Genomic DNA, 144,179 nt, shown 5'->3' on the forward strand with positions numbered 1-144,179 from the left:
TATATATGGCAGGAGGAACAGGAACTAGAATCTGTTAAGCTTTCAGGCTTTTGAGCAGAAGTTCAGCTGAGATCCATTAGGATGAGGATACAGAGGCTTTCAGTTTGAGGAAATTAGATCAGCTAAGGAACTGGTGAGGTGAGAAAGCTGTGGCTGGTTCTGCTTCTCTGATCTTTCAGCATTCACCCCAATACCTGGCTCCAGGTTTGTTTTTATTAATAAAACCTTTTAAGATTCATGCTACACACTTGTTTGCATATTCAGAAATCCTCTAAAAACACTAAACTGGAACCATAATATATATATAAAGGATCTGGTGCAGACTGGTGTAGGGCCTATGCATGCTTCCCTGGTCTCTGTGAGTTCATATGAACTTTTTTTTTTTTTTTAAATTTAAAGGGCCTTATTTCTCTGGTGTCTTTCATCCCCTCTGGATCTTACACTCTACCTCTTGTTCTTCAGGGTTCCCTAAGCTCTGAGGGGAGTGATTTTATGGAGATATCCCACTTAGGGCTGAGTGTTCCAAGGTCTCTTACTCTTTTCATAATATCTATCTGTGGATCTCTGTATTTGTTCCCATTAGCTTCAGGAGGAAGCTTCTCTGATGATGGCTGATCAAGGCACTGATCTATGAGTATAGAAGAATATCATTAGGAGTCATTTTATTGCTATTCTTTGTTTGTTTTGAAAAACTGAGTATTTGGTTTTAACTGAGGTCCCTGGGTTATTTAGTCTCTGGTTCTTGGTCACCCAAGCAGTGTCAGGTATGGGTTTCATCTTGTACAGTGGGCCTTAAGTCAAATCAGATATTGGTTGGTTACTCCCACAAATTTGTGCCACCATTGCCCTAGCATATCTTACAGGCAGGACACCATTGTAGAGCAAAGGATTTGGTGCTGGATGGTGTTTATGTTTCTCTTTTGGTAGCATCCAGAGGATCTTCCTGCACCAAAGATGCTAAAATATAGGTGTGAAGGCTCTATGAAGGCACCAGCTTGGCTTCTCCATGTCTTATGAGTCATGTAGGTGTTTTCTTTAGCAATGGGCTCTTGCTGTCAGTTTGAGGAGAGCAACCTATAGTCTTGGCAACAGGCTAGATTGTTTGGGGGTTCTCACAGGATCCCTTTGGCCAACAGCTCAATTAGATGTAACCCAATTCTGGGACTGGAAGCTTCATTTGGTGACAGGAGATGTAGTCAGGATCTGTCTCTCCCATTATTTGGATATTTCATTTAGATCTCCTGTATATGTCTATATTTTAGGAAGATTCTACTGTATTAAGTTTCAGTGTCATCTCTCAAATGGCCATTAATTTTAGCTGTCTCTCCCAGCATTGTCTCCATTGTCCCTCTCTCCCCTTCCCTTAACCACTTGATCCTTCCCCCATCCATCCATAGCTATTCTTTTTCCCTTTCCTAATGAGATCTCTCTGTCACTCCCAGTCCATTACTGTGCACCTAACCTCTGGTGCTTCTACAGATTGGAGTTTCTCAACAACTTAAGAGCTAATATTCACATATACATGAATACATACCATATTTGTCTTTCTTGGTCTGGGATATCTTATTCAGGATGATTTTTTTTTAGTTCCATTCACTTACCTATGAATTTTATGATCTAATTAAAAAAAACAGGTAAATAATATTCCATTGTATAAATGTACTACATTTTCTCTATCCATGTTTTTGTTCAGGGGCATCTAGGTTGTTTCCAATTTCTGGTTATTATGAATGTAAGAGTAATGAACATGGTTGAACAAGTGTCTCTCTGGTAGGATGAAGTATCCTTTGGGTATATGCCCAAGAATGGTATAGTTGGATCTTGAGGTAGATTGATTTCCATCTTCCCGAAGCACTACCACACTGATTTCCACAGTGGCTGGACAAGTTTTCAATCTCATCAGCAATGGATGAGTGTTTCCTTTACTCCACATCTTCACTAGCATGAGCTTTGCTTGTTTTATTGATCTTAGTCTCTCTAACAGGTGTAAGATGAAATCTCAAAGTAGTTTTAATTGCATTTTCCAGATGCCTAAGGATATTGAACATTTCTTTAAGTGTTTCTCAGCTATTTGAAATTTCTCTGTTGAGAATTCTGTTTATATATATATATATATATATATATATATATATATATATATATATATATATATATATCCCATTTTCAAATTGGGTTATTTGATTTCTTGATATCTAGTTTTTTGGTTTCTTTATATATTTTGTATATGAACCTCTATTGAATTTGTAGTTGGTAAAAAATCCTTTCCTGGGCTGGAGAGATGGCTAAATGGTTAAGAGCACTGCTTGTTCTTCCAGAGGTCCTGAGTTCAATTTCCAGCAACCACATGGTGGCTCACAACCATCTCTGTAATGAGATCTGGCACCCTCTTCTGGCGTGCAGGCAGAACACTGTATACATAATAAATAAATCTTTTTTTTTTTTTTAAATCCCTTTCCCATTCTGAAGGCTGCTACTTTGAATGATAGTGTCTTTTGCTGCACAGAAGCTTTTCAGTTTCATGAGGTCCCATTTATTAATTGTTGATCTTAGTGTCTGTGTTATTGGTGTTCTGTTCAGAAAGTCTTTTCCTGTGCCAATGAGTTCAAGGGTATTCCTCACTCTCTCTTTTATCTTGTTCAGCAAGCACATCTGGTTTTATGTTGAGGTCTTTGGTCCATTTGGAGTTAGTTTTGTACAGTGTGTTAACTATGGATCTCTTTGCATTCTTCTACGAGCAGCTGCCAGTTTGACCAGCACCATTTATTGAAGATGTTGTCTTCTTTCCAGTGTATATTTTTGACTTCTGTTTAAAAAAAAAACAAACCAGGCATCCATATGTGCATGAACTTAGGTCTGGGTCTTCAGTTTGATTCCATTGATCAACATGACTGTTTTTGTGCCAAAATTGTTACTTTCATTTAACCATAGTTTAGTAGTACAACTTGAAATTGGGGAATGGTGATAATTCCAGAAGTTCTTGTGTTATTTAGGATAGTTTTAGTTATTCTGGTTGTGTGTGTGTGTGTGTGTGTGTGTGTGTGTGTGTGTGTGTGTGTGTGTTTCTATATAAAGCTGAAATTTGTTCTTTCAAGATCTGTAAAGAATTGGATTGGAATTTTGATAGGGATTGTATTGAATTAGTAGAATGCTTTTGGAAGGATGGCCATTTTTACTATGGGAGATCTTTCCATCTTCTGACACCTTCATCAATTTCTTTCTGCAGTGATTTGAAGTTTCTATCACACAAGATTTTCACTTGCTTGATTAGAGTTATACTAAGATAGTTTGTATTATTTGAGGCTATTGTGAAAGGTGTTGTTTCCCTGGGTTCTTTCTCAGCCCATTTGTCATTTGTGTTTAAGAAGGCTACATCCATCTCTCTCTCTCTCTCTCTCTCTCTCTCTCTCTCTCTCTCTCTCTCTCTCTGTGTGTGTGTGTGTGTGTGTGTGTGTGTGTGTGTGTGTTAATTTTGTATCCAGCCATTTTGCTGAAAGTGTTTGTCAGCTGTAGGAGTTTCAGTTAATTTCTTAATGTCCTTGGTCCTCTGAGGAGAATATGACCAGCCAGATCAGTGCACATATGGTGTATCTAGTTTACTTTCGTAACGTCCTTTAGCATTTGAACTGCTTACCCGTGTCTGCTGTGTTCCAGGGAAGTTCTGCTGTCTCAGCTTTGCTAACTGTCACTTTTGGTCAGCTTACCTGACTCCATACTAGTTCCTCGGATCATGTCAGTAAACCCCAATTTCCCATAGTGCATCCACTTCAGCGCATTCCTCCTAATCAAACCTTGTTATATTCTTCTTGGCCTGACAACTCTAAAACCCACTTGGACACATGATCCCCAGACTCCTGATTTAAGGTTTTGAACCTCTGTTACTCTCTAGGGAGAAACTCCTACTCCTCTTGGGTTTTACATTTTTATCATCTGGACTGTGTTGGCATTTAGTTCTCCTTGTGGGTTTGGAAGCAATGGAAGACTCTGGAAATAGATATTTAGGAAAATCACATTTCATTATATGGCACCTTTCCAAGGTATGGTCTTCAGAATTTTTTTTTAATTTATTGCAAATGAACAGCTATAAACCTCCTGTTGGAGATTTAGGGTGATTTTCAGCTCAGATTTTGGTCTCACTTGTATCTGTATAAATCTCTCCAACATTTCAAGGTCTCCTTACTGAGGCTGGAGATTTTGAGGTATTTTCCCCCCAATGGTGGGGATCTAAGGTACATGCTAGCCAAGTGCCTTATCATGTAATTGTCATACTGTTAGCAGAATTATTAGGCCCAAGCCTAAGTCTGTCAGATCTCATAAATAAGCCAGGTTTGGCCCTCTGTTCTCAATCTATCAACACAGAGAAAAGCAATAGAGCAAAGCAGAAAAAGGAAGCCTAGGTAATTTATACATGGGAGGAGGGACAAAGATGGCTGGCAGCCCTCCTAGTCTGTCTTTAGGGCCCTGACATGAGGTTCAGTAGTGGAGCCAAGGTGTGAATAGCTCGGTAGCCCCAGCCAAGGCATGCCCGAACAGTTGAAGGTCTATTTCCCCTCTAGGAGACAATTTCTTCCTCCGGCTGGCATTTGGCTTCAGTCTTCTCCTAGGATGAGATTCCTGGGAAGACTGTGATTTCTCAGGGATATTGTTTTTGTAGTGGGAATGCTAAAGTGAGGGGCACAAGCATCACTTTAGGTTCTTTCTTCTCGACTGCCTTTACCACCAGCTTTCCAGATTTCAGTACTTAACTGATTTTTTAAAAAAATATTTTTATTTTTTTTTTAACCCTGCAACTATTAAAACAAATTTCAGTCTTGGTCCTCATTTCTATCAGTTCAATGACTGAAGGAGATGAACTCTTTTAAAGATGCCATAGGAACCTCTGAGTTTCCATCAGATTCTGAGGTGGGTATTTTAAGTCACTTGGTATATTTTCCCCCTTTGTTTATCATCCTTAGAGCCATCAGAAGCCATCAGCTGACTATAGTCTCTATAATCACTATCGTTACCATGGCAACTAAGTGCCATAGTCACTTGATTTCCATTGCCCGCCACCTGAATTCACTCCACACTGCCACCAGTGAGGAGAGGCTGTCACTGTTATTTCACTGAGTACCTTGGGTTGCCAGCGTTCTGCTTTCTCCTGGTGAGGAGGGTGGTGGTGTGCTTCTCAAATACATGGGAGCAACAAAATATCAGACTACTATTTTGAGAGTGTGTTTTCTTGAGCCCCTCCTGGTACCTATCCCTGCATCTATCTGCAGCCAGGAAGGCAACATATGGCACACTCAAATGGGGGTAATGGAGATGGATTTAATAAAGGAAATATTTATAAAGATGTAAGCAGGGATGGCAGATTGAGTAATGGACTTTATTCTTTTTAAAGATTTATTTTATATGTACAGGTGTTTTGCTGGTATGTATGTATGTATGTATGTATGTATTGTATGTATGTACCTGCTGCCCTTGGAGGCCAGAAGAGGACATCCTATTCCCTGGAACTGGAGTTATAGACAGTTATAAGCCACCGTGTAGGAAAAAATTGGGTCCCCTGTAAGTGCTCTTAATCCCTAAGCCATCTCTCCAATCCCAACTTAAAATATTTTTGTTTTCTCTCTCTCTCTCTCTCTCTCTCTCTCTCTCTCTCTCTCTCTCTCTGTGTGTGTGTGTGTGTGTGTGTGTATGTACACATGTGTGTGTGAGTGCCTGTGGAGGCCAGAAGAGGGCATTGGATCCCCTGGAGTTGGAGTTACAGATGATTGTAAGCTGCCTGATGTGGATGTTCGGAGCCAAATTGGTCCTCTAAAAGAATAGCAAGCTCTCTTAATTGTTGAGCATCTCTCTCCAGCCCCAGAGCAAAGACTTTAATTCTTCAGCTCTATCTCATCCATACCCTCTAGTGTCCTCAGTGTGGGTAGGAGCTAGATTGGCCATAGGAGGCCAATAGCAGTTGGTGAAATGTGAGGTCATGCTATTTCTAATTTTAGGCCTTAGAGATACCACAGGTAGACAATTCCTGTTCTAATTTGCATGTAAAATGTCCTGCTCAAGCTCTTGGTTTGAGTAATTCTTCCTCAGCTGGTGGTCCCATTTTGGGAGGCTGAGGAACCCTTAGGAAGTGGGGCCAACCTGGTGAAGTAGGTCACTAGGGGCGGGCCTCTGAAAATTATAGACAAGTCCCTGATTCTGACTGCTCTACCATAAATGAGGAGCCTTTGACACACTCCCCTGCCATGCACTCTGCCATGCTTTCTCTGAAGTACTGAAATCTGAAACTGAGCTAAAACAAACATTTCCTCTCATAAGTTTGTTCTATATCAAGTAAATTGATCACAGCGATGAGAAAGAAAACTAATATTGCCCCTGCTTTATGATCGTTTGGCTTAGAAAATTTCAGCTGTATGATGGTGTGGAAGTGATACAGATTCAGCAGAAATTCCTATTTGCCCAGGCTAGCTCTTTGTGATACAACACAACAGTCAGTCGCAGCTTCCAGTTGGTCATATGATGTAGGCGATCAGCAACTAAGTCTCTGTGGCATATTGCGTTGCTTACATTTTAATTTTTTTTATAATAGCAATTTATGTAAGATATCCAACCTTTGATTGCAGAATAGGTTTTATGCTGATGATTTGTCCAACTTCAGGATAGGATAATATGAATGTTCTGAGTACATTTAAGGTAGTCAAGTTGAACTGGGATGTTCAGTAGACTAGGGGTATCAGGGTCATTCCATTTTTGATATTCTCAATTTTGGTGGGTCTATTGGATGTAACCCATTGTAAGCTGAGGAAGATCTGTGCTTGCTTGTTCTTCTGAGACTGTCACAGCCATTAGAGAATTATGGCTGCTAAGGAGAGTGAAAGACACAGGAATAGAGTAGCTCCAACCACACGTTATGTACAGTGTCAAACTCTGTTGTTCTAGGTGCTGAAGCTTGAAGTAATGATGTCTTTAGCTGAGCTCATCTAACTCAAGCAAGTTCTAGTGGACCTGGACCTGGAGATTATAGAAACACGTGGTGGCTTTGCAGCATGGTGTCACAGTAACCTGGTGCACCAGAGTAAACAAAGGGATGGGACAGATGGTACAAACTGAGCCTAAAAGATTGAGAAGAAGTTACTAGGACCTAGTGAGAGTAGTTATGGGAAAGGATGCTTGGCTAGAGCTGTGGCCTTTGGTGATGGATGCAGGGATCCGTGGAAACCAGAGTGGTAGCCAAGGGGAATAACCAGCATCACTTTTCTATCTCTTGCTCTCCAAGGACTCCATTAGTACAGCTCACTTCTTCATAGCAACTGAAGCAGGATGCAGATTTGGCCAGGAAAATAGAAAATGTTGGATGCACTTTGCATTTCTGAAAATGCCTGTTTTACTCTCATGACTATGTGATAGTTTGATGGGTACAGGATTCTTGGCTAGAGATGATTCCTTGCAGAACTGTGAAGGAGTTTCCAGTAGACTGGTGAGAGATTGGCAGGTCTTCAGCACTTTTCTTTCTTTCTTTCTTTCTTTTTTTTTTTTTCCAAAACAGGGTTTCTCTGGATAGCCCCGGCTATCTTGGAACTCAGAGATCTGCCTGCTTTTGCCTGTGCCTCCCCAGTGCTGGAATTAAAGGTGTGCACCGCCACTGCTTGTCTCCTCAGCACTCTTAACTTTTGTGTGTGAGCCATTCATTGTGTTCTATCCCTGCATTTTCCTTTTGTCTCAATCAGATTTTACCCATTTATAGCAGGTTCCTTCCAGTGGATCTGCCTTTATGCATTACTCTAGACAATTGAAAGAGTCTTTCCACTTGGCAACTATTTCTCGAATTATTCATTAAAAGAATCACACTCCTCTTTGTTGTGTATGTGTTTTATATCCGGCGTGTGCACACCAGGACATGCATGTGGAGGTCTAAGGACCCCATCTGAGGGTCAGCTTTCTCCTTCCACCATATGGGTCACGGGGATTGAATTCAGGTTGTCGGGCTTCGTGGCAAGTGCCTTTACCACTGACCCATCCCATCAGCCCTCTGCAATTTATCCTCTCCTGTTTCTCTGTTCTTTTTAAAAATTTTCTTTTTAAAAACTTAGGAATTTGTTTTTATTAAGTGTGTGTGTGTGTGTGTGTGTGTGTGTGTGTGTGTGTGTGTATGTGTGTGTGGTATGTACTCATGAATAGAGGTGTCCGTGGAGGCCAGAAGTGTTGGATCCCCCTAAAGCTAGAATTCCAGGTGGACCCTCTGATGTGACTGCTGGGAACTGAACTAGGGTCTCCTGGAAAAGCATCAGGACACTCCTGGCCCCTGAACCATCTGTCACCCCTTGTCTTCTGTCTATTTTTTTCTTCTCCTCTCCCTTCTTTCCTTCCCTTTTCCCTTTTCTTCCTTGTTTTTCTCTCGCTCTTCTCCTTCCTCACCTCTGGAAACAGGGTCTTATGTTACCCAGTAGAATGCAAAACTTCTGGGGTCAAATGGTCCTCCTGGGGAAGCTTCTTTCAAGATGATTGGTCTGTGTGTTGAGAGCAAGATATCTTCTGGGAAAGTGTGCAGGAAAAGGGTCAGCAAAGGAAAGAAGCAAAAGAAGTGGGTACCTTGGTTTAAGGTAAGTGCCAGCCTGCTTGGTCCAAATACTCACTGTGTGAGAGCCATAAAGAAGGAGCCTGGGCTGCTAGATCCCCTGGGTTCATGGCATAAGAGGTGAAAAACCAAGAAAAACAAGCAAGCAAGCAAACAAACCATTGAGTTGCAAAAATAATAACTTTCCCTCACCCACCCTCATTTTCTGTATTAGAAGCTACCTGGCATATCTCATAGTCCTTGGCTGTTTAGTAGTGATTTTATTCAACATTGCAGAACCAGAAAGCCAACTGCATCATGGACTCGGTCATGTGAGTTTCTAACAGTCAGAACTGAAATCCAGCTGATTTTATAGCATAGTAGCTGAGATCACCTAATGCCACTTAGCCTTAGGAAAGGACCTTGTAATATTGATTTTTTATGAGTGTGTGTGTGTGTGTGTGTGTGTGTGTGTGTGTGTGTGTGTGTGATGTATGTACCTATAGGTGCCTGTGGGGCCTAGAAAAGGGCATTGGATCTCCCGGAGCTGGAATTACAGCTGGTCGTGAGAGACTTAAAACGGGTGCTGGGAACCAAACTCTGGTCCTCCACAAGAAGAGTAAACACTCTGTTACTGTACTGCTGCACCGTCTCTCCACCCATGGGCACTGCACTTCCTCCTCTCTGGAGGAAAGGAGTCGAAGCCTCTGTCCTCAAGGTGTAGTGTGCTGTTGGCTGAGTTCACTTTCTCTGGGTGTGGGGGTCTGAATGAAAATGGCCCCATAGGCTCATAGGGAATGGCATTATGTGAAAGGATTAGGACATGTGGCCTCATTGGAAGAAGTGTGTCACTGGGGATGGGCTTTGAGGTTTCAGATGCCCAAGTCAGGCCCCGTTGCTCTCTCTTCCTGCTCCCTGCAGATTGGGATGTAGAATTCTCAGCTACTCTCCAGCACCATGTGTGCCTGCATGCTGCCGTGCTTCCTGCCATGATGATAATGGACTAAACCCCTGAAGTATAAACCAGGCTTTCCTTTATAAGAGTTACTGGGGTTGGCTGGGCAGTGGTAGTGCACGCCTTTAATCTCAGCACTTGGGAGGCAGAGGCAGACAGATCTTTGTGAATTTGAGGCCAGCCTGGGCTACCAAGTGAGTGCCAGGACTGTTACACAGAGAAACTCTGTCTCAAGAAAAAAAAAAAAAAAAAAAGGTTCTGGGCTCATGGTGTCTCTTCACAGCAATAGAAACCCTAACTAAGACATTGGACATGGCATTCCCATCTTTATACGGTCTTCACCTCCAAGTTCAGAGATCATGCTACTCTTGGGACTATGAACCTCAGCTGACTGTCAGGGCAAGGAATGAACACAGGAAAAAGAGTCAAGGGACGTAACTGACTTTCCAACAGCCTTGACTGTCCTTTCTTTCTTTTTTCTTTTTTAAAATGCTCATCCTCTTACCCTGCCTTTTACTTCTAGTTCTGACACCTGATACCAACTAGTCCTTTATCTTTTGTGAATTTTGCGGCACAAACTGTTTCTCAGACTTCCTCAATGAGGATGTGGGGTTCAGGTGTCCCTGTTCTGCTAGGCAAATCTGGTTTCTAGGTTTCACAGAGTCTTGGTGTTGTTTTCTTTCTGTTGTCCAAACCAGGCTTAGCTCTTAAAATAATAACATTTCTGGAGGACAAAGAATTTGGGGCATGTGCTCAACTTTCTATCTCCATCTACAAGTTTCTAAGTAAAACATATCTTGAATCAATCAGTCTTATTGGAACTCAGAAACCACTATACTATATAGAATTGGATGTTAAGAATTATTAATCAGGTACACAGAAGTTACCATATGACTGAGAATGTTGTAGACACAATAGCTGGTACAGAAACAAACATGGCCAGAAGCAACTATTTGCCAATTCTTGGTCTAAAAGGACAAAGAGAAGTTAGAATTACTAAAACTTGCTAGGAAAGGGGTCTCCTGGAGCTGAAACGTGGACATCTGAGGATCCTGGTGGGTGGCTGTGTGCTGCAAACTGGGTGTACACGCTCTGGACTGAGCTGCTGCTCAGGAAGAAGCACTGTTGGTGGTACTGTCAGGTACAGGGAGCATACAGGAAGCAGACAGGAGGTGCATTTTCCTCCTGTGGCCTTAAAGTCTCTTCTGAAGGCCAGTCTTTTCTTGTTGCTGGAGCCTAAAGAAGTCCAGCTGGCAAAGGAGACGTGTTGTGCAGAGAGCAGCCCTGAATCACAGAGGCAGTCACAGGGGCCTTGGAACTGAGAAGACAGCTCACTAACTGTCCCCTCAGCTTACTAAATCTGAACTCAGCATTTTCATGCATTTTGCCATCCTACAATTAAAGCCAATCCTCATCCCGTCCCCTCCCTGGTCCCCTGCAAAAAAGGAGATGCAAAGCCCAATGACCTTTGTACTCACATAGGGGAATGGACTCTCATGATCTATTTATTCCTGGGAAATACTGATGACATGTCAAATCCAGTTGGAGCTCCATCTAAACGTTTTGTTTCTAAACATCTTTTTGGCTAGGGAGATGGCTCGGTAGGTAAGGACACTTGCCACCAAGCCTAATGACTTGAGTTCACTGTCTAGAACCCCATATTGTGGAGGGGAAAACTGACTACCGCAAGTTGTCCTCTGACCTCCACTCAGCAGTGTGAAGCTCGAGCATGTGCACACACACACACACGCACACACACACACACACACATGCACACACACACACACACACACACACACACACGCACGCACGCACACACACACACACACACACACACACACACACAGCTTTTTAAAATGTGAAAAAAAGTTTATTTTAGTCACTTTTTTTATTGCTGTGACAAAACACCATGACCAAGGCAACTGAATTTGGGGCTTACGGTTCCAGAGGGTTAGAATCCATGACCGTCATGGTGGGGAACATGGCAGCAGGCAGGCAGGCATGGTGCTGCTGGAGCAGTAGCTGAGAGCTCACATCTTGATCCACAAGTATGCGGCAGAGAGTGCTAACTTGGAATGGTGTGTGTAGTGGGTAGCCATTCCAGCTTTGACCTGGAAGTTCCAACCCCCATTGAGGCTTCGGTAATGGTCACGCCTACAAGGCGGGGCTGAGAGAGGACCCTGAAGACCTGGGATCCAGATGCGCAGGCTCTCTTGGTTCCTGGACCCTGGATGCTGGAGGTAGACCAAGCAGAGTTCTCTAGAGAACACCACTGGACTGTGCTACACCTTTCCCAGACCCTGTTACCTACCACTTCACTTGTAAGTTACCCCACAAAATAAACCTCCCTTTTAACTACTCAGTGTGGCCTTAATAATTTCACCAATAGGTATGGGCTTTTGAAACCTCAAAGCCCATTCCCAGTGACACACCTCCTCCAAGGCCACACTTTCTAATCCTTCCCAAACATTTCCATCAATTGGGGACAAAACACTCAAATATAAGAGCCTATGCAGACCATTCTCCTTCAACCCACCACAGAGCTACATGTTATCTTTTTCATTGTTCCCTCCTCAGCTGGTTCAGTTTAGGATTGGGAAGGGAAGTGTTCTGTTGGTGTGGCAGTATGAAAAAGGAAGGCCCCCATAGGCTCATATATTGGACTGCTTAGTCACTAGAAAGTAGCACTGTTTGAGGAGGATTAGGAGGTGTGGCCTTGTTGGAGGAAGTGTGCTACTGGGGGGCGAGTTTTGAGGTTTCAAAAACTCATGCCATGCCCAGTCTTCCTCTCTCTGTCTTGCTGCTTGTGGGTCAGGATGTCTCTCAGCTACTTCTCCAGCACCACACCTGCCTGCTGCCATGCTTTCTGCCATGATGATAATGGACTAAGCCTCTGAACCTGCCAGCAAATCCCCAATTAAAGACTTCCTTTTATAAGAGTTACCTTGAGCCAGGCGTTGGTGGCACATGCCTTTAATCCCAGCACTCGGGAGGCAGAGGCAGGCGGATCTCTGTGAGTTCGAGGCCAGCCTGGTCTACAGAGCGAGTTCCAGGACAGGAGCAAAGCTACACAGAGAAACTCTGTCTCAACCCCCTCCCCCCAAAAAAGAGTTACCTTGGTCATGGTGTCTTCAAGTAATAGAATGGTGACTAACAGAGTTGGTTTTCCTGAAGCCCCCATAGTATGCTCATCATAAATTTTATCACAAGTGTGGCAACTCTCACTCCTAAGAGCAGTATAAATGGGTTCTGGTTCATGACATCCATCTAGGGGAAATTAAAAAGTTTTGCCAGGCTGTACCCAAAAATTTGTATGGCACCTCTCTGTTGTGGGATAATCTTTTTGTGCACTGTGAAAACATGTCTCTGCTGAGGCACCTTCTGATTGGTTTAATAAAGAGCTGAACAGCCAATAGCTAGGCAGGAGAAGATAGGTGGGACTTCTGGGAAGAGATAGGAACTCTGGGAAGAAGAAAGGTGGCATTTACCAACAAGATGTGGAGCAGGTTGGACGTACAGTATGGAGGAGAGGTAAGGAGCCACATGGCAGAATGTAGATTAATATAAATGGGTTAATTTAAGTTTTAAGAGCTAATTGGAAAAAGAAGCCTAAGCTAAAGGCAAGCTTTCATATTTAATAAGAAATCTCTGTGTCATTATTTGGGAGCTGGTGGTCCAAAGAAAGTCTAGCTACATGTCTATCTTCCCTTCTCCCTTCCTCCCTTTCTCTCTTTCTTGGAAGCATAGTTTATCAAGTATATTGGAAAGGAGTTGTGGTCTGTATTTTTGATAGTGTGTTTCTTACCTTTTAAAAAAGTTTGTTTTTATGTGTGTGAATCTTTTGTTTGCTTGTATGTATGTCCACCATATTCATGCCTGACATCCACAGAAGCCAGAAGAATCTATCAAGGACCCTCAAAATGGAGTTAGAGATGGTTGTGAGCTGCCATATGGGTGCTGGGAACCGAACCAGGGTCCTTTGCAAGAACACGAAGTTCTTTTAACCACTGAGCCAACCCAAGATTATGTTTCATTTAGCTGAGCCTGGCCTTGAACTTGTTATATTACCAAGGATGACTTAACTTTTGATTATCCTGCCTTAGCCTCCACAGTCTGGATTACAGGCATACCTCACTATACCTGGCTTGAACTGATATTTTCTTTGTTAGGGAGCCTTAGCATCATTATTCCATATGCTCACTATTTAGGTTTTCTTTTCTTTTGTTCTTTCATTTTGCCCGGTTTTCTATTTTTTTCTTCTTACTGACTTGTGAGCATGCTTACAGTTTCTTTTTCCTGAAACATATTTGAAGTATATGAATAAGAATGGAAGTTATAATAATTCATGTTGCCACTACCCAGCCTCATTATCGCTCAACACCATTTTAGTTTATTAGGTTGTGCTCCAATTCACAATCTGCCTGTCTCAACCTTTGTGAGTGCTGGAAATACTGGCATATGCCACTGTAACCAGCGTTTCTTATTTTTCTTAAGAAATAAAACAGGGGCTAGAGAGGTAACTCAGCCTGTAAGAGCTAGTACTTTTCTTGCTGAAGGCCAGAGGTGGGTTCCCAGCTCTCACTTGGGTGTCTTACAACTGCCTATAGCTCCATATCCAGGATGATCTTATGGGTGCCTCTAGCCTCTGTAGGCAACTACACTCATGTGCACATATCCCTCATCCATACATGCACAAGATTAAAAATAACAAACCTTAAAAAAGAAACCAAACACTCCATATATGTGCTTCTGTGGCCTGCAGCCATCCTGATTTCTCTTGTTCCTCTGCTACCAAAGTCAGTACTGCGGGTTTAGTATTCGCTCTTCCCGTGTATACTGAGTAGGAGTTTGTATTCTGTACACTAGGTTTTTTGGTGAATTTTATGCAGTTTGAATGGAAAATAATTTTTCTCATTCTGTTGTTTTTTCTTTTACCTTGCTTATGTTTTCTTTTTTTAATATATGAAAGTCAAATTTTAATGTAATCACATTAATCAAATGTTTCTGTATGGCTTGTGCTTTTTTCTGTACCCTTCAACCCTGCTTGTATTCTCTGTGCTCTTTTTGTGAATGTGTGTCTCATTTTTTTAGGGAGTGTCTTATTTCCCTTGAGAAAAAGTCCCGACTTACCGTATTTCATTCAGCCTCTACAAACTTCAGTCCGATGTTTCCCAGGTGGGAGATCTAGGTGGGCTATGGCTGACTGTGTTTCTGTGCACATCCAGATCTGGCTGCTGCATTTGGTAGTTCATATCTGTGCACTTTTTCCTTTACCTTCTTATCTTCAGCTTTCCTTTCTACCCCTTTGCCTAGGACTTATATAGCACAGGAGTTTTCAGTCTGTTATAGATTACTGAAAATGATTAAAAATGAAGTTTGTGCACACAAGTCAAAGGCCAAGGATTTTAGATTTTCTTCAGTGTGTTGTTGACATAATCACTAAGCAAACAGACATGGTATGTTTCTTTTGTCCCTACTTCCTGCTCAGTCAGTTTTATCCAAAATCTTGTTCTTGCTTGGAACTACATGACATTTTTTTAATACTCAGTTCAGGGGTTTTCCATCTTTAAACTATTGACATTTGGCCAGATTTTTTTTTTTTTTTTAATGGTGGTGGTGCATCTAACCTGAGTGTTGCACAATGCTTAGAAAGTGTGTTGGGCTTCTACCTACAGATATTGAGCACCCTCTTCCTCCCTGCCCTGAGCTGTTACAACAGAAAATGTCTCCAGACATTGACTATGTCTCTTGAGGTAGGAAACCAACCCTGACTATCTTATTTCATTTTCTCTTTTTTAGTACATCTGACATGGGCTAATAAGAGAGTGTATTCAGCTCATAGTTCTGGAGGCTGGCATCAAGTGGCACAAAGGAAAAGAGATGGACCCTGACCTCATGGACTTGTTAATTCTAATTATTTCCTAAAGACTTTATGTTCTAATAATTATGATCCAATCAGGGGCCCAATCTATCAAAAGGGTTGGGTGCAAAATGTCTATAACATTACTACTATTTGGAATCTTGGAATTCTAATGACTAATCAACCAGCCATTCATCTAACCAACCAGCCAAACCAACCAACCAACCAACCAACCAACCAACCAACCAACCACAGACTGACCAAGCATAGCTCAACTGACTAACCACAGCCCAACCCACCACAGCCCAACCAACCACAGACCAGCTAACCACAGCCCAACTCACCACAGCCTAACCCACCACAGCCCACATTTATTCTCCTTCAAAACAAGGGAATAATTTCATGGAGAAAAAAAAAAACTTAAAAAATATATATGTTACAACTCAAGTTGATTTGACAGAAATTAATGGCTTAACTTAGAGAAATTAAGCAGCAGAACCTTACTCAGTTTGCTTTAGGGCAAAACAAGTGGACAAGTGGATGCTATAATATGAACAGAGGCAGAGTGGCAGTGGCAGTTTAGGAGCTTATACCGGTTAACTTCTGAGTCAGAGAGACACTGACCAAGCTCCTTATCACCTTACAAAAGAACAGCCCCCCCCCATTCTGGATTTTATTTATTGGAAAGGATTGATTGATGACCATAACCACAACTCTATTTGCATTTGTTCAGGTACATTGCCAGTAATATTTAATGAAAAATTGATGTTGACAAACTTTGAACTTATCTTCCTACAGAGCAAACTTTGTGTGTCTTAGCTATGGTTTTATTGCTGTGAAGAGACACCATGGCCATGGACACTCTTGTAAAGGAAAACATTTAATTGGGGCTGGTTTACAGTTTAGAGAGCTAGTAACTTTTCATCATGGTGGGAACACGGCAGCATGCAGGCAGACATGGTGCTGGAGAGGTAGCTGAGAATTCTATCTCTGAATTGGCAGGCAGCAGGAAGAGAGTGCGACACTGGGCCTGGCTTGAGCACTTGAAACCTCAAAGCCCATCCCTGTGACACACTTCCTCCAACAAGGCCTCATCTATTCCAACAAGGCCACGCCTCCCAATAGTGCCACTCCTTGCAACATACGGTGCCATTTTCCTTCAAACCACCACAGTGTTTCTAAGTATTTTAAGTTCCTCCCCTTTACACACTTTTTCATTTTCTTCTGACTCCTGTTTGCAACTCTAACAAGCACCATTAGCAGCACAATTTATGTGGCAGGTGTCCTACTTTCATCTCTGCTGCTGTGATAAAATACTAACAAAATGTAACCTAGGGGTTATTTTAACTCACAGTCCACCGTAGCAGGGAAGTCAAGGTGGCAGAAACAGCTGGTCACATGACCAGTCACATCCATATTCAGGAGCAGAGAGGGATGGATGCATGCACTTACTGCTCAGCTCGTTTTCTGCATTCTTAAAAACATTTAAGTTTTATTTTTTTTAAAAAATTTATTTATTATGTATACAGTGTTCTGTCTGAATGTATCCCTGCATGCCAGAAGAGGGCACCAGATCTCATTACAGATTGTTGTGAGCCACCATGTGTTGCTGGGAATTGAACTCAGGTCCTCTGGAAGGGCAAGCAGTGCTCTTAACCTCTGAGCCGTCTCTCCAGCCCCTTAAGTTTTATTTTTAAATTACATGTAGATGTGTGTGTCTCTGAGTTGGAATGTGCACATAAATGCAGGTGCCTGCAAAAACCAGAAGAGGGCATGGGATTCCTTTGGGCTAGAGCTGGCTGGAGTAACAGCTGGTTGTGAGCTGCCTGATGTGGGCGCTAGGAACTAAACTCAGGTCTCCTATAAGAACCGTTGCTTTGGCTTCATTTTCTCCACTCATACAGCCCAGTACCCAAACCCAGGGAAAGGTCCTACCTACAGTGGATATGTGTTTTACATCAATTAGTGCAATTAAGATAAACCCCTATGAGAGACATACCCACAGGCCAGCCAAATCTAGATAATCCCTCACTGAGACTCTCTTCGTGGGTGGTTCTAGATTGTGTCAAGTGGATAATTAAAAAAAAATCATGACAGGCTACCCAAATTTCCATATTATATTAATCTTCCACCTATTGTTTTAGTATTTTTCTTTCATTTTTGACACTTCTATAGGATATACTGGCTACTGTTTAGAATCAACAAGATAAATTGAGAAAGGAAAGTGTGGTAGTTTGTATGTAATTGGCCCCCATTATCCCATAGGGAGTGGCACTATTGGGAGGTGTGGCTTTGTTGGAGTGGGTGTGGCCTTGTTGGAGGAAGTGTGCTACTGTAGGGGCAGGTTTTGAGGTTTCCTATGCTCAGGATAATGCCCAGTGTCTCAGCTGACTTCTTGTTGCCTGCAAGATGTAAGACTCTCAGCTACTCCTCCAGCACCATGTCTACCTGCAGGTCACCATGCTCCCTGCCATGATAATGGACTGAACCTCTGAAATTGTAAGCTGCCCCCTCAACTAAGTGTTTTTCTTATAAGAATTGCCATGGTCTGGTGTGTACTCACTCATAAGTGGATGCTAGATGTAAAGCAAAGGATAACCAGACAACAACCCACAGCTCCAGAGAAGCTAGAGAACCAGGAGGACCCTAAGAGGGAAATGTGGATTGGTTGTCTTGGGAAGGGGAAACAGAGGAGATCTCCATGAGTAAACTAGGGATGATGGGGAGCAATAGAGGGAAGGGGATGGGGGATGAGGGAATGAGATGGTTGAGCTGGGGGAGGGAAGAAGTGGGAGAGCAATGAAAGAGAAATTGTGATAGAGGTAACTGTTATGGGGTAAGGGATGCTAGGGAAATTTCCAGGAACCCACAAGGATGACCCCAGATTAGACTAATAGCAATCAATAGTGGAGAGGGTGCCTGAACTGGCCTAGCCCAAACAATCAGATTGGTGAATACCCTAACTGTCATCATAGAGCCTTTATCCAGTAACTGATGGAAGCAGATGCAGAAATCACAACCAAGCACCAGGCCAAGCTTTGGGAGTCCAGTTGAAGAAGGGGAAGAAGGATTATATGTACAAGGGGGGTCAAGTTCATGATGGAGAAATCTACAGAGACAACTGAACCAAGCTTGCAGGAACTCATGAACCTTAGACTGACAACTGTGGAACCTGCATGGGACTGGACTAGACTCTCTGCATACTGGGTCTGTTTGAGGGTCCTGGCAGGGGGATCAGGATCTATCCTTGGTGCATGAGCTGGCTTTTTGGAGCCCATTACCTGTGGTGGTATGCCTTGCTCAGCTTTGATGCAGGGGGGAGGGGCTTCATCCTTCCTCAACTAAATGACTCATCAGGGGAGGCCTTACCCTTTTGGAAGAGGGGATGGGAGGTTGGGTTGGAGGGGGAGAAGACTGGGGGCAGGGAGTGGTGTTAGTTATTTTGGAGTTCTTACCCCGCGAGGTACACGTCCCGAACATGACAAATCCACAGAAGAGCTGTTTATTAATATAGGATAGAAGAGACATGACAGGCCTGTGGGAAACACACACATGGTTAAGAGGACAAGAAGAAGAGAAGAGGAAGAGACCGGTGCAAGAATGGCGCCGGCTTTTTAAAGAGTGGGCCGCGCATGCGTACAGGAACACAAGTGGCTACTCCATGCATGCGCGTAGATTACATGGCTGAGCACTCTTTACACAACCATGCAAAGCCACGGAGTCCTAGTCACTTGAGATGTTTTGACCCGGAAATGGCTATTTTGAACCGGAAATAACTAGGTGGTCTGCCTGGCAAGCCCAACTGTGTGGGCATGTTGTGACTTCCTATCAAGTGGGAGGAGGGATGAAAGGGGGATCTGTGCAGGAAAATGAATAAAAATTTTTTTAAGTAAGAAAAGAGTTGCCATGGTCATGGTGTCTTTTTACAGCAATATCACTTCTAACAAAGACAGAAGCCGAGTTTTTTTTTTGTTTTGTTTTGTTTTGTTTTTTTTTAAAATTACATCCAGAGAAGATTTCACTGACTTTCATTCATTGCCTAAAGACGTGAACTGAGATGGTATCTGGCAAAAAGCATTCCACAGAGATGCAGGGAACAACATACATAAAACCCCTAAGATGAAAGCAAGCCTAGACTGTCTGATGAAGATGCTGATGCCAGTATGTCTGGATCCTAATGAATAAGCAAAGCAGGGCTGGAAATAAAAAGATTCGCAAAGGCCTTTGTAGCCCATTATGATGCTTTCAGCTACTATTCTTAGTGAAATGAGAAGCCATTGAGGGTTTAAGCAGAGGGACATTTCATAGGGCTGGAGGTTTGGGGAGTGGGTAGATAGTCTATAATCCCTCACTGAGACTCTCTTCCTGGATGGTTCTAGATGGGTAATTTTGTGTGGGTTATGGTATGCCCAAACAGCTCATCCAAACATACTTATGGGTATTTCTAGTAGTGATCAGCATTTAAATCAGTATGCTAAGGAAAGCCATCCTCCCTCACCAGGAGGCCTCAACAGATTGAGAGTGCACAGGAAGAGTGACTTCTCCTTTTTGGAGCTGAGGTAATCCATCTGCCTTAGATAGCAGAGCTTCTGGACTCAGACCTCTTTCACTCCAGGATTTACGGCACAGGCACCTTCCCATTGTCAGGCCTTTGGTCTTGGACTGAGAATTACACTTTTGGCACCTGGTTCTCCTGAGCCTTCCGATTCTGACTGAATTACATAACTGGGCTTCCTGATTCTCCTGCTTACTGATGGCATACCGTTCTGAGCCTCCACAATTAAACCAGTGTGTGTGTGTGTGTGTGTGTGTGTGTGTGTGTGCACGTGTGCATGCACAGCTCTTTCTTTTCCTTTGGAAAATTCTAAGATGGAATAGAAGTAGAGAGATTAGTTAGATATTACAGCTACTGGCTTTATTGAAATTTGGTTTCAGTTCTTGAAAGTCTTAAAAAGATATTCTAGCTTTTAGTACACAGAGTTGATGGTAGTCAAATACATAGGTACTTCACTAATTTAAAGATAACTTTATGGGGCTGGAGAGATGGCTCAGAGGTTAAGAGCACTGACTGTTCTTCCAGAGATCCTGAGTTCAATTCCCAGCAACCACATGGTGGCTCACAACCATCTGTAATGAGAGTATACATAATGAATAAATAAATCTTTTAAAAAAAATAAAGATAACTTTATTAGCACAAGTGTTACCTAATGCCTGGGGAGATGTCTCAACTCTTGCAGAGGACACAGGTTCCATTCCCAGCACTAACATGGCAGCTCACAACCATCTGTAATTCCAATTTCAGGGCATCTTTTTTGATCTCCAAAAGCATCAGGCACACAGTTGGTGCACATACATACATGCAGGAAAAACACTCATACATAAAAAATAAAAATAAAGCTTAGAAGTTAATAAATATTAACACCAACTAAAAGAGAGAAAAACTCCTGTAAGTTATAAACAGCTCCTTAGGCCCTCATTTTCCTACAAATAGGAAGCAGGTTGAGAAACTTCACTGTTCTTTGCAAATAACTGAGGAAAACTTGGGATCCAGGTACAGGGGATGGACCAGGTGTGTATTCATTAAAACATTGTTCTGCCTTTCACCTTACACAGGAACCTGACTACTCAGTGGAATTTCATCATTGTGACTATTATTTGCTTTTTTAATTCAAAGGTGTTTATATCAGGAAAAGGCACACCTGGACCTGGTAGAGATCATGAGCTCCTAGACTTGAAAGATTTGATGGACCTTTTAGGGGGTTAGGATCAAGAGCGAATGTATTTTGCATGCGGGGAGGATGTTAATTATAACGAAGAAAGCAGACTACAGAAGGTTAAATTGGTCCCTATTACTCCCTACCCTAAACTAAAATAGTATTTTGTATACAGGATCTTTTGTTATGCTGCAAATAGGCAAGGGGTTATCCTTTTGACTTTGTATTTGGCCAAATGACTTTCTTTGGTCAAGAGATTGGTGCACAAGCAACAGGTACAAAGACTTGAACTATTTGCCTGTGGTCTGCCTGCTTTTGCTTCTGTGGCCATCATGGGAAGGGCTTGTCTGGGGTTGTACCTTTCGGCAGAGGCACTGCAGGTGACTCTGAGATGAGAGCACACAGTATGCCTTGATGTAAAGGCTACTGTAGCAATGCACAAGGGGGATGGTGGGGACTAGGATCAGTGTGCTACAATGGGAGTGGGGAGATGTGTTCAGCTTCTGAGTGTACTTCATAGGTAGATTCCACAGATTTGCCGAGCCTTTGATGGGAGAGAAAGTGATGAGTTAAGGATGAATCTAGAGAGTTGGGCCTGGAAAAATGGGAGAATGGAATGTGTTGTAGGAATTTAGCAGAGTCACTGTATTCAGGGTAGATATTAGAATGAACAGCTGTTTTTTGGAAGTACTCTGACCTTGAAGAATCCTTGTGGAAGACAGTGATTGTTTTGCTGAAGGGGCATTGTAGCCATCCCATGACTTTGGTCACAAGATGCTTTAGTCAACTAGAGGCTCTTGTAGTATTGTGTATTTTTGCAAATGATACATAATAAAGGACTAGAGTCATGGGGGCATGTGATGCTCTCCTTTAGTAAGATATGCAAATTAGATTATGGACCTTGGTATGAGGAAATACTTGTTGTAACTTTCAATAAATATGCCTTTGTATGGCTGTTTGGGGTTCAGTTTATCAGAGAGGCTGGAACTTCCTGCTGCCACATAGGCCTCAAAATTTCATCTTGGAGTGCCTTCTTTCTTCAACACCCTGACAGGAGTGGCCATTTGCAATGTATATTATATTTGTAAGTTATCATGTATTGTTTAAATTCACTGAGAAGCTGGCACTGGAAGCCGGTTTGCTCCACCATCTATTTTCAGACATGTCTGTCTCAAAAGTGTCCTCCAAACCAGGTGTACTAGTGCATGCCTTTAGTCTCAACACTCTGAAGGTAGAGGCAGGCAGATCTCTATGAGTTCTAGGCCAGCCTAGAGCTACATAGCAAGACCCTGTCTACAAAAAACAAACAGAAAAAAGTGTCCTTCCTAAGCCACTTGTCTGAGGATGGGCTGCCCCATATCTATGTGACAGGAAGAGAACCTCAAAACAGCCCAAGGGTAAAAACTTTCCCCTGAAACCAGCTAGATAGAAGGTGAAGTACCTCCAACAGATGTTACTCTGCTTCCTTGTTTACCCACCCTGTAAGGAGAATCCACAAGTTCAGCCATGGGAAACCTCATCCATGGACAAGAAGCTCAAATGGAAACTCCAACTGATAGCCTCAGTTTCTCTAGTTGGTTCCTGCTGGATAGCGTGAATGCCCACTTTGATGATGTCATCTATGGCTGCTGCTATGTGTTCTTTCACTTAGAAGCCTCACCAGGGGATGCTATTCTTGCCCAGGACGCTCTCTGCCAGGAACTCTAGCTGGCTGCCTCAATGGGGCTTTACCAGTTGATTTCTGCTACATGTTTTAATAAGCATTCAGTTTCTATCTGTCTGTCTGTCTATCCATTTATCCTGTGTCATCTATCCCCATTTATTCTTTTATGTTAGGCGTACTATCTACTTAATAAACTCACTCATTCAAAACTGAAAGTATGGCTATCATAGACCTTTCTCCAGACTACATAGAACCCTATTTTCTGAAGTGGGAAACACCAAGAGAACTAGAGACTGGAGTGTTCAATATCAGGAGTTGTTTGGGCAAGTTCATTTTGAGAAACCTGACATCCCAGTAGGAATTTTAAGTGGTAGTTGGCTATACAAGGTTGGAGCTGGAGGGATGAAAAGTCTGGCAAGCATATGGAGCTGGTTTAGGAAGTCATGAGACTGGATGTCAGGCACAGGTGAATATTAAAGGGAGCCCAGCTGTTGGGTTTAGTGGGCCGTCAGTGTCCAGCAGTTGGAATTCATAGTAATGAGCAAAAAAGACTTTCAGGGAGGGTTACATACTCAAGCCCTGTCTCAAGAAGACAGAACACAAAATAAAACTGTAAGCTGTGTGGTCAAAGCAGCAAATATTCACTACTGATCCAGCACATGAATGGTCTGCAATACATTTTCAATGAATGATTGCTTGTTATGGTCACTGAACATCGGTGGTACAATTTACAGGAAGGCAGGATCTTATTTTTATAATAACTCCAACTATTAAAAAAAACTTAGGGCTCAGTATATAGCTCAGTCTAGGCTCTGGGGTTCACTACCACCACCATCACCAAGAAAAACCAGAAAGCAGACTATCCTTAAAAGGCAGTGAGGTTACCACCAGGAGAGAAACATGAAGCTCAGTGGCCAGGGGTGGGGTAGAGCGGCTTTACTCACTAGGTGCCAGACCACACAACCCAAGGCTGACTCAGCCTCAGGTACTACTGTTCAGATGCTGAAATCAAAGGTGTTTAGGTACAGGCTGGGGACAAGCAGAGACAATTTTCCTGTTCCCAGGGAAATCTTCAAGGGGTGTGTTTCAATGGCATGTTTATTAAACAAATGCTCATGACAGATTTTCACAGCAGCAACAAATGCTATTCCACAACATCAAGTTTCCCTTACTGAGGAAAAAAATGACAATCACAACAACGATGGATTTGGATTACTTTTCATGTTTTTTGGGGGGACCCGTGTCCTCACTTGTCTTCCTCTCCTTTCGCCTGCTCATTCTTATCTTCTGACTTCATTTTCTTTACCTCTTCTCTGGCCTGATGTCCCCGGAAGACTGACTGGATTTTGAGAGCAGCGAACTCCTCCTTTTCTCTTTCTTCCTCAGTAGACTCCTTCATTGAAAGGAGAGAAAGTGAGAGACTTTTCTAGAATGCTGCCTTTTTGATGCTGCAGAAATGGGTCTATAGATTTAACTAATTTCTAGATGCAACTATTTGAGGTCTGTTGTTTCCTGGAGGGAGCGTTTACACATTGTCACATTGTGTGTGTAACAAAGGCTGAATGCCTAAAGAGCGGGGTTCAGCTTGCCACTCTTTAATTCGTCTTAATACAAGATCGTTGCCAACGTCTTCTTTCTTGTTCCCAGACAGTACCTATTTAAAGTTTCCTGAGAAATAACATTGTGTTTAGGGTAGAGAAGCAAGAAAGAATCCTTGAAGGACAGTGTCTGTGTTAACATCAGTACATGTGCTGTTTTGAAGTAATCGTGATTAAATAAGATGGATTAAGATGTTAATTCTAATTTCTAAATGTTTAGACAATTAAAATCATACATTTAGAGGTGGAACATCAAAGAGAAAGTCAGTTTACTAATATCAGGTTTATCAGAGTTGGCTAAACAGAGACATACAGTTTCTTCTTTTTCTTTTAAATTTAGGTATAACTTACAGATGGCAAAATTCATGGATCCTAAATGTAGAACTGAAAATATATATGGCCCTTAATGTATCTTTTTTAAGCTACAAAGATAATAAACACACATTAAAAATGCTCAAGTTAATCACTTGTAGTGAAAAGTTGAAACATTTTCACATCCTCAAATCTTGCTCCTAAAAAGTAACCATTATTGTAAGTTTTATGTCTCTGTATTTGTGTATGCTTATATATCCTTCCAAAATCTCTTTATGTATGAGTCCATTTACGTGAAGACACATTTGTTTTTCATTTTGAAAACAAGACTATACTAATTGGAATGCTCTACAGCTACTTTCCCCATGAAACAACATATCTGGGTTCTCTTTCTATATACGTTATCTCATATATAATTTTGCTCAGTTTTAATGGGAGGGGCATGGCCATTGTGTTCCATTGTCCTGATTTAGTCATTCAGTCAACTACTGACAGACCTTTGAGCTGTTCAATCCCCTCCATTACCAACAAAAGTTTTAAATACAAACAGACTGGCATAAAATTCTTTGAGAGGATTCTCCAATGTGGACAAGTGAATTACTCTTAAGTTACAAATTAATGGTGCCGTAACACAAACGTGTAATAGCTTATAAAAGAGCCTTTCTAAGAGAAGTAAGGGCATGAATAACTCTGTCTTTCTGTACTCCCTGAATTCCTATTACATCTGACACTACGGTTACACTAATTGGGTTGTGTCAATATTACTCCACAACAGTTAAATAAGGTAAGGAAAATTGTGTCTGAGTGGGTGTTGTTTATTTTAGTTATCAATATCATTAACAGATACTATGACATGAAAAGGAACTCAAACATTTGAACTCTGACATTGTACAGAATCAATTCTTTTATACAAAACCTGGTTTCCCTTTTTCTTTTTCCTTTTTTTTTTTTTTGAGACAGGGTTACTTTGTGTAGCCTTTGCTGTCCTGGAAATTGCTCTGTGGACCAGGCTGACCTCGAACTCACAGGAATCTGCCTGCCTCTGTCTTCTAAGTGCTGGGATTAAAGGCGTGCACCACCATTGCCTGGCAAAGCCTGGTTTTTCTTAGTTTGGACTATGAAGAGTATAGGAAATGATGTTTTGGAAAATGTTTAACTGGCTCTACAGAGGAATAATAGAACAAAACAATATTATGCTCCTAAAATACCACCACGGCTCTGGTTTGTAGTGTTTACCCTAGTCTCAATACTCTAAGGTGGCTGATTTTAAGTAATCAAAATGAAGTTTGTTGCACTGTGCACAATTATCTCCAAGTAACGGCTTTAGCACACCCCTGAACAGAGAGAGGCAGTGTCTTTGAGGGTGGGTTTTCCTATTTCCGGGTGGCGTGGATGGAGACTATCAGGGCAGGAAAGCACTTTTCTAGAAGACCTTTGCAGGGACCAGGAGTAAGCCAGACTGTTTAAGGCCATTTTATTTGGAGGTGTGTAAGTGTTTTCCTTTATTTACCTCTAACCTTTGCCTTTGTGTGGTGGCAACAGCAACAAGAAATGAAAAAATTCCCCATGTGGAATATTAATATGAAAGATGCAAGGAGGCCAAGTTCAGTTGTCTGTCTCTTTCCCATGGAAAGATGTTCTGATCTAGATTTTCAAAGGGAAGAATGAGTTTATGAAAATAATCTGCCAGTTTATCACCGATGTTATGTATCTATCTAGAAAGCACAATTCTAACATTGATATATATTTTGTGCACAACTTTAAATTTAGCGATGCCATTGTGTGTAGGAATATAAAAGTGGAAAATACTACATACAAAGGCCATAACTGGTGTTTCCTCTCTCTCAGGTGACTTGGACATTTCTTGTTCACATTTCTCAGTTTGTTCTGGGTCCTAGAAAAAGAAAAGAGGGTCACACAGACATTGTTTTGAAGATAGCAAACTTTTGAACCATTCTGCTTAAGGGAAACGGGAAGTTAAGGTATTGAAAAGCATGGGAAATTAAAGATATATTAGTTTTTTTTTTTCAACAAGAATTTGTCTTGGAATAAATGTCAGTGAAGGAAAACTCAAGGGGTAAACGACTGCCTCACACTGAGAGTTGATAAGGTTTGGTAATAAATCTTGAGGACCATAGGAAAAAAGTTTATAGTTTCTACAGTAGCAACCAAAGTCATTGTATTCCATAGTATGAAGCCAGGCTGACTTTTTAATGGTAATTATAGATTAAAAACTAAGTCAATAGTACAAAAGAGAAGGTAATAGAGGATGAATTTGATCAAAGCACCTTATGTGCATTCATGAAAATGTCAATTATTATTTTATGAAATTAAAATCAATAGTATATCAAACCAGGGAAGTGAGTTTCACTTTGGAAAAAGATGTATGTATAAAGAAGGAGCCAGCTCAGTCTGTTTTGACATGACTAGTCCAGTCTTCTATCAAACAGAGGCACTGCTAACTTACTGCCTTCAGGAAGAGAGGCTTTAACACGGAAATGGAAAATTGAGGATATATAAATTAAACGAATAAAATAAAACTCTGGAAAACCAAAGTAAGAGAAACACCTTGAATTTTCTGGGTGACACAGGGCACAACATTTCAACATTATCTCTTTGATCTCAATTGAAAAAACCCAAAACCCCATGAGTGCAGATAGTCTGAAAACTAGAAATAAAAGCACCAGCCTCATACAAGCAGCTGTAAATGGACAGAAATTCACTTTCGAAGGCAAACTGACAGCTTCTACAAGACATTCTCCAAATCTACTGGCCTACATTAAAGCCTGAACTTTGCCAGTGTCTCTGGAGTCCAACATCTGAGAAAATGACATTTTCCAGCTGTCGAGAGTAGTACTCTAAAAATAATTAATTTATTGTCTTGTTGTTGCTATCTTGAGACAGAGTTTCTCTGTGCAGTTCTGGAACTTGCTCTGTACACCAGGCTGGTCTAGAACTTAGAAATCTGCCTGCCTCTGCCCCTGAATCCTGAGATTAAAAGCGTGTACCATTACCATTATATTTAATTCAAATTAGTCTTTTTGTAATATGTAAATAAAAAAGTTGGACTAATAATGTTTTATTTTATTAGATATAATTCTTTACTTGTGATGCTCAATAAAGTTTAAAGACTAAGAGATGGGAGTAACTGTGTGATAATCAAGCTCCTACTTGATTGTTGGTCATCTTTAAGTTCATATGAAGGATCAGTACTCAATTCAGATAGTTCAGAAGACATTTTATTAAGTTATTAATAATGTTTGACACACTTCATAAAAATTGGAGGAGACAATAATAATTTTTTTTTACAGATAGAAAAAATATAGCCAAATTTGGTAGCTTCATAGGACTATACCTTGAATGCGTGGTTGTTATAGAAGCGGTCGTCTAGCTTAGCCCCCCATTCTGCTGGATCAAAGTTGGTTTCTAAATAACAAAAACATTTTAAACTTATTTTGTGTTCATTATAGTGAATCTAGAACAATACAGGAACACAAGTTTCTTGTTTCAAATCAGAGGTACTTTACTGACAGCTGAAAATCTTACTGACATTGAACAGCCCAGTGCTGCATAAATAATTACTAAATATATGATGACGAGTTTAACATGAATGAGCCTTCTGGGGCATTTACTCATAAGGAAATGGGAGAGAAAGAACAAATGTCAATATTCTAAATAAATAGACACCTAAAACTCGCATTAGCAACTGTATAAATATATGTAAAATACAGTAAGGAATCAGGGAGTCTGGAAAAGTGAAAAATAAGGGTTTTCAAATGAGACACATTATGAAGACAGTTAACATAGACAAGAAGTATTTCCATCCAAAGATAGTTTTCCATCATGAAGAATTTCAAACTCCAAAAGTAGGATGCTCTAACAAGCCCCATGTGCACGTTGCATAAAGGCTACAATGATCCACTCATGGTTTATCATCTTATCATTTATCTTACATTTTCTTCTGGTTATTTTCAGGCCAACCCCAAATACCATATAATTAATTGACAGATATTTAAATTTGTACCTCCAAAAGAGTCTATACAATATAAGCATGTACCATTAAAATATAACAATTCCTTACAATCATCCTGTATCTAGCCAACTATCCAAAATTATCCCTATTGTCTAATATACTTATCTTGATCCTATCGAGCCTCAAAATGGACGCATAATGCCTTTTGTTATGCCTTAAAGAATTTTTAGTGGAAAATTCACCACCACCTTATTTTACTGTGCAATTTATTTGTTGATGAAATTGGGCCAGTTTTCCTTTGGAATTTTCCAATGCAGATATTTCTGACTGTCTCTACACAGGGGATTTTAACAGGGTCATTTGCCCTTGAATTCCCTGTAGATTGGAAGTTAGATTTGCAGGCTTCATCTGATTTAGGTTTGATTGTTTTGGCAAGAATATTCACTGATAGTGGTACTTAATCTCAGAAGATAAGTCATATCCTGCTCTCTTTAGTTTTTAAATAATTTTTTAGGCCCCTGATGATTGTTCCTGAACTTATTTAGGGTACAAACCGATAACATTCTAAATTAATCAGTACTTATTTTGGGGTGGACTCAATAAAGAAAACAGTCAACCGTTTGGTTACCTTGAAATACAGCTCTTATAAAACAGTAAGGTTGCAGGTTTGATTCATTTGTCAGCTTTCAGAATAACCAGCTCTCCTCCAGTACTTTCCTAGGTGGCTGGATGATGAGTTCTTTGTGACTGATTTTAGCATTATGAGCTCACAAATATTTAGTAACCTGGGTCAATTCTGGTTCCTGGAGTTTTATTATTTTTCTTGATTCTCTCTTTGTCCAAAATTTGGTCAGTGATGGCTATTCATGTGCTTGGATACTCCTCAGGCCTTTGCTAGCAATCCTAAAAATCATTAGGAGCTTATTTTGGGGGATGGAAAGATGGTCAGCCTATTCTTACATATTTATCCCACATGTATGGAACTAATTGCAAGTTTGGTTCATGGGAAATAGTATTCAGAGATGATAATATAGGGGATAGACAGCCACTAGCAGTTAGTTAGTCATGATTTTGAGGTTTCAAAATGTAGGGAGCCAGAAAAGACTTCCATTAAAAAATACATTTTAAAATAGTGCGGGCAGGTGTGAGTATGTGAGTGCATGTCTCTATATATGTATGGGCACGAGCATGCTATGGCACATGGTTGGAAGTCAGATGACCAATTTCAGGATTCTGGCCTGTCCTTTCACCATGTGAGTCTTCTGGCTTTTCACCAGGAGCCACACTCTGAGCTGCTTCCATTACAGAAAAGTTCACACTGGTATTTTTAAATTCAGGTTCAAGATTACAGGGTTTTATTAAACTATAATTTTTTTCTTACACCCCAAATTTCATTCCCAACAACAGTTGTATACTTACTTGGTTTGTTCTTTCATAAACAGTTACAAAGTTTCTGGAATAACTCTCCACATTGGTCAGCTTTTATCACTGTCACAAGTACCTGTGCTAAATTGACTTAAAAGAGGAACGGTATATTTTGGTTGACAATTTTAGAGGTTTCAAGGACTGATTTGCCTTGTTGTTTGGGCCGCTACAAAAGTGAAACAAGAACCACCTAATATGTGTATTTGAGTTGTTTTCACAAACAATGCTGGAATGAAAAGTATAGAGGTGGAGCTTCTGGGATACAGGTTAATTAAATATGGAATTTTGGCAGATACTACAGAATTCCTTCCCTTTAGATTTTGCTTTACATCTCTTGTAGGAATGGGTGTGAGGGCTTATTTCTCTCAGCCTTATCTACAAACTATACTGTCAAGCTCATGGCTTTCTGACAGTTGGATGCAGGAGTGGCTGTTGGCAGTTCAGTGTAATTTCTTTTCTTTACGTGTACTTGTGTGTGCCTATGGAAACAAGGAGGAAGTCAGATTCCCTGGAACTGTACTTACAAACAGCGGTGAGTGGCCAGGAGTGGTACTGCTATCTGAACTTGGGTCCTTTGGAAGAGCAGTAAGTGCTCTTTACTCCTAAACCATCTCTCTCTCCCCAGTTGAGTGAAATTTTGACTTGAATTGTTATTATGGTCCAGTTTGACCAAATTTTCATGTTACGTTTGCCTTTGTATGAACTGTTTGTTGCTATCTCTTGGTATTAATGTGTTAGGACACACTATTTTTACAAGCTCTTTATTAGGTTGATTAACTTACTGGGATGTAAATTGCAAGCATTTCTTCTTGGTTTGTTATCTGTGTTTTTGTTTTCTGCATGGTGAATTGCCACATACAAGTTTCCTTTTTCTGTTGTCAGTTCTGTGCATCTGCTCCCTTGTTCTTTGGGGGTCTGAAGCAAGGAAGGCAACTTAGCAAACAAGCTGTTTCCTTAGGTGAGGGATTATATTTTCTCCTAGCATCGATATGCTTTCCTTTTCATAATTTAAATCTGGAGTCAATTTATAATTGATCTGGAAGTATGATATAAAGAATTGATGCTATTTTGTTTCTCCATTTTTATCTCAGCATCATTTAAGAGCCCATTTTCTCCTACTGATTTGAGAGACCACTGTTTATTAACAGGTTTCCTGCCACAAAAAGACTAATAACCACCTGTGAAAAACAGTGGCAAGGGAATTCTTGCAGGGTGGGAGGCTGGATCCATGATGATTTTATTTGGCTTTGCCTGGGAAGGTTAAATTCTTATACTGTATCACTTGGAAATTCACGTTTAGTTGACATAGGTGGAAGTGGGTGTGGTGGTTAAATTTTTTTCAAATGGTTTTAGTCATTTGTTTATCAGAGAGCCAGTATTCTGAGGCTGTTCGTCATCAATTGTTTTTATTACTGTGACCTGGTAACAATGACTCAAATATTTTTTTAATGGTATGTTCCTAAGTTCTAAAATTAAACAATGCCCAAAGATTTTTACTGCATGAATCTGCAAAATTAATATTATAATAACAAAATTCATGTTTACAAAAACTACTACTTTTAACTAAACGATTTTAATAGTCTTTCCCTGCTAATGTTGCAGACTGTGCAGCAAATATTCACCCTGACTAGCTATGGGACAGTGCAGCAGTAGTCAGGAAGTCGGTGAAATTTGGAGTTCTTCAAAGGCAGGATCATAAGGGACAGGGGTGGAGTTGTTTAGTGTGGATGGGAGTTGTTTTGATTCTAGGATTCTAGCCTTGCTCTGGGTTTTTCTCTCTGTAAAATGATTTACAAAGGAATGTCTGTCTGCTTGGGGCTATTCCTAGTCTCCTCTGCCCGAAGTAATGATAACAAAGCTCATATAACATGATTGTTCCAGGCAAGAGCAGGTTTTACAAATTTAGGATTGTGATCATTCCCCTTTTGACCACTGGGTCAGACCCTCTGAGCCATGAGTCTTCAAGGCTGGGATCTGAAACTAAATTTATGAACGGAAGTGTAGGAACTTCACTTTGGCTCGAAATCAAATAGTTACTATTAGTATATAAGGTTTATACTATATAAAGTTGATATAAAGTTCAGACTAAGGTTGTCGCTATGCAGGATGGGACCTGGAGAGTGTATAGAATGAACGGGAACTTCACTTGCCCAATCAGTTTGTTTCTGTGCCTTCGCTGAAGAACAGTTTCATATACACCAGCGAAGACCAATTTATCTAATCTAAGGAGGGTTGAATTATTTTTATAACACTTATAATACTTTCAAATGAGAAGAGTCAAAATGTAAAGAAAACTGCAAATTACCCTCTCAGGAAGAGCGGGTAGTCAGCTAGGAGGGATGCATGAGAGCAGAGCTACCTCCTTCAACACCGGGTAGATGAGAGATGCTGTGAGTGGCCTGGGGAGTGAGCTGGCACACACTGCTTCAAGCAACAAGAACTGTATCTGAAACCACTTGTCTCATAAAGGCTTTCTGCACAATGAACACAATCTTAGGGTTCTGTTGTTGCTGTTAGTGTTTTCTTTTTTGTGTTCCCGTGTGTGTGTGTGTGTGTGTGTGTGTGTGTGTGTGTGTGTGTGTGTGTGTGTGTGTGTGTGTTGGGGTGTGTGGACATGTGTTTGCACATGTGTGGAGATGACAGGCCGAAGACAGGTATATTCCTCAATTGTAAGTTTTGCCATAACCAAATGCTTAGTTTATTTAAAAATTCCTATTTTTTTTTTAAAAGAGCTTACTCTCTCTTTTTTCTAGAAGGTTTTCAAAATACGCTGCGGCAAAAGCTGGTATGTTGCTCGGTTGCTCCCTCAGAATCTCCCGTGTCAGCCCTTCAAGAAGATTTCCAAATCCTTGTGGAATTCGGTAGTGGGTGTTGGAGAAGGGAATCGACATCTCCTTGGAAAGAATTGCCTATGGTACCTGAAGATTCAGTAGAAAGTATCTAATTTTAATGTGTCTAATTTAAATTACATAATCACAGACAGCTATGACAAACCAACTCACAATCACAACTCAAATTATTTCTCAGACACACATAGTTTGGACTTTAAAAAGAAAAGTTCATATGATCCAGGCCTGGTGGTGATCTATCTCAGTAGGTAAAGGTAGACCCGAATGAAAGCCCTGCAACCCACGTTGTGGGAGGAGAGAACCGACTCCCACAAACTGTCCTTGGACTTCCATAGGCAGGCAGGCTGTGTCCCCAAGGTTACGTCCATACACACATGCACACTCAATAAATGAAAACAAAATTCACCCCCAACCAAGTCTACACATTTCTTCTAGAGTTCTGAATTCTATCATGAATCATTGGTTTTTGTTTTGTTTTGTTTTTCCTTTTGAGACCTGGCTGTCCTGGAACCCACTATGTAGCCCAGTCTGTCCTCTAACTCGGAGATCCACTGACTTCTATCTCCCAACTGCTGGGATTAAAAGACATGCGACGCCACGGCTGGAGAATTATAGTATTATAAATGCAGATCCAGCCGGGCGGTGGTGGCGGACGCCTGTAATCCCAGCACTCGGGAGGCAGAGGCAGAGGCAGGCGAATCTCTAAATTCGAGGCCCGCCTGGGCTATAAAATGAATTCTAGGAAAGGCGTAAAGCTACACAGAGAAACGCTGTCTTGAAAAACCAAAAAAGGAAAAAAATGCAGATCCACTAATTTGGACAAATCCATTTTTAAAAAGAGAACCACAGTTTTCACTAGATATTAAGTTCGTCTTTCTGTTCTTAAAAGGTGAGGGTTGTTTTTGCTAGCCCGCAATATTTAAGAGATAATGACTGCTGAGGAGCTAGTATAGGTACATTGCTGAGAAGAAACTGTTTAAAGTTTAAAATTAAAAAACAAAACGGTCAGCCGGGCGCGGCGGAGCACTCCTCTAATCCCGCACTTGGGAGACGGAGTCAGGTGGATCTCTGAGGTTGAGGCCAGCCTGGACTACAACTACAGGGCGAGATCCAGGACAGCCAGGGCTACACAAAGAAACCTTGTCTGGAAAAATACCAAACCAACCAACCAACCAAACAAACAGAATCTAGTCTTGGTTCTAGACATTATTATAATTTGTTGAATACAATTTCACTTTTTAAATTCAAGGGCTGGCTGGTTACCCCGAGAGGCACAGAGGGGCGTTGGGAGGGGTCTAGGCTGGAGGCTTCACGAGGCCTGGCCTGTGGGAGTCTTCCCTTTCTCTCTTTTGGGCGGAAACAGGAGATTAAATACCGAATAAATCTTCGAGGGTTGTGAGAAGCCCTGAACCCGCGGGAGAGCGCGGGCGGTGGAGGGGGAAGACAGGTCAAACCGTGGGCGGGACGTCGACGACCTAACGTTCCAGATTCTCCAAAAAGGGCTTTCCGGGCTCCCTATGTGCTCCAGGAGTCGAGGGAGTGAGTGCCGGGGATGCCGAGTGACTCGGACACACGAAGGAAAGGGCGAGGCCTCCACGTAGGGGAGGGAATGCGGGAAACCGCCTCACCTCTTCTTTCTCTTCAAGCTGGTGCGGATGGTTCCAGTTGTTTTATCTCGTTGCTGGGTAACCGTTTTTTTTTTTTTTTTTTTTTTTTTTTTTTAACTACGGCGGCCGGGAGGAGAGCGGGGGCGCCTTGTGTTGAGCCGCGGATGGTTTCGCGTACTGAGGACTCGAGGGTGGAGCCCGCTATGTGACCCCGCCCCAGGCTCCGCCCACACAGGACCACGCCCCCGTCCCCGCCCCTGCCTAGGGGCCCGTCTGGAGTCCAGCACTCGGCGCGGATTTCCGCAAGCATGGTTTCCTTGGGGGCTGTGTGTGGCCTGCTGCTGCTCATAACCGTTCGAGCCAGCAGAAGTGCAGGTGAGGTGACACGGCTCTGTGGGACCTTTGCCTTTCAGATCCTCTGCAGGATCTTGGCTCTCATTCCCGCTCAAGGTCTGGTTTGAGTCAGCACGGGTCTTTCCCCACCCACCTAGGCCTGGGGTGCAGGTACGCTGGGCCGCCTGCTGCCTTTATCCCCACCCACGGTGGGTCCTTCACTTGCAGCGTAGGGGGCAGAGGGAGACTTTGTTTTACTAAGTTGGGGAGGCTCCAATATGCCCAGACCGAAGCCTTCAGGAGAACTCCGAGAGAAGGGGGCGAAGCCAGTTAGATACTATTTGGAAACAGGTGACTGAGTCATCCAAAATACTTCAGCACCTGCCCCCTCAGTGGTGCCCTTGGGGAGGGCTTCTATCGGGATGGGTGCCTTGAGGGAATTAAATTTTACAAGTTTAAGTGGTTATTAGGGCTAAGAAATACAACCCCCTCACTAGCTCAGAATAATTTAAGGTTTAGCTCTGAATTTTGGTGCAGCTTAGAGAGATTGGTGGAGGGATAAGGCTCATCACGCTGGGGAGGGGACTAACTCACATTGGCCATCTGCAGGCCAGGGTTTGTCATCTGACTAACCTGGGCTGGACATTGCCCGTCAGCGTGGAGATACCAGAAGACAGGAATCTGTCTGTTCATTCACAGTAGAGTGATAATGCAGGATCTGCCTACCCTTTTTCTTCTTTGGATCACTGAAACGGTGGACCCCAGAGTCTGTCAATAAATGAAATTTAGGGGGTTGGGATTATAGCTCAGTGGATTAGAGCTCTTGGCTAGAATGCTAGGGATTTGGACGTTACTTCACCACAGTAAAAACAAGAAATGAAGGCTGAGGTGAGAAGAAACGGCATGATTGGGTCTACTCAAGCACCAGCAGGCCCAGCCCACCAGTGGGTTTTCAGAGTTTCAAAACTAGTACACCGCAGTGGTCAGTCCCCAATTCGCATCCCTCTCATGATCTTTGGGACCTATCATAGGAGGCAGGGAGAAGGTACAGACAACAGAGCCACTGTTTTCTAGTTTTTCTCTTAAGGCCTGTCATATTTACTATCATTGTTCTATTTCCTTTGGGTCATATTCCATGACCTTGATTTGCACTTGACAGTATCCATTCATGCTCCAGATCTCTCTCCCTTCCTTCTTCCTTGCACATCCTGATATCTTTCCTTTAACTCTCCTTTTGCTCATGTTTATAATGTAATAAGAAGTTACATTTAGCAATGAAAGTACCTATGAACTCACCACCCAGTTTGAGAACTACAACTCCGTGGCTTTTATCGAGACTGCCAGTGTACTCCTCACTGGTACATCTGTTGGAGGTAACCATCAGAGGTAACCAACTCTCCTAAAATATTTGTTAGTCTGCTTGTAATGATTGCTTCTTCCCCACAGCACTCATTCCTATTTTCTACTTCACTTCCCAAAGGAAGGGAGAAAGCCAACATCTTAAAAAAATTCATGTCTGAATATGCATGGTCGTTTAAGATGTGCCATTCTCTTCTGCCCCTTGCTCAGTTCCTCAGTATGTTTCAGTGTCTGTTCAACTTGGAATGCGAGCTTTATAAGGATAGAGTATATAATTTTTCTTTGCATTATCGCCACAATCTAACTGAAGCAAAAAGGAAATTATAATACCTTTGGAATTAGATGACATGGATTCTAATGCTGTCATAAACTACCTTCTGAGGCCAGTCCAAAAAAAAAAAAAATTACTGTCTCCAGTATTTTAAAATCCCTGGCAGCAAGAAAAAAAAATTAAATCTATTATTGGTAGTATTTTCCCTTTGCCATTGTAGCCTCAGTGTGTGAAATAGTGTCTGGCACACAGTAGGTATCCATAAAGAGATATTTGCTGAATTCACAGCTATTCTATTCTTAAAAAATTGCTTAATTTAGTTGTGCCCTAGTCCCTTGATGGGTAATGTGTTTATATCTCTTGATCAGTAAGTAACACAATTATACTATTATTATCAGATTGTTTCCACCTCTAAAATTCTTTTACTCATCATAAAGCCTTTCACAGAGAGGTTCTATAAATGTGTGTTGGCAAACACAGACTGGCTTGAAAAGGCATTCCCCAGCCTATGGACTACTGGTTGCAAACTCCAATATGTAAGCAACGTTTTCTTCCCTCCATCCCTCTGACTCCAGCCCTCTCTCTGCTTAGCTCTTATTTATGCATTTGCTTTTCAGCTTTTGTTCTGTATCTACCCAAGACAGGGCCCTCCCACACATATGCCTCCCAGTTTCCCCCGCAGGCTGCCAGCCTGCTCATGCAATTCTGGGATGTTGTGGTCCCAGAGTGTTTTGCTCATGGTACATGCGTCTTGAGCTTGTTAGGCCTTCTGGATGGACTTGGATTGTCGTGTAGGCTTCGTGATCAAACGAACTCCTGAGTGAGAAAGAGAGCTGAGGATTTTTTAGGCACTAGAGTCTGGTATTCTAAGAGCAGTGTAAGTAGGCCACCAAGCTTGTGAGGAGACCCCCATTAGCTCTACTGCCCTGTTAAGTATAGCCTGAGGGGCCTGCCATCTTTTGTAGCTCCCAGGGAGGAAAATGTCAGCTTTGTTAATTCTAATTCTCTTTCCTGCCTGTCACTTTTATTTAAAAAACAAAAAACAAACAAACCCCAAACAACCCTTAATTTTGTAAATTATTTTCTTTGGAGGATTTAAAAAAAAAAAAACTCTTTTCTGTTGAGACAAATTGGGATGTAAGTTTTATGATTTTCCTAGTTAAATTTCTGTGAGCTCACTGGGATCATGTGGATCAATGCTTGTTATTTAAAAAGTACTTCGATATAGGCTGTGGGTTAAAAATAGAAATGATCTCGTTAAAGTGAATTCTTATTCAGTCTTGTTAGTGACTCTTAGCACAGAATCCAATATGCAAGTATGCCTCCTCTTTCCTTCGCCTGTGAAATGGTGACAAGACCTTTTCTCTGAGATTTTAAGCGTCTGCCTCTCCATGATCTTATTTTTGTGTCCTGAATTTATCTGAACTCACCAGGAAGACAAATTGTCACAGTCATAAGCGTGGTATACCAGGTCATCAAAAACAGAAACAAACAAACAAACAAACAAAAATCAAAACCAAAAAATCCAACCAACCTCCCTCCCCAAATAAAATAAACCAAACAGCAATGACAAAACAAACAATAATAAGCACCAAGAGAAGTGATGTGAAGGGATTTGGCAGTGATAAGGTGGGACGGAGGAGATGAAGATGGGCACAGCATTAGAGAAGCTGTGTGGAGACAGGCATCACACTTGTATTCCTTCCTAGCTACTCGGAGTGGGCACAATGATGGAGAGTTGGGGAAGGAAGTGGTTTGTTTTTCTTATAAACACCATCTGTTGAGGTACATGGATGGTGCATTTTAGTGATTTGAAGAAGAAAAGTTAAGCGCTAGAGCCAAGTTTTAGAGCAAAGTGTGGGGTGTGGGGCTGATCAAGAACTATGAAGGGAAGGGAAAGAGAGTATGTTTATTGGTTGTTGCCTTGGGGCCTAAGTTTTCCTTAATGACCATATTATGCTGTGACGCATATTGTTGGGGATGCTTCTTCTTATGTTGCTTATCTAGTTAAGAGCAACAAGATCTAGTTTTGGAAGATTATAAGGCTTGAGTAGACTCGTATTCTTTTGTATAGGAACTGTGTGTTACTTCCTGTTTCACCAGGCCCACTTGATGCTCAATCTCCCTGATATTTTCCTGAGTGTTTGCTAACATTTTTAGGTATTGGTTTTCGCTTTGCCTCCTACATCGATAATTACATGGTGCTGCAGAAGGAGCCTTCAGGGGCGGTGATCTGGGGCTTTGGTACACCTGGAGCCACAGTGACAGTGACCTTGTGCCAAGGTCAGGAAACCATCATGAAGAAAGTGACCAGTGTGAAAGGTAAGGCAGCCCGCTCTCTGTTCAGTTATTGTCTTCTTCTGCCATCTGCTGGATTATCTGAAAATGAACGCTGATAGCTCCAGCTCAGGCTGTCCATCCATCCATCCGTCCGTCCGTCCGTCCGTCCATCCGTCCATCCGTCCATCCGTCCGTCCATCCATCCAACCAACCATAAAAGTTATTTGAGTATTTACCATGTGGATAGCACCAAAGATACTACCAATAGTAACAAGGCTCAAAGTTCCTTTTGCCAAGGACCTTGTTGAACAGAACAAACTACGCAGAAGTTTGTTGGACCCTGATATTATCTGAGGAGTTCTATGACATACAGAAGAGTGATATCTACCTCAGTCTGGTGGCTGTGGGAAAGTTGCCACAGAAGATGATATTTGAGCTGAATTGTACATGCCAGAGAGCCAGTCATTCTAGATTTGAGAGGAATGGTCAGTGGTTAAGAGCTCTTGCTGTTCCTGCAGAGGACCTGGGTTCAGTTCCCAGCACTCACATTGGGTGACTCATAACACCTTGTGAACTCCAGCTCTGGGGATCTGATGCCCTCTTCTGGTTACTCTGGGCACCTGCATATCCATGGTGCACATGGATACACACACACACACACACACACACACACACACACACACGCACATACATACTTTATAAAGAAAGTCTTAACATTTAAAAAAAGAGTCAAATTGGAGATCTGATAAATAGCTTTGGCACTGGAGTCCACTGTCTAGGTTCTGATTCTGACTCTGTCATTTCTGGGTATATAATTTTGACATATTAGCAAATATCTCAGTGACAGTGTGTTTTTCATGTGTAAAGTAGAGTACTAATGGTACTAATTCTTTTGTTTGTTTGTTTGTTTTGTTTTTGTTTCTCAATTGAGACAGGGTTTCTCTGTGTAGCTTTGCCTTTTCTGGATCTCGCTCTGTAGACCAGGCTGGCCTCGAACTCACAGAGATCTGCCTGACTCTGCCTCCTGAGTGGTGGGATTAAAGGTGTGTGCCACCACCGCCCGGCAATGCTACTACTTCTTAAAGGATTATAATGAGGACTAAATGAGTAAACACATTCGAAGTCGTTGGAACAGTGCTTGGCACATTAGCTTGAGTGATCATTATTGTTACTATTACTGCCACTATTATTTACCCAGATATTCAAATATTTATTGAGTAGCTACTATGTGCCAGATGCTGATGATAAAGTGACGCATAGAAATGATTTAGCCTCCCCTTAATGAAGCCTGAAGGTTAGGGGAGGCAGGACAGTAAAGAACACTTGTAGCTATGTGAGCTATGTGCCACAGTAAGGAAGGACAGTGTGTGTGAGAAGTAGGGTTAATGAACTTAAAGACTAGTCTTGAAAGAAGAGGCACAAATTCAGTAGAGGGAACATCCTGGGTATAGGCGAACGGGTAAGAGTACATGTATAACATCAGAGAAGTGCCGTGGAGGTATGTTGGTCTAGAACACTGGGCTAAGTGACTGGTGGCGGATGACAGGAGATGGGACAGTATGGAGATTAAGGCACATATATGCTGGATCTATAGATTTTAAGCAATAAAAGTATACAAGCAGATCGAAAGGGTGTGGCAACTATCAGATAGGGTTGGTAGAGCTGTTAGCGGGCTCTTATGATGTGCAGATATACATGATGAGGGCTTGACTTGAGAGTATGGCTGTGGTCTCCGTAGAAGGGATAGAGATATATAAGAGTGGATTCTGGGAACCAAACTCAGGTCCTCCACAAGAGCAGCATGCACTCTTAACTGCTGAGGCATCATCTCTCCAGTCCCTCTTCGTAATTTGCGAGATATACCCAACGTGAAGAATTCCAAGACTGCCTGTGATTTCTGTCTAGTCTGTCCTCAAATATGTTAAGTAGTTGAGAATTACATTGAACTTCTTGTTCTTCTACCTCCATGTTCTAAAGCAGCAGCCTGTGGGTGGTAACCCCTTTGGGGGTTGAATGGCTCTTTCACAGGGGTCACCTAAGACCATCAGAAATATCAGATATTTACATTATGATTCACCACAGTAGCAAAATTACAGTTATGAAGTGGCAACGAAACACTTTTGTGGTTGGGGTCACCACAGCACGAGGAACTGTATTTAAGGGTTGCAGCATTAGGAAGATTGATAATCACTGTCCCAAAGGCTGGGGTGGTAAGCATGAGTCACCACACCAGGTTTATGCGGTGCTGAAGGGAATCCAGAGCTTTGTATGTGCTAGGCAAGTACTCTATCAACTGAGCTATATGTCCAGTCCACTCTTTGAAAGCGTATGAAATAATGATTGGCATCTTGTACATCTGTATCCTTGCAGTTTGCTCATATTCACTGCCCTACGCATCTTCTGCCCCTCACTCTACTTGCCTCCTTTCTCCCTCCAAGTGGTCCATGTTGCTTTCATGTCTCATATTATGCTTAATATATTTTACTTAAATCTAGATTATTTGTGATAGAAAATGTGAGATTTGTTCTTGTTTGGCTTATTTTACTTAATATGATGCTTTCTAATTTTATCCATTTTCCTACAAATGAAATAATTTCATTCTTTTTTATGTCTGAATAAAAATCCATTGTATGTAGGTACATAACACATTTTCTTCTTCCATCGATGGTATCTGGGCTGATTTCTTATCCTGGTTATTGTGAATAGTGCCTCAGAAACACAGATGTACAAGTATTTCTGTGATATGATGACTTATCTTCTTTCAGGCATATACCCTGGAATTTACCTGCAGGTATAGCTGGATCATGTGGTCATTCTACTTTTAATTTTTTGAGCATATTAATTTTCTTTTCTTTTCTTTTTTTTCTTTCTTTTTGAGACAGGGTTTCTCTATGTGGTCCTGGCTGCCCTGGAACTCACTCTGAGAACCAGACGGGCCTCAAATTCAGAAATCCACCTGCCTCTGCCTCCTGAGTGCTGAGATTAAAGGTGTGTGCACCATCATTGCCTGGCTAGAGTGTATTAAGTTTCATAGATTCTTAATCAGTTTATGTTCCCCTTAATAGTCTATAAAGGTTCCTCACCAGCGTTTTTTTGTCATTTGTTTCCTTTTTTTTTTTTTTTTTTTGGTCTTTTGAGACAGGGTTTCTCTGTGTAGCTTTGCACCTTTCCTGGAACTCACTTGGTAGCCCAGGCTGGCCTCGAACTCACAGAGATCCACCTGGCTCTGCCTTCCGAGTGCTGGGTTTTAAGGCGTGCGCCACCACTGCCTGGCCTGTGATTTGTTTTCCTAATGATGACCATTCTAACTGAGAGGAGGTAGACTTTCCTTCTTCAGGTAATATAACCTAGTCTCAAGAGGGACATTTCACCTCTCCTCTGATGTGGAACTATTGGTTGAAAGCAAGTCACAGATTCTGTTTGCTCTGGAGGGGAGAGGATAGTACAAACCTGTAACTTTAGAATCCACTTTAGGGTATGTCTGTCACAGCATGCTATAGTTTATATGATTTTCATAAGCAGTTTTATTGACATAAAGTGTTTATTTTTATTTTGTTCTTATTTGGTGGTGGTAGATTTGAATTTTAAACTATAGATTAAATGTAGGTAGGAAGGGATGGTTTAGGTAGTAAGGCCTTCTTCACCTTTGAACCACATTTAAAAGCTACAGGCTCATGTTCCAGCCGATGGAGAGCCAGGGTTCTGTGTAGAGAAGTGAAGAGAGTTGTTTCTGTTAACCCTAGGTTTTCCTCCTGGGAAAAGAAAGGCTGTGGGTATCCAGTCCCCTTTTAGGTATTGGGCACAATAATCTGAAAAATAATTAACATTTGATGTGATTAATAAGAAGAAAAGCAAAAAAAAATACTTTATAACTAATCATGTCTCTACACAAATTATTTTCATCGTACCCTTTTAATTGTGGTTTCCATCTTGAGGCTAGAGTTATCTGGGGGAAGATGGAGAGAGAGGGGAGACAGAGAGCTCTTTTCTTTGCATATGCCTTTGGCTGTAATATTCAGATCAACAGTCAGGGGCAAGCTACCAGGCATGTTGTTTCATGTGAAAACATAAAGCCCTTATCAGTTTGCATGGCTTTCTTCTCAGTGTAGCCCAGGGTTGGCATTTATTTTTGTCATTTACTTGATGGGGTACTTGGTAAAAATGTATGCAGGCTAAGTAGCTGTATAATGAAGCAAGGAGATTAGTCTTCCTAGATGGTAGGAAAAAGAATGTAAGGAGACAGAGCATTGTCTTAATGCATTGAAAATGAAAACTTAGAGAAAGCTGGACCAGGGCTGGCACAAGAGTTAACAAGGTGGCAAGTAACTGTTGTCCAGAAGGCAAGACCAGAGCAACTGTGGCTCAGAAGGCCAAGGGCCAGCAGAAAGCCCACTGGATGTTGGATTAGTTATGGTTGCTGGCTCAGATTTACTATCTGCACCCATCCTAGTAGAACTGATGGGTTAACATACTTTCTGAAAGCTCATAAGAGGCCTATGGCATGCTCCCCATCAGCCAACCTGTTCTGACTGACAAGCCAAGGACTAGTGGATTCTCCTTGTGAAACGTGGTGGCTTCTGACTTTAGACTCCCACTGTTGGTCGAAGGCATCACAGGTGCTTTGCTCCTTCCTGCAGACAGTGCACACGCAGGAGCAGTTCCTAGAGTTTGTCTGAGTCATCTCTTGAATGGGTGTGCCCATCCATGAATTCTCTGCTGTACGCCAAATGTCTCCTGCTTTGTACAGCATTGTGTCAGGGCTTATTTTTCTTTTCTTAAATGAGAGAGGAAAAACACTAGAAACCCAAAAATCTTAGGCTAGGTAGCCAAGAAGGAGGCTTTTTGAGAAGTTGAAGGCAAGCTTCTCTGGTACAAAAGATGTTGAGATCAGGGCTTAGTCTCCAGGTCCAGTTTACCTCAGGTTCTAGGCCCTACCAGTAGGAACCCATTCATTTTTCTGCCTGAGGCGAGATGGTGGTGCTGTTCTGCCTTCTTGTCTTTGTTGCTGGACGTTGTCTTAGAGTTTGTATTACTGTGAAGAGACACTGTAACCATGGCAGTTTTTATAAAAGAAAACATTTAAATGGGGCTGGCTTACAGGTTCAAAGGTTTCGTCCATTATCATCATGGCAGGAAACATGGTGGCGCACAGGTAGACATGGTGCTGGGGAAGGAGCTCAGAGTTCTACATCTGGATAGGCAGGCAGCAGGAAGGTAGAGTTACTGGGCATTTGAAACACCAAAGCCCACCCCCAGCGACACAATTCCCCCAACATGGTCACACATAATGCCTCTCCCTAAGCATTCATGTATTTGGGTCTATGGGGGGACCAATCTTTTTGGTTTTTCGAGACAGGGTCTCTCTGTGTAGCTTTGCGCCTTTCCTAGGACTCACTTGGTAGCCCATATTGGTCTTGAACTCACAGAGATCCACCTGGCTCTGCCTCCCAAGTGCTGGGATTAAAGGCGTGCGCCACCGCCGCCCGGCTGGGGGACCAATCTTAATCAAACCACCATAGACATGACACTTGTTGGAAGTGCTGGGGGGAGGAGCTTTTGTCACCAGCCATGTGTGCTGAAAAGCTAAAGGAAAATACCCAACTAATACCTCTGGATGCGTGGACGATAGCAGAAGTCTAAGAAATAGTCCTGTGTTAGGTTTTCTGGCAGTTGACCCCATCAACCCATTTGAGCAGTGTTGGTGGCAGGAGGACAGAGCCTCGGGAAGATGTGTCAGTGCAGGAAGCCTGGAAAGACCTTGGCAAGCCTGTATTAGGACAGATTGGAGCGTCTGCCTGTTCAGAAGCGTGAGCCATACGGAGCACATCACACCTGTGCGACACAATCTGTACCAGCTGCCCACTGTTTCCAAAACAGTGATTTTTCTGCAGTTTCTATGCTGATGCTTGGCTATTGGTCAGAGAAATACAATAATGAGCATGTGGTCCTGGGCTTAGCAGACCTCCTGGAGGTGAGCGGCAAGCACAGCTGGTTTTGCTTTTCAGAAAACCTAACATTTAGACATTTCCTCCAGCATTCTAAGCAACCTTTTATGGCTTCAGTTTTTCCTGATTTTCCAGTGTGCATCTAAACATCCATTTCTGCTTAGTTGTCTCTGGCTAGAAAGAGCCTCAGACAGTGTCCGGCATGGAGAAGGTATTTGGATGGCATTTATGTAATTATTTCTTTTCAGAGATTAGGAGAATACTTTACAAGGCTCTGTTGCCAGGTCTCTTTTTCCCTTTGAATTGAGATCGATCTGATGGCAACTGATAAGCCAGTTCATGTTTGACATTTTTATGTGAAAATTTTGTTTTCTCTGCCTTTTCTATGTTCGCATTTCACTGTTCTACCTTTTTCATGTTTTCTGGCTCTTTTTTTTTTTTTTCCCATACTTTTACAATTTGGAGGACATTTTCCCTAAATCTGTGAGTATGACCCTGACAGCAGTGATCCAGTGCCTGAGGAGAAGGGCAATGGGAGGTGTGGTTTCCAGGGAGCAAGCTGTGCATTTCTAAAACAGGGTCTTTCAGAGCTTCTCCTTCCCTCAGTGGAGTCCCCAAACCTCGAGTTTTGTATGTCATTCTGAAATAATCTTCTGGGCAAGTTAAGATGTCTTTTCCACGGAGATTAATTTATCTGCCTCCCACTACTTGTTGACGCGTCCATTCCTCCGTGCACCTGCTGGTTAAGGGAGAACCCAGTACCACTGGCCGTGTCAATACTTGTTAGCAGTGTGGAGGAGGTAGGGTCACAGGGGTGATCCTGCTTAGTAAAGGGAAGATTCAGATTAGAAATGATGCTTAGCCTGCGCTCCCATTTGATTGGATAATTGCAAATTAGTTCAGGGTGCTGTGTAAATCAGAAAGATTAGATTATGGTAATATTGACAGTTGGATAGTGTAATGAGAATTCTATTTTATGGGTTTTTAAACAATTTTTTTTTTTAAACTAACTATCCTTGAATTTTAATCTATGTGTATTTTTGTCTCTTCTAATTTAGGATTATAACTGGGTAACTAATTTCTCTTGTAAACGCCTTAGATAAAAATAAGAAAGGATTGGTACAGATTAAGAATAAAAAGGCTGCTGTTCTCGACAGCTCCATCCTCCTTGTCTGGAATTTGGCCAGTCTTTATGGCTTTGAATACAGTTCGTCACAGCGCCTGGGCATGGCCACAAATGGAGTGTGTGCGGGGGTTTTACTTCATTTTCGGTGGTTAATTCCTTGGAGTCTGTTGTTGTTTTAGCACCCTCCAACACCTGGATGGTGGTACTGGATCCTATGCAGCCCGGGGGACCTTTTGAAGTCACGGCCCAGCAGACCCTGGGGACAAGGAATCTCACCCTGAGGGTTCACGATGTCTTATTTGGAGATGTCTGGCTGTGCAGTGGACAGAGTAACATGCAGATGACTGTGTTACAGGTAATTTGGAGAGTTCAGCTGACAATAAACACTGATGATGATGGGGAGGAGGGAAAGGGAGTGAGAAGGGAAAGAGTACTGAGGAAAAGAAAGGCTGTTTCTGTTTATGAAGTACTCCTCACGTGCAGGATCTAATCTGAGTGCTTTCATATTAAATAATTTCATTGAACAACCTAGAGAAGTAAGCTACTGATGAAATCAGTAGTTCCTGGCTGGCACTAATTGTGTTTATATGCTCAGTTTTCTCCTTGAAGACGTTGAAGTTTACTGCTATCCCTAGCTCTATCCTCCAAACTGCGTTTCTAGTCGATTTATCTCTTCTTGCCTTTCTTGACTGTCCATTTTGTTTTTGAGAAATATTTAAGTTTGAGGTCTAGGACTCTGTACAACCAAGCCATGCTTTCCTTTCAATTCTCTCTTTGATAAAACTATGAACTAGATGGGCTGGAGAGATGACTCAGTGGTTAAGAGCACTGGCTGTTCTTCCAGAGGACCCAGGTTCAATTCCCAGCACCTACATGCTAGTCCATAACTCTCTGTAATTCCAGTTCCAGGGGATCCAACAGACACACATGTAGGCAGAACACCAGTGCACATAAAATAAAAATAAATCATTAAAAAAGTATAAACTAGAATACTTTCATATACTGTAAGATGCTCTGGCTATCCTGGAACTAGCTCTGTAGACCAGGCTGGCCTCAGAGATCCACCTGCCTCTACCTCCCAAGTGCTGGGATTAAAGGCTTGTGCAACCACTGCCTGGATTGTTTCTATAGCTTTTATTCTTTATAGTTTCATTATTCCCTTTAAGAAAACCTATTGCTAAACAATGCTGTTAAAAAGATTGACATATATACTTCATTTTACCCATGTTTACTAAGTCAAAAATCTAACTTCTTGTATATAAAATTTTCTAATCAGTGTTTTGTGAACTCTTACTTCCTGCCTTAATTCATTAATTATATGGAAGTATTTTGAATTGAAATGCCTATTAAGCTGAACTTGGCCTGGACCTTGTTGGCATGTTTGAATGGACACAGATGTGAGGTTTCATCCTGATAGAAAGTGTGGTTTTGTACAGAAGTGGAATTGCTGTTAAGTCATTAGAGAAAGCAGTGCTTTCCCTCATGTTTTAATTGTACTTCTGTGTTTTCACAGGAAGGCATGGACCAGATCTGTTTGTATCTATATAGTAACTTTCTCAATTGCAGACTATGCCAAGGGATCCCATCCCATTTTCTGTCAAGCTAAATCAGATCTTGATTGCTAAGCGTAAACACGTTCTTTCTGCCTGGAATTTTCTCTGGAGCATCTTCTGAATTAACTCGGGGCTGAGAGCTCTGAGATGAAGGGGGACAGGAAAGGGGATTCTATCTGCAACATATGTGTTAAAACTCCCCCCCCCCCCCCATGCACTTAGTTTGCAAGGCAGCATTTTAGGTGCAATGGTACCAAACTTTTCAGTCTTTTGACAGTTTGCAGAACCTTGTTTTCTGGTAGGAAGACTGCACTGCACGGCTCCCCTTTGTGCCATCGATCCTTTCCCTGCACAGATTCCCAGTGCACATATGCACACAAGCACAGTGTCTGTCTCTCTTCCCTTTCCTCCCTCCATGTGCCTTTTTGAGGAGGTAAGATTCTCACTATAACCTACCCTTCTTCACATTCAAAGAAGGAAATGGCAGATTGTATGCCCATCTTGTTGTTAGGGTAAAATGGAATTTTAAAGCTGAATGTTATTTATAACACTGAGTGAGATGTTTATAAATGGAGAAAAGTCTAAATGTTCATCTGCCACCTCAGGGTAGGTCTTAAGACTCAGATATTTCTAGTGAGGCTCAAGAAAAGATGGCCAGTATCAGACAAGAAGGCCGAATTTTCAGTCACTGTGTACTCCCCTCTTTTGTATTTTACACATAGAGAAATTAATATACAGAAGAGAGGCATGGGTACCACATTCCAATAGAAGACTCTTGGAAGTATGGTGGATGGCTCATATACAGTTATTACCTCAACCTTAGAACTGATAAAGTAGAAGGTGAAATAAGGTACTAAATCTGCAAATTCTTCAATGTCAATTACTAGATATCTGTCTACCATGGGTATGAGTGTGGGAGCGCGCACGCACGCACACACACACGTTTACATCTGCACACGTTCACACACACACTCACACACATGTCTTGCTCCCCCTTGCAGACCCCATGCTTAGATCCTCTGAGGGAAATAGATTTTTGACGTGTCTTCATTAATTCAAGAATGTGGTGTAAAGGTTACAAAATGAACACTGGTGAGCAGCTGCTTTGATGGGGACTGGTCTGGTCCCTGGAGAGACAGTGGTGCTCTCCCTCAGCCCTGGCAGCGTTAATGACTTCAAATACCTTGGTATTCATTTACATCCTCATTTAAATACTTGGTAGGGAAATAATTACACTGAGGTGTTTGATGAGATGAAGTCTGATCTCAGCAGATGGAGTAAAGCTTCCCTTTCATCAGCAGGGAAACCAAGTGTCATTTAAATGAAAATCTTCCTGAAATCTCTTTATTCCTAAATTTGCTGCCAATATCCCAGAGGAAATGCTTCCATCAAAAAGGCGGTGACATTGGGAAAGGGGACCAATTTCAGATATAATTGTCATCAGGTACAGGAGGAATTTTCCCCACCCCCATCTTTGTTAACACCCAGCTTTCCAGTTCTGGTAAATGTGAGAAAAGATGGAAACCTTCCAGCTAATAATTTGGATCGAGTTCCATGGGCTGGTAACAGTACAGGAGAATGCCAGCCATCCTGACTCTACTGCCCTGGCACTACTCAGGCAGACTCAGCAATGGGGCTGCAAGACGAGGAGCATGCTCTCCCATCCTGCTTTCCCAAGCTGGCATCTCTTTGCTCTGAGCTGCCTGCGTTCCCAGGCAGTGCGGAAGCTGGTGTGGGTGGAGAGATGAAAGCAGCTTCATCCACTGTTTCCATGGAAGCAACATACGATGGATGCTTCGTGCGCAGTGCAGAGCTGAATTTCAAAGGAGGTGACTTTTTACAGGTACCTACTGCGGAAAAACAATTTCCCTGCCAGAGCACACTGTGAGCACATCAGCTTGTTTCTCTTTGCCTTTTATTTGCCATTAAACCTGCCAGGTAATAAAATCCTAAAGACAAATCAGGATTTCCAGTGGAACTTTCCTGAGGCCGTATGTAATGTCTGTCCTGAATATGGAGCCCTTGACAGGCTGGAGTTGCTGCCACCCAGGAGACACATCAGACTTGTGGCTCCCTCAGTGACCTGAGAGCGATTTCATTTGTATCTGGTTATGTTGTTGGCTGCAGCCAGCGCAGTGGCCAACTCAAAAGTTATTCTAGGGGCAGCATTTTTCAATGAAATGCTGTGGGGCAGCCCAGCTGCTCTATCCTTTCCCTTCCCCTGGACAGTGGGCCGGAAGGCCAGCTGTATTCTCTGTGGTGGGTGGGAGGTAAAGCGAAGCAGCTGCTGTCTCTGTGGCTGGAGGCCAATACAAAGTATCCTGGCTTCCTGTGCCTTGCTCTGGCTGCCAGACTCAGCTGGAGAGCCTGCTCCCTGAGGCAAATGGTAACTGGCCTTCCTGATGATCCTGTTGGTCCTTTGTTTTGGAGAAGCTGGACTGCCCCGGTTGCGGGGGCGGGGCGGGGATAGAGAGGACTCAAGAGAAAACACGTACACAAATACAAAAGCAAACCAAGATGTTGCCCATCTATGCTTTTTAAAATAAAGGAAACAACAATAACAACAAAACCTGTACTGCCTGGTTTTGTGTGTCCACTTGACACAAGCTATAGAGTCATCAGAGGAAGGAGCCTCAGCTGAGGAAATGCCTCCTTGAGATCCAGGTGTAAGGCATTTTATCATTTGGTGACCAATGGGGAAGGGCGCAGCCCATGGTGGGTGGTGCCATCCCTGGTCTGTTGGTCCTGGGTTCCATAAGAAGTTGGGTAGAGCAATCCATGGGAAGCAAGCCAGTAAGCAGTACCCCTCCGAGGCCTCTGCATCAACTCTTGTCTCCAGGACCCTGCCCTGTTTAAGTTCCTGTCCTGACTTCCTTCAGTGATGAACAGCAAAGCTGAAGTGTAAGCCTAATACACCCTTTCCTCCTCCACTTGCTTTCTGGTCATGGTGTTTGGCTGCAGCAGTGGAATCCCTAACAAGACAGAACCCCAAATAACAACAGTGCAGGAAACGAAGATGGAAGAAGACAGGGTGCTCCTAAGATGTAGAGGAATGGGGTTGGTGAGGAAGCCCCCGGGCAGTGTCCACAGTCTCATCCAGAATGACACCAGACCACGGGCACGAGGGTTTGTGAAGTGGTTTGGGGAAATGTGGGATCTTTGGGCAGACACATTTCTTTCTTTTGTTCCTTGGGACTCTCCTGAACCTTCCCCTGGGCAGCGCTTTTCAGATGACCCCTCTTGCCAGACTTTTCCTTGGTAACTACTCCCCAGGACCAAGTTTCCAGTCATTTCTCATGTTGTTTGTAATCTTTTTTTTTTTTTTTTTTTAAATGGTATATAGATTATATTAAGTCATGGTCTATGTTGTGTCTCTACAGACACTCTCTAAACATCATTGTTAAAAGAAGTTAATAAAAATGCTTTGTGTTATCAGATATCAGTTACCAGAGGGAATGAATCTTTTAGTTTCAAATTAGCATAAGCTATGGGCTGGGAGGTGTAGCTCGGTGATAGAAGGTTTACCTGGCATGCACTAGGCCCTAGGTCCAGTCCCCAGAACCATGGGGCAAAGATGATGATGCTTTGGCCTCATCTCTACACAGCTCTTCTTGTCCAGTATAGACCTGCTGTGGAAGAGATCAGGTTTCATTGTTTGTGAGTTGTCTTCTGGAATATGATTCATCATGGTCTCTGTTGGTCAGAGTGGATCCAAGGTGTTTTGGTTCCACCCATTACTGATTTGATTATTCATTTGTTCTCAGTGTATCTAAGTGTCAGACTGAGCTTAGTGGGTTAGAAGTTTACTGAGAAGCTGCAAGCCAGTTTGCCATCTATCAGGTTAACTGACCCGCTGATCTTTCTAGATCTTTAACGCCTCGAAGGAGTTGTCCGACACTGCTGCCTACCAGTCTGTGCGCATCTTCTCTGTCTCCCTCAACCAGGCAGAAGAGGAGCTAGAAGACCTTGGTGAGGTTGACCTGTCATGGTCCAAGCCCACTGCAGGTACGTGAGTGCTTCAGCACGCACATCTTTAGGGAGTGGGTTAGTCACTTAAGCAGAACCTTGTAATCAGAGGTTTCTGTCCTGCCAGCAACCCCTTCCCAAATAATTGACTCAGAGGCTTAATATTGCTTATAAATATTCTGCCTGTAGCTCAGGCTTATTACTAATTAGCTCTTACCCTTAAAGTAACCCACAATTCTTACCTATGTTTAGCCAGGTGGCTTGGTACCTTTGCTCAGTACAGCATTCTCATCTTGCTTCCTGCACCCTTCTTGTTCCTATCATTCTGTTTGGCTTTCCCACCCAACTTCCTGCCCAGCTACTGGCCTCTGAGCTTCTTATTGATCAGTTTGAGTGACAAATCTTTACAGTGTACAAGAGGATTATTGCACAGCAGAACCTGTAACCCCCACCCCAAGTTGTTTCTGTTTATTGTTGCAGAACTATCCTTTTATTCCTTTTGGGTCTCCATCCCATTCCTGATGACCATGGTTTCATGTTTCTTCTCAAGTACCCACCCTGAATCTTCTGCCTGGAGTTCAGGAAAGGGCTCTTCCTTTTATTTTAGAACAGTACTGATGATGTTCAACATGAGGTGTGCCAGCATCTTCCTCCATCATGGTAACCCTCTCTATTCCACCACCCCCATGCCTGTGTCTGAGGACACAGATCTGCTCCAGCTCCTTCCAGAACCTTCTTTCATCACTCAGCCTTTATTCTGACCTTTCTCTTCATTAAACACAGAGTCTTTATTTCACATCTCTGCCTCCTCTGCAGCAGGCTCTACACTAGTCAAGGACACAGCAGCAAGGATGACAGACACATAGTTCCTCCTCCAAGGGTTTAGCCTTGCTTTTTATTTTCATAAAATAAAACAAAGACAAATGCAACCAACATCCTTCTCATGAAGCCTCTTCACTTTCTGTTGCTTTATACTTTCTGTAGTGTCTTTTGTTTTCCTTCTTTTCTCTGCCTTAACATGTTTCACTCTATTTATTTATTTATTGAGCTGAGGATCGAACCCAGGGCCTTGTGCTTGCCAGGCAAGCGCTCTACCACTGAGCTAAAGCCCCAACCCTCACTCTTCTTATTTTGTTTGTTTTAAGACAGGGCTTCTCTGTGTGGCCCTGGCTGCCCTGGAACTCCCTCTGTAGACCAGGCTGGCCTCAAACTTCAAGATCCACCTTCCTGCCTCTGCCTCTTGAGTGATGGAATTAAAGGTGCATGCCACCGTCACCCTGCAACATGGTTCACTCTCTAGTCCTCCATAATCTGGTTCTTCCACCTCAACAATTTGTTCACCTCGGGGTTACTTCTCTCATCACAAACTCTGTGGCCTCTGCATCACTTAGCATTGCTGACCACTGCTCTGAGCTTCTGCATACTCCTAACCTGTGTGGTAATTCTTCTTCCTAGCTCTCCTGCAACACCCCCCCCCCCCTTCGTGGCTTCCTTAATCGTTCCTTTCAAATGTGGTCTCCATGTTCTTTCTAGGCCCTCTCTTTTTTACTCTATATATGCTTTATCTCAGAGCTTTATGTATTCCTTTTTTTTCAAGTATCAGTGTATATTCACCAAACCCCAGAGCACCCACTCTATGCTAGGCACTGTTTTAAGTGCTTTGGGTATAGCAGTGAACGGCACAGGTTGAAACACCTGACCTCATGTGCTTATAGTCTATCGTGAAAAAAAAAATACAGGAAACCAGTAATTAGTAAATTGCGTACTGCCTGATGCTTAGGGGCAGTTGAAATGACTCAGTGGGTAAAAGTGCTTGTTTCCGGGTCTGATAACCTGAGTTTGATCCTTAGGATCCAACGTGGTAGAAGGTAGAACTAGCTCCTACCTCTGTCTCTGTCTTTGTCTCTCTGTCTCTCTTTTCTCTGTTACACACACACACACACACACACACACACACACACACACACCCCATCAGTTAATAAATAATTGTGATAAACATGCCGAGTGTTGGATGCTACCTATTCTCACAGATTGGGATTCTGCTATTGAGAGAATTCCAGAACTGAACGGATTCAGGTGATGTTTAGATGAATCCTTCACTCAAAGGACTCATACTACATGCTATCCAAAGCTCAGATTTGGATAGTGTGTAATACTTCATTATCTGAATTCCCCTTTGGTGTCAGAACCCAAGACAGAATAGATTAGGATATCATGGGGCAGGTAAGATGGCGATGTGTGCTAAGGAGACAAAAATAGACAAATCAGCTCCATCAGAAAAGGGAGCTGACGGGGAAACGTGATTGGAATGCAGTGGTGTTTGCGGTAGAGAACCATGGAGCCCTCTGAGCACAGTGATATCTCAGCAGCAACCTGCAGGAGACAAGGCAGCTCCCAGGTGGTGAGAAGGGCAGAGTGGCCCAGGTCCCTCTTAGCTTTACAGTTTCTCCTTTTTCTCTCACCACGTCCCTCTAACTGCACCGCAGAAAATTTGATCTGATTTGGATGAAAGTAATTAGTTTGGACTCACTTGGATGGATCTAGGACACTCTCTCCATTTCTAGTTGAGTATCCTCAAACATTACCAGTATCCTCAGACAGGCAAATAACACAGTCCCAGGGACCACAGAGGCTGTCCACACACCTTTGCTACTTCCGGTGTCTTTCCACTTGGATTACTCAGACCTCCCCTCTACTACTGTCTTCTGCTAGTATTCCTCTGTAATATTTGCTCCCGCCAAATCAAGTACTCTCAGAATGTTTCCTCTCTGATGCATGTCTTCACACACACACACACACACACACACACACACACACACACACTGTAGAATGTCAGTGCTGCTGTCTAGTGCCTAGGAGATGGCTTAGCTGGTAAAATGCTTGCCATACAAGCCCGGGGACCTGAGTCTGGAACCCCAGTGCTCATTTAAAAGGCAGATATGGCAGCATGTGTCTGTAACTCCATCACTGTGGAGACAGACAAAGTGATCTCTGGGACTCACTGGCCAGCCAGCCTAGCTGACTAAGTAAGTGTCAAGGCTTAGTGAGAGGCCATATCAAATAAATGAGTGAGTGAGTGAATAAATAAATAAATGAATGAATAAAAAAATAAGGTAGAGGGTGATTGAAGAAGACACCTGACATCAACCTCTGGTCTCCACATATGTACACACACATACTTGCACATCTCAACACACACACGCACACACACACACACACACACACACACACACACACACACACACACACACACACACACATAAATAAACCAATTCTTGTCTATCCTCTGTCCTCCTAACCTCCTTTCTTCCTTCTCAGTTACCTCTCCTCCACCTACCAGTCAGTAGGTCTGCCTTAAACCCACAGTCACCAAACACTAAGCAAACACACATTTGCTATGATTATATCCTAGACATTAGAGATACAGGTATGAATAAGTCCTGCCTTCAGGTAACGAAAACTATGTGAGGAGAGAAGTACTTTTCTGTTGCTGTGAGACACCATGACCAGGGCAACTTACAGAAGGAAACATTTAAGTGGGGCTTGATTATAGCTTCAGAGCGTTGGTCCGTGACCGTCACGGCAGGGAGCATGGCGACGGGCAGGCATGGTACTGGAGAAGTAGCTGAGAGCTACATCTTGATTTGCAGGCAGCAGGCAGAGAGAGGTGGGAGCGGGGAGAGGAGAGAGGAGGAGGAAAATGGGCTTGGCACCAACTTTTGAAACCCAAAGCTCACTCCCAGTGACACACCTCCAACAAGGCTACGTCTCCTAATCTTTGCCAAACAGTTCAACTAATTGATGACTAAACATTCAAATAAACACGCCTGTGGGGGTGTCTCATTCAGACCACCATAGAGGGGAAACATTGAACAGATTATTACAGGAAGTGACTTGATGGAGCTGTGGAGAGAGAGGAGGAAGTCAGTCTAAACTAGGCTTTTTAAAAAATATAACTTATTTTTATTTTATGTTCATTGGTGTTTTCCCTGCCTGCATGTCTGTGTGAGGGTGTCAGAAGCCCTGGAACTTGAGTTACAGACAGGTGAGAGCTGCCATGTGCATGCTGGGAATTGAACCTGGGTCCTCTGGAAGAGTAGTCGGTGCCCTTAACCTCTGATTCACCTTCCAGACTTTATAAACCTTCATTTCATTTAATATTTTTTCTTTGTTACTAACTCCACCTAAACCTTCTTTGTACCTCTTAAGACACTGTATTTTCCATTTTATTTAGCTAACCACTTGCCTTATTCAGTCAACTTTAGAACTTATGAGAGGTTCTTTATGAGTCTTTCATTGCTGCTGCATCTCAACCATTGTATAGCTCTTGACACATAGTAGGTGCTCAGTCAATTCTAATTCATCTGAAGTGGATTTGATTTTCTGCTTTTGCACTATGAGCTCTTGGGTTTGAGTCCTTGACCGTACTAAACCTGAGCCTCAGACATAGTAGGTTTTCACTGAGTACTGATTGAGTTATTCCCGTCCGGTCTGTGTTTGCACCTCCCTCCCTCATCGACTTCCTCTAACACGGAGCTCACATACAGCAGCTTAGGCTGGCTCCTGGGCGACAGGTGAAAGGACAAAGCTGGGAAGGAATGGCTTGCGTCCCCCTTTCTGCTGGATTTCTCAGCACTTACATGTCCACATCTTCATTGCTTTAGCCTTGGAGTTGGTCATAAAATAACCCCGGAAAAAAATACATCTCGTCTCTCCCTCCTGGCTGCTTGCCTTAAGTGAGTACCCAGACAAGAGGACAGGTGGGCAAAGGGGTGGAAAATGGGCCTGGTGGGTTTCGTACCACTTACCTGCTGAGGAGGACACAAGTAGTCCTGAATTCCAAATGCCTGAGGGTCTAGGGAACCTCAAAACCTGCTTAAGAGTCTTGGCTCCCTGATTATGTCAGTGGATTATTTATATTCCGACTGGAACACAGTTGTTTCCATTTGCCTTCATGCCAGGCTGAGAGCTCTGTCTCCTCCTTATGGGGAAAAACATTTGAGCCACTGAAAAAACAAACAAACAAACAAACGGAAGAGCATTCAAGAGAAACTGTCACTCAAGCTGTAGTCCGGCTCCCTCCTTCAAAAAAAAGAAAAAGGAAAAAAGATTCTCCTTAGGGGAGCTTTGGAAGCCTCGCTTCATCTTGGGCTGCATCTTGTCTCTGCCCCTCATCTTACTCTGCTTCTGGAGGTCTTAGAAAGGAGCCCAGGGCTGGCTCATGTCCCCTGCTTTTCTCATGACTTTCCCTGTGACTGTTTCTCTGCACAGGAAACTTGGGCCATGGAGATTTCACTTACATGTCAGCAGTGTGCTGGCTCTTTGGCCGTTACCTGTATGATACTCTGCAGTATCCCATTGGGCTGGTCTCCTCCAGTTGGGGTGGGACACCCATTGAAGTCTGGTCATCTAGAAGGTCACTGGAAGCCTGTGGAGTCCCTAATACAAGGAATGAAAGAATTCTTCAGCCAGAGATAAAGTCCATGAGAAGCGAGTGTAAGAGTGAGGGGTCCTTGTGTCCTTTGAGGAGGTAAGTGTGCATTGAATGTCTACATTGTTCCTGAGTGCGTGGAGTTTCTCCATGCACAGGGCATGTGCCATTATCATGAGCACTGTAGTCATCTGGATACATGTCAAGAGGGGATTATGACCATTTAACTCAGTAGCAGCAATAGCTATGTGCTTGCTGACTGCTTTCTATGGTGGGTTCTGCACGGGGCTCTTACATGCACTAGTTCATCTAAAGTGTTGATACTGCCGATGTTCCACGGGGAAAGACACTGAGTCTCACAGAGCATCAATAATGGACTCCTGGGCAGGACGAGTAAGTAGGCTAATCTGGCTGCAGCGCCCGCGTTCCTCCTGGCCACTGTGCTGTCGTGCCTCAAGAGCAAACAGCCAGACACGAAGGAATGTATAAATATGTATTTAAAAATATATGAGTGTGAAAGCCTGCTTGGGAAAAGCTGGGTGGGAAGAATACTTGGTGAGAGAAAGATTAGTTAGTTCAAAACAAAACAAACAAACAAACCACAAACAAAACTGTATGCAAATAGAGATGAATGGTATGTGCCCCTTTAGGGAGCACTGTCTCATTCACTCTGGGAAGGCTTCTGGGAGGAGGAGAGCTTTACTCTTTAGTACAGTTGGGGTATCTGGATTCAGGCCTGGGTGTGGGTGGGGTGGAGACCTTAAGTTTGGACAAAGAGAATGGCCTTTAGTAGAGTAGGAGTGGGAGGCTTACCTAGCATGTGGTGGGGTTCAAAGCCAGGGCCTTCAGATCTCTGAGGAGTGGGAACAAGAACTCGAGCAGTGTGGAAAAGTGAGGATTCTCATGTAAGCTACTGCAAAGTCAGATGCAGATATGTGTTCCACAGAGAAATTTGGGACCATATCCAAAGTTAAAAAAAAATTCTTTTTGACTCAGTAATGCTGTTGCTGGGAGTTTATCTTGCAAAAAGAATTAAGCGTACGAATATACATTGGTTTAGCTATATGGAAGATAATCATGGCATTACTCACAAAAGCAAAACACTTAAGCTAGTCAAAGCAGCTTGCCTACTGAGTAGTGTTTAGCTGAATTTATTGCCTGTAAACCAGTCCTCCCTCTGGCTTTAATGGCCTGATCTGGAAATCGGCCTGGCTCACTGTGAACTCCCACAGAACTGACTCAGAAGAGCCTGGAGGTAGTATTGCAAGATGTCCCCCTGTTTTCAAGTGAAATGCAACGGACTGGAGTCCTCTGTGCTGTTTTCATCCGAGGTTTGTCCCAGTGAACGTGAGTAGGCTGATCTGGTGACCATGTTCATCTTGCCCATTTCAGGTTTGTTCCACCTGATTTTGTGGCTGGACCAGTAAAACACTCTGTCCTCTGGAATGCCATGATCCATCCTCTGCAAAACATGACTTTGAAAGGGGTAGTGTGGTACCAGGGTGAGCTTGCCTTTTCTCCATTGTGTCAGTTAGCTTTTGCTGCGTAACAAAATGCCCCAAGAAGTTAATGGCTTCAAAGCCCAGTAAGTTTATACTTTTATCTAGCTCACTTTTCTCTGGGTTAACAGGGTGGTTCTACCTGTGCTGCTTCAGCTAGTTTTATCTGGGATCTCTTATTTGTCTTGGCTACCTGTTAAGTTATCTGGTGGCCAGAAGACCTAGGATGGCCTGTCTCTCATAACCATTGACTGGGACTATGTGCTGGGCATCGTGGTTCTCAGGTGGCCTGTTTTTAGCAGATCAGCTCACACTTACAGTTCATTTCCATTATGGTCCTAGAGTTCCAGGAAGAGAGAGGGAGAGCCACGCCCAAAGCCTCTGGCCACAGCAAGTGATGATGCCAGTCTTGAGGCCACTACCTCAGGGCATGGAGGGGGCAGAAGAAGAATGCAAGGCATTTAAAAAATCCATACCAAACTCCGCTCACAGTTTTGGCATTTTTTAGGGGAGGCCAATGCGAATTATAACAGGGACTTGTATTCGTGCATGTTCCCTGCGCTCATTGAAGACTGGCGCCAGAACTTCCACTCCGGCTCCCAGGGGCAGACAGAGCGTTTCTTCCCATTTGGATTTGTTCAGGTCTGTGTTCAGAGGAAGGTGTTTGTGGGCATGTGTGGAGGGTGTGTGCTATGCAGATCGCTGTCCAGGAATTTGCATACCCACTTTTACTTTCACAGTGTGCTGGCACCTAGCTGTATATAAATAACCCTTCATTCATATGAATTTCCCGAGGAGGTGATTAAACCTTTAAAAATGTTAATAAACAACAACTATTTCTTATTATAAAAGCACCCCTGTTTCACTGGAAAAACTTTAAAGGATGAAACAAACACCCAAACAAGAATCAAACAAAAAAGTCCCCACTACCACCACCACCATAAAGCTAAAATGATTGAGAAGTCAAGAAAAAGAAAAGTATACTTCTGTTTGTGTATAGTTGTTGTTTCTCTTCATAGCATATTATAAGCATTTTCTTGCCAATAAATAATATTCTTCAACATGATTTGTCATGATTACAGACAGAGTAGTCTGAAATATGGATGCATTGAGACATATTTACATGATTTCTTAATGGATAGGGACTAGATGGTTTCTCTTACTTTGCTCTTACAGGCAGTGTTATTTTCCTGAAAGCAGATTCCTTTTAGCATAATTATTGCCATAAGATAAACTCCCAGAAATGAAACAGCTGAGCCAAAATATATACCCCACCAAAGGCTTTGTCCACATCCCTATTTCTTGTTAAAATTATGAATTTGTGTAAATGTTACCTTTAGCAACTGTGTGTGAGAATATGGCCTGCCCCATGCTGAGCTAGCTAAGGCTGGCTCTGCTGCATCACTAGGTGTTCTCACATACTGGTCAACCAACCACCACATTAACTTCCCCACTGTCTCCCTGGCTTGCTATTATCCCCTATACCCATATTCCCTGTCTTCCAAACATCACACACGTTCTCTGTTTGACACAATTTTTCTTTTTTATATATTCCTAGTATGGTCTTAGCCTGGATTTTTGGAAAAGCATTTGTGACTATTTAGAGTCTGAGTTAGATGCCCTTTTCCCAGATAAAACATTTCTTAGTAATTACTTATGCTCTTGTTTTGTTTTTGTGTAGTTGTATAGGTGGCTATGGGTTTTTGGGGGTCAGTTTTGTATTTCTAGTATGTAGTTGGTTGGCACCCTTTAAATAATGGCTTACTACATAAAATGAAAACATTGTCAAGAGAAGAAGCCGTGCTTCCGGTTAGAGGAAGCTAGTCAGAAATATTCTGTTTTCATCCTTAGATTAAAGGGGTAAACAGATGGTCGAGTTCAAAAGTATGTTCACGACCTATCTAACGCCTAGACTTTTGAGCAGAGTGGTAGTTGTGGTTTTCATGAACTAGGAAATTACACAGTTAAGGTTTTTACGAAAAGAAGGGCCAGCCATCAGTGGAATGGCCACTGTCATGGTTCAGATGACACCTTGTGAACCGTAGATACTTGCATCTCATTATTCTTCCATCTCTTGTGCCTTGTCTTCTTTTATCTTACCTCTCCTTAAGAGGTCTTCTGTGTATGTGTGTTTGTGTGGTGTGTGTGTATGTGTATTCCACAGGGTGCGTACTCAGTCCTCACCTTCCACCTTGATTAAGACAGGCTTCTGTTGCTCACTGCTGTATACACTGGGTGAGCTTGTCCACAAACTTCTGGGGGCCTCTCTGGTCTCTGCTTCCCCTCTTGTTGTGGAAATGCTGGGTCACAGGTGTGTGCTGCCGAGCCTGGCTTTGTGTGGGTTCTGTGGATCCGAACACAGGTATTCGTGCTTTCCCATAGAGCCCTTTCCCCAGACTCCATACCCTGTTTTTGAGAAAAGGTCTTTATTGACTTTCTTTCACCTAACATGGCTTAATGATCATTTTCTTTTTTATATTTATATCCAGTTCTGTATTACTGTTTCTCAGCCTGTGTGCTCGGTTGTTTGAAGATGACTAACTCTAATTCAAATAAAAAATATGCACTGGATACTTATGAACATGGCACCTGGTCTTTTCTCTTAAATTTTAGTTTATAGAAGTCCCTTACTCTCTAGCCTTAACTTTATCACTAGCAAAATATATGCTGATTACTTGGAATATTATCGTATGTATTTCTATAAGTATGTGAACTCAAAGGGAAATGCTGAACATGACAACTCAACACAGTGGTTTAGGGCCTGGGTCTGGAGGTAGACATCTGGGATTCCAACTCGCGCCATGATACCCCTTGAGCTGTGTGATTTTGAACAATTTGCCAAACATCTTTCTTATTTTAAGTAGTGCCTGACTTAATCTGTATGGAAAACATGCTAGATGTTAGCATTTATTACTTTTGCACAGTCAGGACACCATATCTGTCTTGTTATGAACGGTGAAGTATGGAGTTTGAAGCATGCAATGGTGAAGAGCACAGTTAGAGATATAGGACTGAAGCCCTGGGGAAGAGACCAGAACTGTTACTGGTAGAGGGGGCTGGAAGCAGGAAAGAAAGAAGATCTGGAGGTTGGGTTTTTTAAAGGGACCTTAGAGGAACAGATTGAAAACTCCCCTGTTATTTGTAACATCTTCTGAATGTGACCAGTTTTGTGGGTTTTTGTTTGGCAGTTTTATGTCTTCATTAGCCTCCGTATTTGTAAGAAGCACCACGGGAGACTGAACCACGCTTCACTGTACTTCAGATTAGAAAAAACAGAAGCGGTTCATTTGGGTGTGGAGTATGCTGGTGCCCCCACGTGGCCAGTGTGCAGTAGTGCGGTCCATGAAACTGGACAATTGAAGGAAGTCCCAGTGGACTGCCATTTTGAGGAAAGGCCTTTGGCTGGAAGGGCTAACTGCAGCAGGTCCGCTGGTTGAACTTCAAGGCGGTTTCCAGGGGCTTTGTTGCTGATATGACACTGGCTGGTGAATATGGTTTCATTTGCAGTCCTTGCATTGAAAGAAGTTGGATGACTCCTTAGGGTGTGTGTGTGTGTGTGTGTGTGTGTGTGTGTGTGTGTGTGTGTGTGTGTGTATGTTTGTATGTTTGTATAGGTACATGTACATGTATGTGGGAGGCCAGCGGACAACCTTGGGTATGGTTTCTCACGCGCTGTCCTTCACTTTTGAGATGAAGTCTCTCATAGCCTGGAACCCTGTCTATGTTTCCATGGTGCTGGGCTTGTGTGTGCTGGTGATCACACTTTACACGCAAGCCCTTTACTGGCTGAGCTGTCTCACCAGCCTTATTCTTTTCGTTTTTATGAGGTTCTGCTGCAAAGCACGGGTCATCATTTCCTCTGTTAAGACAGATTTGCACAGCAGAATAATTCTAACGAAAGAACTGGAATGTTCCTTTAGTTCTGTGCCAGTCAGGCTCTTGGCACGGTTTCAACCTTTCTCTCTTTTTCTGATGTTGTACTCATCACTCATGAAGCAGAAAACATCTTTAAAGTTTCATCTGGGCATGTGTACAGGGATGATGTCAGTTTTTGTTTTTCTTTTTCTTTTTCTGATGAGTAGGACTAGGTGGAACAGTCTGTGAGGAACGTAGCTTCTCTGATGGGGTCAGGCATTTTGAAATAGTCAGACGACAGTTTGGATGCTGGCCAGACTGTGGCCTGACTTACTGTTAGAAAGAGAGTAGGCTGATGTCTTTCATTGGCTGGAAATAGGGCTGAGATGAAGATGCTGTCTAAATCATCAGAAAATGCCAGAAAACTCAGAAAGAGCAAACCAGCAGGAACACGTGTCACAGTGGTGCTAAGACATTGTCCTCCTTTTTCTGTCATCTTTTATTGCTGTGTAGTAGTTATGTGTAATGGTAGGTTTCACTAAGACATTTTCTTCATGTACATAAGCAATTTGGTATTCACCCCATTACTCTCTCTTGTCCCGTGGTCCCCCCCCCCCCCCAGTCTTCCTCCTCTTTCCAGGTAGCTCCTCTTCCCTTTGTGTGTGTGTGTGTGTGTGTGTGTGTGTGTGTGTGTGTGTCCCAGTGTAGGATCATGGATGAAGGTTTGTTAACAGGAACATAGATACCTTACCAGTAGCTACATCACTGGAGGAAATGTTCCTCCCTCTTTCGTGAACTGTTAGCTGCATACAAATCCTCAGGGAGGGGTGGGGGTGGGGACTCCATGAGCTCCTCCCCTTTTCGTGACAGGTATCTATCTTGTGACCGTCTTGTGCAGGTAATCACAGCTGTTGTGAATTTGAGTATACTAGTCAGGTTATATCTAGAAGTTAGTGGTCCATACCTTAAGGTCTACCCTTCCTCTGACGCTTACATTCTTCTCTCCCTCCTTCCTCAGTGTGCCCTGATCTTTGGAGCGGTTGGTATAGGCATTGAATGTATGGTTGGGCACTCACTGGTCATTTGTTCTCAGCACATTGATTAGGTGAAGCATCTCGCAGGAGACCCTGTTCTTTGCAGGGATAGGGACATATCAGCATCCAGCACGAAGTAGTTAGTCCTGTTTATTGTCCACTGTATAGAGTCTAGAGCAATTCCCGCTTACCCCAGCTCTCCTTCACTAGCCAAAGACTCTCCCTTGACTTAGTGTCTCCTATCAAAAGCCTTCCTTCTTGTTTCTCCATTGACTCTTCCTCTTTAGGGTAGTCTCAATGTATCAGTCAAGGTTTGTGTGCCGCCCACTCCTTGACTTACATCTAATGCCAAGAAGGCCATGTATGCTCTGCTCCCATCACCCTGACCTCACTTCTTGATGCTCTCTGTCTGTTCCATGTGAACCATACTGCTTGCCTGATTTTTCCCCTTAAGTACACCAGGCATACTTTGACTTTAATTCCTGACAGTTTTTTTTTCTCCTGCCTGCGAAGTATTTTCTCTTGCTGCATAATACTATATTTAGCAGCTTAAAACCATCCAGCATATATTTATTTATAAAATAAATAAATATAAGTTCCCGTGTGATATGAGCCTGATACAGGTGCCGTAGCTGGATCCTGGTGTCAGGCAGAGCTGGGGTCAACTCTGAGACTTAGGCTTCTCATCTAAGCCCCCATGATTGTGGGAAAATTAATTTCCTTGAAGCTTCTCTAGGACTTACGGCATTTGGATTCCTGAAAGGCAGCAGGGGTCATTCCATGACTCCACCTTCTCTGAAAGGGCACCCCTGACTTGGTCAGGATCACCAAGATTTCTTTCCTTTTGGTGATCTTGAAGTCAACTGGTTGGCGACATTACATCTGCACATTCATTCTTTGCCATGTGATAGGATGTAACCTAGGAATAACATCCCATTACTGTAGTGTGCTGGCAAGCTACAGGCCCCACCACAGGGCTATAATATCAGATAAGGGTATGGGTGAGTGTGCGCCATCTTGGAATTCTTCCTAACCTGCTCTCTTTGTTCAGCCTCGAACTCTCTCTTTTCAAAGTATATATATTTTTTCCAGTATACTTATTATTTTCTTGGTGATAAAGTGAATTATCACATTTATCTTATTTTGCTTATTGTCATGTCTCTCCTCTGGAATGTAATCTTGTGAAAAAATTGCAACTTTGTGTTTTGTTCCCCACTCTATCTTCTTGGTGAGGTTGCTGCGGGAATGGAGTGAGCATTCATTAAGAGAATGAATGAATGGACTGACTGACACTACACCAGCTATTGACTCTTCACAGGCTCTTTCTGGGCCAGTATTTTCCACACATTCTAGTTGTCGTTGGTGAGCTGCCCTAGTTCCCAAGGAGACCATCCAAATGTTACTATGCACTTAATGCTTTCTTTTGGACCCAGTGTCTAGTTGGCTGCCTGGTCCTGTTGGTTTGTTTCATTCCTGAGCATCCCATTCCCATGATTACCCCTCTAGACAGGTCTGGCTCCCATGTGTGTGTGTGTGTGTGTGTGTGTGTGTCTGTCTGTCTGTCTGTCTGTCTGTCTAGAAACATTCAGCTTTGTGCCACCATAATGAGTACCTGACACAAGCCGACTTAAAAGGAAAAAAGGTTTGTTTTGGTCTGAGATTTCAGTCTGTGTCTGGTTGGCCTTGTTGTCACCATTGTGGGGTCATATGTCAGAGGAGCATGTTCACGTGATGGTACCTGGAGGAAGGGGCTGGGGAAAGAGACTGGCGTTTTAATATCCACTTTGAAAGTGGACTTCCCAGGGACCTATCTTCCTTCTACTAGGCCCCATCTCTTAAAGATTCATCCACCTCCTTAACAGCACTGGGGGCTGGTTCTTGAATATGTGCACTTTTGTGGCTATTCAAGTTCCAAGGTAGGCAACAAATGTCGAAATTCTTCATGGCCTGTCAGTCTCTCTGTCCAGGCAGCACACTATCTTTACAACTGGCCTTTACTATGTCAGCAGTCTCAGTGACACTCATTGAACTGGAATTCCTTTAAGGCCGACCATTTTCCAGTTCTCAGTTCAGAGGATTTGAGCCACAGTGCTGTGAAGTGGTTCTCATTGTTCACAGAATCAAGTAGCAACCATGTTCCCACCCTTGGCCAGCTGTCTTTCCAAGCTTGCCTTTTTATTGCAAACCCCACCTAGGTGGTCTGCACCCTCTCAAAAAACAGCAATTCTTCAAGAAGCAATTCTTCTTCATCCAAGCAATCCAAGCAGGGCTCCTTGGATGTCTTCTTATATGTTACCTTTTTTTTTTTTTTTTTTTTTTTAAATTCCTAAATATATATATTGTGTCTTTGTACAATAGTAATCACTGTCTGTTTGAAATGTACACTCAAATTGCTGTACCACCAATTTAGCTTTCAATCCATACTGTTTTGTATGGCTGCTTATTTATTACCTTTATTTTGTTGTGCTCAGGTCTGTCCTTCAGCGAAGCTGTAGAGTACTTGAACTAGGCAGCTACTGCTTTGCCACAAACCACTTCCAGATCCCATGGCTCAGAATTACCTTTCTGTTGTAGTTCACATACCCAAGGAACCTGGGGGTCGGAGGATCTTGTCTTGGCCCCTTTGGGCTTGTCAGAGCTCTGTGGCTTAGCCAGGCCTCAGCTCCAGTTGGACTTGCTAGTTGGACAGCTCTGTTCCACAGTTCTCTTTGTCTAGAGAGCAGTAGGCTAGCCCAGACACATTCCTCTCTTGGTGATACCAGAAGTACGGAAACACAAGAAGAACCAGGCAAGGGCTACTGAAGCCGAGGGTAGGCACACATTAATCTCAGCTTCCAAAAAGGCCAAAGCAAGCCTCATGACTGAACTCACAATCAACTGGTTGAGAAATATAGTTTCTTGTAATGGGAACTGCCAAGTCACATTTAAGAAGTGTGGATATGAGAAGTGAAGACTTGGGGTCATTTTGCAACTTGCCATATACAGGGTGGATGCTTTCTGCTTCTCTGTCATGCCAGGACTGTGCTGCATACTCATCTGTCAGTTCCCTATCCCTGTGTAACACACTACTCTACATCAGTAGCTTAAAATCTACTGTATCTACTCATATTCCAGGGGAGAGCTAGGCTGAGCTAAGTTGGGATGGTTCATTTCTGTCATGTGTGCTGTTAGTGAGACTTGCTTGTGTGGCCATAATTTGACTACAGGATCTAGAATTCACACGACAGGCCCCTCAGCTGCTGTTTCCAGCTGTCTCCATAATTTGTCCAAAGCCTCCTCTATTTACAATTTCTCCAGCAGAGTAGCAGGGCATTTTTTTCCCCCTCTCATGGTCAGTGCATGGTTTTAAGAACATGAAGCCAGAAGCAAAGGCCTCCGGGCAAAGACTCAGAAGCTGCATAAAAATTCTGCTGCATTCTGTTGATGAGCAGACCACAGGGGTGAGCCTGGATTGAGTGGGGGGGAAGAATAAGACCTGCAATACATTGTAAGAGGCCAGGTGGCTGTTGGAGACTGTGTTGTTCACCTTTGGAAATACCCCGAGAGGCTGAGAAAATACTTGGATAAATGTTTGGACAAAACAGTGGAGCAGAAGCAAAGTGTCAGTGAGAAGCATCCAGTGAGGAGTGTCAGTGAGGAGCATCCAGTGAGGAGTGTCAGTGAGGAGCATCCAGTGAGGAGTGTCAGTGAGGAGCATCCAGTGAGGAGTGTCAGTGAGGAGCATCCAGTGAGGAGTGTCAGTGAGGAACATCCAGTGAGGAGTGTCAGTGAGGATCATCCAGTGAGGAGTGTCAGTGAAGGAGCATCCAGTGAGGAGTGTCAGTGAGGAGCATCCAGTGAGGAGTGTCAGTGAGAAGCATCCAGGAGTCCAATGCAGTAAGAATGACAGTGTCTTTCTTTTCCAGCTGTCTTCATACACGTTGATGAACACGTCAGATTATGGGTTTCCTGAGATCCGCTGGCATCAAACAGCAGACTTTGGCTCTGTCCCCAACCTGAAGATGCCCAATACTTTCATGGCTGTTGCTATGGATCTCTGTGACAGGGACTCCCCTTTTGGCAGGTATGGCTGCCTCTTCAGCTTTGCGTTAGCAGTGACTGTTCTTGCCTATTGTCTTTCTCTGTGATGTTCACTTGTAATGGGATGGATTGGACTATGGGTTGGAGCTTAGACGTGCTATGTATCAATCATCTGTGCTGTGATGTGCTACGGTAATCCAAACCAAAGCACACACACCCCTCCAATCCAGAAACCCTGACCAACCCACCAAACAAGACCCCGGGGCCCCTCCCTCAGTGCTTCGATACAACAGAAACCTATGTCATACTCACACTCAATCAGAGCAGCTCAGTGGAGACTTTGCTCATTATAGTTGTTCTCAGATCCAGAGAAGAAGTCTCCGAAGACCTGGGAGGTAGCTTAGTGGTAGAGTGCTTACTAATGTGTCCCAAGCTCTGGGTTCAAGCCCTAATACCATCCCTAAAGAAGTGAGTCTCTGAGTTTATCCTCCTTCCATCAGTACTTTTAAGTCTTATATTGGGAAGTAAGTGCTGTCATCCAGAAGCCACATGTATTAGTGAAGGTTTCAATTGCTGTTACAAAACACCATGACCAAGGCCACTTGGAAAAGAAAGGATGTGACTTTCTCTTCTGGCCTTGACAGACACCAGGTATGCATGTGATGCATAGCCAGCCATACATGCAGGCAAACCATACATGCACATAAAATACAAATAGACACATCTTTGAAGAATTTTGTGTTTTATCCTTACTTGAGTGTTTTGAATACTCTCCCCTTGTAACACATGGTTATTGTTGAGCTCAGCTCCATCACCCTGCATGTTCTTTGTGCTGCAGCATCCACCCCCGAGATAAACAGACTGTGGCCTATCGACTGCACTTGGGGGCTCGAGCTGTGGCTTATGGTGAGAAGAACCTGACCTTTCAAGGACCACTACCTAAGAAGATAGCGCTCTTGGCTCACAATGGGCTGCTCAGCCTCACATATGACCAGGAAATCCAGGTGCAGAGGCAAGATAACAAGACATTTGAGGTGAGACTCGCAGGGGGGGAAATGAAGTTTGGTTTCTCTCTGTGGGAGTTGGGAATCTTTTCCCATGAGGCCCTTCTCCATCACTGCAGTGTGTGATGAGACAGCTGCTGGTTGGCGGGGGTGGTGGTGAGCTTCTCTGAGAGGGACAACTACTGACCCGTTAGTCTGGACATACATTTGATAGCGCAATCAAGGGCAGCTACCTTTGCTCAGAGAATGGCCTTATTCGTACTTTATCTCTTAAATGATCATTGCTGTAAAACAATCCCCTAAACCTTAGCTGTCTCTTTTGTTGCACTGTGCTAAAATCTGACATTCTTTAGTTTAGTTTAGTGTCTCCTTTGAAAAGCTTAAGCTTGGTGATTCCCAGCTTAGTATGAACTAATATAGCCAATCTGCTTTCTTCTGTGATCCAGCAGGGATCACTACTGCAGAACTGGGGCCACTGATTAAAGGGATTAATTAGAATCTCTTACAATTGAGAGGCATTCCTAGATGGGTTGTCTTTGGGAAACCTGAGGACACCGGGCTGGGAGCTGATGTGTGAAAAGAGGAGACGAGGAGATGATAGTAGTGACAGGTAACCTTCATGCAGGTGTTTAGAGCTGCAGCACCTACGAGTCCACACCTCAGACACCTACTCAGTGTCCGTCCTCTGCTGCTTTCCACCTGGGCTTGAGGTGAATTTAGAGACTGTCAGGAAAGCTCTGCACTCTCCCTGCCCTTAGCTGGTGGTCTGCCTTTCATGTGGCAGAATTTAACCCTTAGGTTCTGGATAATTTATCTTCTCTGGATTGCTTTCTAATGCTTAAGGTGCAGCAGTCACGGTTGCTTTGTATCCTGTCCCTCTCTGGGAGCCAGAGAGCCACAGCTGGCTTGCTAGCTCACTCATATTCTTGCTGGCTCTGACATCTAGAGGGAGGGATCCACTGGAGAATGTCCGGGGTTCAGCCTCTGAATGCTGGACCGTTCTTCCTTGTCTCCCCGGAAAGTTAATATTTTTTAATTGATTTTAATGATTTAATTACTTGAACATTAAAATTTCTTTTTGGTGCTGGGATCAAACCCAGGGCCTTGTACATGCTAGGCAAATGCTCTTCCATCAAGCTCTACCTTTAGCCTACATGAACATTTGTTATTAACTTGTGGCCCATCTGGTCCAGGGGCTGGTTTTTGGCTCAGAGTGACCTAATTTTCCCTCCTTTCTAGGATGCATGAAAGAGCATGCGTTCCCAGTTTTTTTGGTACACCCTTCTAACTTGCCTGGCCATTCTGTTTTTCCTCTTACTAGATCTCCTGTTGCAGTGACAATCAGTGCAGATGGCTTCCAGCTCCTGTGAACACTTTCTCCACCAAGACCCTGATCCTGGGTGTCAATGCTTGTGTTGGCACCGTGGCTGCTGTTCGCTATGCCTGGACCACATGGCCCTGTGAATATAAGCAATGTGCCATTTACCACCCTAGCAGCGCCTTGCCAGCTCCGCCCTTCACCGCTCTCATTACACACCAGGTTCCGGGACTTAGGGCAGGGGTGTCCAAGGACACTGGGAGTAGTGCCAGCTCTTATGTACAAGGGCGATTCCTTTAGATTTGGGCATTTAGGAGTTTAAATGATGACAGCTATTGCTTTTAAGAGCAATTTCTAGAAGCCTCATCGAATAGCTCCCAACCAGCATATGGCTGTTCCAGTCTTCTGAGATGAGTACTGGCTAACAGACACTTGAAATGCTCAGCTCTGTCTCTAGTTACTCAGGCCTCTGTGCTGACTCTGAACTAGAACATTTGGTCTTCCTACCATCCACTTCCCTGGGATGGAGGAAAATGCCCTATTTCTGTCCTTTCATCCAAAACTGTGGACTCTCAGGCCTGCAAGAGATTTAAAGGCTACAGAGGCTGGTGCTTCCTGTGTTCTTTTCAAAAACAAACAAACCCCTGAAAATGGCTATGGAATGCTAAGAAGTTTCCATCTGGGGAGCAGAAATCTTACTTTCATCCAACATTACTACCCCATGACAAATCTTTCAGGTAAATTAGACATACCACGTATTTGTACCCTCATTAAGCTCCCCCAAACTATCTGTTTGCAGCGCAAAGATTCTAACACGAATCTTTGAGACATGTCAGTCCTATGTTTAAGCATACTGACAGGTGCTGAGGACTGGCCTTAAGGAATAAAGAGAGAGGGCCCAAAGGGTGGAGAAATCACAGGCATAGGGACACATGAAAGTAATTATACTTGGGGCAAAGAGGTCCTAAAAACTAAGTCTCAGGTCCCTGAGAGGTAGAATTCAACTAAGGCCAATCCCCTTGGGATTGAAGAAAGAATTTGGCAGGAAGGAGAGCTATGTGATAAGCTTATAGGGCAAGTGCAGGCAAGGCAGAGGTGACAGTGCCATTTACCACTTGATGAAAGACAGCCGACAGCTCTGGAAATTGCATCTATTATAAGCTGGAAATAAACCAAGTATGGTGTGCACACCTTTAATCTCAGCACTTGGGAGATGGGAGATCTGAGTTCAAGGCCAGCTGGTCTACAGAGTGAGTTCCAGAACAGCCAGAATTATCTAGAGAAGCACTGTCTTGAATGCCCACCTCCCCCAAAAAGAAATTGGAAATAAATGTATTATAATTAGTGATGTGTTTATATGTAGAGTCAAATTGTTAGAGACAGATTTATAAAATATCCTTGAAGCATGGGAAAGGAGTACACGTGTCACCTGCACATAGTTTTTTTTGTTCTTTGTGAGAAATGGAAACTGAAACAGTGAGCATTTCTCATCATTCTGTGGGGCCCTGGTGCCATTCATTAGAAGCAGCAAGAAAGATGTTGTGTCAGGAGTTTATTTGGTTAAAAACAAAAAAACCCAAACTATACATTCTGCAAGGACCCTTGACTTGTGTGGATTTCTAACCTGCATTTAACTCCGCATGCCCATACTGTGGCCTCTCTGCATCTGGCCATGTGTGAACATAATCCAAGTAATCACCAGTTCCCAAGAAAAAGTCAAATCTGCCTGCCTGCCCCCTGCCAAACCCTGGTGTTAACCCGCCAAATGAGAGTAAGGGCCACTACTCAAACTCTTTGGTCAAATTACGCAAGCTTTTATTTTCTTTCAGACAGGGCTGTTGTTCTTGCTTTTTTTGGGGGCCCACCACCTAGCTTCCAAATAAACCACACATGGTTTATTCTCACATATAAATGTGCAGCCTTAGCTTGGCTTGTCTCTTGCCAGCTTTTCTTACCCTAAATTATCTCATCTACCTTTTGCCTCTGGGCTTTTACTTTTCTCTATTTCTGTATGTTTCTTTCTTAGTCTGTTGCTGGTTGTGTAGCTGGGGGCTGGCCCTTTGTGTCCTCTCCTCCTCTCTTGCTCTTTCTTCTCTTTTCTTCCCTAGATATCTCTTGTGTTTATTCTCTCTACTGGCGAGGCCCATCTATCCTTTCGCCTGCCTCGCCACTGGCTGTTTAGCTCTTTATTAGACCATCATGTGTTCTCGACAGGCAAAGCAACACAGCTTCATGGAGTAAAACAAATGCAACATAAACAAAAGTAACACACCTTAAAACAAGATTCTACAACACAGGGCTATTTCCCTAAATCAGGGTTTGAGAACATAGCATTGAGCACAGGAGATGGAAGGGTTTATATAGTCCAAAAACCCTGCAAGACTAGGGGATTTTCAAGGATTGGTGGATTTCTAGAGGAATTTTGGTTACATAGGAATTTAGCTGAACATTTAAAAAATTATCTAGCAGAACACCTCATCAGGGTGCATTAAAAGTCTGAGTCCATCTCCATAGGGAACGTGTCCCATTCTAGAAACAGGTGAAAACACAGCCAAGCTTGAATTTTGCAGCCAACAGAAATGAACTTATTCTGATGTTATAATAAAATGGCTTCCATACTTAAAGTGCAGTTAGGCTGATTCATCACTGCCACACATGGCCATGTTGTTCTAATGTGGAGGCTGCTAGAGTAGCTGAGAACCCCAAGCCCAAGGTCCTTTAATACCCAGTAATTGGTGTATACAGTCCAGACTTCATTCAGGTAATGCATGCAGTAACGATCAAATTTTTAGTGTTTAAAAGTTTAAAACACTGTGTGGGAATTGTGTATTTCCCCAAATGGAAATCATTTTTAACTGTTTGAAAATTAATCACTGGCTAAAAAATTGGGTTAAAGGACAGTGTAAGTAAAAACCAGCTCCAAATAATCACTCAAGGATGTGCTGACTTTGGCCTGGCTTGTGTTGTATTTCATGATACATATATATATATGTCTGGGATGTGAACTTATTCAAATTATTTTACTTTGAAAAGATGTAGCTGTTGGCTCCTTAAGTTAAAAAAATTTTTTTTTTCAAGACAGGCTCTCACTATATAGCTCTGCCTGTCCTGGAACTCACTATGTAAACCAGGCTGCCCTTGAACTCAGATCTACCTACCTCTACCTCTGAAGTGCTAGGATTAAAGGCACAGGCCACTATACCCATCGACTCCTTACATTTGTGCAATTAGTGGATTAAGGTTTGTAGTTCAAAAGTTGTGATTTTGTGCTAATCTACTGAATTGTAAAATTCCTGTCTTTTGAGACAGGATCTCACGTCTAGTCTTGGCTGGCTTTGAACTCAGAAATCTGCCTGCCTTTCCTTGTTGGGATTAAAGGTGTACACCACCAGGCTTGGCTTAATGAAACTTTGTCTTTATTCAGGTTGTAATCCAATGAACTGATATTTTTATATGGTAAAAGGAGCATGCTCCAGTAATGACAAAATCAAGACCAGTGTTACTCATGTTCTCTCCTCTTCCAGTCTCGTAGACAGGAAGCTATGAACTTGGGCCCAAGTAATGTGGTGCACTGAGAAGTAGGTGGCACAGAAAGGCACCCCTCTCCTGACTTTAATGCTATATGTAGAGTTCCAAAAGTCCAATAGAATACAGTAAAAATGAAAAGACAGTTGTTAGTCCATGGAGGGCGGCAACTAATCCTTATGTCATAGCTGAACTTGTGTTCATATTGGGTACAAGTATATTCTTTAGCAAGGAACTGAGAGAGGACTTTATCCCCTCAAAAGATGTGCAAAATTTGACAAGGAAGATGAACAAATATATGAGTTCCCAGTTTGGAGATAAGCAGAGAACTTGTTCTACTGATATTGACGAGAAAATAAAGCTGGGGCCTGGGTTATAGGGGCTGGTGACCCAATATTCCTAACAAGATTAGAATTTAGTGTTATCAAGCTGTTAGAATCTCTGTTTACCTCATGAATCAGTAGGTGCCATGAACTCACATTGTTAATCCGAATCCCTCCCTGATGTTATAGTTACAGGCTTAGGGAGGAGATTAGGTTAAAATGGCTCTGCATAGAACTAATGCCCTAAAAAAGGGACCTGGTAACTCCCCTTCCACATGCAGTGATAGCAAGGCAGCTAGCTAAGAACCAGGGGGCAAGCTATCACCAGGGGCAAGCCATCACCAGGCATCTTGAGCTTTGACTTCCCAGGTTCCCAAACTGTGAGAAATAAATTTGTTGTTTATAAGCTACCTAGTTTATGGTATTTTGTTACAGCAGCCCAAAGAGACTAAGCGTGTTTCTAAAGATTAAGTTCACTTCAGGGAGAGAGCTAAGCAAAAATGATCCTATCCTGACTACAAAAAGATAAAAATAAGCAGAACTGTCAAGAGATATTTATTACTAAAAATAAAAGCAGCTGAAGTGTATTCTGGTGTACACTGTCAGCATGGGAGCATCCACGATGAAATGTGTTAATATCGTCTCTGCTTCTCGACTGCTGCCTTCTTCTACATGAGTAAGTTTTAGTTGAAGTTAAAATCTCGTGATGAGAGAAGGACGCAGGCTCTACCCTCTTCAGTCTGAAGGCTGCATTGGGCTGCACTGTGATGGGGACTTCAGGGGCTGCAGGTCAGTGTCTCCCAAGGGCTCATGTGTCAGGAACTCTGGCTGGTAAGATGACACAAAGGCTTCATGCTGAAGCTCAGGGAGGTCCAGCGATCCTGGAAAAGACAATTCCTTAATTGCATCGTTGCCTGGGAATCTAAGGACTACTTTGCTTGGATGCATACACAGCCTCTTAATTCCTTACACTTGGAAAAGTCAACCCTACTTTGTTCTCGGTTGGTAAAATGAATAGTCAGGTATTTTAACAATGGGGGAAAAAAGAATAGATATGGTGAACTGTCATACACACAAACCCTTATGACCCTAATATCCTTAATACTCCGGACCACCTTCCATTTATGGGAAATAATCCAGGTGACATAGGCCAGGCCAAAAGCTAACACTGACCTTTGACTTTACCTTAAGTTTTATTCTCTGTACAGCAAACCCTGCCAGTTTGGTCTCACTTAAGTTACAGAATGAGACACTGAAGTTTCTGGGCAGGTTCTTTGGGTAACATGGGAGCCCCAGGCAGGCTTCACATCCCCCTTACTCTGCACTCACCAGGCCTGGCTCAGTGAAGTGTGCTACTTCTGCCCACCGGTGTGATGAGAGTACAGGAGTCTAAAGATGGTTCGTTTTCAAACCAGAAAGGCAAAGTTAAAAGATACCTGGTAGAATAGAATCCTCATGGTCATCATCAAAAGTCTGTGTCTCAAAGGCTTCAAGGCTCATAGCTGCATTGTTCTCTGGAAGCTCCTGGGACAGTTGCCCCTTCCTGGGTTTGCAGGCATCAAACTTCACCCACTGATAACTGTGGAACAAAGGGAATCATTCTTGAGAGCTGGTAGTCCAGAATAACCTGCCCCACCAAATGGATCAAGTTATTTTTTTCATCAGGTCTTCCCTGATATATATCTAAAAACCTTCAGCTAAAAGAAACAACCCAAACTTGAGCAGGCAAGCCGCAGCTGACAGGTGACAGTGTTCCACATAGAAAATGGCACAAGTTGAGCAGCCTTAATTTGAGAATTCAGAATACTCCAAAACATTTTGTGTAACCATGAATGGGAAATTCCATACCTCACAGGATGGTCACAATTAAAATGAAGGTGCACTAAAAATATAAAACTGTCCAGGGGGTATGTGTAATATGTATAGGAAACAACTGGATTTTCTGTTTAGACTTAGGTTTTACCTCTTGTGCATATAAAATTGTCCTCTCCCACCCCCGACCAAACTTGATCTGAAGACCAAGAACTCAAGAGATCTGCCTGCCTCTGGCTTCTCAGTGTGGGAATTAAAGCTGTGCACTACCATGCCTGGTCCACATATAGTCTTTAAAAACCCAACATGACCACTAAAAAACCACATCTGAATCACATCTCATCAAGCATTCTGGATACAGAGCAATCAACCCGGTAGGCAGCACACTGGGTAACTGGCTTCCTGCTCTCCTGTCTAGATGGGTAAGTGGGTCAATGTTGTGGCATATGAAGAAGCCAGCACACCTTTGACACAGAAATGCATACATGAACTGGCACTCAGTTACCAGTTTAGGACACTGGTCAGCTGGTAAGCAAGTGCCTATCAATGGAACAGGTTTGCTCACACTTACTTGACACAGTTTTGAGCTTCTGGACAACTCTGAATCAGGTTGTGGACGATTGGATGAGAAAACCCAAAGAACTCAGCACCACATGAAAGCAGGTTAGGCATCAGTTTCCCCCTAAGCAGAAAAGAGAGAGCTTTAACTTGATGAGAGCTTAGGAGGAGGTGAAGACAGGCTTATGAATGGAGTGGTGGTATGACCAGACACCACATTAAGCTTTCCTAACACTAACACACTCTGAGACTAGCAGCTAAGGAGTCTGAAGGATACAGCTTCAGTTTTGGTAAAGCAAGAGATCTCCAGGCACTGAGATAGCAAAGGTCTCAACTGTACCAATGGTGACCCTTCAGTGTGCCCTCCAGCTGGTGGCCAACTTACGTTGCAGAACTGATGGTCCTGACCAGTTCTTCATAACAGGCATCTGCAGAAGAGCCGACGATGGTATTCTGGGGGTCATCTTCAGGAACAATTTCAAACTGAGAATGATAGAACAATGAGGTCAATTTGCAAGCGGGGAGTAGAGTTGTACGACTCCTCTAGATAGTCCCAGGCTCTAGAGCCGAAGCTACTGCACAACACGCCAGCAGAGGGGCACAAAAGCTTCTTACACCGCTGTCAAAAACTCAAACCCCAAAACAGAGGAAATCCTGTGATTTCGATTCTCTACATCTTGCTTGACTTGGCCAGTGGTCAGCATTGCACTTGCTCCATACCTTTCTATCCACTTACAGCCCTAAGTCCACATACAAATGGTACTTTATAGAAATGAGATACACTGGTCTATGTTACCCTCTATTTCTCTGGGACACGTAAGAGTACCTAGAAATTGTTTGGGCCAAAGGATACTTTACCAATTTTTACTGTGTATACATTTTTCTTTATCTTTGCCAATACTGGATATTATCAAACTAAAGCCACCTGATGTTAGGGGAAAAAACTCAAGCTAAATTTTTATCATAAATCAATCATACTTAGAATCTTGTTTGATTAGTGACCTAAGAACATTAAGAAAATTTTTTCTTTTAGCATTTTGTCTCTGGGAGGAAATTAAGAATCCTGTGATTTTCATTAAACTTCTGAGACCCTGATGGATACGCACCCCATTTCACATTTACAGATGTTGAAAATGTGGTACCCTGCACAATGGTAACTTTTCCTATTAGCACACTTCGTGTGGAACACGCTGTGTGGCTGAGATGATGTCAAACACCAGCTCTACCTGCCAGAGATCCGACAGTGATCAGTTTATCACACAGTTATGCAGGCTCTGGTTCTACTACTCGGGTCCTTACCATGCTTCCACCTCAGTTTTCGGGATTGGTAGCTGCTCTATCAGAAAGAGAAACAAGGCACTCTGAAACTGCTGTTTTTGCCTGAGGGTCCCTGTATCTTAGCTGAGGCAACAATGTATCAAGTAATCTGTATGCATTTGCCCTTAACCTAAGCCCACTTGTTTTAGCCTCAAACAGTTAACAGTATGTGTGGTAAAATTACTACGGGTTAAGGGAAAGATACCACCTAGAGAATTAAATACAAATCTGTATCCCAGACACTGCCATAGCTGTGGCAGAGCTAGCCAGTGTTCCTGTGTCTTGGTGTAGTACAGACATTGATCAGAGTCTTATAGTGTGTCAGAAGTAACAGTTAAAGAGCCAAGGGGAAAGGAGGTTCTCAAAACCGAAAGAAACAACTGAAGGAAAAGGGAAAATAATCCTGCTGGAGTGAGTACCTGCGGCTGCACACCCCCGTCCTTGACTTGACAGGTATACAGACACTTCTGCTCTGGACACTTCATGCTGGCGAACACTCGAGTACTGCAGTAGCCCACAGGGTAGATGGCACTCTCATCATGGAAGCCAGGTCGGTTGGTGATGATCTAGAAAAGATCCCCCAATCTGGAGTTGAGCTCATTTAAGGCTTTAGAAGCCCAGTTTGCTATGGCAGCCACTTGGGGGCTGCGAAGAGTGACAGACAGAAAGTGATGGCCGTGAGCAGACAAAACTGACCTGGTTTCATAGGGACTAGAGATTTTCTGGGGCTGGTATGGATCAGCAAAGGGCTGCTGCCAGTGGGAACGGGGAAGGCTCAACCCCACTCCCATGGTTCTGATTATCCTGTCTATATGCTGGTCTCACTCACCTCCCCCAGGCTATATACTGTTAGACCCCCTAGTCCGATGGGGAACACAGGCCGTCCTGAGGGATCCAGGGCAATGGGCCGAACCAGCTGGCGAGCACCTCCCTCCATTTTCTTTTTCTTGGATGTTTTCTTCAGAACTGAAACGCAAATCTGGGGTCACCCACTTTAGGTCCCTGCCATTGCCAAGGGGAGGGGAAATTTACAAGTGAATGGTAAAGGCAGCAAGCCAATCCTGGTTTACACAGATGCTCTTTATGATGGCATTTTACACCATAAGCCCATCATAAGATGAAAATACTGTAAGTTAATGCAGATAATATACCTAACTTAACAAATACCATGGCCACAGAGTATACTGTGGAGTATCAAGTGTTTCCACAAGTGTGTGTCTAGGAGCTGTGGCTTGATGCCATTAGCTACTATCAGAGTATCACACTGCATATCACTATCCTAAGAAAAGATCAAAATTCAAAGTCCAATTTTTACTGAATGTATCCTGCTTTCATAAAATTGTAAAGTTGAAAAAGCACTAGGCTGAACCATCACTGGAACTGAGGTACCATCTGTAGTCACTAAATAGCCATATGGGTCTGTCCCCCAAAGCCCAAGATCTAACTTGCCTACTAACAGTAACTTTGACATAAGCATTGTGGTGCTAAAAATCTTACATTTTTCAGTAGCCTTCAACTGTACAACAGGAATCCCTAAGCTAGCAGTGTGCTCAAAAGGCCACCTTGCCCATTTCCCTGCCTCTAGGGAAGAGTACAGTGAATGCAGTCCAGAGAGCAGGGGCATGAGATGAGTGAGGAGCAGAGGCCTCAGGCTGCTTGTCCCCATCTATCACATCTAATCAGAATCTCTCCAAAGTAGCTTCAATGAGACATATGCTTCTCAAGGGATGTTAGGGGACTTTATGAAACACATGTGGCCCCTTGTGTCTACCGGGTCTTCGTCATCAGTAGAGCCACTGAGGCAACGGATACACTGTCTTCTTAAATACCTTCCAGTCTGCTGTTCTCTTTGCCCCTTTCCTTTTTCTCCTTCTTGGATTTCTTCCCAAATGGTTCCTCAGCCCCAGTGCTGGGCCCAGCTCCCTGGAGAGTTCCCACCGAGCTGGCCACACCATAAGCCAGGGGCAAGCTGGAGCTGTGGGAAGGAGCTGGCACCTGTGGTTCCCCTTCAGTTAGAGCCTGAAGCTGGAGGAGCTTCTTCAGCAAGTATCTGAGGTTGGAGAGGAAGGGGAGGAGATGTGTGAAGTTCTGGTTTTTCATTTTTTTCCTCAATTAATTATTTTACTTTAGTACTGGGATGTTCAGAATTATATACACAGATTATCACACTCAAACAGTAAGGTTCTTATTGGACCCTGGAGACACTGAAGCCCCACAGCATAAGCAGTACTTGAAGAAATCAAGATGATAGCTAGCTAGCGCTTCTCTTGCACTAGCAGGGCTCTGCTACCTTTAGGTGGAGGCCTCAGGTGTCTGGAGGGTGCTCATATGAACCCACTGTGCTTTGCAGAGGGAAATACAGACCGAATAGTTGTAGAACGAGAAGCAGGGTTTTTTATCCCTTGGTTTGCATAACTGGGAAGTGATAATAACTTATTACATATAGCAAGAAGGCTTTGTCAGAAAGATAAGAGGAAGAACTCTCTTGCCATCAGAGTCCAACAAAACTGTATTGTTTCAAGTCGTTAAGGGGTTATGCAATGTGCAAGAATCCTCTGGAGAAAAAAAAATCTCCATATCAATCACCAATACTACTACCACTGCTTCTAACAATAACAACAACAACAAAATGAAGCTAGCTTACCTTCTTTCTTCTTTTGCTTTAAGGAATTTTTCCTCAAGACGAGCAATTTCATCACAAATAGCAGCATTTTCCTTTAAGAAAACAATGGACTGTAGTCACATAAAATGAACTTGAAAATGAAGATATTTTCTGGGAACAAGATCTATATCTCAAACAAACCAACAAAAATCCCTCTATGCTTCAGGATAAAAGGGCAATGCTATTCTGCTCTGCACATAAGCTATTAGCTCATCTGTACAGGAGTGGGAGACTGCTGAGCAGGGCAAGGCACCTTCTGTGCAAGAATGATTACTTGGATTTGATCCCCAGAACCCAGACTGTAAGGACAGAAACGACTCCTGACAGTTGTCTGCTAACCGCTACATGTGCTTGGTGGCACACACACATTAATAATAATAAAAAGACATGCCTTTAAAATAATCTGTAAATAATAATAAAGTTTGGGTTCCACGGCAGGCAGAGGAATTACATAATTTCTTATCCAATGAAGGGACACCTTTTGATGAACAGGGGCACTCTTAAGGCGTATGCCAGAACAATATGGTACACCAGGATTTACATACTTTGGGCAAATCAAGGTATGTAGTCACTTAATTAGTGTAGGCTTTGGCAGAGAAAAGGATATACCACCTAGACCTGAGTTTATACACTACAAAATTCTAAGGACTACCTGTGCTCAAAAGCCTTGACCTTGACAAGGACAATCTAACCCAAAATATTTATAGAACAATATCTTAGAGAGAAAAAAAGGAGAAAAGAAACTAAATGTTGCATGTAAAATCCTTAGTGTCATCATTTCTTACTTAGGACTGTCTATCTTAAGACCAATTCTGAAGGAAATGCCCATTTGGGTGCTTCCCAGGTGGAACTTCAAAATCAATGTTCAAAACATCCTCTGCTTCACAAGATTTTTGTACACTTAAAGGAACCATCCTTAGATAACAAATTTTAAGCATTTGGCAACTTTAACATGAAATGACAAAAGGGAACAGTAAATAAGGAGCTGCATTGATGTACTTTTTTTCCCTCCAACACACATACAAATGTTAATGTTTTAGGAACGACAGATTTAATGTCAAAACTTTCCCTGATGCATCTAAAAGGCCTAATATGTTCAACTGAAAATTTGTAGACAGAAGAGTTAAACTCCTGACTCAAATGTGTGAGAGCATTTGGAAGGAATATCTTTTTCCAAGCACCGAGGTGACTCTGGTTAAGCCAGAATAGTCTAATTATTAGATTTCTCAGACCCTAATAAGTCTTGGTTGGCAAAGCAGTTCATTCACTAAATCCGAAATCCCTACAATTAGGGCAGGAAGTGGAGACAGACCTCCACAACAGGCTTCCTTAATGAGATGAGTTCCACTTCCAGTACCAGGCTAGAGGGAAGGCAGAAATACCTAGAGAAGCCTCGTCAAAGGGAGCCACAACCCCGGCATTTCTGAAAGATTCAGATGCCTGTTTAAGCAAGGTGTCAGCCATGGCGTTGGGGTTGGGGTGTGCTTAGGAAACAGGCTGTGTAATGTAAATAATAAACTGTAATCAAGATACTCAAGTCGGAGTCAGGGCAAACAATCTCTCGGGGCTTCATGTTCTTGCCTTAACAGACTCTTAATACTTAGCTCATCTAGAAAACGAAACGTGGCAAAAAGGTAACGATTACAGTTTAGAGGTGGGGCACTTTGCAGTCCTCATTTACAGAGTAGACAGGACTAGAGAAATGGTAACTTATCCAAGGACAGGGGGCTATTAAGCGATGAAATTAACGCTGGGCTGATACTGTTTCTCTGGGAGAGGAACAGATGGGGGAACCAGTCCCCACGGAGAGAGCGGCTGAACCCAGACTCACAAACACGGTGGCCTTGGCCGCTTTGCGCAGCCGCAGGTACTTCAACCGGTACTTCTCGTTCTGGCTCTTCTTCGGGAGCCTTTTCATCCTGGCCTTGGACAGCGGGGTGCGCGGCTCGGAAGCCAGGCCGCCCAGCAGGCTCATGATCCGGCCCCAGCTCGGGGGCTTCGGCCCGCGGAGGGCATGGAAGGGACCTACAACCAGCTGGCGCTCCCCAGCACTTCCGCGTCAGTTTCCGAAGGAAGCCCCGCCGGAAGTTGCGCAAGACAACTGCCACGTGTCACTTCCGGGTTTTGGATGCTACGGTTGGTCCCGGCCCAGCGGAGGATTCGGAGGAGGGGTGTGGCTCCGGGCTGCGGGGAGGAGCTGTGGCAGGAAAAGACCGGTCCTACCCGGGTGTTGGGAGTGCGTCGTAGAGGATGAAAAGCAAAACCCAAAGAACCCCAAACAAAACCCTTCTGCCACCGTTCCGGTTCTCGCTTGGCTCAGGCGGGTGCGAGTCAACATCTGCTTTTCCCAGCTGCTCTGAGCAGACCTTCCTGGGCTTTAGGAGACTTGAACACTAGTGCTGGAACACAGCTTCCCATTTATGCTGCTCGCACAAGTGTTGTGAACTTCGGGGATGGGGGGAAAAAAGCCCTTGATTGTCCCAAAGCTTGGGATCTAGTTGCAAAGAGTTTTAATAAAATGTTAGCATGAAGTCGGCGTTCAGTGGCTTTTGAATGAAACCAAGAGTGTTTCTATACACATAGCCTCTATTTTGAAATAGTTTAATCTTTATAACTAAGGTCAGTTGAAGGATGAACAAATCTGAAGTGCAAGATCGCCCGAGACGGGACAGCAGGCTTACATTGTTTTAGCAGCGCCACAAAACGAGTTGACTGAGCCTCTTGTTCTGTCCCCCCCCCCCCCCCCCCACAAAACATTAGTAATGAGATGGGTGGGATGTCCTGATACAGAAGGGAATTGCTGTAAAGTTATCACAATCTAGACATTTAACGTTGTACATGAAAAGTTCAGAAAGATGTTATATAATTAACAAGTTCACTGAATTAATAAAGTAAAATCTACTACTCATAAAAACAGCAGAATTCATTAAGTGTACTTCATCTTTGAAAGCTGCAAAAACAGTTGCAGTTTTGACAAAATTGATTTTTTTTTTTTTTTTAACCTCTTCAAGACAGGGTTTCTCTGTGTAGCTCTGGCTGTCCTGGAACTCGCTCTGTAGACTAGGCTGGCCTCGAACTCCCAGAGATCCGCCTGCCTCTGCTTCCCAAGTGCTGAGATTAAAGGCGTGTGCCACCACCACCCTGCCACAAAACTGATTTTAACACAGAGAAAAAGCTTGTAGATATTTTCCTGTAGCTGCCCAGGTTATAAGCTGCTTTTGATGGGTGTGATTGTGTCTAATAGCACAGCTCCAGGGCGCCATTTGTCTTCACAAATGTGCCTAAGGCAGCCCTGTACATTTAGTTCTGGAAGCTCCAGGGTGCCATTTGCATTCACAAGGTACCCAAGGCAGTCCTGCCTGTAGATTTAATTTTGGAAGCTGTCAGAATTGTGACAGGCTATAAAATACACTGTCTTTGAAAATATATACTGGAATCTTAGCTTGGAACCTGAAAGCAGTCGTAGTAATCAAAATTGACTTTATTCTTACTAAAACATTATTTTTAATTGCCTGACTTGCTGTCTAACTGTGCTGACTTTATTTGTATTATTCATCTTCTTCATGTGTCATGTCTTCTGGGAGGAAACTCCCAGCCTCTGTTTTAGTATCCAGGCTGTTTTGGCCAATGAACTTTAGTGGAATATGCACAAACATGTTTATTGTTTCTTCTCCATTAGAGACGTTCTCTTTTACAATTAAGGCACTTTTCTTGCATATTTTATGAATTAAGAAGGTATTATTTATTTGTTGGCCTTTAAAGACTGGGTTCTTTAAACTCACTATGTAGGGGACAATGACCCTGAATTCCTGATCCTCTTGTCTACCTCCCAAATTCTGGAGTTATAGGCATTGACAACCATGTCCAACTTGGGGAAATTTTTTTTTTTTTTAATTCATGGACTAGGGTCTAACTCAGTGTTAGAATACTTGTCTGGTAAATGAAAGGGTTTGGGTTTGATTTCTAGCTCTCCTGAATGAATGAATGAATGAATGAATGAAGAATGAAGAATGAAGAATGAATGAATGAATGACAGAGGACCCGCATTTGGTTCCCAGCATCCACCTCTTGTGACTCTCAAACATCTGTAATACCAGCTCTAGGGGATCTGACATGGGCCCTTGCACTTACTGTGTATGCCTGTCCCCCATAATAACTAAACTAAACATAACTAAAGTTAAAGGAAAAACAAATCTTAAAAAAAAAAAAACCCAAAAGAAACCCATCATTTTGAGCTTGATCCTATTCATGTTAAACTTTTGACTTCCATCATCAGACCAATACAAAAATAAACAAACAAAAAGCCGCCACCAACAAAAACAACAAAAAGTCCCCACCCCAGAAACCCATACTACTGCCCCTTTGAATGAAGTACTGTTAACATTTTAGTATATGTGTTTGATATTTTCACAAAAGATAGACCATACTCAATACAATGTTTCTTTTTGCTTATTTGTTATCATCTTTTAAAGAGTTATGATTTCTTTGAAAGCACTGCTTTGTTTTACTCTTTTCGTTGTGTATGTAGTAGGTGTGTGTGTGCACCTTAGTATGAGGGTGCGTTCACCTGTGTAGGTGCATATGGAGGACAGGGATTAATTTCTGAATGTCTTTTTCAGTTGCTTTTCCATCTTATTTTTTGAGGCATTTTTTTTCTCACTGAGTCTGCAACCATTTTGGTTAGACTGACTGGCCATTGAGTTCCAGAAATCTGCCTGCCTTGGCTCCCCAGTGCTGGGGTTATAGATGTGCACTGCCACACTTGGCTTTTTAGATGAGTGGTGTGGATCTGAAATTAGTGTCCAATCCTTGTGCAGTGAGTACTGTATCCTGTGAGCTCTCTCCTCAATCCTGTAACTATAATTTAAATGTCTTTTAACTGTTTCAGCTATGGTTATATTGTCTTTTGCACAATTATTTCTACATTGTTTGGCTTTTTTGGTCAGTTCATATGACACACTTCTCTGTGGCTAAGGCCCTTTGATATTGGACTATGTACATGAGTTCTGTGTTCCAAAGCATGTGATGCTGCTGACAAACTTGTTTTCTTTTACAAATTTAAGCAGATTAGTGCCTACTATGACACAACAGTTAGAAAACTTAATTCAAGAAGGAAGACAAATAAATTTGTAATATTGATATAGTATGAATGTTTATTTCTGAAGTAGATTTTGCTTAGCAACCATCTAGGGAAAGAGGGAGAAAACAGGAAGAATTCTTGAAGGAGCTACTCCTGGGCACCTAAAGTAGAAGTAGTTGTTGGTACAGTAAAGGGCAGAGAAGTCCACCCTGGAGGCAAGACTGCTTGTCCAAATACTCAGTGTCGCGAGAAGCATGGGTACTGCAAGTAGCTGATTACAGTGAAAGCTGTGTGCAGCTGTTTTGGGGTTGGCTTCTAGCTTCTAGTCTTGTGGAAGGAAAGAATTCAGTCTAGAGATACAGAGTTTAAGCAGTAGTTTATTTAGCAACACAAAGCAAGCCTTCCAAAGAGAGGCTGAAGTGGGCTCTTTGAGGGTATGTGTATATGGACAGAAGTCCAGAGGGTTCTGTGTTGTGGATTTTTAAGACGTTAGAGGTGGGTAGCATCTTCATGGAGTAAGGTGATTTGCTTTTCCTCCCAAAGCATGGTGGGTCAGATTTCCTTCTTATGGTATTTCTTCCCATGATCCTCTAGAAATATCCATGACAGCGGTGGGTTGAAGGGCTGGGGACAAAAGGTGAAAGCAAAGGAAGAGGAGGAGGTGGTGGTGTTATCAGAACCACAATGTAAATGTTACTGTAATGAAGCTGAGATCTTTTGTGGACAGAGATCCTTTGCTAGGGTACAGGTATGGTGAAGTGCCCTGGTGTTTTGGTTTTTGATATAGCAAGAACTACTTATCTGTAGCTTCAAAGATGTCTAACTGCAAAGACACGTTCTGGTAGTTAGGACACACAACTACCAAAATGCAGCTCTGCTTCTGTTGTTGTTATTGTTGTTGTTGTTTGTTTTGGTTTTTTTCCTATCTGACGCTTTTCAAAGTGCCATGACTGATCTCACATCTGTCTGTCAGTTAAGAAGGTTATGTTGTTCCATTGTGCAGCCATTCTGTTAGTTTTAAAATTGAAAGCCAGGGACAGAGTTTTAATGCAGTTTGTTAAGTTGTACAAACACGCTTGGGCTGTCGTCTAGGACTCCTTTCTCCCTGCTCCACCACTCATGGCCATCTTTTTACCTAATGGGGAAGCAAGAGCAGAGAATGGAGCAGTAGGAAGCATGTAGATCACAAAATGCTTCTGTACTCACTGAGCAGTTGGACTTTTATTAATTTCATCGGTGAGCATCTATAAGATCTTGACCCACTTTAGGTAAATTTATCTTAATTTGTCAGAAGCAACATGGCTTTTCTACTCACCTATGTAAAGAAGGATCTAAATGGCTTGTGTAAAAATTCTCTCATGAAATTTATAACAATGTTCATTAAGAGACACCATGGTACTGTGGGTAAAGCACAGCCTATGGCATCAGAGCAAAGCTTTGGTAGTTAGATGCAAGGATGGACTAGTGAATTGGAGAATATACAGAATAAACAGAAGTGTACCAATGTGACTTTCATGTTTATCATTTATTTATTTATTTGCATGTAGAGATCAGAAACTAACTTGTAGGAGTTGGTTCTTTCCTTCTACCATTTGGGGCCCAGGATTGAAGTTAGGTCATCAGGCTTGGCAGCAAGCCCCTTAATCTGCTGGCCTTCAATTGTTGGCTGTAGGTGAAGGTGTAGTATCCCTTGAACTATTAAGATTTATGAAAATGTTTGTAGTCCATAATCTGAGCCCTCGTGGAAAAGCAGCTTTAGTTTATATAATAAAAAATGTATTTGATACTTAAAGACTCTGTTCATGGCCTTTTCTTCTGTCCTTACATCCCAAGAGCACATTACAAGTTAAGTTGTCTCATTTTGCAGGCCATGGAGGGCTTGGCAAGGCTGAAAATATCTACAGAGCAAGATTACAAGCAAAATCAAAGTGTTTCCAGGAGTTTCATATCCTTATTAATCTCTTACTAAATTGTTCTACCTGCTCATTGGGGTGAGGCAATCATGACTTCTAGAGTGAGTAGATATTGTGATAACTTTCCTCATAAATGGCCTTTAGAATCTTTCTGTGTTCAGTGTCTAGACTTCACTTCAATTCATTCAGTGTCACTGTCCTCAGAATGCTCTAGACCTAATTTTCAGATGTTTGACTCTTTTCTAGATTTCACATTGAATTTTCATGCATTGATTCTATCTTCTTATAAATACAGGATATTTAGCCTAATCTAATCTTACCAATTTTAAGTGGATATCATCATCATCATCATCATCATCATCATCATCTTTATTATTTTTTTTGTCTTTTACTCTGTACAACTTGTGAAGAAGGAGAGTTACTTTAGACAAAACTTATCTCTCCATGGTTCCTTTCTTAACTATGGGTGTTCATCACATACCTGTTGGGTGAGATGTTTAGGTTTTGAGGGTTCTAACCCTGCCAATAAGGTCATAAAATCGACTACTGTGTCAATGTTGTGCTTTTGGGTGGTTGTGTCCTTCAACACACACAAGACACTCAGCCAGCTAAAAGAGATGAGCTCAGAGATGTTAGCTCGGAGGAAAAGAAGGATCACATTGAGGTCATTAATGGGGCATCCTAGCATTTTTCTGCTGAGGAGATCAAAAGCTGGGAGCATCTCATAGATGGAGAGGAGTCGTTTGTCCCACCGACATAGCCGTGTAAGGTTGTAGATTATCACTGGAACCAGTATGGTGTATACTGTTGCACTGGACAGACTTACAATCTGGAAAACAGACAGGGAAGTCAGCCTGCATGTGATCAGATCTGGCACATGGGTCTCATCATGTAGCAGTCCTGTCTTGATGGAGCAGCTGAATTCTTCTTGGAATAAGACATCTAAATGGAAGTGGCCAAGGTATAAGTAAGTGGCAGAGGTGAAGAGGAGTAAGAGGGAGTTCCTCAGGAGGTAGGTGGCCACTAGCGAATGGGAGCGTTGCTTGCAGGCCAGATACCGCTCTAGCAAGGGGAATTCAAAGTACCGTTCTTTCCGGGCCCTGGGCAAGGGAAGAAAGAAGGCACTGTTAGGAAGCATCATTTAGAACCACACCCTAAAAGTCATGTGGTAGACTAGTTGGTTTGTGTATCTAACATGACATTAATTTTTTTTTAACCTTTATTTTTATTTTACATGCATGGGTGGTTAGCCTGCAACTCCTGTTGGTGCACTACATGCACACATTGCCTGCCGAAGCTAGAAGAAGGCATTGGAGCCCCTGGGACTGGAGTTACAGATGTTGTGAGCAGCCATGTGAGTGGTAAGAGTCTAACGCTAGTCTTCTCTAAGAGCAGCCAGAACTTGTAACTGCTGATCCATCTCTCCAGCCCCAAACATGACATTTTTAGTATCCGTGAAAATCTGAATTCCCTCTCTAATCATAACAACAGTTCTTCCCCTAGAGGAGGTGGGTGTGTGAGTACTTCTCAGTTCTCCAAACATTAAATACAGAGTCTTAAATCCAGGAACGATCAATAAACTATGAATGGTCACAGTCCAAGTGAATTTCTGCCTAGCAAGATTAACTGAAGCCCAAAGCCAAAGTAGGATTTACAAAGCAATAAGCTTATGATTGGGAATGTAAACAATGGAATTCTGTGTTCTGAATTTGGTTTTGAGGCCAGTTCATTCATTCACTTCATACTAATTAATACATCAACATTGTTGTTTAAAGCCTCGCTGGTGAGGTACAGGTAAACCCGTCTCTGCTTTGAGGAAGCTTTAGTGTCTGTCTTGAGGGGAAGGGCAGGTGAGATAAGCCCAGTTAATACTTGTTGCTAAATGCACAGAAACCATAGTAGTTGTGAATATTGGGAGATGGAGTAACTGTAAGTTAGAGTGTCCAGAAACCAGGAGAGGGAATATTGGCTTAACTGTGGGTTCCCAAATGGTAGAGAGGAACATTTTTGAGAGGACATTGCATGCACATGAACACGAGACAGAATATGATCGATCACAGTTCTTAGCTAAACTCCCCTTTCACCGGTGCCCACTGGCTATGCCAGACCCATTTAAAAATGGCACTATCCTTTTCTCTGAGCTTTCTCGCTCCCTCCCCCCATTACTTTTTCCTCCTCCATACTGTTTATGGTCTACTAAGACGTATTTTATGTGTGTACTTTGCCTTCTTGCTGCCTGCTTTGCTTCAATAAATCTTAACCCCACACTGTAAGTACAGCTTCATTTCCTTTGTCTCCTGTTCTGAACATCTGCATTCATATGTGGTGCGTGCGCGCGCGCGCGCACACACACACACACACACACACACACACTCAAAGTCTGGTACTCACATGAATGATTAATTCCATCAATGATTTGCTCAAGGATAAGGGGGAAATTACTGAGGCAAAACAGAAGTTTTTTGTTGTCTAGGCTAGGTTAAGTATCCCATATCCCAAATCCTTGGGGTCTGGGAGTGTTTCAGATTTTGGTGGGGTTTATATCTTTATTTTGGAATACTTGAAAGACTTTACCAATGATATCTTTAAAAAACTGGATTTTTGAGCACTGGGCAATTTGGAGATTAGGAATGCTCAAATTGTAACTCAAAGTTTGAAAAGTAGTTGACATTGTGCTTGAGGCCTTGGATAGATATTTGAGACTTCCAACATTTTTATAAGCATAGGGGGAGTTAACTAAGGTTTCTGAGCAAGGGAATAGTAAACAAAGTAATATTTTAGAGCTATTAATTCCTGTGGCTCAGTGTGTTCATCTGTAAACTAGAGGCAGAGTCTTCTTCTCCCTACAGGAATGAGAAGGTTCATCCCCTCCAAGAATGAAGGGATGAACTGAGTACTTTGCTCTCTTGAGAAGGATGGTATAGAGAAAATATGAAGATGATTCTGCATGGGTATCAATTTAATGCTCCACACAGTCCTTTAGAAAAACTTTGAGTGTGCAACTTACTTCTCTAGCTCATCCCAGAAGACGTGGGGGTCGGAGCTCTTCTGCCGGATCTTCAACATGTGTTGCACCAGGCGGATGGAGCGGTTGTAGGACTTGTCAAGTTCACTGATGATGAACAGCAGGTCAGAGCTGAGGGCGGGCACAGCTGCATATTGCCACAGCAGCACTGGCAGATACATGGCTACGGCCAGGGCCAGTAGAGAGTAGGGGAGAGCCTGCAAGGAGCAGAAGGCTGAGAAGGGAGCCCAAGCTGGGCCTTGGATGACAGCTAAGTAGGGGCTTCACTGTTCACCTGTTTCCACTTTAGAAGGGAAGAGAGTGCTCATAGTTGACTACCCAAAGCTCTCTGCCCATGCGGAATAATATAGTAGGCTGGTAGAGAAGGGACATAATAGCTCCATGTTACCTAGATCCATGGTCTATGGATTTTCTGATCTATGGTCTGTCTGGGGCTCCAAGGAGAAGGGAAAGAATGGAAGCAGAAGAGAGGTAGAGGATAGAAAGTGTCTGGAAGGGAGATATCTGCTTCTTCTGCCTCAATAGTGCAGACTGGATATCTAGACTGAGATTCTGATCAACAGTGGCCCTGACATCCCAGGGGAGAAAAAAAATGTTGTTTCTTGTATGTATTCTGCTCTCTGCTGGTCTTTTCTAGTCTCTGGGTCCTCAACAATGTTGAATGACACCACCAGACACTCTCTTGGAATTCTACGGGGGTCGTTTCAGGTGTGCAGATAGTGGAATGGACCTTTAGGAATGTGTAGATCATGTCTGCTCAGCTACACTGGTGTTTTTAAAGACGCTCCACCCCGTCATATGAAGATAGGCATGCATACATGGAGAATACCCAGGGTGATGTGTCTATGAGCCAAACAGAAGAGTTAGAAGATCTATCTCTTGCAGAGCTCAGAGGAGCCAACCTGCTGACACCTTATGTTTTCATTGTTTCGGCTGCCCTTTGTTATGGTGAGCCTGGCAGGGTGCACAGGGCCTTCCCTTGGGTTTTCTTTATATTTATGCATCCAATAGAGGCAGACCCATCTTTTTATTCACGGCACACTCTCTACTTATGAAGGACTTGTGAATCTACGTTTGTTGCTAGGTACATAGGATGCATTATTTCCCTTGGTTTTCATAAGTACGCTATTGGTAGGGTGCTATCCCTGTGTCTATTTTATAGCAGGGAACACTGCATTATGGCCAAATCACACATCTGCACAGCACCACACACTGGGCAGTTGGAAGAGTGAAGATCTGGAGCCAGGATGGAAGCCTTAGGAGCTTATTCTCCTGAAGACCCTTGACCTGCAACTTCTTCTGGGTTGCTTTGTCTTTGTAGTGGCAAGTTTAGAGGAAAAGATGGAGAGTACATCTGATGTGTGTGTGTGTGTGTGTGTGTGTGTGTGTGTCTGTCTGTCTGTCTGTCTGTCTGTCTGTCTCCATATGTTTTCAGAACTATAAAAAAGACTTGAATAGGTAAACTGGGGCCTCAAGTGAAATTATAACAATTTTACTCCTATTCAAGAATTAACACCCCTGAAAATGAGGCCTTCATTTCCACAGAGTGTGTTCCTAGTAATGGGGTGGAGCCAAGTAATCCTGGTGACACTGATGCTCAGGCATTTTGCCCTTCCAATCTGTGGACTTGTCACTGTCTTGGCCTGCTGACCTGCCGGTGACAGAGGCTCTGTGGACTTTCTCTGCTAAGTCTTTGATTTTGCCTTCTAGGCTGACAAGAAAGAGCAAAGAAAAAAAAATTTAAGCACAAAGTGAGCAGGAGAGGAGGAGACAAAAGCAGCAAAATATTGAAAGCTGGGGGTCAGCTGCCGGATACAAGACATGGTGTGGGGGAAAGCGTGGAGTCCAGACAAGAACAAACAATCTGCAACTCAGAACCAGAAAGGCTCAGGAATTAGGGAGATGGATGAAACTGAAAAGCAAGAGTATAAATAAGTTAGTTTGAACCAGGATACTGAAAAGTCAGTGTAAGATGCAGACCTGTGGATTTTTCTGCAATGTACAGTATCCAAGCCACCACCCTTTCCCATTCCCGATGGAAGGCTTGGAGTTTTATCTCTGGAGAGACTAAGCCACTCTATGTGCAAGTCTACTGTGTGCAGGAGAACTATCCTGAGGCGGGTGAGGAATGAAATACTAAAGGACCCATGCTGAATGAGCACTAAATGGTAGGGTCTGTGGCTGAGTTCCATGAGAACTAGCAGTCAGACTTGATTCTAGCTGTACTCTAGTCCTCTCCTCAAATTAAGGACAGAATGACTCTTCTCAGAGATAACAGACAATCCTGGGATAGGACTAGATACTGAGACTTGAGTTTCTTTCTAGTGAAGTATACCAGAGAAATCCCCTTCACCTAAAACTGCTTCTCAACAAGCCTCACCCACAGGCACAAAACTCCCAATCAGATGAAAGCTGGCAACCAGACATCAGCAGGCATTTGAAGAACTCCTGGACTATGAAGTCAGCTGCCAAAATGAACGGGCGAGGACAGAGTGAGGTGGCAGGGAGCTCGGTGGGCAAGGGTGGAGTTCAGTGGGAGGAGTATGTTGGTTCAGTCTACCCCCGACTCCCAAGCCAGGAAGCCACCCTGATAGGGCCTTTGTCTGTTTTACCTTGTGGGGCCAGAGAGACTTCACCTTGTACTGGCCAGCCTCGTCCTGCTTATGGTGAGCCAGTGAGTCCCAGCAGGAGCTGTCCACATAGGCAGCCTGTCTGACACTGAAGTTGCTGGGAGAGAAGCAGCTGATGGGAGACCCTGCAAAAGGAGCAGAGCGTTGAGGCGGCCTTGGTTGCAGCAGAGGGATGGAAATCATTTGAGAGTTTTCCGGGTGAGGGGACATACTCATTACTTGGTAACTTCTGTGCCTGGCAGGCCTTGCCTTCTTCCTGAGTCTCAGCTTTCTGGGCCCTGTACTGCTGGGTCATGACAGAACAGCACATACAGTTTGGTCCATGCTACCAACGCACTGATTTGGTCTTTTAGGTCTGACGGGCCTTTACTCTCAAGTTCTCTCCTGGCTCCCACGCAGGAAGCTACCAGAGACTCCTTGAACTCGGCAGTTTGCCATCAGAAGGAAGGTGTGGCATTTGATAGTGACATTTCCATTTAAGAAAGATGACATTCTTTTTTTTTTTTTTTGAAACAGGGTTTCTCTTCTAGCTCTGGCTGTCCTGGAACTCATTCTGTAGACCAGGCTGGCCTTGAACTCGGATAGATCCGCATGCCTCTGCTTCCCTGAAAGCTGGGATTAAAATCTGTACTACCACCACCCAGCAGAGAGATGACATCATCTAAAAATTACTTTTGAAATTATTATATGTGTGTGTCATGTGTGTGCGAGGGCTGCGCCATACTCATGGGGGCCAGAAGGCAACTTGTGGTAATGGCTTCGTCCTTCCACTGTAGTGTCAGAGAGCCATCATGTGTGTCCTGGGGCTGAACTCAGGTTGGCAGACTTGGCAGGAAGTGCCTTCATCTGCTGAGCCATCTTGTCGGCACTGTTTAGTTTTGAGACCGAGTCTCACTATGTGTCTCAGGCTGACTTCAGACTTGTCATCCTCCTGCCTCAGGCTCCACAATGCTGGGATGACAGGTGTGTGCACCATACCCAGATTAAAAGGTGGCTCTTTTGTTTTGTATGGAGCAGATGACTATTGCCTGGATTCTGACATGGAAAGGAAACCGGGCTTGGAGGAGAGGACCTAGCTTTCCTGTTTCTTATCAGAAAGCGGAGGAGCTGCAGACCAATCCTGTTCCCATTCTTGCAGGTGAAGAACAGAGCGAGGAGGGACACGCCATCAGGAAATGCAGTAAGCTAATGGGCACAGACAGAAAAGTAAACAAGGGCCCAGCTGACTGCAGTAGAGGGAACAGCAGGCTTTTGTAACCCAGTGCTTACAACATCACAAACAGGCGTGTTCGTGTCTGTTTACGTCTAGGGTCATGGAGAAGAAGCAGGGGCTTGCTGAGCGCCTCCAAACCAGGCTGTATTAACTCTGCAAGTGGGGGTGGATGAGTGGGAAGAGGGCTCAGCAGAAAAAAGTTTGTTCAGTGTGGGCTAAGAGGAAGGGGCTGCACGTTCTGAAAAGATGAGAGTCCCAACCTCTCATATCTATAGAAACCAAAATGGTAGTTTTATCATTGATTTGACTTAAAATCTATGACTGCTAAAGTGACAACTAACTGTTATTTCAAAATTCCATTTAGTCTCTTAGTTCCAGGTATATATAGTATGTTGAGCATATTCTCTCCTTCATACTCCCCACCCTCCCCTTACTCCATCCAGCCCCTCCCCCCTCCACTATTATTTTTTATTGTATGATTTCTGCTTTGCAAGTGCCTTAGACTCACTCATGACCTGCCTCTTGGGAATCCAGTCCTGCCCAAAGCCATGAAATTTACTTAAGTCAGGAGCTGGCTCTCACTTTCTACCGGGTGGAGGGTGGAATGAAGTCAGGTCTCTTACCTGATGAGAACTCCTGGGCAAAGGCCAGAGACATCAGCAGCAAGGGGAAGCCCACCGTAACAAACTTGACCATCTTGTCCAGGGGCAGTTCCAGCCGCAGTCCCTTGAGGCGAGAGCCCCTGCGGTCGGGTAGCAGGGCATCAGAGAGCATATACTCTGCCGCGGTGTGTGCGAGTGACATGTTGCTGCCGAGCTTGGGGGTGCAGAGGAGGCTGCCACCCTTAGCAATCCAGGGACAGTGGGGTGAAGTGGAGGCAGCTTCACGGAGTTAGTCTGTAGTCGACAGTGCTGCAGCCCCAGCCTCACACATCCGTGCTAGGACCAGGCAAACGGTTCTGTACACAACTGTCCAGGCTCTGAGCCAGACACTCTGGCAATTAGAGGGAGGCGAAGCCTCGGTGGGTCCTCATTGGAGGAGGGTCAGGCTTCACGTGTGGCTGGTGCCAGGCTGCTTGCCTGGGTTGTCTCCCAGAGGACGAAGCCCTGTGGCTTTATTCTGCCTTCTGATTAATACAGTATTTTCAGCAGAGTGGTCGAGAGAAGGAGGGGCCGAGGGCTCAGCCCCCCATGTAATTGGTGTGGAATTTGGGTGGAGATTGCTTAAATGTGTTGAAGGCTCTCATTTTGTGGTTTGGGGTGGGAATGGCGCCCCCAGGATTCAGCGAGGATAGTTACCCCTATAGAGCAGGCTTTGTCGCAGTGATGAGTGTTGCCTTAGGTCCAGACTCCTTCCTAGAAACTGCCCTGATTTTGATGTTAGCTTGCCTTCTCCGACTCTGGTCTTGACCTTTGGAAGGAAAAGTTGTCCCGGAAGACCCAACAGTGCGTATTTTCCAACTGAATGATTTCAGGCAAGTCACTTTGTCTAAGCTTTTTCTTCTCTCAAGGTTCAGTCTGTGAAAAACCATGGGGCTTGGATGTGGATATGAGACCGTGCTTGCCAGCTTGTAATGCAAAGGGCATGCCTAAATTTTGGTAAGTGTCCACAGGGCCCAGGTGTTAAAAGGCTTGGCTGCCAGCCTGTGACACTCTGGGGAAGAGGTGGAGCAATTGAAAGGTTGGACCTAAGTCACTGGGGCATGTCCTTGATGGGGATATTGGAACCCTCAGGCCCTTTGTCTTACACTTGCTTCTTGGACACCATGAAATAAACAGCTTCTTTTTTCCCTGTGTACTTCTGCCATGAGCCACTGTCCACCGCAGGCCCAATACTACAGAGCCACGTGACTACAGAATCTGGAACCATGAACTAAATAAACATATCCTCCCTTTGTGTTTTCCCTTTGTAACGAGGAGGCCTCAGATGTGACGATCTCAACCCCCATCTCCACCTTTCTTCTCTTTAAGTTGATGATATCTGGTACTTTTTCATGCTAACAGAAAGTTGGACTAGTACCCAAATATCAGGTCAAGTTAGCATCATGTGGTTGGGTTGGAGAACAAGACAGCCTTGTCTATAGCACTGCCCTTGAACTTTGATATGGAGGCCCTTAACTGGCCTCCTTTTGGCTTTCCTTGGCTCTGTTATTCCTGGGGGGCAAGGAGTATGCGGGCTGATGGGATGTGCCCATTCTGTGCTATGCAGAACCTGTGTACTCTTCAAACTACTTTACAGCACCCTTGCCTCTGCAACTTCTTACCCATGGGCTTTGGCCTGCTTCCAGGGCCTGTGTGGGCCCTTTTCTCAGGTTCAGATACACCTTCTGAAGGGATGATGACTGTGTGGGTATACACTCAAGGTCTAAGGAACAGCTACTTAGTATGGTTGGAGTTTAAAAGCCCATGTCCACACATGCAATTGTGAGCCTCCACATTTAGTGTGGGACTTGGCTGTATTTGGATAGAGACCTGGGATAGTGCAATGGTTCTAAATTGAACTTACATTGCTGATCCTTACAGAGCATGTGTGTGTGTGTGTGTGTGTGTGTGTGTGTGTGTGTGTGTGTGTGTGTGAAGATAGGCAGGTAGAACATATACAACAATTTTGTTAGCTTGGTTGATAATTTTTCGTTTTTTAGATATATGTGGTATACGGGTCTCTATAAATACTTTTATCCTGTGGCCACAGATGTTTAGACTGGGCCAGCCTTTCCCTCATCTCACTGGCTAGAGGCCCACTCTAATTTAGAGTTGCCCCATGCATACTAATGATTTAGGTATCTGGACCACAAAAGGAATGCTTTTTTTCTGCCCTCCATTACCCTTTCTGGAGTCTCATTTCTGCAACTTTTAATTACATCCATTTTTGTCAATGTTTATGGTAGGTTGTTATGTATATATAGTTTTTTGATTCTTAAAAATATTTGTCTTTTTGAAGTATACTATACATACATAGTATAATATGCCTCCATGTGTACTTTAGTAATGCTTCCTCTGATCAGGAAACAGAATGTTTGACTCCTCAGACACTGTGAAGTGTTCCTGTTCCTTCTGATAGTTCTCACTTCCCCAAAGGTAGTTGCTACCCTAACTTCTGGTAGCATAGATTAGTTTTGCAATTTTAACACCTTAAAGATGGAGGGCCAGGGATATAGCTCAGGAGTAAAACAGTTGCCTAGCATTTGTGAGGCCCTGGGTTCCACCCCTCTTTGGAACCTCCATCCTCCCCTCCACCCCCCAAAAGGAAATAGCAGTTCTTACTTTGTACTGTGAGATGGCTTAGTGGGAAAAGACCTTTATTTGCTGCCAAACCGGTCTCCTATGTATATTAAAATTATCCAGTTTGTTGCTTGTTTTTGTACTCTATATTCATGAAGTTATATTAATTTCTTGATATTTGGATTCACAGTTCAAAATACTTTTGAGATTCATCCATGCTGTTATGTGAATCAGATATCTATCCCATGTTATTATAGAAACATATACATACTTATGCTTTCACACACACTGATAGTCATTTGGGCTTCCAGGTTCTGGCCACTAAAACAATGTTTCTGTGAACCTTGTAGTTTGTATCTTATGGTGGGCATATGTTTGTATTTGTGTTGGATATATGCTAAGAAGAGGATTGCTGGCCGCAGTACCATGCATATGGTTACCTTTATATTTTTCCAAGTGGTTGTTTATACTTTCACAAACAGCTTTTGAGAGTCCTAAGAGGCACACCTCTTTGCCAGTATTATTTTTTTCCAATTAAAAGTTTTATGACATTTTGGGATGTGTAGAAAAGTAACACATTGTGGTTTGAACTTGAAGTCTCTCTGATGACTGATTGGCTGATTTGGTCACTTGGGTGCCAGTCTTTTATGAAGTGTGTGGAAGACTTTTGCTTGCTTTTCAGCTGGGTTTTCTACCCTTTCCTTAGCATGCTGAGACTATTTTGAGAAATGTGTTTTATCCACTATCCTCTTGCTGTCCACTGGTACCATTTTCATTTTCTTCACGGGGTTTTCTGATGTCTTGAAATTCTCATTCTACTACAGTCTGTGGATTTTTGTTTCTCTTTCTTTAAATTAAATTTTATTATTTATTTATTCTTCTCTCATACAACACTTCCTGACAGCAGTTTCCTCTCCCTCCACTCCTTCCCTCTCCCCCAGATCCACTCCTTCTCCCTCCCTTCATTAAAGAGCAGGCCTCCCAGGGATATCAACTCAACACAAGAAGACTAGCCACAAACCTCCCATAGCAAGGCTGGATGAGGCAACATAGTAGGAGGTAAAGGGTCCAAAGAGCAGGCAAAAGAATCAAAGACAGCCCCACTCCCACTGTTAGGAGTCCCACAAGAGTACCAAGCTACATCTTTAAAAAACAAAGTCCTTTATGTGTCCTATGCAGGAAACCATCAGTTAGTCCGATAAGAAAAAAAAAATTGCTCCATATTTCTCTTTGTGCCTAGAGTCCTTCTAGGACTTTTTTTTTTTTTTTAACATAGGGATAGAATGGAGGTCAAGGTATGTTATTTTTCACATGTGTATGCAATTGATCCACCCAGTTTATTAGAAAGCCCACCCATTCCCATGGCAATGTATTAGTTTTACTGTAAATCCGATGACTGGGCTCCACTTGCTTATTTTTGTACCAATTCTACAGTATCTTAACTATGAAGGCTTTATAACAGGTCTTGATACTATCATGTGATATTTCTAGTCTTGTTCAAGATTATTGTGGATAATATTGCTCTTCTGTACTTCTATTTGAATTTTACAATCAAAATTTGAATTTCAGTAAGGAAATCCAGCCAGAACTTTTGATCAGGTCTTTTAAATCTATAACTTAATTTGTGAAAAATAGGCTCCATTTGCTTATGTATTAGAAATTTCTTTTTAATTACACTTTTTAGTCTCCTTTTAGACTTATTTTTTACTTTTTTGATAATGTGTGTCTGTATGTGACTATGTGCATGTGTGAGTACAGTGCCCATGGAGGCCACAAGAGGGCATTGGATCCCCTAGAGCTGAAGTTACAGGCAGTTGTGGGTTCTTGATTGGGTATTGGGAATTGAAGTCAGGTTCTCTGTAAAAGCAGTGTGTGCCCTTAACCATTGAGGCATCTCTCCTGCCCCATTTTTTTTTTTTTTTTTAAATTTTTTAGTGGAAAGAACTTACATATCTCTTGTTGAATTTCTGTGCTTGGAATTCTTGATTCCTTTGCTAATTGAATTAATAAATACATTTACCTACTTGTTGCTAATATGTGGAAATACAATTGATTTTTTTCTATATACAGTTTATATCCAGCAGCCTTTATGTTCACTTGTTTATTATATAATTTGCTGGTAGATTCATTTTCTATTAATACAACAACTATATTGTTCTAGTTAGGGTTTCTATTGCTATGAAGAGACACCATGACCATGACTAAACAAAGGAAAACATTTAATTGGGGCTAGCTTACCATTCAGAGGTTTAGTCCACTGCCATCATGGCAGAAAGCATGGAGGCATGTAGGCAGACATGGAGTTGGAAAAGGAGCTGAGAGTTCTATGTTCAGATCCATAGTCAGCAGAAAGAGAGAGTGACACTGGATCTGGCTTAAGCATTTGAAGCCTCAAAGCTCACCCCCAGTGACACACTTCCTCCAACAAGGCCACACCTACTCCCACAAGGCCACACCTTCTGATAGTGCCACTCCCTAAGAGCCTATGGAGCCACCTTCATTCAAAACATCACAGATCTATGTGCTTTTCTCTTTTCTAGTCTTTATACTTTTATTTACCCAGTTGCATTAATTTGATTGTTCAGGGCCTCCAGCACAACACTGAATATGAGTGAATTTTTTTTTTCTTAGTCTTAGGGGGAAAGTTTTCAATGTTTTTAAAATTTATAGAGGATGCTCACTGTAGATCTCTTTCTTTTGTTATCTTGATTTAGTGGTAGATTACATTTTTCACATTAAAGAACTTTTATTTATTGCTAGTTTGCTAAGTATGTTTATAAAGAATAGATGTTGAGTTAAAAAAAATACTTTCCCTGGATACATTGAAGTATTCATAGGATTTTTCTCTTTATATCTGTTATTATCATGGGATATTGGTTGGTGTTTAAATCTTAAATTATTCTTACATTTGTGAAATAAATGTCACTTGCTTCTAGTATTTCCTCAACTTGATTTTTATTAGATTCAGTTTAATATAATTTCCTTAAGTTTTTAAATATTATGTTTAAGAAATCAAGAGATTAATTTAATTTTGCATTGTAATATTGTTGTCCACTTCTGCTGACCACTCTGAAAGAATTAACAAGTTTTTTTAAAAAATTGTATTTGGTAAGAGAATACCATTTTTTTTTCCAGTAAGTATTTGGAAAAACTTACAGTTGAACACATCATGTCTCAGAGTTTTCTTTGTGTGTAAGTTTTATAGATGAATATAATTTCTTTAGTGACTATGTGGCTATTCAGAGTGTGTAGTTTCACTTGTGTGGCTTATTATGTTACTAGTTTTCTGCTGCTGCATACAAATTTCACAGAAACTTAGGGCTTAAAACAAAAAACCCATTTATCATTATGAAAATTCTGTAGATGAGAGGTTGGGGAGTAGTTTGGCTGGCTATTTACCTGGAATCCCAGTTCTTTCTTGTGTGTCTGCAGTAGGCCACACTTCCTCACCACAGGAGTCTCTCCAGGGTGACATGGAGCTGCTTGTCCTGCAGCAGATGAACAAAGAGAGGAAGCAGATAAAACTGCAGTGCCTTTCATTAGCAAATCTTTGTGGCTGCCACTGATGCTTCTGTCTTTCTTTTATTTTATTTTCTTTTGTTTTGTTTTATGAACTGAAATACTAGAGGCAAATGGCATTTATTTCACAAATGTAAGAATAATTTAACATTTAAATGTCAACCAATATATCCCATGATAATAACAGATATAAAGAGAAAAATTCTATGAATATTTTAGTGTCCAAGAAAAGTATTTTTTAACTCAACACCTATTCTTTATAATAGATGTTTTAGTTCTATTATAAATACAGTATATAATGATTTTTATTTTTTTATTTCTTACTAGAAGGAGGCCATTAAATCCAGATTATATCCAAGAGGAATTAAGCCTCGAAATTTGAAGGATTGTCAAAGAATTCATATACTACTTTAAACCATATTGGATAAGTAAAAAAATTGAGGAAATTATCTATTTTTTTAATCTCAAAGCCAAACTTATTACCATGCTATTAATAACATTCCCATATCAATATATTGTTATATAATTTGAAATATACAGTAAAGCTGAAAGAATTTTATACTGAATACCTGCAATCTTTAATTTTATTATTTATATGTTTTGTTACCCACCTATCCATCATGTACCCACCAAGATATCTTTTAAAATACGTATTTCAAAATAAATGGCACACCTTCTTTTTCTCTAAATACTTCAGCATGTGTTTTATTAACCTACTTTTGTGTTGATTTACAGTTTATTTCTTTTGAGGTACATATACATACAATTATATGTACAAAGTTTAAATGTATAAATGGAATTTGAAACATTCACAAACTTCTGTAATTTACATTCTATTAAGATTAGAGCATTGTCATGGCCAGAAAAATCCCTTTTGATTCTGTTTTAGAGATTATGGTTTTTCTAGTGGAATTCTCCATACTTTTTTAAAAAAAATTATTTAAATTATAATCTTTTTAAAATATCTACCTCTCCCTCCCTCCCTCCCTCCCTCCCTCCCTCTCTCCCTCCCTCCCTCCCTCCCTCCCTCCCTCCTTCCTTTGTCTCTTTCTTCTCTTCTTCTCTCCCTCTTTATTTTACACCCCAGGGAAAACGGCATTTTCCCCTTCCTCCTCTCTGTTCCCACCCCACAGTTCGCTTTTTCTCCTCCATTTCTGTTCAGGAAAGGGCAGATCTCCCATGAGTATCAACAAAACATGGCATATCAAGTTGCAGTAAGATTAAGTACCTCCCTGTGTATTAAGGCTGGGCAGGGTGACCCAGTATGAGGAGTAGAGTCCCAAAAGCCAGTAAAAAAGTTGGAGACAGCCCCTGTTACCTCTCTTAGGAGTCCTATAAGAGGACCAAGTTACACAACTATGTTAATATGTGAGCTTAGGTCAGTCCCATGCAGGCTCCATGGTTGTTGGTTCAGTCTCTGTGAGCCTCTATGAGCCCAGGTTAGTTGATTCTGTGGGGTTTCTTGTGACGCTCTTGACCCCCCTGATTCCTACAATCCTTTCTCCCCTCTTGTGCAGGATTCCTCAAGCTCTGTTAAATGTTTGGCTGTGGGTCATTGCATTTGTTTTCATCAGTTGCCAGATGAAGCCTGTCTGATGACAATTGGACTAGACACCAATATATGAGTATGGCAGAATACCTATCATTAGGTATCATTACATCGACATTTTCCCCCCCCTCTAGTCGTGTTTGGTTCTATCCTGGGTCTCTGGGTCATCCAGCCTGTGGGTCCTGGTACTCCAGACAGGGGTGGGCTTACTTTCCTGGCATGGGTTTTAGGCTAGACCAGTCATTAGTTGGCCACTTCCTCAATCTCTAAGCCACTCTTACTTACCCTAGCACATCCCATAGGCAGGACTGACTGTAGGTTGAAGGTTATGTGGCTGGGTTGGGGTCTCAATCCCTCCACTTGAAGTCTTGCCTAGTCACAGAAAATGGCCAGTTCAGGCTATGTATCTGCTATTGCTAGGAGTCTTAGCTGGGGTCATCCTTGTAGATTCCTGGGAGATTTCCTTGTGCCAGGTTTTTACCTGACCCTGAAATGCCCCCTCTTTCCAGTAGCCTCTTTTAGGACTCTCCCTCTCTGTCTATCCCGTACCTGATCGCTCATGTTCCCATCCCCACCCATCCACAGTCCATTCACAAAGTCTCTTCTATTTCCCCTTCCCAGGGAGTTCCAAGCATCCCCTCCTTGAACCTTCCTTGTTACCTAGTCTCTTGTAGCATAGTTATGCTTTATTTTACTGCTAATATTCACTTATGGAAACTCTCCATACTTATGTAATTTGTTTGTTTTTTATTTTACTGACCGTATTAGTCAGAATGATTTTATAATGTCTATCAGTATCTCTGGAATCTAGGCAATCTATGGATTCACTTCTACTGTCTATTCCTTGTCTTCATTGTTGACTGATGCTATGGTTTTGTTGGTAGTATCTCAGAGGTCCACGTGATAAAAAGCTTGATCCTTGATATGGCGATACTAGGGAGGTGGAAACTTAAGAAGTGGGCTTAGTGGCAAGTTTTGTGACACCAGGTGCCATGCTTAAAGGGATCTGTAGGTTCCCGATCTCTTCCTCTTGTTCTGTTTCCTCCACACCCCTTTATGACTACAAGGCAAATAGTTTTGCTCTACCACAGGTTCTAGCCATAATGTGTCTCAAAGACTGAAAGTAATGAGGTCAATCATAGACTAAAATGTTCATAAATGGTGAGGCAAAGTAACCTGTTTTCTTTATAAATTGCTCATATCTGTTATCTGTTACTGAAAGAGAAAGATGAGCAAGATTGTCATATGACCTTAACTCTTTGCATGTCTGTATTTTAATTTGCAACATATACGGAACACCCTGTATGAGAAACCAAAGAATCACAGATGTTCTAGCTAGTCTGTCACCAGAGGTGGCTCTTGTTTCTTCTGTTAGGCACACAGGTGGAGATGCTGATCACTACCTACTCAGGAACATGCACAGTCAGGCCTGTGTTGAAGAGGCACTAAGAGACATTCTGCATTAGTTTTCCACATTCTGGAGTATGATCCTCCCCTGCTCCCCCATTCTCTGGAGTATGTTCTCTCCAGGTTTTTGACTGAACGTCTTTCAACTTTGAGAGACTGAGAACTTTTTACTTTCTTGAGAGGATTTTCTTTCAGCCCCTTAGCTTCCAATTATAGGTAGTTTCAAAATGTGGCCTATGTTTGGAAGGGCGGTAAATTTGCAGGAGTGAGCTTAGCACCAGCCCCTCCCAAGCATCACAGGGTGGAGGATCTTTCACTTTGCATAGGATTCTGAGCGGATGTCAGTTCACATATTCCTAGCATCCTGCAAATGTCCCATGTGGAAAACCGACCATGTGTTTGAAGCTCCTCAAGTTTCCATCTGTCATTCCACCCCTGTAACAACAACTTAAGACTTTGATGGCTCATTTTCTCCCTGACAGAGGCCTTCTACTTGGACCCAAGCCAGTGGTGAATTGCTGCCCAGAAACAGAAGCTTCATCTAGAGTAAAAATTCCTGTCTATACGTACACTTCTTGTTATGATCTTACAAAAGAGTTTAGTTAGGATATTAAATCTCTATAATTTCTATGTCTTACAAGGTTACTGGCTTGCAGTAATAATTCATTATTTTAATTTGCATTTCTTTTGATAATTAAGTATCTCTTTATATGTGGATTAACTGTTTCTGTGAAATAAGTTGCTCAATAGCTTTAAACAGTGAATGCATCATTTTTACTTTCCATAGGTCAGGAATTTGGGAGCAGCTAAGATAGATTGCTCACAAGGTTACATTCAAAAGATTGGCTTTAGCAGCTGATGGAGACAGATGCAGAGACCCACAGCTGAACATTAGGTGGAGTTCAGGAATCCTGTGGAGGAGGAGGAGGAGAAGGAAGGAGTGTAGGAACCAGAGGAGTAAAGGACAGCAGGGGAAGGCTTACACAATCAACTAACCTGGGCTCACAGGGGCTCTCAGAGACTGAGCCGACCACCAGGGGGCCTGCCTGGGACTGACCGAGGCACTCTGAATATATGTTACAGTTGTTTAGCTTGGTGCTCTTGTGGGACTCCTGACAGTGGGAACAGGGGCTGTCTCTGACTCTTTTACTGGCTGTTGGGACCCTTCTCCTCATCCTGGGTCATTTTGCCCAGTGTTAATACATGGGGGAGGTGCTTAGTCTTACTGTAACTTGATATGCCATGCTTTTTGATGTCCATGGGAGACTGGCTCTTTCCTGGATGGAGACAGAAGAGGAGGGGTTGTAGGTGGGGGAGAATGGCGGAGAGGGACTGAAAGGGAAGAATGGGGCGGGGGAGAGGCTGTGGCCAGGATGTAAAACAAACAGATGAACAAAAAATAAATAAAGGAAAAAAAAAACCATTTGTATTTTACCCATCACTAGTTGTAAGTTGGCAAATTCTTCAGCTCTTCCTGCCATAGTCTTTGGAGTTTCCTTTCAGTTTTGCTTTAGTCTTGGTACTACTCTTGATTCTGTTTCATGCACTCATTATAAACTAGATTTTTAAAAATATGTTGAGGATGTGAAATTATCATACATATTATCATTCCACCTGGAGTCCTACAGATGTCATCATCACCAAGACAATGAATGGTTTCTGAGATGTAAAAGTGTCAAGTCCACATATAAATATGGTTAGTTATCGATGGCTAAATAAAATAAATTCCTCACTGTTGGATTATAAAACAGGGGAAAAAAGAGATTGGCTTTGCTCACTTGAAGGCTGAACTGGGATTGGGAGAATCATATCCCAGATGGCTCACTCACATGGCTTTTGGCAGAAGGCCTCTGTGACTGAAAAAACGCCTTACTTCCCCACAAGTGGCCCTCTGCCTAGGGCTGACTTCGTTACTAGGTGGTTCCTGACCTTTTCTGAAGTGAGAAGAAGTGAAGAGAAGCATAAGACTCAGAGAAAAAGCCCAGAGCTGCTGCTGAAGACTCTGGATTTCCCTCTGGAGTGGATGAAGATGGTGGGGACATAATGAACAGGACATGAGGACTATTGATTTAGTGACTGCTGTGTTAAACTAACCCCCAAAGAACATATCAATATCATATAGGCTAATAGTAACAGAAGGAACCAATGATGGCTAACTCAAAGTAGGATAGTTTTAGTATAAGCTTCAATGTCTACTGTTGATCCAATTATCCCTTTACAAATACTGTAACTTGGGCTGGAGAAATGGCTCACTGGTTAAGAAAATCGGTTAACTTTCCAGAGGACCCAAGATCAATTCCCAGCACCCATATTAGAGTTCACAACTTCTTGTAACTCCAGTGTCAGGTAATCCAATGTCCTCTTCCGGATTCCAAGGGTACCAGGCACACATGTGGTACGCACACATGCATGCAGTAGAAACAACCTTATACACGAAAATAAATGAAATAAAAAAGAAAACAATGCTACAACTAATTAGAAAGTTGATCTGATGATATATGATGACACTGGTTGTCAGCCAGCTTGTAATCTTTGGTTCAGCAAATACAGGGAAAAAGTGCAATGTAACATGCTACTCTTAAAATTGTGTTCTCCAACACAAAGTTTATCAATAGTTTAGAGGCTGTGCCAGAGAAGACATTCTGAGTGATTAATACATGCTGATAATTGGATTTGATCCCTGATTGCTTTGTACACACACACACACACACACACACACACACACACACACAGAGAGAGAGAGAGAGAGAGAGAGAGAGAGAGAGAGAGAGAGAATGAGAATACAGTGTGCACCCAAACAGATTGTGCATAGAAATATTGATGGCTAGTTTAATTTCTGTCCCCCAGATGTAAACATTAGAAGGCCATGAAGAAACTGTTGTAGGTGCCTCATCTGGTCACATGTCACTGAAGAAGGAAAAGAATAAAGAACAAGGAATTGTACACATATCCACAACTCATGTGTGTTTTCCCAACTGTGTACTTATGAAAATTGTATTTATATTTGTGGGTACATATACATTGGAAATGGAAGAAAATATGAAGAGAAGTGAGATTCAGCACTTTGCATGTGTATGCCAATAGCCGAGTTTACTTTGCATATGAAATTGGATCCAACAAATTGGGAATTGGGCTCAAACCCCAGGACTATTGAAACGCCAGCATCTGAGACTAGGCTGGGCACAGTGTTCTGCTGGAGAAGAACCAGATATTATCAATCATGAATTTCATACTTACAAAAAATTGGACAAATTTCTCTTGGAATGTAGTTTGTCCTCATAAGATAAGTATGCTAAGAAAAGACAGCTCTAGAGTGCTCCTTCTGTGTTCAGCGGAGCTCAGAAGAGTTCAGATGAGGGCAGCATTAAAATGTGTAACTAGATACAGAGCAAAAGAAAACTGATTGAACCCGGAAACCGGGTCCCCCTCTGCTCTGTGTCTTTTGTATTGTGGTCTCAAGAAATCTGGCTCTTTCACTTCCTTATCACATCTCCCTTTTCTTTCCCGAAAAAGTCAACCGCTGTCACTGCTTCACCACTTTCATATGTTTATGTGATGGCATTATGTTCCCCAAAATATTGTGTACCCTAATAAACTTATCTGGGGTCAGAGAACAGAACAGCCACTAGATATAGAGGCCAGAAAATGGTGGCACACACCCCTTTAATCCTATCAGAGATCACATCTGGATCTCTGTGAGTTCAAGGCCACACTGGAAACAGCCAGGCATGGTGACACACGCCTTTAATCCCAGGAAGTGATGGCAGGAAGCAGAAAGGTACATAAGGTGTGAAAACCAGGGACTAGGCTGGTTAAACTTTTAGGCTCTTGAGCAGCACAGTTCAGCTGAGACCCATTCAGATGAGAACTCAGAGGCTTCCAGTCTGAGGAAACAGGATCAGCTGAGAATTGTTGAGGTTAGGAAGCTGTGGCTTGTTCTGCTTTCCTGATCTTCCGGCATTCACCCCAATACCTGGCTTCAGGTTTGTTTTTATTAATGAGACCTTCTAACAATTCATGCTATATGTTTAAGCTTTGATTCTCAAAGCACTATATTGGTTTAACCATGCTTTTCAACCTCTCAAGGTTACTGTGGATGACAATTATATATTGAAGCCAAGAGAACTATTGAGAAATCTTGAGCCTCTTAAAAAAAAAAAAAGGAGGATGAGGTTTTATTTTCTAAATCATTTTGAAGCCATGAAACTCAGAAGATAACATCAGAAGTTTCTTTTCTTTTCCTTTTCCTTTCTCTCTCTCTCTCTCTCTCTCTCTCTCTCTCTCTCTCTCTCTCACACACACACTTTCTTTCTTTCTTTCTTTCTTTCTTTCTTTCTTTCTTTCTTTCTTTCTTTCTTTTTTTTTTTTCCAGACAGGGTTTCTCTGTGAAACAGTCTTGGCTGTCCTGGAACTCATTCTGTAGACCAGGCTAACCTCAAACTCACAGAGATCCACCTGCCTCTGTCTCCCAAGTCATGGGATTTAAAGGCACATGCCACCATCGCCCAGCTAGTCAGAAAATATTTTCATGACCTTGGATTTTGCAGTGAATTCTTAGATTTGACACTAAAAATAATAAAACTGAAAATCAACAAACTTAGACATTTCCCCAAAGAAAGGGTTTATATTTCAAACAAGCATATGAAAAGATGCTAAATTCCATTAGCTATTAGGAAATTATAAAGTAAACTCACACTGAGATACCACTTAACATCCAGTAAGATGCTTATAATAAAAAAGATGGGCAGGCTGGAAAAATGGTTCAGCAGTCTCCATATATTGTTCTTTCAGAGGACCTTGGCTAGATTCCCAGCACTCATGTGAGGCTGCTCATTATCTCCTGTAACTTTGGTTCTAGGGGATCTGATGCCCTCTACTGGCCTCCATGAGCAATGGCACACACACACACACACACACACACACACACACACACACACAATTGCAACAAAAACAGATGGGTAATAACAAATATCAGTGAGACTATACAGAAATTGGAATTCTCATACTTGAATAAAAAACTGCATTTCTTTATTCTTTTAGTGTGTGTGTGTGTGTGTGTGTGTGTGTGTGTGTGTGTGTGTGTGTGACAAAAAGGTCAGAGGACCACTTGTAGAAGCTGCTTCTCTGCTTCTACCATGTAGGTCCCAGGGATCAAACTCAGGTCATTAGGCTTGGTGGAAAACACCTTTATCTACTGAGGCATCACATCAGCCCAAATGCTTGTATTTTAAGTACTGTTATATCAGTCCACTTATTCGAAAATACAATCCTATGGCTTTTAGTACATTCACAGTGTTGTGCAAACCATCATCACAATCCATTTTAGAGTATTTTTTTTTTTAATCACACAAGACAGTAAATCTGCAGCTGTTAGCATTTGTTCCCTACCCTTTCCTTACTGTATACCTATCTATTTTCTTCCACTCCATGGTCCCAGGCAATCACTCATTTACTCTGTTTGTCTGTCTGTCTCTCCTTATCTTTCTGAACTCTCTCTCTCTGTCTCTCTCCTATATATCCTATCCTATAGACCTTTGCTTCTATCCAGGAATAATTATACCCTCCTTGACTAACATCTTGCCACCCTCCACCCTAACCATGCAAGCTTGTGGTAACTAAAATTCTATTATCTCCTTTAGTGAAATCAGTTTTTCGCTTTTACATACGAATGAGATCATTCTGATTGTCTCTATATGCCTGACTTTAAAAAAAGTGTCTTTTAATTAATCCACGTTTTTGCAAATGCCAAGATTTTGTTCTCTTAATGATGTAGTAGCACTCCATTGTATATATATATCAATCACATTTTCTCATCCATCCATCCATCCATCCACTGATGTACACCTAAGTTGATTCAGTGTCTTAGCTACCATGAATGGTGCTGGGAGTGCATACATATCTTCAGGATACTGGTTTAATTCCTTTGGATGTATATATTTAGCAATGGACTAACAGAAGCACTATTTTAAACTGATCATTGAGTTTAACTTTGAGCAAACTCTGTACTGTATTTTCTTTACAATGTCCATGCTAATTTATGTTGCTGTCACAGTGTGTGAAGGGAGAACCGTCAAACATCGCTGATGGGAATGTGAAATGGTGCTGCCGCTTCTGTAAGACAGTTTGGGATGGCCCTGTGTTTGGCAGTGTATTTTTTTTTTTCATATTTGACATTAAAAGCATAAGCAACAAATTTAAAACTAAGTAAATTAACTCAGACATAGTAGTTACTGGCAAGTTGAACACAGTGACACTGTATGACCTAAACTAAGATGCAAGCAATGCAATGCAATGCAATGCAATGCAATGCAATGCAATGCAATACAATACAATGCAATGCAACGCAACGCAACGCAACACAACACAATACAATACAACAATAAGGTATCACTGCAGTTTTTAAAAAAGAATTTAAAATAAAAAAGCAATGGTCATGCATGTAAAATGATAAATGCACATAAAACACAAGAAATGAAAACCATCACACTCCTATCCAAATGATGAACATTCTTAACTACATGCTACCTTTCCAGCCCTGTGGGTTCATATTGCCTATATTCCTAAAGTAATATTATATATACTGTTTATAATTTACATTCCCAGTGTCACATTTTACAATACATAATTTTGGGCTAGAGGGATGGCTCAGTCAGTAAAGTGCTTGATGTATAAAGACGAGGACCCAAGTGTGGATCCCTGACAACCATGTAGAAAGCCTGGTATGGAAGTGCACACCTGTCATCCCAGAGTCAGGGAGGTGAGGATAGGAGCATCCCTGGGGTTCATTGCTTTTCTAAGTGAAGAGCTACAGGTTCAGTGAGATTCTCTGTCTCAAAAGAGAAGATGGAGAGCGATTAAGAAAGACATCAGATGTCAGCCTCTGGCCTCAACACACACAAACATGTGTATACACATACACACGCAAATGAAACAGAGGACATTATTTTGTTTGATTTCACTTATACACCTCAGGCCCTAGGGAAGAAGCTTTGATTTTCTATTTATACTGGTGAATATGACAAGTCCACACTGCAACATGAGCTTTATCCTTTAAATTAGGGGCTCAGAAACAGCATTGCTTATGACCTTTGGGATATGCCTTATCATCTTCATGTTAGATAAAGGACTTGACATCCAGAGAAAGCTTACAGAAATTAATCACTGCCAGTTTCCTTGGAGGTGGCAGAGCCATGGTGGGACTGACATCACTCTGATTCCCGAGCTTATGCTGAACACTGGGTCAGACAGTTCTATTTGCCATCCAGCTGACAAATATCTGAGAATAAGGAGGGAAAATGGGCGGTTCCAGAGCAATGTCTACAAACAGGACTTCACGGGGACTCAGATGACCTCTCTCTACCCATAAAACAACAAATAAACTGACAAAATCAGAACCAACTTTGTAGCACTTGGAGTACTAATACAGACCTTGCAGTGACCAGGGAACACATAATTTCTCAGCAAGAGAGCATCGTGGCTTTGAAATTCTCCTGGATGCTTCTCCTATTCCAACTCATTGGCAGCAGCTTTGGAGACAGCAGCCCACATTCCTGGCACAAGTATCTGGCAGAGAGCACAACAGACCTCCTAAAGAAGGTTGAAGTTTTTAATTATAGAAATTCAAGGTGAACAGCATGTTTCCTTCCATTCAAGGAAATGGCTATTTGGTAATATTGTGATATTACAATATTACGTTACAATAAATGTACAATATTATAATAAATGTAATATTTTGTAATATTTACATTTCCTTATCCAACTGATTGCCAGGGGCGTAACTTTTCTTTCTCTTTGTGCTTCAATCAAAATCTTTTAAAATGTCTGTTTAGGAATGGAGAGATGATTCAGTGGGTAAAGTGCTACACAAGTAAAGGGTCCTGAGTTTGAAAGCTCGGAACCTGTGTAAAAGGTGTCATGGTAGTGCCTGTACATGACACCTGTGCCCCCACTATGAGATGGCATGTGGAGACGGGAGAATCTGCAGAAGATCCTCAGCTAGCTAGCCCGGCATATGCAGCAGCAAACAGAGAAAGAGACCGTGCCTTACTGGAATGTGAGGATGGCTATGCAACGTCCTCTGACCTTCACATGCATGTAGTAACATGCAGGCACCTGCATACATGGACACACACACACACACACACACACACACACACACACACACACACCCCTGATAAAATATTTATTTAATTGGCACTCAGTAATATCCTGTATTTACGGGGTATTGTGGCCATCTCAGTACATGCAACAATATGATGATTGGGTCACTTCAGACACATCCTGTCTCTGTGTAATAAACAATTGATCATTTCCAACTATATTCACACTGCTGTGTTATAGAACGTTACACATTTATCCCACTGCATCCTTATACCCATTAATAAGATGACTATTTATACATTGTGAAATGACTACTGCAGTAAGCAATTAAGTCACTTGTCATCTTATGTAACTTTTTGTGTCTCTTGTAAGAAGACCTAAACTCCTACTTCCAGCAGAATTTTCAATATACAATATGCAGTTATTAATTGTAGTCTTTGTGCTGTACGTTGTTTCTTTATATTTGTTCATTTTATATCACTGCAAGTTTGTACCCTTTGACCTACAAGTCCCTGTTGCAGGCCCCTCCCACCTCCAGTGACCACTGCTCTGTTTCCACACAGTTAATTTCTCCTTAGATTCCACATATAAGAGTCCATAAGAATAATCGTCTTTCTGCACATTGCTTAGTTTACTTAACATAGTGTCTTCTGGGTTCATGTTCAAAGGTGAGTAGTATTCCATTGTGTGTATATGAGGGGAGCACAAAGGGTTTGCCTGAAATGATGTCAGGGCTGAGATGACCTTGTAGAGAGGGAGTAGGGAGCTGGGACTTGTAAGTCATTAACACGTGATTATATTAGTCGCAGTGAAGCAACGTATGGCGACTGGGACAAATGGTGCATTGACTAGAAAGCATAGGAGGAGAGAATGGAGAACGAGCTACTTCACAAAGCATTGTGTGACTGTGATAAACTAGAAGGCTACATGCCATTGCTATTTTACTCATCATTATTACATGTTTATTTTATTTTAGTGTGTGTGTATGTGTTTTGTATGTGTGCACATATGCATCAGAGTATGGAGGTCAGAGGATAATTCTGTGGAGTCAGTTCTCTCTTTCCACCTTAAGTGGGATCTGGGGATTGAACTCAGGTCTAGTCTTTGCTGGCAGGTGCTTTTCCAGCTTAGTCATGGTGCCTGCCTAGAAGGCCTCAGGCACACTCAGACTGAACACTGCTCACAGAAGGCCTGAGTAGGTCCTAAGCCCTCATCCTTGGCTAACCTTCAGGTAGCATTATTTATAGAAGTCTAAAAGTGGAAACCACCCACATGACTATAAACAGACAAATAGGATGCAATATCTCCACACAATGAGATGTTATTCAGCTATAAAAGGAGCAAAGTCAAGCATGGTGATGCATGTAAACTCAGCACTTGGCAAGTGGAGTCAAGGGGATCAGGGGTTCAAGGTGAACCTTACTACATGGTGAGTTCTAGGCCAGTCTGGTCTACATGACATTCTATTAAAAGAAAAAAAAAAAGAAAGAAAGAAATGGAGGTGTGAAGCGTGCTCTGTCATAGATAAACCCAGAAATAATTATGCTAAGTGAGAGAAGCCAGCATAAAGTCACAGTGGTGTCAAATTCATCCACAATAGGTTCAGGTCACTGGTGTTCATGGGCTGGCAGTAACAGGAAGCAGGGAAATGACAGTGTTTTGGGGGGTGGGTGGGTGGGAATGGTAGAATGCTTTGGAAGTAATAATGTTTACCAAGATGTACTAAAAGCCTGTGGATAAAAACTCTAAAATGCTTAAAATGGTGAATTTTATGTTATGTGACTTTTATCTCAATAAGAATAAAAATAATTGAAAAATAACACTCACTTGTTTTCTAATAAAATTGAAACACATTTGAAATGAAGTCTCCATGGCAACAGTCTCTGTGGTGACATCCACTCAGGAGCTTTCCCCAGGGTTGCATCATCCAACACAGACTCTTCCAAGGTTGTTAGAGAAAAGTGAACTTTTAATGAATCCCGGAGGATTTTTTCTTGAGTCTTGAGAAGAGTTAGCCTTGTGGGGCTTATTTGAACTTTGTCTTAATGAATTGTTTTTCTCTATGTGTAACTTTTGTGCAGTGTGGTAGAGAACAGGGATTAGGGTTTATTAATGACTCTGAAAAATGTAGCCACGTTCTAAATAAAACAACCCGCAAATGACGGGGCTGGAGAGGTGGCTCAGTGGTTAAGGACACTCTATGCTCTTGCAGAGAGGATTAAGGTGGGGTCCTCAATACCCACATGGTGGCTCACAACTGGCTATCACTCTGATTCCAGGGGATCCAACGCCCTCTTCTGGTCTCTGCAGACATTGCATTCCACTTGGTTTACAGACATAGATACCAACAAATCATCCATTCTGTCTCTCTGTCTCTGTCTGTCTCTGTCTCTGACACACACACACACACACACACACACACACACACACACACACACACACACCTTAAAAGAGGAAAAACAAAACCCTGCAAACAAGGTAGTTACTGTGGAGACATGTAGCACAGAGAAGCATTGCAGATCAGCGTGTCCATGTATTTCCGAATATAAGCAGGCCTCCTAGGAGAGAAATGGGCCTTAGCTATGGTGTCGTGACTCCTATTTCTTCTCCAAGAGGAGAAGTTGCAACTTTTAACTGTCCCCAAACTCGAGTCCATTTGCTGACTGGATTTTAATTTTTTTCAAGGAGATAGTAGTTGATTTGACTAAAATGTCAGTTTCTAGCAGGTTTGTTGAGAGAGGTGGTTCTTGCTCAGTAGTCCTGGCTGGTCCTTGCTTTGTAGTCCAGGGCTGCCTTTGAATTAACAGAAATCCCCTTGCCTCAGCCTCCCAAGGTCGTGTACCACTATGTGAGGTTGTTGCTATTTTTATCATAAATATAACATTAAAATAAGTTCCCCATACAAAACAGGAAGTGATGTGTCCAAATATAATCACCTCCTAACTGTGTTATACTTGAAGGAGTGAGTTTTAAGGCTCCTGGAACCTGAGTACATAACAGATGGAATTGGTTCATGTCTACTTTTTAATTAAAGTATCACATGACATTTTCACACAGGTGCATGACGTGCTTTGATGACAATCGTCTGCCACTACTCTCTCGTATTGTTCCTTCTGTTGTTCTTCTTCCTCTACTTTCAACTGGATTCTGCATGGGAGAGAAAATCTGTGATACTTGTTCCTCTGAATTGAGCTTATTTTGCTCTATGTGTTGATCTCCGGTTCCATCCATTTTCCTGCAAGTGATGTAACACTTTGTATTTCTTTCAAAAAATGATTTATGTTCATTTTGTGTGTATAAGTGGTTTGCTTGCATGCATGCCTGGTATCCAGGGAGGTCAGAAGAGTGTGTTGAAAAACCTGGAAGTGGAGTTACAGATAGTCATGAGCTGTTAGGAATCGAACCAGATCCTCTGGAGGAGCAGCCAGTGCTCTTGACCATCGAGGCACCTCTCCAGCCTCATGATTTTGTACTTCTTAATGGCTAATTAATTGTTTATTGTATACATATATAACAATGGGAAGGAATTTAGAGAAGCTACTGCTGGGCATGTGAAAAACAAAATTAGGAGTTCACAGTCACATTTGTAGTATGAATTAGGATTTTTTAAAAATATATATAGAGATCTTTTGCTCCTTTGAATGGTGTCCACGATCTCCCTTTTGAGATCTGTTCTAGCTTGATTTCTGTGTCCTGAACCCAAAGTGTATAGACGTCAACATTCTCTGCATGGCAAAGCCATTGTTTCAAGCACCATTTTCAGCTGATTTCTATAGAGTTATTCTTATTAAGACTCTGGCTTTCTATGCAGTTTAGAAATTGCTGTTTTTAGTTTTTTCTTGGACGAAAGGGAGCCTCTGAGTGAATTGCATCCTTTTCTTTGAGGTTCAGGTATGCTGCCACCAGGTGGCAGTAGCAGAAGGAGTCATCCTACTGGGACAGACACCATGTTCAGGCCTGTGCTGCGGAATCCCTGGTTTTTAAAGCACAGACAGAGTGTATAAACACTCATACACAAGTACACATTTATTTTAAAAAGTAAATCCTAGCAAGCATTAAAATAAAATTCAATGGAAACTATATTTTTGAGGGAAACTTCAAAAAAAATAGCCAGAGAAAAATGAAAATGAAAATATCATTCAATCTTTATTTTTCATTCTGGTTAGAATTGCTGAGTGTGAGAGGATTCATTGAGCAAGAAAGACTGGCTCACTCGTGTCTCCCTGAAAGTAATGCCTTCCAGTGTGTGCTTCTACTGAGAAAGGTTATCACTCTGCTTGTATACAGTGGGAGTCCTTCCTCGGAACTGAAACAGGCCCGGTACTGCTCCTCAGAAGCAGTGGCAGAATGAACATTCATTTCCCTCTTCAAGGCAGTGTCCGCAGCTGTCTAATGAAACAAACACCCCAGTAGGCACGAATAACTCTATAGAAATCAGCTGAAAATGGTGCTTGGAACAATGGCTTTGTCGCGCGGAGAATGTTGACGCCCTTCCCAGTTGTTCTGCAGTGTCTTACAGAGGCGGCCATAAGTATTCCTACGTGGCATCAATCTAGCACCATATTCCACAGTGGGGAAGGGAGATAGGAGGTATTTCTCCCATTAGTTTCTGTATGGAAGTAAAGTGAGCATCAAGTACCGTTGCTTCCTGAGTGGACACCAAGGCCCTACTCTCTTACCTTAACTTTGTGAGAGACAGAAATCTCTGGATTTCTACATAGGCCTTTGTATATTTATCTGCAAACCAACGACAGCCATTAGTTCTCTGGTTGCTCTCAAAATGGGACACACTCTGTGTATTTACACCCAAACTGCAGGTGACATTCCAGGGATAGAGCGGGAGGGATGTCTGAGTTAAAGAGGAAACCATCATGTGCGCTTATGTAGACATTAAAGATGTGTCTCAGATGTAGCATAGTTCTGAACTCCGTTTACTGAGCAAGTGTCTAGCATGAAGCAAGAAGGAACAGGCTGCAGGCAGATGACTCCCCCGCTGTGAATCAGCTCAAAGCAGCCGAGTCCTACACAGTGGAGTGCTGGCTCCTTCCGTGTCCTTGAAGGGTAACACACATGAAAAGGCCTTCTTTTTGATCTCCAGTGGAATCTCCCAGAGGGAACAACGACTCTGACTAGTGACAACATAGAGCAAGGGCAGGCAAGTGTTTGCTTTCTGTTTCTGGAACTGTGAAGTCTAGACTTAACTTTACAGGTTCCATCTTAGGAAAGGGCCACCATCTCAGACCAGCTGCTGTACTCAGTTCTAGGAAGAACTCAGGAATGTGCCATGACAACTTGAACAGATACAGAGCAGTATCCTCCTGCAGACATCCTTCCTGTCTGTGGTTTATGGCTCTTGGTGATATCTAGATAATCCTGCTGAGCAGTCCAGATAATCCTGTTCAGCGGGTTGTGGTTCCTCACCAAAAGTCTAACCCAATGGTTTCAAAAGTGGTTTCATGCCCAAAATCTAGACCAATAGTCTGCCGTGCGGTGGCCCAGGTTGAACCTAAATAAAAGGACCCTTATGTGTTTGCATCAGAAACCTGCTCCTTGGTGGTCTCTGGGGGCCTTGCAAAATGGGTACAGCAGAACAAATAGCTGAGTTAACTGTTTATGAAGAAAAGGTTTATCCTGGCCACAGGTACAGCTTTCAGGCCATGATCTTGGACCTTGCTGTTTTGGGCCTGTGGTGAGGCCCCACCTCCCTGTGCAAGTGAGTGGTGGAGCAAAAGCCCTCACCCACAGAGGGAGAAGCCAAAACAAGGAAGAGTTCAGGGTCTCCCATTTCCTCAATGGCTCTAAGGCCTTCTACCAGGCCCAAATCTCTTACCACCTCTCAAATCTTTCTCCATTTCACAAAGGCACCTTCCTGGTGGCCAACCCTGCTCATGCATAGGCCTTTGGAAGACTTTTACCATTTCATTCTTGTAGCTATGCAATGACTTAGACATCACGTTACCCACCTTTTTCTAAATATAATGAAATTTTCTGTGGCTCCATAGAAATTTATGCCATTTTCTCTACCCAGAAATCTCTCATTTATATTCTCTTGGTCATTTAGGATTCTACTGATTATTTAGGAATCAGTACAAATGTTACCTTAATTATGATAGTGCTATATCACAATAAACACATTATAAATTGAAAACATCATTAGTTAAAAATGTTTAATCCATCTAACCCACTAAACACACTAGCTTAACTCAGCCTACCTTACACTTGTTCAGAACACTTACCTTATTCTGCAGTTAGGCAATGTTGTCTACTATTTGCTTATTATTTGAGAATGTTCCCTGGAGGTTCATGTGATAAAGCTAAGGTCATCATTATAATTTACTCATTTAATAGATGGTTTAGTTAGTATTTGTATTTAACCCATGACTGTTATGGGTTAAAGGTCAATCTCTTATATGACACCCACATGCACACATGTACATGACATGTATACACACATGAAAACAAGGAACAGCTCATTGCTCATCTTACAAACATCTCTTAGGAAAGGCTCTTATTGGACCCCATAACATTACCCTAAGCAACAGTAGCTACTTTATGAATGCCATTGCTTTGGATCCTTGATGAATGAGTGCATGCTCTGGCCTTTGCTTACAGAACAAACATATTTCATTTATATTAGATATTCACTCTGGCAAATATTTCTTAGTTGCAATCATCTGCAGCTTCTCTTTGGAAACCTCAACACTGTCAGAATCAGCCTGCTGCCTTGTCACCAGCCTTCACATTATAAGTTTGATACCTCTGAAACATTGCAACCACTTATAACTGGCTATAAATTGTGTGTGTGTGTGTGTGTGTGTGTGTGTGTACAGAATTATTGGCATAATTTTAGTGAATCAGAAGAATGTCTTACCTAGCTGGGATTGTTATAAACCAGGCAGTATAGGCTTCAGTACTGGTATTCTTTCCACACCAAAGTACTTTCCTGTTATCTAGAGTGTAGCTCTCTTCTTCGGAAGGTAGATTTCATGGATGCTGATGGTTTCTGTCTTACTGATTCACTTTCTGTACTTTGGTATGTCTGGTATCAGTTATGAGAGCCTTTACTCATCTGTTATGATCTCCACTGAACTCTACCTTCATGCTGGCTAATTTGAGTTTTATCTCAACAGTAATTACAGCCGGTATGGTACCTTGTCTCCAAAATGGAGGGCTTGGGTTTGGAAATTTATCTCAGCGGTAGAATGTTTGCCTTAGCTCTGAGAGAGACTGAGAGTAGTTGTTCTCTTGTTCTTACCAGAAGTGGGGCATACCATTTGGAATTTTGTTGATGTTAGATCTAAAAACACAAAATACAACATCTCCAAACTTTTGCAATACCCCTGAGCATCAGTTGTGATCGATCCTATGGCTGACTGGGAACTGGTAACTCACCGAATTGCCCAGCTGAGTGAAAGAGAATCTGACTCCATATCCATTTAGGTAAGGAGTAAAAGTCAAAGTTTGATATATGATTTCTACTTTCAAACTGTTGTAGTATACACACACACACACACACACACACACACACACACACACACACACATATATATGCCAACTAATGGTGAGTTGAAGGTATCTGTAATAGACTATTAGTATACCATGAGTTCTCACAGTAATGATGTTAAAATACACAACATGATTCCAAGCAAAGACAGAGAGTAAAATAAAGATATGGCTACTTACCTGTCATGAAAGCCAAGGCAAATAACATATTAAAGCTATAGTCATTTAAAAATATGAAACCATGTGATAATTTTATGAAATGGGCTGCAGACTGGCCCTTATGTAACCTCCACTGACAAGGGGTGTGTGTCTGTTTCCACATATGTGCATTTGTATAACACAAAAGATTGACCTCTGGCATACATATGATGTTTAAATTAAATAAAAATAAAAATTTAATATTTAGAATGGCATAATAGTTAACATATCTTTTGAAGTGAAAGCACTTTGTATCTAGCTCTTTTTGATTGGAAAATTGTAGAGCTGTTTCTAACCATTTCCTGGTGTACATGCTTACATGCTTTGTCTGGTTGTATCATTGGCCCAAAGCAATAAAACTTTGTCAGTGTCTAATCCATATTGGAACTGTCTTACTGCAAATCCCTGGCAAAGAGAAGTAAAAGGTAGTATAGACGACTCTCCCGCTGCCTTGAGAAGTGGCAGCATTGTACTGGAGGATTTCTTGGAGGAGGGCAAGGCAGGTGAGCTATAAACCTTAGCAGCTAACAGAAGAAGGGAGATGGAGGGGAGAGAGAGAGAGAGACAGAGAGAGAGAGAGAGAGAGAGAGAGAGAGAGAGAGAGAGAGAGAGAGAGAGAGAGAGAGAGAGAGACAGACAGAGAGAGACAGAGAGAGACACACAGACACAAACACACAGAGAAAGAGAGAGAGAGACAGAGAGACACAGAGAGAGACAGAGAGAGACAGAGACAGAGAGAGAGACAGAGACAGAGAGAGACAGAGAGAGACATATAGACACAAACACACAAAGAAAGAGAGAGAGAGGAGAGACAGAGACAGAGAGAGACAGAGAGAGACACACAGACACAAACACACAAAGAGAAAGAGAGAGAGAGAGAGAGAGAGAGAGAGAGAGAGAGAGAGAGAGAGAGAACATGAGCGAGCGCTATGCTTTTAGCGAAGGAGAGTGAAAAGCAGTCAACAGGACAGGAGGTCTTCAGAGAAAAAGTGAAAAAGCCCAGAGTACCAGGTAAAGCCCTGAATGTCCCCCAGGAGCGCTGTGCTCTTCTCCCACAAATGGGGCACAGGAAAGGAAGGAGAGCCCATGTAATTAGCATGCAACTCGCGTTGTCTGTTTAAATGTACTAGGCCTCTTGTTTTGTTGTTTAGAATGAGGATAGAGCCCCTGTGACTACTGGGGCTTGTTACACTCAGGTTCCTTCTATTTTCCAGTGAAAGCTTTTGCTCTGAATTGCGGCTCCCATTGTAAAGCTGCTGTGCATTTGCTGGGAATGTCCCTCCTTCTCATGGCTCTGCTTTGGACTTTCTCAAACAGGCTTTGACAGTACACAATTGGTGAAATGAATGATAGGCTACAAAAGGAGAAGGGGCATGGACGTCAGAGGAGGCAATCTATAGACCAGGTGGATGGCCGCACTGGTCCCCACTGTGTGACTTTAGTAGACCATAGTCTATGAGTGACCACTTTCACCAGTGTCTCCCCAATGCAGAGCCTACGGCAAGGGTCAGAGTGTAAGCAGTTTACTGGGATGTGCAGGAAGAAACACCAGTAGTGTTTGGAATGTCAATGATGGCTGAAACTTATTCCAAAGAGAACACACACACAGACACACAGACACACACACAGACACACAGACACACAGACACACACACACACAGACACACACACACACACACACACACATACACAGAGACACAGAGAGATAGACAGACAGACAGACAGACACACAGACAAACCCATGCACGAGTACTAACTCACTAAACAGTGCAGACCAGAGTATTTAAGAACCATCTCCCAAGAGTCTTTAGCTAGGGCTGTTCCCCACTGTCCATGTTCCTGTGCAGCACTATGGCATGGCTGGGGCTCTGGCAGACCTGCAATTCAAGTGTCTGAGAAAACCTTCAGACATAAAGATGGAGATGAGATAGCTGGTCTTCCGCCAGAATCCTGAGTCAAGCAAATCCCACAGATGTGGGAAAGTCATTGCCATCACCTGGTGAAGCTTTTTGTTAACTCTCAAACTAGGATCTCCATGAAGGAAGAGAGCTTTGTCTGCTTGGACCCCTAGTGCCTGCCATAAAATCAACACACAGCGAAAAAGTTAATGAAAAAGTCACACACACACACACACACACACACACACACACACACACACACACACACTAGATCTCTCGCCTCCAATTTCTACAAGAACCAGCCCAGAAAGCCAAACAACAACCCACATGGCAACTGGTCCACAGCAGCCAGGGTTTGATCAGTGACTGCCATTATCCTTCAGTTTTACTTTTGTTTTTAACTGGGCCAAACAGCAAAAGCCAAACGTGCCCCTTAAATCAGTCATAAGTATGCCCTCCTTCTGGTTAGCTCACACTAGTGACCTCCTGAAAGTTTTCACACTCCTCTGCTTTGAGGTTTTGCCAAAATAAGAGATGGTGGCGGCTGACGCATTTGAAAGCTCTAACTAAGCCTCTGCTTGTTCTCATTTGGTGGTCTTTGTTACTTAACCCTTTCTCTTTGTAAAATGAATGGATATGATGATCTCTCAGTGAGCATTAGCTGATCCTGGATTTGTAAACTGTGATGTGAGAGACAAGCTATGTATGCAATTTTATGCATGGCATCTGCCTGTCTGGGGAACTGGAGAAACACTTGTAAGTGGGACAAGTAGATCGAGCTCATCTTTCTCTATAGAATCTTGGAATTGTTGAGAGGGACCCATGTCCCCAGTTCTTCTCTGTCTGTGCACCTGTCTATGGATCTAAATTGAGATGTTCAATCTGAATCTCTGCCTTTCTTTATACTACTGGGAACACCAGAGCTCTGTCTTAATACTCACACTATAAAGTACATATTCTGAAGACAGACCATATCCCTAGACCAAAGGAATGTTTGTAGAGAGCTGAAATCAGGAGAGCTGATTTCAGGTGTGGAAACAGAGTAAGGGCATGAGATACACACACACACACACACACACACACACACACACACACACACACACGCCAATGAGTGAGTCTAGGAGGTGGAAGTTTTATTTATGTTTTTCTTAAAAATTTTTTATTAGCATTTATTAATTGTTCAAAACAGTGGGTTTTGTTATGACATTTCATGCATGTGTATAATGTACTTTGATCACCTTAAGTCCCCTGTTATCATATCCTGATCCCCTCCGACTATTCCCCTTCCTGTCTCCAAGCCTTCCTTCTACTTTCAAGCATTGTCTCTATTTTTCTTTTTAATTATTATTGATATACACATATATCCATATAAATATATGATACAACCTGATGGATCTCTTTAGAGTATATATGGTTTTAGGGCTGACCACTTGGTATTGCAAAACCAATTAAGGGGCATGTCCTGGGGAAGACTGATTATCTCTCAGCAGTAATAAATTGACTTTAGCTCTTTATCTAGAGGTGGGGTCTTGTGCAGTTTTCCCCATCCATGTTGCCAAACATGTCAACTGGTATCGTCTTAAAACATTTTTTTTTTTTTTTGTATTTCAGATTATTGTTGGTTCACAGGTACACCACTGATCATTTCCCCATGTCATACACTTGCTCTTTTCAGAATGTCATATAGTTGGAGTTGTGCTCTCTAGTCTTTTCAAGTTGGCTTCTTTCAGTTAATAATGTACATGTGAGCCTCTTATATTGTACATAGTAATGTACAAATAAGTCCTACAACTCATTTTTCTTAACACTGAAATCTCATTGGATGTACAGGTATTTAACTTTGCACTCATTGTTCATTTGGAGGAGATGTTTGCATATCTTGTTCTTTATCAGATACATTATTCACCAATATTCACTTCCAGTATCTGGCTTACGTTTCTAGTCTCAGTTAATCAAGCCATCATTTTAATTATTTGTGACAGATATCACCATGTGGCCTAAGCTGGTATTGAGCTGCAGGGCTCAAGTGATCTACCCCCCTGCCTCCTGTATAACTGAGATGATGCGTGTTTTATATATTCCCACATTGCATATGTTTCTTTATTGCATATAATTTTAACACACATTAACAGCATCGTGTTTTATTTCTCATCGTCTTTATTTTCTCACTGTGTAGGATATCTCTAAGCCATATTGCCTGTGACTATTCCTAACTATTGCAAAGTCTCCATAACAAATGATCTGCTAACTTCCTCAAAGGTGGACTCGTATTTTTCCCATTTCCTATCACCAAAAATAATAGCATGAAGTGTTTTTGCACACGTCCTCCTGTGCACATGGGAGGCAATACATTTGAGTCATATACACCTGGGCCAGAATTGATGGGTCCTGTGCATACTTAGCCTTATGCTTCCTATGTAATGTCCTTGTGTTTTCTAGACCAGCCACAGTGCACAAGTGTTCTTCCTCACTAACATGCACCCCTGTCCAGCTTTTAAACTTTTGCAAGTCTCACAGGTTTAGAAGACATATCACTGTCTCCTGTGTTTAGTGATCTGAGAACCTCTTCATGTGCTGGACAGCACTACAAGCTTCCTCTGTAAACTGGGTTCTCTGTGCATTGCCTATTTATTCTGATCATGATTGTGATTTTCATTGTTTATCACATATGGGGGTTTGGATATTAAAATGTTATCCTATTTATTATGTTTTTTTTTAGAGTGGCTTACATTACTATCAAATCTATCACTGATGTTCTTTGCTACATGAATTCTGTAACTTTTTTATAATTAAAATTAATCATTTTTCCTTTATGGCTTCTCACCTTAAGAAGAGCATTTTCCTTTATATTTTTATTCTAATTAGAGTCAAATTACAGTGATAGGAGGCACATTTCTTGGAGGAAAGAGAAGAAAAATGAGTGAACCGGGTGGAAATGACTGTCCTAACATCTGTTACATCTTTCTAGGCGTGTTAGAAAGCTAAAAACTACACTTCCCAGATTATCTTGACCCTAATTGGAAAAATAATTTGTTTCTGTTAATTAAAAGCATTTGTGTGATATCCAGAAGGAAGGTGAGAATACAAATGTAACCAATATTACCTAGTGCTTGAAAAAGGTTACTGGGCCTTGCTTAGTAGTTCAATAGGTTTGGAAGGAATCTGGAAATTTGCACTTGTAACAAGTTTTCAGGTGACATATATCTTAGGATTCTGTCATTTATTTTGGTCTCTCAAGTATGAGAAGGATTCTCCATGGAAACATCGAGAGCTCCCTGATTTCAGGTTGTAGCCACTGAAAAATTATTTGAGGGCTCCTTACTAGTAACCCTAAACCAATGAACACATATAGGATGGTTAATATTGACCATCAACTTGACAGGGTCTGGAGTCACTCAGGAGATTAGCCTCTGGGCCTGTCTGTGAGGGAGTTCCCAGATTAGGTGGGATGACCCATTTTAATTGTGAGAAGTACCATTCTCACTTTTACATTCCTGTCCTTAATCAACACAGATTCCACTTCTGAATAAAACTTGTGATATTGCCTTTTTGAATTTGGTTTATTTTGATTAACATGATGATTAGATTTTGTTTTCTGTCTATTTTACCTTTAAGTGATATAATTTCAGTTTTCTTAATGGATGAATGATATTCCAGTGTGTCTACAGGTCAAATTTTCTTTATCTATCTGTTAATGGACATTGTGATGGTTAATTGACTGGATTTTGAATCAACCAAGGGACACATGCCTAGGTCTACCTGTGAAGAAATCAAGAGAGGTTGAGGAGGAAAGACCCACCCTGAATGTTGTAACTTCATGGACTGGAGTTTTATGCTAAATAAAAAGAGGAAAAATGAGGCAGCCGGCTCAGTACTAGCATCCATCCTTCTCTGCTGCTCAACTGCAGATGATGATTGTGTGGGGATGTGCACACATGAGTGCAGCGCCCGCAGAGTTCAGGAGAACGTGCTAGATCCCCTGAAACTGGAGCTGTAGGCAGTTGTGAGCCATGAGGGTGCTGAGTGCTGAACTCGGATCCTTTGCAAGAACAGTACATAGTCTTAACTGCTGGGCAGTCTCTGCAGCGCCTCTGGACTCTTTTTGACCCAGCTATCAGTTTCTAATACTTTTTGACTGTCTGATATGAAGGATGTTCTGATTTGTTCATCTCATGCTTTTCACTTCAGAACTAGAGCCAGCTAGTTCTTCAGACATTTGCTTTCTTTAGTGAGGAGACAAAGGTTCAGAAACACGAAGTAGGTTCTAGATGGGTTATTGCTTCTGGAGTCATCATCGTTGTCAGATCTTTTCTGACAGAACTGGGAACTTCAGGACCACAGAGTTCTCAAGTCATCACTGCTTTCTTCCCATAAAAATGTCCAATGACTTTACCAGGATATATTTTGTTATTAATTTTGGAGTCATTTTCTTATGTGTTATATGTTCTTGTTTTTGTTCTTGTTTATTTCTTCCTTTCCCGTCTCCTCTCACCACTATTAGATCATAAATACATAATATATATGTGTGTGTGTGTGTACACATATATATGTGTATGTGTGTGTGTATACACATATATATGTGTTTGTGTGTGTGTATACACATATATATGTATGTGTGTGTGTACACATATATATGTGTTTGTGTGTGTGTATACACATATATATGTATGTGTGTGTGTACACATATATATGTGTTTGTGTGTGTGTATACACATATATGTATGTATGTGTATGTGTGTTTGCTGAATTTATCTTTATATTGTGTGCTGTTCTCTTTGTCTGGATTTCCTCACTGAGGGTCTTCCTTTAATTTGTTCTCCTTTGCTCAGTTTCTGTATTTACTGTTTTCCCATAAAAATCTCATTTCATTTTTAGTTTTTCTTTTTAAAATACGTATATATTTGTATATATAAAATAAAGAAAAACAGGCTATCAACTTGAGAGTGGGGGACATGACAGGGGTTGGAGGGAGGGTGCTTGGGAGGAGCCAGAAGAAGGGTGGAAAGGGGGGGGCAATGATATAATTCTATTTCAATTAAAATATTTAAAAAATACTAAAAAGTATTTCAACAATTATTTTAACTATCAATAACATTAACTTTTTAATAAATTTCTTCATTATTTCAAGTAAAAATGATTTGTTCCATATCTTATATTTTCCATACATACTCACTTCAGGAATTGGGAATAAAACATGTGAATGTTTAAAAGAGAAAGGTGCCTCATAGACTGAGATATCTAAATACTTGGTCCCTGGTTGTTGGTGTTCTTTGAGGAGTGTTTTGGAAGAGCAGTATTACTGCAGGAAGTGCATCAGTGGGGGCTAGTCTTGAGAGTTCATATCCTCTCCCCTCTTGCAGTGTTCTCTGTCTCCTTCCTGGTTGTGGCTAAAGATGTGATCTCTCATAGTCGTGAATATGGCTGAGCAAGTATTTGTGGAGTTGGATGTTGAATCTTTTGAGCATATGCCAAAGAATGGTATTGCTGGATCATACAGTACATTCATTTTTAGCTTTTGAGGACTTTTCACACTGATTTCCAGTGTCTGTCCCTATTGGCTGTTCTGTCGGTCTTAGCCGTTCTGACTGGGCTAAAATGAAGTCTCAAAGTTGTTGTCATTTGCATTTTCCTAATTGCTGAGGATCCTTGGCGTGTTTGAGATATTGGAAGCCACTTTCTCTTTTAAAGAAATCTATCCATATAGATATATGAATATATGATATATATATATAATCTTTAAAGTTTTAAATTTATTTATTTTACATCCCAACCACAGCTTCTTCTTCCTCCTGTCCTCCCAGTCTGTCCCCCACTCCTCCCTTCTGCCCCTCAATCCACTCCTCCTCTGTTTCTGTTCAGAAAAGGGTGAGCCTCCATGGATATCAGCGAAATGCTTCACATGAAGTTGCAGTAACTCTAAGCACCCCCTCCACCCCTTGTATTAAGGGTGGACAAGGCAACCCAGTATGAGGAATAGGGTCCCCAAAGTAGGTAACAGAGTCGGAGACAGCCCCTGCTCCATCTGTTAGGATTCCCACAAGAACACCAAGCTGCATATCTGTAACACATATGTAGAGGGCCAGAGTCAGTTCTATGCAAGTTCTCTGGTTGGCAGTTCAATCTCTCTGAGCCCCCATGAGCCCAGGTCATTTGACTCTGTGTTTTCCAGTGGTATCCTTGGCCTCTCTGGCTCCCATAATCCCTCCTCCTGCTTGCACCTCAATTCCACTCATCTCTCCATCTGTCCATATCTGCCCTGGGCCCTTGCAGCCTGCCCCCCAAGAAAACAAAAAAGTAAAAATAATAAAAAAATAAAAGTGAAAAAACATCTCATCATACAAGCTAAAATGTGTCATCGTGTGTCACCTAGTGGACCCTTTTGCCTGAATAGCTTTGCTCGCAAATGTTCATTGCAATGAGTCATGTCAGGGTTGAGGCCTCTGGCTTCTGCTGCACCATCAATACTGGATCCTCACTGGGACTCCTCTTTGATATTCTACTGTTGTCCTGTGTCATGGAGATCCGGCAGCTTTGGTTCTGCAGAACCAGCTCCTTCACATGTTCCAGCAGTTCCTAGATGGGATAGATGTTGGGGAATCCCCAACATCCCAAAGCCCTGGATCTGGGCTTGAGTGCTAGTTGAATTGCTCAGCCCATGGGCTCTCTGGCGTCCATGACACCAGGGCCAACTCTCCTGCTTTGCCCAGGCAAGGGCCGGCCGGTTCTCCTGCCTGCAGCAGCTGGCAAGGGGCTGGATTGATCAGCTCTCCAGAGCTTACATCTTTGGGGCTAGCTCTTCCACACTCATAGCACCAGAGCCAGCTCTCCAGCCCTGCCCTGGTGAGGGGCAGGGCCAGCTCACCTGAGTGCCAAAGCCGCCAAGGGGCGGGGCCAGCTCTACTGTGTTGTCCAGGTGAGATGCTCTCTGGAGTGCTGTAGTGAGGTGAGGGGGCAGGGCCAGCTCTGGGCAGCCCCCAGACATCTACATGCTCATAGTCTTTAATCATTTCCTGAATTCTGTTGTTTGCTTTGTAATTTTTCTGACCCAAAGTTTTGTGGTTCCTTCCTGAGTTGTAGTGGTTTTATAGTGTGTTTCAGATCATTTTGAAAGAATGTATGGCAGCCATTTATGTGTGTTCTTGTGTCTTGCTTTATGTTTCCTGTAGGAGACTATCCTGCTTTCCTGTATGTGTTTTAAATGGAATTTCATCTTGATTATTATTTTTTTTTTTGTCGTTAAGCTCTATATGAAACCACTGTTTTTAATACTGCCTGTAGATCTCCCTGGGTTAATTTCTGTGACGTGTTCACGATGCCTCAGTGCCTGGGCTCTCCTAACTTTCCTCCTTTCCTGCTTTCATCTGGTCCCCTCCACCCACTTTCCCTATTGTTGCTGTTGTGCTGTCTGGGTTATGCCTATCAGCAGATTCTTACAGCTCTGGAGACTTCCCAGTGTCAGCACTGCTGTGGTCCTTGCAGTTCTTATCACAGTTCAATTATTTTCCACCACTATTAGAGCATGCAAACCTCCTTTAGTGGTAGCTGCTCGCCTACACTCAGCCTGTGGAATTTGGCACAGGATAATTATGAAGAATCTTGGGTTTTTCAGATTTAATAGACAGCTTTGGTACATCTTTCTGTTACTTATTTCACAGACATTGATGCCATCAGCATCTATCAGTAGATTAGTTTGTGTATGAGGTCAGAGCCCCCATCATGCCTTCAATTGCCCACTAAGCTCTTAGTTTATGGTGGGCATTTCAAACTCAAACCTTAACAGTTGCTAAGGACATAACTTAAAATGTTATTTGTTGATATTCTTGTGGAGGAATAACTTGGGAGGAGAAGGAGAAAGAGGAAATATTCTGGTGAGAAAGGGACTGTGCACAACTTTATTATTTTTAGGATGGCTCACTCTGATGTGTGTAATCTTATGTGAAAAATGTCAGAACCGAATTAATATTTTCACATGGATAGTAATAAGATCATGAGTAACTCTCAAGTTGTAATGCTGATGTTTAATTTATAAGTTACAATAAAAACATTAACTGTTAAATAAAGGATTTAGGAAGGAGGAAATGAATCCCAAATGAAAGAAAAATGACTATGTCTTAGGATTTCTATTGCTGTGAAGAGACACCATGACCATGGCAACCCTTATAAAGGGAAACATTTAATCAGGATGGTTTGCTTATAGTTCAGAGATTCAGTCATGTAGGTGGAGTTTTTCATTGGGACTGTCAGTCAGCTCTGTCCCACCAGCCAGCTCCCAAATAACCACACAGAGACTTATTATTAATTATAATTGTTTAGCCAATAGCTTAGGCTTATTACTAACTAGCTCTTACTTAAATTAATGCATATTTCTTATCTCTGTTCTGCTGCATGGTGGTACCTTTTTTCAGCATGGCATGTTCATCTTTTTTCTCTCTGCATCTCCTGGTGACTCTGCCCTTATTTCCTGTACTTCCCCCTGGAGGTCCCACCTAATCTTTTGCTGCCCAGCTATTGGCCAGTCAGCCCTTTGTTAATCAATGACAGTACTACATACCTAAACTGTACAAAAAGATTGTTCCACAGCACGGTCCATTATCATCATGGTGCCATGCAGGAAGACATGGTGCTGGAGAAGGAGCTGAGAGTTTTACACCTTTATATGAAAGCAACAGGAAGTGAACTGAGACAGTGGGCATGGTTTGAGCATATATGAGACCTCAAAGCCCACCCCCACAGTGACACACTTCCTCCAACAAGGCCACACCAACTCCAATAAAGCTACACCTCCTAATAGTGCTACTCCTTTTGTGGGCCATTTTCTTTCAAACCACTACAGACCTTAAAAAAATCAACAAATGAAAATGAGAGCTAGCTGCAGAAGAAAGGAGGAAATAAGTAGAAGAAACACATACTCAACCATAAAGGGAAGTGATTGTTTTGTCTTCATAGTTGAGTAGGCTTGTGGAGGTTATTGTATAGGTATGTATAACCACTTATTTTTACATGGGGAAAGATCAATATTTACATCAAAAGAGTTTTCTCCTCAGTGTTTTGTCCAAGGCAACCTTCACCTCCTTGTTCCTCAAACTGTAGATCAAGGGGTTGAGCATGGGGATCACTGTGGTATAGAACACAGAAGCTACATTTTCCTGGGCCAGGGAACTGGTTGTGGAAGGCTTTAAGTACATGAATGCAGTGGATCCATAGAACAAGCCCACAGCTGCAAAGTGGGAGCTGCAGGTGCTGAAGGCTTTGGACTTGCCCTCAGTGGAGCTGATGCGAAGGATGTTGGACAGGATAAATGCATAGGAAATGAGTACTGTTAAGCTTGTGACAACAATATTGAACCCTGCTAAAAAGAGGACAGTCATCTCTACATCATAGGTACTAGAGCAGGAGAGCTTCATGAGGGGGAAGATCTCACAGAAGTAGTGGCTGATGAGGTCTCCACAAAAGTGTAGTTTTAACGTGAGGCCAGTCTCTATTGTTGATCCAATGAGTCCCATGGCATAGACAAAAGCTACCAGCAGGGAGCAGAGGACAGGAGACATGATGATGTTGTAAAGCAAGGGGTGGCAGATGGCCACATAGCGGTCATAGGCCATCACAGTGAGCATGTAACACTCCGCAATGACAAAAACAAGGAAGAAGTAGAGCTGTGACATGCACCCCCCATAGGAGATGAGGTTTCTTTGAGATACAAAGTTGATGAGCATTTTTGGGGTAATGACAGAGGAGTAGCAGAGATCCAGGAGTGACAAGTTGCTGAGGAAGAAGTACATGGGGGTGTGAAGATGTGTGTTGAGTCCAATCAAGGTGATCATGCCCAGGTTACCCACCATGGTGACCATGTAGATCCCCAGGAAGAGGAGAAAGAGGGGCAGCTGGAGCTCTGGCCTGTTACTTAACCCCCTGATGATGAACTCTGTCACCATGGAGTGATTTTCTGCAGCCATTGTGTCTGGATGGGAGTCCTTTGGGGTGAGAGAGAAGGAGCTTGTGAGGAGCAGTCCTTGTTCTTCTTGGAGCAGCTGGTTTTCTGCATTTAACACTTGCTGAGCTGCCCTGGTTGTGGCAGTTGCATCTTCTCCACACTGCTGCTCTTTGGTGTCAGAGATAGCCTAGGGTTTCAGAGATCTTGAAGCTGAGAGCCATAGGGGAGAGATCTGAATTTCTTACTGGTTTCACAGTTGTCTCAGAATTGTGGTTCTGGGCTAGCAGTTACCTTCTTATTCAAGTGATCAGGTTTCATTTCATAGGCATTAAACTGAAAGCTCATGTTGGAGACCAGGATTCTGTTTCAGCTGTTTCTCTAGGGATGTTGATGTTTCTCAACTCTGTAACTAATCAGTAGTATTTTCATAGTTCATAACTGTCATGTATGCAGTTTCCTTTAAAAATTTATGTGTATGTTTGTTTGTCCGAGTGTATGTATGTGTATCACATGCATGCAGGAGTCTGTGGAGGTCAGAAGAGGCATCAGATTCCCTGGAATTGCAGTTCCAGACATTTGTGAGCAGCCATGTTGGTACTGAGAATGGAACTTGTGCCCTCTGCAAGGACGGTAAGTGCTCTTAACTACTGAGACATCTCTCAGGCCTCCTCTATGCAATTTCTAAATATTCAGTTAATGAACATTCTAGTATTTGAAATAGGTGCCCTGTCAGGATGACCTGGTCAGGATGATTCCTCTCTTATTGAGTTGCAAGTCAAGTTCTGTGTCTGAGACACAGTAACATCAATTTAAAAGTTGGTTGTGGAAATATCATGAGACAAATCACATTTAAAAATATTCATTCAAAAGTTGAGCAAGATGGCTGACATAGGACCCCAGCACTCAGGAGGTGGAGGCAGGAGGATTGTTGGAGTTTGAGTACAGCTGGACTATGCAGTGAAACTGTTTTATAACACAAATAAACAATTAAGATCTCATTTAAATACTATCCTTCTATGAAAATAGGAGTTGGCATCTCAGTGACTCAAAATCCTTGAGGTTCTTACCTGTGGTCCTAGGCGTTTTTGTCCCCAGTGTCACCTGCTTTGTGTGACCACCTGGAGCATTTAGAAAGCACCAATGCCTGGATTCTGTCCAGATGTTTGGTGCACACAGTATTATCTTCAGGGAATGCTCCACAGGTAACTTATGGTTATTACTGGTTTCAGAAAATGGTGTCCAAACATGGCACCCCTAGACTTCTAATGGCAAATGGTGAGATTGTAGACTTGTCTGTAGGAAGCATCCATCAATGTTGCAGAATACATTATCCACAAATTCCTTCTTGTGTTGGAAAATGTATTTCTTTTTAAAAAAATTAAAAGTGTTCATTGGGTTGTACATTTCTACCAGAGATCAGTATTTTAAATCCTAAAAGTTCTGGGTTAAACATGTGTGGAAAAGCATTTTTGAGGAAATTGATGTACGAGAGACTTGGAATTAAACTCACATCTGTTGTCTAGTTTCTTCCTTTGACTCTCATGTGAAGTCTTGGAGGGCCCACCTGCCCTCTAAGAAATGTGTGACTTGGGCAGGTTGTGTCCTCCATGTCTTAGGATGTACACAGAAGAAGAGCAACACTGTCTAACAGTTTGTTGTTTCTGAGGAGATTGAAACACTGAAAGTTGCATTTTATCTGAAGTTACCCAGGTCTTTTAAATATTTATTAAAATTAAAAATAGATGATCTTAATCTCAGCACTGGGGAGGCAGAGATAAGTGTTAATCTATGAGTTCAAGTCCAGCCTGGTGTACAGAGTGAGTTCCAGGATAGCCAAGGCTACACAGAGAAACCCTGTTTGGAAAAAGGGGAGGAAAAAGAAAAAAAGAAAAAAGATTCTTCTCTTATATAATACATCTGATCACACGGGACACAAGAGTCAGTTGAAGGACTATGACACCTGGTCTGTTCTGTATTTGTTCAACTCTCTTGTTTTCTGTGTCTTCTCTTTGTGAATCACTTCATCACTTCTTAAAACTAATTTATCAACTTTTGGAACTATATGAAGGATATTGAAAAATTTACTGCACTTTTAAAAATAAAAATTGCCATACATGTATTGTACTTATTAGATATTCAGATAAACAATGACAAAACAACAAAGAAAAATACCAAACAAGAAAAATTTCACAAAATATATGAATATAAATATAGCTTTTCACTTAAAACATGGTATTAGTAGGGATTTTTGTATATTTGCATCACATGTTATGACAATGCATTATGATAAAATATTCCTTACATTCTAAGAGATAAGAACTTTTGAATGTCTCCACTAGAGTTAATAACACACTTGAGGTCACTTAAGACTTAAGAGTGCTATCCTACTGTGTACTCAGCCTATTTGTTTAACCTGCCTTTAAGAGGAAATGTAGCAATCAACCTTAATTGCCTCCATGAAGCAACTTTTACAACCTAAGCCCATGCAAAGCTGTATGTAATCTTTTCTTTTATTTAAAATTTTTATTTCATGCAGTATATTATGATAAGATCTGATTTTCTTACCAGTTTCACAATTGTCCATCTCCCAACTTTTCACAGACACTTCCTATCTCCCTACCTGCCCAAATGTTTTCTCTTTCGCAGAACAACTAAGTAAAAACAAACAGAAAAATGCCAAACCCTCAAAATCAAAACAAACAAACAAAACCCCAGTAAGACAATAAAATATGTCCAAACAAAATGAGTTGAAGTAAAAGCCCCCTAAAATCCCCAACAATATGGAGTTCATTTGGTATTAGCTATAATCTTAAGATATTCCTCTTCCATGCCCCCCCTTACCCCCCATGCAAGAGTATTGCATGTATGTTTGTATATGTATTATAATAATCATTAGCTGGAAACAGAAAAAAGGCTGAAAGCAGCCTTATAAGATGAATATCCACCACCAATGTTGCACCCAACACTTGGATATTACTGGATGAAAATTAATGTTTGCTGACTCTGAGATCTTACACCTGTCAGAATGACTAACATCAAAAACACAAGTTATAGTTCCTGCTGGAGATGATATGGAGCAAGAACACTCTTCTGTTGCTGGTGGGAGTGCAAACTTGTACAGCCACTTTGGAAATAAATATGGCAGTTTCTTAGAAAATTGGGAATCAATCTACCTGAAGATCCAGCTATACCACTCTTGGGCACAGACCCAAAGATTACTCAGTCTCCCACAAGGACATTTGCTCAACTATGTTCATAGCAGCATTATTCATAATAGCCAGAAGCTAGAAACAACCTAGATGCCACTGAGCCGAAGAATGGATAAAGAAAAAGTGGTACATTTACACAATGGAGTATTACTCAGTGGTTAAAAAAAATGATATCATGAAATTTGTAGGCAATGGATGGAGCTAGAAAAATATCATCCTGAATGAGATGACCCATACTCAGAAGGTACATGGCATATACTCACTTATAAGTTCATCTTAGCTATAAATTAAAGGATAACCATGCCAAAATCCCAGATCCAGAGAGGCTAGGTAACAAGGAGGGCCTAAGGGTGGACACATGGATCTTCCTTGGAAGGGAAAATAGAACAGATTTTGTAGGTGGACTGGGGGTCATGTGGGGATCAGAACATGAGAGATCAGGTTGGTGGATGGATGGGAAGAATACTGAAAGAGATAACTGGAAAAGGGGTGGGGCATTTCAGGGTGAGGTAGAAAATTGGTACAAGGAAAACTCCTAGGAATCTACAAGGATGAGCCCAGCCACGACTCCTAGGAATAGCAAATATATAGCCTGAACTGTCCATCTCCTGTGTCCAGGTAAGACTTCCTGTGGAGGGACTGGGTCACAATCCCAGCCACATAACCTTCAACCTAGAGTGTGTCCTGCCTACAGGATGTACTGGGATTGGTGCCTAGCCCAATTGTCATCAGAGAGGTTTCATCCAGCAATTGATGGGAACAGATTTGGAGCCACAGTCACATTAAGTGGAGCTTGGAGAGTCCAACAGAAGAGGTGGAAGAAGGATTGTAGGAGCCAGAGGTCTCCAAAGCAAGTTCCAGGAAAGGCACAAAGCTACACAGAGAAACCCTGTCTTGATAAAAACCAAAAAAGGATTAAAAAATCTCACTTCTGTAGTCTTCTAATTACATACAAATACATCACACACCATATGTCTCCTGTGAATTATACTACTGTGACCTGTATATTTACCAAGCCTGTAGAGGCTCAGGCTTGTTGTTGATGAGATCACAGCACACACAGAACAAGGCACTTGGAGAAGAAGGTAAACAAATGTATGATCAGAAACACACTGTATAAAAAAGACGAAGTTATTGAAGAAAGATTTTTCTTACAAAGCTATTTAAGTGTGAAATTAAATACCTCTGTGGAAGGAAAGTGACAGCCAGCCCCTGGAAGCTTTAAGGGATGCCTTTGATCCAACAATTAGCCAATGTGGAAAACAGGTAGTATATATGGATTCCTGTGTAGTGCTAAGTTTACTCAAAAGGCCTGGCACCATTAGGAAAGAGGAGTCATCATGATTGGGGAGCTGGGGTCCTGTTCACATAGGTATATACAGAAAAGCCTCCTGGGAGGAGTCACATGGGGACTATGGTCCTCTCTAGAGGAGCAATTAGTTTTAGCTTGTACCTGTTCCCCACTCTTCGTGCTAATTTTCCCTCTGAGGTAGAGGTATCTTGGTGGACAGTTAGAATGCAGTTCTAGCACTGGGATAATTTAGTTCCAAGAGCTCTTCACCATTCTGATTATCACTGCCTCTGTTACTGTCACCATCATCATGGTGTTCATAGCTATCTCAAGTCACTACCAGCAGCAACATCACCCGCAGTTACTGCCATGGTATTTGTTGCATGTTGCTACTAATTCATCATGCATGATGCACCATCTACTAGTTTTGGAATAATTACTTTAAAGGGTTTTGAAAACAAACTCAAAGATTTTACTAAAACACATCGGCTATTTTTAGTAAAAGAATGATAAACTTGTAAAGAAGGTCAATGCCCCCTTGCCTGCTGACACCAGAGGACCTGATTTTGGTTCTCAGCATTCTTGGTGGGTGGCTTATAGTACCTGTAACTCCAGCTTCAGGGTATCTGAAACCCTCTTCCGGATTCTATGCATGCCTGAACTCACATGTGCCCATACTTACACACACACACACACACACACACACACACACACACACACACACACACACACGAATAAATAAATAAATAAGTAGATAAGTAAATAAATAAATAAAATAAAAAATATATATAGCATAGTAAGATCTATGAAGACATTCATAGATCTTAGTTTTAGTCTGAAGTCTTCACTTGGTAGTAATTATAGCTATGCTAAACAATACAGGGAGATCCCATGTTTGACTTCTCTGCTGTTTTACTGAATTTACCATCTTACAAACAATAGTACATTCTCACCCACTATACTGACACAGTCCACTGATTTTATTTTTTCCCCTCTGTGAGAGAGGGTTTCTCTCTGTAACAGTTCTGGATGTTCTGGAACGTGCTTTGTAGACCAGGCTGGCCTTGAACTCATAGAGATACGCCTGCCTCTGCCTCCCAAGTCTTGGGACTAAAGGCGTGTGCTACAACTGCCCAGATCATTTCATTCTTATCCCCTGGTTTAACTTACTGCTTCCTATGTGTTTTGTTTTGTTCTGTGTTTTTTAACCAATGTGATTGGTTTCTTGGATCTACTAGTACAGTATAAATACACAATAGAGTTTTATTCAGGTATTTGTAAGTAAAATGAAATTATAAAAAAGGAAGGAAGTTGAATTTTATTGATTTGTAAAGAAAATAAAATAATAAATATTTGCAGAGTAGGTGAGACTGGGGGAGGGATAGTGCATCAAGTAAGGTGACCCAGGCTTACAAAAACCGATTCTGTATGTTTTCTCACATTGCCCTAGCATCTAACATTTATGTTTGTTCATTTATGTTGTAGTGAGAGTGTGTAGAGGACAGACAACCAGAAAGACAGCCATGAGAGAGAAAAAGTGGCTTCAAGGGAGAAGGTAATAGAGCACACACACGATGTGAAAGCAGAATGGAGAATCCTGGGGGAGAAAGGCTCAAGTGGGGATGGGGGCTGTGGAGATGGTGGTGAGGAGGGTGGTGAGGGACAGGCTCAACCAAAACTAAGTAATTATGAAAGTGTCACAAGGAATCCTGGTATACTGGCTGGTTTTATGTCAACGTGATACAAGCTAGAATCCTCTGAGAGGGAAACTCAATTAAGAAAATGATTCTGTAAGATCTAGTTGTAAGGTATTTTCTTAATTCACGATTCATGGGGGACAGCCCAGTCTATTGCGGGTGGTACCATTTCTAGGTTGGTGATCCTGGGTGCTATAAGAAAGCAGGCTGAGCAATCCAGGGGAAGCAAGCCAGGAAGCAGCACTCCTCCATGGCCTCTGCATCAGCTCGTGCCTCCAGGTTCCTGCCTTGTTTGAGTTCTTGTCCTGACTTCCTTTGTGATAAATAGTAATGTGGAAGTGTAAGCAGAATAAACCATTTCCTCCCTAACTTGCTTTTGGGTCATGGTGTTTCACTGAAGCAATAGAAATCCTAAGACCCCTGGCAATCAATTGAGCTCTAAAGGTCTTAGTCAATCCCAATCCTCGAGCCTGGCCACCTGTGGTAAGCAAAACCTCTCCTCTAGGTCAGCTGTACTCCACAATTGTCAGCCCTCTTTGATGGATGCTCCATGGTCTTTGCATGTGTAATATCCTTGATTTTTCTACTTCACACCTGCTTTTACCTTCACTGATCAAGCAGTGGCCTCTCAGGACCTCTTTGCAAGGACTCCAACCATGCCACATTTTAGTTGCTTTCCTTGGTGCCTCCAATCTTGCATTTTTCATGCCTTCAAAACCACTCTCATGGGGACGCTACTGCTAATTTTTTTTTGAAAACTTGAGGTGTAGCTTGGATTCTTTAGAACATACTCTATCCATTTTGTGTGCTTACCCAAGGGAAATAGCTTCCCTGGGCAGCTACTTTTGAAGAATAGTGAAGCCATTCATTGGAGGGTTTCTTCCTTTAGATGAATTTGGATCTCTGTCTTTTTTTGGTTGTTGTATTAACATTTTATTTTATTTCTTATTTTTTTAAATTATATTTGTGTTTTAATTTTACATATCAGTCCTGGGCTCCCCTGTCCTCCCCCCTCCTGCTCCTGCACCTGCCTTCCCCCAGCCCCTCCCCTCTATTCCCATCTCATCCAGGGCAAAGACTCCCCTGGGTATTCAGCTCAACCTGGTAGATTCAGTACAGGCAGGTCCAGTCCCCTCCTTCCAGGCTGAGCAAAGTGTCCCTGCATAAGTCCAAGGTTCCAAGCAGCCAGCTCATGCACTAAAGACAGGTCTGGGTCCCACTGCCTGGGTGCCTCCCAAACAGTTCAAGCTATTCAATTGTCTTGTTTATCCTGAGGGCCTGATCCAGTTGGGGGCTCCACAGCTTTTGGTTCATAATTCATGTGTTTCCTTTAGTTTGGCTCTTTGTCCCTGTGCTTTTTGCAATCTTGGTCACAACAATACACACTCTTACAATCCCTCCTCTTTCTCGACAATTGGAGTCCTAGAGCCTGGGGCCTGGCCGAGGATCTCTGCATCCATTCCCATCAGTTACTGGATGAGAGTTCCAGACTAGGTCAGTTCAGGCTTTCTCTTGACCATTGTCAGTAGTTTACAGAGGATGTATCATTGTGGATTTGTGTGGACCTCTCTAGCACTTTGCTTCTTCCTGTTCTCATGTGGTCTTCATTTATCATGGTCTGTTATTCCTTGTTCTCCCTTTCTGTTCTTGATCCAGCTGGGATTTCCTGCTCCCCTAAGCTCTCTTTCCCTCGAAACTTGCCCTTCATTACTCCCACTGTAGTCCAGGTTGTTCATGTAGATCTCATCCATTTTTCTGTTATTGGGTGATCCCTGTGTCTTTATTAGGGTCCTGTTTTTTAGGTAGCCTCCCTGGAGTTGTGAGTAGCAGTCTAGTCATCTTTGTTTTACATCTAGTATCCTACTATGAGTGAGTACATACCATGTTTGTCTTTCTGGGTTACCTCACTCAGGATGATTTTTTTCTAGATCCATCCATTTGACTGCAAACCTCATGATGTCATTGTTTTTCTCTGCTGAGTAGTACTCCATTGCGTATATGTACCATATTTTATTTATCTATTCTTCAGTTGAAGGGTATCTAGGTTGTTTCCACGTTCTGGCTATTACAAACAATGCTGATATGAACATAGCTGAGCAAATGCCCTTGTGGTATGATTGAGCATTCCTTGAGTATATGCCCAAGAGTTCCAAAGCTGGGTCTTGAGGGGAGATGGATTCCCAATTTTCTAAGGAAGTGCCATATTGATTTCCAAAGTGGCTGTATAAGCTTGCATTCCCACCAGCAGTGGAGGAGAGTTCCCCTTGCTCCACATTCTCTCCAACATAAGCTGTCTTCTGTATTTTTGATCTTAGCCATTCTGACAGGTGTAAGGTGATATCTCAGAGTCGTTTTGATTTGCATTTCCAGGATAATTAGGGATGTTGAGCAATTCCTTAAATGTCTTTCAGCCATTTGAGCTTCCTCTGTTGAGAATTCTCTGTTTAGTTCTATAGCCCATTTCTTAATTGGACTGTTGGGCATTTTGATGTCTGATTTCTTTTTTCTAAATATTTTTTCTTTATTATTATGTGTTTAAATTTTATGCATCAGCCATGGGTTCCCCTGTCCTCCCCCCTCCCATGCCCACCCCCACCTTACCTCCAGCCCTCCCCTCCATTCCCATGTCCTCCAGGATCAAGGCACCCCTGGGGATTCATTTAAACCTGGTGGATTCAGTATAGGCAGGTCCTTTCACCTCCTTCCAGACTGAGCAAAGTGTCTCTGTGTAAGCCCAAGGTTTCAAACAGCCAGCTCATGCACTAAGGATAGGTCCTGGTCCCACTGCCTGGGTGCCTCCCAAACAGATCAAGCTATTCAATTGTCTCACTTATCCAGAGGGCCTGATCCAGCTGGGGGCTCCACAGCCTTTGGTTCATAATTCATGTGCTTCCATTCGTTTGGCTATTTTTCCCTGTGCTTTTGGCAATTTTGGATTCAACAATTCACGCTCTTGCAGACCCTCCTCTTTCTCCACAGTTGGACACATGGAGCTCCACCTGGGGCCTGGCTGATGATCTCTGCATCCACTTCCATCAGTTATTGGATGAGAGTTCCAAGATGACTGTTAGAGTGTTTGGCCATCTGATCACCAGACTAGGTCAGATGAGGTTTTCTCTCGACCATTGCCAGCCGACTACAGAGGATATATCATTGTGGATTTCTGGGGACCACTCGAGCACTCTGCCTATTCCTGTTCTGATGTGGTCTTCATTTATCATGGTCTGTTATTCCTCATTCTCCCTTTCTGTTCTTGATCCAGCTGGGATCTCCTGCTCCCCTAAGCTTTCTTTCCTTCAAATCTTGCCCTTCATTATTCCCAAGTCATCCAGGTTGTTCATGTAGATCTCATCCTTTTCTCTGTCATTGGGTGATCCTTGGGTCTTTCCTAGGGTCCTGTTTTTTAGGAACCCTCCCTGGAGTTGTGAGTAGCAGTCTAGTCATCTTTGTTTTACATCTAGTATCCTACTATGAGTGAGTACATACCATGTTTGTACTTCTGAGTCTGGGTTACCTCACTCAGGATGATTTTTTCTAGATCCATCCATTTGCCTGCAAACCTCATGATGTCATTGTTTTTCTCTGCTGAGTAGTACTCCACTGTGTATCTGTACCATATTTTCTTTATCCATTCTTCAGTTGAGGGGCATCTAGGTTACTTCCACGTTATGGCTATTACAAACAAAGCTGATACGAACATAGCTGATCAAATGCCCTTGTGGTGTGTTTGAGCATTCCTTGGGTATATGCCCAAGAATGCTATAGCTGGGTCTTGGGGGAGATGGATTCCCAATTTTCTAAGGAAGCACCATAATGATTTCCAAAGTGGCTGTACAAGCTTGCATTCCCACCAGCAGTGGAGGAGAGTTCCCCTTGCTCCACATCCTCTCCAGCATAAGCTATCTTCTGTGCTTTTGATCTTAGCCATTCTGACAGGTGTAAGGTGATATCTCAGAGTCGTTTTGATTTGCACTTCCAGGATAATTAGGGATGTTGAGCAATTCCTTAAATGTCTTTCAGCCATTTGAACTTCCTCTGTTGAGAATTCTCTGTTTAGTTCTATAGCCCATTTCTTAATTGGGCATTTCTTGTTGGGCATTTTGATGTCTAATTTCTTGAGTTCTTTATATATTCTGGATATCAGCCCTGTGTTAGATGTGGGGTTGGTGAAGACCTTTTCCCATTCTGTAGGCTGTCCCTTAGTCTTGTTGACCGTGTCCTTTGCTCTGCAAAAGCTTCTCAGTTTCAACAGGTCTCATTGATTGATTGTTTCTCTCAGTGTTTGTGCTACTGGTGTTATATTTAGAAAGTGGTCTCTGGTGCCAATGCGTTCAAGAGTACTTCCTACTTTATCTACTATCAGGTTCAGAGTAACTGGATTTATGTTGAGGTCTTTCATCCACTTGGACTTAAGTTTTGTGCATGGTGACAGATATGGATCCATTTGCAGCCTTCTACACATTGACATCCAGTTATGCCAGCACCATTTGTTGAAGATGCTTTCTTTTTTCCATTGTACATTTTTGGCTTCTTTGTCAAAAATTATATGTTCACAGGTGTGCGGGTTAATGTCAGGGTCTTCAATTTGAATCCATTGGTCCACATGTCAGTTTGTATGCCAGTACCAAGCTGTTTTTATTACAGTAGCTGTATAGTAGAGCTTGAGGTCAGGGATTGTGATGCCTCCAGAGGTTGTTTTATTGTACAGGATTCTTTTGGCTATCCTGGGTTTTTTTGTTTTTCCATATGAAGTTGAATATTATTCTTTCCAGTTCTGTGAAGAATTGTGTTGGTAATTTCATGGGGATTGAGTTGAATCTGTAGATTGCTTTTGGTAAGATTGCCATTTTTACTATGTTAATCCTGTCTATCCATGAGCATGGGAGATCTTTCCATTTTCTGACATCTTCTTCAATTTCTTTTTTTCTGGGACTGAAAGTTCTTGTCATATAGATCCTTCACATGCTTAGTTAGAGTAACCCCAAGGTATTTTGTAACATTTGTGGCTATTGTAAATGGTGATGTATCTCTGATTTCCTTCTCGGATTGTTTGTCTACTGTATATAGAAGGGCTACTGATTTTTTTGAGTTGATCTTATATTCTGCAATGTTGCTGAAGGTTTTTATAAGCTGTATCAGTTCCTTGGTTGAATTTTTGGGGTCACTCATGTATACTGTCATGTCATCTGCAAATAGGGAAAGCTTGACTTCTTCCTTTCCAATTTGTAGCACCTTAATCTCTTTATGTTGTCTTATTGCTCTGGCTAGAACTTCAAGTATTGTATTGAATAAGTATGGGGAGAGGGGACAGCCTTGCCTTGTTCCTGATTTTAGTGGTATTGCTTTGAGTTTCTCTCCTTTTAATTTGATGTTGGCTGTTGGCTTGCTGTAGATTGCCTTTATTATGTTTAGGTATGTTCCCTGTATTCCTGATCTCTCCAAGACCTTTATCATGAAGGGGTGTTGGATTTTGTCAAATGCCTTTTCTGCATCTAGTGAGATGATCATGTTGTTTTTTCCTTGAGTTTGTTTATATGGTGTATTAAATTGACGGACTTTTGTATGTTGAACCACCCTTGCATCCCTGGGATGAAGCCTACCTGATCATGGTGGATAATTGTTTTGATGTGTTCTTGGAGTCTGTTTGCCAGAATTTTATTGAGTATTTTTGCATCAATGTTTATGAGGGAGATCAGTCTTTGTTGCATCTTTGTTTGGTTTAGGAATCAGGGTAATTGTAGCCTCATAGAAGGAGTTTGGTAATATTCCTTCTGCTTCTATTGTGTGGAACTGTTTAAAGAGTATTGGTATTAAGTCTTCTTTGAGGATCTGGTAGAATTCTGCAGTGGAACCATCTGGTCCTGGGCTTTTTTTTGGTTGGGAGACTTTTAATGACTGATTCTATTTCCTTAGGGGTTATTGGACTATTTAAATGGTTTATCTGGTCTTGATTTAACTTAGGTATGCGGTACCTATCCAGAAAATTATCCATTTTTTTTAGATTTTCCAGTTTTGTGGAGTAGAGGTTTTTGAATATGACCTGATGATTCTCCGGATTTCCTCATTGTCTGTTGTTATGTCCCCCTTTTCATTTCTGATTTTGTTAATTTGGATGCTCTCTCTCTGTCTTTTGGTTAGTTTGGATAAGGCCTTTTCTATCTTGTTGATCTTCTCAAAGAACCAACTCTTTGTTTCATTAATCCTTTGTATTGTTGTCATTATTTCTATTTTATTGATTTCAGCTCTCAATTTGATAATTTCCTGGCATCTGTTCCTCCTGGGAGACTTTGCTTCTTCCTGTTCAAGGGCTTTCAGGTGTGCTGTCAAGTCACTAGCATGAGATTTCTCCAGCTTCTTTATGTGGGCATTCAGTGCTATGAATTTCCCTCTTAGCACAGCTTTCATAGTATCCCATAAGTTTGGGTATGTGGTGTATTCATTTTCATTGATCTCTAGGAAGTCTTTAATTTCTTTCTTTTTTTTTCTTTCTTAAGCCATTGGTGATTCAGTTGAGCATTGTTCAGTTTCCATGAGATTGTAGGATTTCTGTAGTTTTTTTTTTTTTTGTTGAAATCTAACTTTAAACCATGATGGTCTGATAGAACACAGGGGTTTATTCCAATTGTTTTGTATCTGTTGAGATTTGCTTTGTTGCCAAGTATGTGGTCGATTTTAGAGAAGGTTCCATGGGGTGCCGAGAAGAACGTATATTCTTTTTTGTTTGGGTGGAATGTTTTGTAGATATCGATTAAGTCCATTTGAGTCATAACATCAGTTAAGTCCATTATGTCTCTGTTAAGTTTCAATTTGGCAGATCTATCCAGAGGTGAAAGTGGGGTGTTGAAGTCTCCCACTATTAATGTGGGGTTTTATATGTGATTTAAGCTTTAGTAATATTTCTTTTACATATGTGGGTGCCCTTGTGTTTGGGGCATAAATGTTCAGAATTGAGATTTCATCTTGGTGGATCTTTCCTGCGATGAGTATGTAATGTCCTTCATCATCTCTTTTGATTGATTGTAGTTTGAAGTCTATTTTTTCTGGATATTAGGATGGCTTCACCATCTTTCTTCTTAAGACCATTTGATTGGAAAGTCTTTTCCCAGCCTTTT

At 42.2% G+C, this 144,179-nt stretch overlaps 5 protein-coding genes across 6 annotated transcripts; 1 reads left to right on the plus strand and 4 right to left on the minus strand.

Annotated features, from left to right (window-relative positions):
- Nucleotides 1-23,808: 23,808 nt before the first annotated feature.
- Spa17 (sperm autoantigenic protein 17) lies at nt 23,809-34,575 on the minus strand. 2 transcript variants are annotated; one of them, XM_036192904.1, is made up of 5 exons: nt 34,514-34,575; nt 32,774-32,954; nt 27,994-28,064; nt 26,455-26,532; nt 23,809-24,121 (listed from the first exon to the last, which is right to left on the minus strand). In XM_036192904.1, the coding sequence occupies exons 2-5, from the start codon at nt 32,925-32,927 to the stop codon at nt 23,975-23,977; spliced, it is 450 nt and encodes a 149-aa protein (XP_036048797.1). In that variant the 5' UTR covers nt 32,928-32,954; nt 34,514-34,575; the 3' UTR covers nt 23,809-23,974. The 2 variants fall into 2 exon arrangements, with proteins under 2 accessions (XP_036048797.1, XP_036048798.1); XM_036192905.1 differs by lacking the exon at nt 34,514-34,575 and adding an exon at nt 34,261-34,502.
- A 62-nt stretch (nt 34,576-34,637) lies between these two features.
- On the plus strand, nt 34,638-70,716 carry Siae (sialic acid acetylesterase). Its single transcript, XM_036192903.1, has 10 exons — nt 34,638-34,867; nt 38,616-38,777; nt 45,986-46,161; nt 51,226-51,364; nt 56,597-56,855; nt 58,149-58,258; nt 58,764-58,897; nt 67,050-67,207; nt 68,003-68,198; nt 69,490-70,716. The coding sequence occupies exons 1-10, from the start codon at nt 34,801-34,803 to the stop codon at nt 69,784-69,786; spliced, it is 1,698 nt and encodes a 565-aa protein (XP_036048796.1). The 5' UTR covers nt 34,638-34,800; the 3' UTR covers nt 69,787-70,716.
- Nucleotides 70,717-72,885: 2,169 nt separating this feature from the next.
- Nucleotides 72,886-81,826, minus strand: Tbrg1 (transforming growth factor beta regulator 1). The gene is made up of 9 exons (XM_036193760.1): nt 81,515-81,826; nt 79,666-79,736; nt 78,851-79,071; nt 77,851-77,987; nt 77,441-77,587; nt 76,090-76,187; nt 75,718-75,828; nt 74,771-74,913; nt 72,886-74,215 (listed from the first exon to the last, which is right to left on the minus strand). The coding sequence occupies exons 1-9, from the start codon at nt 81,656-81,658 to the stop codon at nt 74,070-74,072; spliced, it is 1,218 nt and encodes a 405-aa protein (XP_036049653.1). The 5' UTR covers nt 81,659-81,826; the 3' UTR covers nt 72,886-74,069.
- Nucleotides 81,827-87,040: 5,214 nt separating this feature from the next.
- On the minus strand, nt 87,041-94,514 carry Panx3 (pannexin 3). Its single transcript, XM_036191785.1, has 4 exons — nt 94,168-94,514; nt 92,314-92,456; nt 89,684-89,898; nt 87,041-87,776 (listed from the first exon to the last, which is right to left on the minus strand). The coding sequence occupies exons 1-4, from the start codon at nt 94,346-94,348 to the stop codon at nt 87,137-87,139; spliced, it is 1,179 nt and encodes a 392-aa protein (XP_036047678.1). The 5' UTR covers nt 94,349-94,514; the 3' UTR covers nt 87,041-87,136.
- A 35,448-nt stretch (nt 94,515-129,962) lies between these two features.
- Nucleotides 129,963-130,892, minus strand: LOC118587728 (olfactory receptor 151-like). The gene has a single exon (XM_036193769.1). The coding sequence runs from the start codon at nt 130,890-130,892 to the stop codon at nt 129,963-129,965; it is 930 nt and encodes a 309-aa protein (XP_036049662.1).
- Nucleotides 130,893-144,179: the final 13,287 nt, after the last annotated feature.

The sequence above is a fragment of the Onychomys torridus genome, chromosome 7, assembly GCF_903995425.1.
Source record: "Onychomys torridus chromosome 7, mOncTor1.1, whole genome shotgun sequence".
In the NCBI taxonomy this organism is placed as follows: domain Eukaryota; kingdom Metazoa; phylum Chordata; class Mammalia; order Rodentia; family Cricetidae; genus Onychomys; species Onychomys torridus.

Excerpts from the sequence above, each read along its gene's own strand:
- Spa17 (XM_036192904.1), bottom strand. The coding sequence starts at position 32,927 with ATGTCGATTCCCTTCTCCAACACCCACTACCGAATTCCACAAGGATTT. Across the intron at positions 26,533-27,993 it reads ATAACAACCACGCATTCAAG|GACCCAGAACAAACTGAGAA; the intron begins GTATAGTCCTAT and ends TTCTTTTTCTAG. Across the intron at positions 24,122-26,454 it reads AAACACCAGTTATGGCCTTT|GAGTCTACTGAGGAAGAAAG; the intron begins GTATGTAGTATT and ends CTTTCAATGAAG.
- Siae (XM_036192903.1), top strand. The coding sequence starts at position 34,801 with ATGGTTTCCTTGGGGGCTGTGTGTGGCCTGCTGCTGCTCATAACCGTT. Across the intron at positions 46,162-51,225 it reads TGCAGATGACTGTGTTACAG|ATCTTTAACGCCTCGAAGGA; the intron begins GTAATTTGGAGA and ends TGATCTTTCTAG. Across the intron at positions 58,898-67,049 it reads TCCCATTTGGATTTGTTCAG|CTGTCTTCATACACGTTGAT; the intron begins GTCTGTGTTCAG and ends TTTCTTTTCCAG.
- Tbrg1 (XM_036193760.1), bottom strand. The coding sequence starts at position 81,658 with ATGAGCCTGCTGGGCGGCCTGGCTTCCGAGCCGCGCACCCCGCTGTCC. Across the intron at positions 79,737-81,514 it reads CGGCCAAGGCCACCGTGTTT|GAAAATGCTGCTATTTGTGA; the intron begins GTGAGTCTGGGT and ends GTTTTCTTAAAG. Across the intron at positions 76,188-77,440 it reads ACGGGGGTGTGCAGCCGCAG|TTTGAAATTGTTCCTGAAGA; the intron begins GTACTCACTCCA and ends TATCATTCTCAG.
- Panx3 (XM_036191785.1), bottom strand. The coding sequence starts at position 94,348 with ATGTCACTCGCACACACCGCGGCAGAGTATATGCTCTCTGATGCCCTG. Across the intron at positions 92,457-94,167 it reads TGCCCAGGAGTTCTCATCAG|GGTCTCCCATCAGCTGCTTC; the intron begins GTAAGAGACCTG and ends CTCCTTTTGCAG. Across the intron at positions 89,899-92,313 it reads AGTCTCTCTGGCCCCACAAG|GCTCTCCCCTACTCTCTACT; the intron begins GTAAAACAGACA and ends TGCTCCTTGCAG.
- LOC118587728 (XM_036193769.1), bottom strand. The coding sequence starts at position 130,892 with ATGGCTGCAGAAAATCACTCCATGGTGACAGAGTTCATCATCAGGGGG.